Consider the following 111,498-nt stretch of genomic DNA (forward strand, 5'->3'; position numbering starts at 1 on the left):
ACACATGTTGGGGTGCCTTATAAATTAAATAAGATTTACAGTCTCTTTAGTTGGGCAAAACATAAACATAAAAAATTGTCAAATCATTCTTTAATTCCTGTTTATATGCTATTAATCATTAAGCAGATTACAGTAGTTGACAATACATCTTAAATGCAAATAACTTTTGGATATTAAATGAGTGAAAGATTTTACAAGATCTTCTTTTAAATTTATTCATGAGTTCTACTTTAAAGCGAAACGTTTAAAAGTCTAAAGACATTGGTTCTGTCGTCCTAGTTTCAAACATGATCATCGATACCAAGGTCCGATCTCGTAAAGAACCTCAAATGAGACTTTTCGAAAATCCTTTCTGAACTAAAATTTTGACCCATCAAATCACTTGAAATTAAAGATTTTAGGACAACCTCAAATTGTGATACTAATTGTGTGTGGTTATTTTGGTTATTAAATGATGTTGCTAACCAGTCATACCAGTATGACTTTTTTAAATAAGAAACTAAGACATCCAGTTTTCTTACGCAACACTTGACCTTTTGACTACAGATGTAATATATTGATGTTAGCTTTCGATCTATCGCCTTGTAAGAGACGAGACTGAGGTCTACGAGTCAGAAGAGAGCCCCCAAGGGCTAAGTGAATAAATCTCAATAATTCTAATTTTCATAAAACATTTATTTCGGATGACCAGACATTAACGTCCAAAATAAACACCCAAAAGGAATAGTAATTGTATTACTCCGTGTTGCTTATTTCTCAGGACAGTTCCTTGCGAAATCTTTACTCATTCTAAATCAATACAGAGTGAGTGATAATCTATTGTCAATTAAGTTCTTAGTAGAATACTTCAATCCCTTTGTAATATATATCTTGTTAGGGATACGGAATCTCAGATGTACTACTAGTAATTGTTGTTCATAGGTTCATTGTTTTAACACTACCATGGTGTTTGTATATTTTATGTCATGATGTGAAGCCAAACAAGACTGGAAAAAAGCTTTGTTATTTAGGGGTTCATCACAAGCATGGTAAGATTTTCGAATCCATCACAGCTGAAAAATATTCTTTCTTCACTATAGAAACATTTAAAAAAAATAATATGAAAAAAATGAACGTGCAATGAATAAAAGTCATATAAAGCAAATCTTGACTCTTATTTACTTACTTACTTAATTCTCTTCGTCTCTGGTGAGACATAAGGCTGCAAATGTTTCCCGCCACCTGGGTCTGTGTCTTTGGCTATCTTCTGGGCTACTCCTCATGTATATCCACCCTGTTTCAGCTCAGGCTCCACTGTTCCTCGCCAAGTTGTTTTTGGCCTACCAGGCTTCCGCCTTCCAGGAGGGGTCCATCTGAGGACAACTTTAGGTAACCGTTGCTGGTCCATACGGAAAACATACCCTAGCCATCTCAACCTCCTTTCTTTGATCTCAATGTTGATGTTCTTGCAATTTGTTTTTTGGAGCAGTTTGATATTTGAGATTTTGTTCGGCCAAAAGATTTCGCATATCTCCTATAGCCATCCATAGTAAAAACTCTCAATTTTCTTTAGATCGCTTTGCACGATTCTCCAGCACTCAGATTCATATAGTAAAACTGATTTCACATTACTGTTGAAGAGTTTGATATTAGTTTTCAACGAGTGTAAGTTGGACCTCCAGATAGGAAACAGGATGGAAAATGCTGTCCGTGCTTTCCCTAGTCTAGTTTTAATTTGATGTCCTTTTGGGCAGCGTTGTCAGTGCTGATCAAGCTTCCTAAGTAGGTAAATTCTTCTACAAACTCTACTGAGGTATTTCCGATATTGGTCTTTGTTGAAGAGTTAGCGTTGATTTTTGATTTGATTTGATTTGATTTTAAATTAAATCAAAATCCAATCAAATCGAATCGAATCTTGCCTCTGACCTCCTTGAACTTTTGACAAAGTCCGGGAAAAAAATAAAACCGAATATTTACGTGCAGAAAGAAGATAATCGTACTGTAAATGAGGTCACAGTTATATCAAATTTTATTTGTTACATATATTTTTGCATATTTGATAATACTGGATGTAAAGGTAAATTGTTAAGCGGGGGAAAACAAGTAACTGTTTTTTTTCAAATCCGGTTTTTGAAAAAGCAAGAATGCTTATTATACAGTTTGAAGCCGAATTTCTTTGACATGGATAATACAGATGATAATACAATTTTCAACAGTGATCAACATAAGTAATAAAATAGGGAAAAATGAACTACAATTAATATAAATATAAAGATCGAAGAGGCTTGGATCCAAGTGCTACTATTGAAAATGAAAACTAAATACAAGTAATATTTCACTTCTGTAATGAACTTAAGTTCTTTCTTGTTCTTTTTGAATATTTAACATTTTTTGTTTATAAAATTGTTGATTATTATGGATTTCTATTTAAAGCCATAGGCACGTGATAAATAGGTAATTTCATGGCATTTTCCATATCGCTCTGAATTATAACTCCACTTTGAAAAAACGACTGCAGACAAACACCTTTGTAAGATAAACACAACTTTCCAGTTCGAGTTCACACAAATATTTCTTTAAATTTATTTAAGGAGTCCTACTAAAACGATGGTAACATGTGTCTGACACAATGAATAAAGCATCAGTGTTTAAGAGGTTTTGAAATTTGTGACATTGCAACTTAGAAGAAGAAAAAGAATAAACCAATAAGTCTCCAACATTTTTTCCCACTGGAATCTTGGTTCCTTGATTTCTTTTGATAAGACCACGAACTTCATCCCCACCAGGCACTCCAGCAGTGCCAGAGGTTGTCTGGCAAGCTATTTTCTGACTTGGTGCCATCCTAACGTTGGGGTATGGAGGAACGGGATTCCAACCTCTTAGGTTGTAGGAGTACCCCACCAGGATACAATTGTACATCATCTCGACCAGTATATACCAGAACATCGAAACAATCACATCCGCACAACAAAACCATCACAATTTGAACTTTATCTCCACCAGAAAATACAAGGCACGCACATCATTCCCATCAGAATACACTCGCAAATTAAGACCATTACAACCAGGAAACACACGAACAACAAAACCAACACAATGTAACTAAAAGCGTCTCGGTAAAAAGTCCGGAGATGTGCGATTCTCGTATAATTTACCAAGCCCAAATTTCATAAAAATTCATTAAAGACGGTACCGAACAAAAGGGAGCTACCATTTGATATTTTTTTTAGTCCCCATTAAAATCTAACGATAGTTCTTTAAATTGCATCTGTAGCCCATCCAGGCGCTCTCACATTCAAACCATCAATTTTAATGCGAAGAAATGTTTAGAAAAAAGACATGAAATACGAGATTTTAATCTTTCAATTTAATTAAATAAACCCATTGCTTGCACTACTGTCAAAATAAAGTAAAAATAAACATACGCTTGGAATCTGCAATCAAGAACTATATAAGAAATGTAATGATATACAGTCTCTGCTGTAACCCATCACGATACATTCGCACGATAAAAAAAAAAAATCCGTGCAGGCATTTAGGCTAAAAACCACTAATTCCACTTCCCATAGGCTTCTATGCTAATTTCACAATATTCAATGGCTTCTCTGGACTTTACCTTAACTTTAACCTGCAGAGGACTATATATCAGCATGATTCTACATATGTCAGCTCACAATCCTCAGAATGGCATGTGGGGTTAGCAGACTTGCAGTGCAGTACTGGTCACCGGAAGTGAAGTGTCTATAAATAGCATGGGAAATCCCAGTGTTTTCACAAGATAGGGGTATATATAGAAATCATTATGGAGATTAGGCTTCACATCACAAGAAGCAAAATGCACCTATAAAATGTACAGAAATGTTTTTCCTATCAGAAACTGTTTAAATTTTTTAAATGAGATGAGAACTTTTTTCACAGCACTATGAGGAACAGGGGTAATTTCTGCGTAGGACTATTTTTGCCTACGTTCCAAATGCTCATTGGTTGAATTGGTGGTCTGTAACCTAAATTTAGAAAGTCCGGAAAACTTATGTATAACAGCCTATTTCCCATCTGAGGCGAAACACTTACATGATCTCCATTTCTAAAAGAAACTAGTTGTTTATTTCACATCTGGTTAACTATGGAAGAAAACTGACAAAGAAATATCTGACCTCATAGTGACAATTGTTCTACCATTTTAACTGTTAGCAAACAAAAACCTTTCCATATCAGATATCATGGCCATCCACATCTGACCTCTTGGTGAAGACCGACATATCTAATCAGTCCATATCTGACCTCTTATCCACACACCTTAACTGTTTGCATTAGTCCTCATGATAAAGATGGGCACTCTATAATAGCCCACATCAGCCCTCATGATAAAGATGGGTACATTCTAATAGCCCATGTCAGCCCTCATGAAAATGGACATACCTGAACTGTCTATACTGTATGGTGGTTATTTTTGCAGATGAATAGAAGACCAAAATGTATAACAAAATTTTTTTGTGGTTTTAATATTGGCTACGAAGAGTCGAATGCAGAAAAGTTTTTTAAGTTAGTCTTTAGACAATTGTATCACAGTGATTTTTTAAACATCTATATTCACACAACGGTCGGCATTCTAATGGGAACAAATTGTGCTCCTCTACTTGCTGACCTATTCCTTCTCTCTTGTGAGGCTGACTTCATAGCTGATCTGTTCCGAAAGAAAGAATATCGTTTAGCTAAATCCTTTAATCTCAGTTTCCACTATATAGATAACGTATTATCTTTAAACAATCCTAATTTCGGGGTTTTGATACTTCGCATCTACCCCCAAAGAACTTGAGATAAGATACTACAGACACTGTAAGGTCAGCCTCATATCTTGACCTACACTTAGAAATCAATGGTAAAGGAAAACTATTGACCAAACTTTATGACAAACATGATGACTTTTCATTCAGAATTGTCAACTTTCCTTTCATCTGTGGCAACATCTGAAGGGGCCTGCGTATGGATCGTCCACATCACAGTTCATACGTTATGCCAGAGCTTGCCTAAATTACAGACGTTTTGTACCGCGCTAGAATTCTAACAAATAGGCTTCTGGAACAGGATTATGTTGCTACAAGATTGAAGTCATCACTATAGAAGTTTTATGGTCGTCATCATGAACTCGTGCATTGCTACGGTGTATCCATCTGTGCCATGATAACTGATTTGTTCAACGTGTCATAGTTTTCCTTTCCTCGTTTGTCTATCCGGACTTGACTTTTTATGAGCAACTCGGTGGGTGTTTCTAGAAAAGCAGAGGACGCTTACCATACCGGTGCACCTGGTCCATCCTCCCAGTTATTGGTGGAGTCCGAGTTGCTCATTTGCTTTTGTTACTATGTATGTATTATTTTAGTTACTTTATGTTTTTTGTTGTGTATGTCTGTTTTCCATGTCTGGTCTTTGTCCCTGGATTACATTCTTTTGATTATCGCTATAACCTTGGTTCCCCTGATTACTCTTTAACCAACTGAAAATACATATAAAGTAATTTCTTTCTCTAAAAACTTAATTAATTTTATGTATAAGATGTCTAAATTCAATGATTATAGAGTGTTACTTATTACTTAACTTGCCATTACATGTTGATTAAAGACATCTCAAACTCAACATCTCAAACTCAACAAAAATATGTAAAATTATTTAGTATAACCAATCAAGCCCTTTGTTTAATTTGTATTCACTCGTGGTCACATTGTTTTTTTAGTTTTAAATGGAATATTTACAGAATATAATTTGGCGATTAAGATGAGAGCGCTTGTATAAGCCAAAATTAGTACCCCACCAAAATAACCCGCTATACAGTATTTGTCCTCTAGGTGCAAATTAGCATACCAAAACTGTCAATTTCAGAGGACAAGTACATAATGGTAACAGGAAAGCTTTTCAAAAGAACATTGAAATCCTACAGCCATGTAACAAATTTTTTTTATTAGATATAGTATTATTTTTATTTCTAAAACTTAGTCAGCAAAATTTTTTAGTGTTATTATACCTTCTATTGTCGAATTACTTGTTTTGAGTTTCTATAAAGTTAAGTTGTTTTAGCATGGATGTAAGCTCCATTGTTGTCCTTTACAATGCAAGAGAAAAGTAAGTAACCTGGAAATTACTGTGAGCAAAGCTAACTTGTTGATACCCCCTCTCCCCTCACTAGAAACCCTATAGGTAACCCCAAAAATCATTCAGATTGAAACTCAAGCAAAGAACCCGAATCGCTCACCTGGCAAACCATGCCCTATTAACTAAGTAAGTTAAAGGTATCATGCTTTGTTACCATGTTTGACAAAAATTGCTGAAAAAGAGCATCCACTGATGAATGCTGTAAATTGAATTGAGTACCTAAAGCACTGTGAAATGTTGGAAATGCCTTCCAAAGTTTTTAGAACCTCTGGAAAAAATTTGGGAAGGGATACCCCATGCCCTGTTATCCCAGAGGGTCATTAACCCACTATACGTTTGCTGAAAAAGAACATAAAATGAAGTTAATTCATGGCTGTACAACATTTTCATCATCACTTCAACTCAGAAGACTATTTTTACTTCAAAAACCATACATTATTGAAATTAAAGTTAGTCAGAAAAACAGATTTCCAAAGTTGTACATGTGCAAAACAACAAATAAAAATCTGTTTCAGGGGCGGTAACTCCTACATTGGGTGATGATTCATTTTGAAAATTTTGGCATAGGTCTGTCTTCTCATGGTAAACAGTAATACCCACATCAAAATGTTGCTCACACTGATCGCGTAAAACAACTGTTTTTGAGTTATTTGCAAAAATCTGTATTTTGACCTGTATGTTCTATTTTTAGTAACAGCAACCATGATCAGTTTGTGCAGGATATCCTTAGGAACAACCATGGCAAGTTTCATTCCAATTGGTCAAGCAGTTTCATGAAGGAGATGCTTGAAAAAAACTAACGATGACGATGAAGATGGATGCAAAGTGAGGACAATAGCTCACACAGCCTTAAGGCCAGGTGAGCTAAAAAGGAGGATCACAATGGCATCATGTGATAGAGAATGTGTAAAAGTTCCATCAAACTCCATTCAGCAATTTTAGAGGAGTCACAGATTTAAAAAAAAATTTAATTGACCAATGATAAAGTCTATGTTTTTCATCAGGAAACCCCAAAAATCATTCAGATGGAAAAACAAAAGAGAAGCTGCACAGTGGCTTCATGTGATAAAGAATTTGTGAAAGTTTCATTGAATTCCATTCAGCAGTTTGAAAGGAGTTGTGGATTAGAACTGGGGACAGATGGACGTATAGCATGATCACTAAATACTTCCCACTTTCCAAACAAGGTATATAAAAATGTCTTGTGATTTAAGGCTTTCTAACTGAACAAACTACCAAAGAAAACTACTGTTTTACTTGTAAATGAAAATGATTTGTACAGTGAAAGTTCATCATATAACTTAACAAAAGAAATGTCTGAAAAAAAATCCAGATGGTATGACAGTTTTGATTAAAATGATGACAAATATAATATCTCCAACTCAAAAATGGTAAAATTGCACTAGAATAAAATTCAAATTACAATGTGGAATTTAAAAGACCACATTTACAATTATATCTCATGTAAAATAAATCATTAGCACAATGATAAAAATGTAATGCAATTTTTTTCAGACATATATATGAACTGCCATTTGAATTATTTACTTCAAACTACATTTGCCTACCAGGTTTATACAATTCTACAATTAATCTGTACAAATTAAACACTAACATTTATATAAAAACATTTTGTAAAACAAACACACACACACACACATACACTGACACTCAATTATATAACAATACTAAATTCTTTACAAAATACTACAAAAATCATATAAATAGCGCAAAATGGTAAAAAAAACCCAAAAAATTAAATAACAGCATTTTTAAGGTAACGCTTGAATGTACCTATACTCGAGACTTTTGTTGTGCTCATGAGAACAATCCTGACATAAGTGAAAATGTACCAAGAAATATGCATACTATTACATGAACACTTATAATGTGTTCTTACAATGTTGAAAATAAATAAAATACTTTAAAACAAGCACAATGTGAACACTCTGGGCATTGTAAAATGTATAAATGTTATCCTTTCATAGAAAAAAAACTTGTATAAAAGCATATATAGCTCAATCTTTTATAGACCAAATTATCATTGACAAATTCTAATAATAATCAGTCCATGAACACTGTCATTTTCCTCTATTTGCAATACCAAATTAGGTTTTACTGGTCCATACTTCAAGGAAGTCCTAAAATTTAGGTTCAGATCATTCACGGACATATTTCCAAGCTGTACTTTTTAGAGAAATGACAGACTGGTCAGTAAGTTTCACAAGGACCGGAGTCTGCAAACTGTAAATTCAGAAAATATTGCATGCTTTTAATAACTGCAATTTAGTTTTTTTACTCAAATTTGATTTAATTTTTGCAATTTTGAGGTAAATCCTTCATCAGAAATATAAAAAGTTCAATAATATAAGTCTTTATTATCTGATTTAAGTCAGTCACAATTACAAAACATGGCAATAATTTCTAAATTTACAATAACTGAGAATCATTGTTATATTCATTCAACAAAATAAAAACAAGTTAATCTAAGAGAAACTACTGGTACAAAACACTAAATGACCTAGATTACCATAAGTAAAGCAAGAAATTTGAAGAAGCCACATTCACTAAGTATCAAAACACCTTACTGCCTTAAATTTCCTGATTTTTGAAATGATTAGAATAAGTGAGCATTGTCTTGATGTCTTTAATATAATTGTTTACATTGTTTCATCGAGATGTACTTTCTAGAAATTAAGAATCTAACACTGTTGACAGTGCCTGACACAGAAATTAATCTTTTTCACCCTGGGATAAGATAACATGCTCATGTGAGATTTTGTGATTTTGCATAATGTGAAAGTACTATTGCAAGTGGGGTACCAATTTTCATGGTTTTCATTGGTAGGCCAGATAACGAAATTTGATTCCCAGCGAAATGGAGATTTCTACTGATGTATATATGGAAAACATTAAAACCAAGACTTCAAGAATCCACAAACTTGTGTTTCTTCCCTAATCCACAAACACTGGAATCCATGAATTTAAGTACTTTCACAGTATCTTGGTGATGTTCAGATCTTTTTCTCACTTTTTTGTGATAAAAAGGTCAATTCATTGACCCTGCTAGTAGCTTTTACATCAAAAAGCATCACAAATGTGGCATGTTTTACTTGACCTACCATCTTACATAACTAAAAATAGTATATGCTTGTCTAAAAATTGAGAAAAATGTTTCTTTTTTTCTTTCACAATTACTGGTAATTTATATAAACATCTAGAATAAAATTCGCTTACTCTTGCACAAAAATTAGAAAGCATTATGCTTTCAGTTACTCTTTAAAAACAAAAGTTCATTGCATTAGAATAATAAACAACAAACCAACAAACACTAATGAAACAATGAAAACAACCGTAGGATTACTTCATGTTACTTCAGTCTTTTGTCTCATACACACTCTTTCATGCATCCTCCTCTTCCTCATCTTCTTCTGGTACTTCTTCCTCCTCTTCTTCCCCCAATTCATCTTCATCTGGTTCTTCATCATCATCCAATTCACCATTGTCTCCTGCTATTCTTTTATAGTCCTCCTCATCATCATCTCCAAACAGTTCATTGAATGATTCAATAACTAGATAATTTTGAAACACATCATTTGACAGCTCTGCATTTCCCTCCCGTACTACAATTGCACTCCTTAAACCTGCCTTTACAGCTGCACCAGCCTCTGTAAATATAAAGAAGTTAAAAAATACACAGGTGTATATCTACTCAAGGTTTGTAGCTTTTATTAAAACAGTTTACCACTTTATCTTGATGAATCATTCAACAGATAACATATTAAACAAGTGTTTAAATGAACATTTCCAATACAGAGACATCAAAATAGAAAATTGGCTTTTGTACAAAATAATTACACTTCATTTATACTAAGTATAAAATGTTTTGCACGGTGCAGCTTGATTTGACTGTAGAAGTCTAGTCCTGAACAGTTGGGGAAGAGTAATCAAGGAACCAAGGTTATAGCGGTAATCAAAAGAATGTAATCCAGGGACAAAGACCAGACATAGAAAAAAGACATACACAACAAAGAACATAAAGTAACTAAAATCATACATACAAAGTAACAAAAGCAAATGAGCAACTTGGACTCCACTAAAAACTGGAAGCATGGACCAGATGTACCGGTAGGGTAAGCATCCTCTGCTTTTCTAGAAACACCCGGGAAATTAAGGACAGCAGCATTATATATAGTCACATAAAACCCCAAAATGTAGCAAAGACAGAAATGGCCTGGTTGCCATCAAGTTGATAAACAGGAAGTAGAAGTGCAGCACACCTGAAATTGCATCCCACAATATAGGACCCAAGACTGAAGTTGTGTATCAAATATCTAGTGGCAGTGGTTTATGTGAGTAAGGTAGAATTTCAATTTACATAAGGACAGGATGAAAATAGTCTGACAACAAACCACAAGCCTGAAACCTGATGACAGATAGACTTTTATACAAGAGACCAGTAAATGCTAATGACTGATTGCAGAACACATGGTTTAATCTGAAGACTGCAAAAACAATATATGATCCTCTTTTTATCACTGTATACTTCAACACTTACCATCTGGATTGTCAGTTAGGAATAAAATTTCATCTGGACAACAGCCTATGTCATCTGCTATCTTTGTATAGCTAGAACTGTCAGTCTTCGGACCAGTGGTTGTGTCATAAAAACCAGTAAATAACTGAAATGGAACAAATACACAGTGAACAATATCCTGGCAACTTCTAAACAGTACATCTGTGACTGCTCAAATAAAAATGGTTACATTTTAAAGGAAAATATTCACACAATACATTTGTGACTGCTCAAATAAAAATGGTTGCAATTTAAAGGAAAATATTCACACTTAAAAACATATTTGTACAATATTAACTGTAATTTTGTTTGGGTGATTTGATTTATTATTGGAACAAAAATCTAACATCTTTCAACAAAACGGTCTACAGGGCACAGCCTGATTTGACCAGAGGTCATATCCAGAACTGATAATACATTATAATAAAATGCTTTGTAGGGAGTAGCTTACCGGTACTTTGAAAGCCGAGATAAAAGCTTGAAGAATCCAGGCAAGTATGGACACACTGATCAAGCTTTTTATGGCTCTAAATTTTTAATTACAATTGAATGTTCATGCTATTGTCCAAACACCAAGAAAAAGCTTGTTTCTTGTCTCTTTTAAGCCTTTACTTCATGAACTGTTCATTTTAAGACCTCCAATATCTATCCCAGCCTTCCTTTGGTGGTATGTTACCTTGTGTTACATTTTCAAGGAAATTCGTACACTTTTTAGGACAATAGAAAAATTCTTGTTTTTGGCCAGTTTTGCCCCACATTCTCAATCTCTTCAAGTCAAACCTAAAATTTAATCCAAGCTTTTCTTTAAGTGGTATTGCACATTGCACAACAATTTTAAATAGATTCATATGCTTTTACCCAAGTTACTGTCCAGACATCCAGTGAATGCTTGTTTCTAACCCCCTTTTAGCCCCTAAATCTTAAACAAATCAAGTCACAACCCCTTCCCAAAAGTCCTAGCCCTCCTTTGTGGTATGGTTCCTTGAGACACAGTTTTGAAGAGATCCATACAATCCAATTAAAGTAGTTGTCTGCACTTCAGGATAAAAATTATTGTGTCTGGCTCCTTATTTCTACACAGTTAAAAAGTCACAACCCCTGAAAACAGTTTAATTTCAATCCCAACATTCCTTTTGTGGTATGGCACCATGAAGGTCTTTAATAATACTTGAGATAATGTTTGGACAACAAATGTCTATGGAAACTGGGCAAGGACATGACTGTCGAAACAATAACACCATACCCTTTATTTACCGCACATATATGTGTAGATGTCTCCCCAAAAAACTTCTTCATACACATGAATATATTGTGATGAGATGGAACATTGAATGAGTAGTCTCCTCGTTAACCAGATTATGAAAAATACTTTCTACAGTGACATCAAATACTCCCCCACAACTGCCAAGAAACAACTTTGGAAGGTTCCAAAACTTACTTCTAACAAATTACCGTCATCCGTGTTGGCAAAAAGTAGTTGTTGACTTTCTACACTTCCTGATGAGTAAACATAGACATTTATTCCTATTTCAACTATCTGTTGTAAGTTTGGTCCAACATCCTCAAACAGTCTATAACACAAAAACAATCAAATATGACTGCATGATGCATTAAGACTTTACAAATAAATACGTGATAACATATGATGAAGCCCTGCTACTTCCCTGTCTTGAGAAAAGGTTGTATAAATACTATTACCAGCATGATAGTTTTTTACTGATGCATCACCAGTACCTGGTCTAATGCATTTATTGAGGCATGTAAAAAGATAGTTTCAATTAACCTATTAATGACAACAGACTTATCTTCATATGTTACCACTAGACAAGATATATAAAACCTCCAATAATGTCAATTCCTTACGCAGTTATATATTCTCACAGTTTTCACTAACAATGGGAAAAGCAGTAAAAGCCAAAATCACTGTACAATTGAACAGTATATTACATGTTGTTCATTGAATGTTTTATGTACTAATTGTATCCTTTCTTCCCCTAGAAATATTTATTGTCATATTCCTATCATTTTAAATTTCATGTAATATTAAGTGTGAAAATCTAATTTTCTGTCAACCAAAATAATTTTATGCTAGTGAATAGTGAATAGAATAAGGTGTTCAATTGCAATTGCAAATTGTAAGCAATGACCTCTGTTTAAGAACTCATTCAGAACTATTTTGCAAGTGTACATTGTAATAATAAAATAGGAAAATGTATATCAGCATTCCTATAGTGAATCTGCGAGTCGCACAGTAATCATCAAAATTAGGACATGATTGATCGTTCCTAACTTACTCTGCTTTTAACTTCTCCTGGTTATACCCTTCTCTCCAAACGTGTCCTTGCAATGCTTTCAGTGCTGTTGATTTTCTATCCTTGTCCATCTGCCAAATCACATTTTCCACACAAGCTTTTATTACGTCTTCCTTGCAAGCATCCTCTCCAGGTATACATATACATCCCTCAGTTTTTTCTTCTACATCTTTTTTCGCCTATTGAGAAAAAAAAAGATTTGCATAGTAATAAAATGCTTCAACACGATTCTGACAAGAATGTGAGAGGTCAAAGAACTATAATAAATTGTATGTAGACATGGGAAATAAGCATTTATACAAAGTTAAAAGAAATGCTTTTTTCAGACCCCTTTTGTCCTTTTTTCAGAGAAATATTTCTTTTTGGCCCCTCTTCATCCCTTATTCTTTCATAAGTATGATAGCCATAACCAAAATCAATTCTAGCTAAACTTTGGTGTGATACAATTTCATTATTCATAGCAGTCAGTCCACAAGTTGCAAATGTACAGTCAAACCCCAATGTGTCAAACTCAGAAAAGTCCCAGCAAAAATACTCTTATTCTAATACAATTTTACTTCCGATGACTCAATCTCTAATGAATCAGATCTTGGATAACTCGTGGTTTTCAATCATTCCCCTCAATAGGATTTCCAGGTTAATTAACCCTGATGTCTCAAAGTCACATAATTAGTCAGAAAAATGCTTTATTACAAACCATGATTGAAGTGTGTTTTTACAATGATTGGCATGGCTTTTGAAATAATTTGTAGACAATCTTTATGGCTTGACTTGTGTATTAAATTAATCCAAAATAGCATGTGTGGTGAAAAGAAACGAATTTTATTAATCACACATCAGAATTCACACTAGATGTCTTTCAATGTGAAGCGCAAGACATCACGAAGTACCCAGTAAAGTGAAGTAAATATACATGCACAAGCACAACAAATGATGTAAATGCAGAAACAATCATCACCCTAACTATTTCCAGAATATACTAGACCTCAGATTACTGCAACCTCGGATAACTTGAACAATTTTTGCCTGGTCCCTTCGACTTTGACATAATGAGGTGTATATAGCCAAGTTTTATAACAGGCTTGTTTCTGGCCCCTATTCCTAAGCGGTAAGGCTATCTTCCAAAAAAATCAATCAAAACCTTAGTTTGTGGTTTGAAATCTCATAGATCCAAAAAATTTTACAAAAGTTATTGTCCAAAATCAAGAAAATACTTGTTTCATGCCCACTTTTTTTTACTTTATCATAATAAATTACGATTCAAGTTACAATCCAAAAAATCAAATCTTTCCTTCTGCGGTTTGACACCTTGTGGTTCAAGTTTATATAGATCCATAAATGCTTATAATTAGGTTTAGTTAGATTTAATGAAATGCTTGTTTCCAGCTCAAAATTCCAAATTAGTTTGGACCAAAACCCCAAAAATCAATATGAATTTTCCTTTTGTGGTTTGGGACAGTGTAAAATGTTACAGCCATACATGTACATCAACTTGAGTTCAAGTTATCTAACAAAAAGCAAGTATCTATGGCTGACAAAACAACTATACCACCACAATTTTTTGTGGCTGTCTAGACTAGAGGCTTTAGAGCAAGAATTGCTTGCATGGCTTGAAAAAGCTACATACTAATTTTTGTAAAAGCACTATGTTTTTTCATGGATAAGAAATCCAAATGGTCATTTTGTGAAAGATACTCCAAAGAAAAATCATACAAACTTCCATCAAATTGTATCCAGTAGTTACAGGAGAAGATTTTGAGTAACAATCAAAAGCAGCAAAAAAAAATGTCAAAAAAGGACAATAGCTTCAACATGGTTGCAACATATTTAATGGAACAAAAAGATCTAATTAGACTAAACATTGTTATCCTTGGTCAGAATTTGGTAACTATTAACAGTTTTAAAGAAGAATCCTGTCCGACCTCCATAGCATGTTTTCAACTTTCATTGAAATCTGTCTAGTAGTTACAGAATAGATTTTTGAAAGTAATAACATAAAAATAGCTAAAAAAAACATCCAAATTGGCAATAACTCTAATGCTTTTAATTAAGAAATAAATCGCAAAAACTCCATTTCATCATTGTTTTACCACAGGCTTCCATTTATGTCAAATTGTTTTATAAATGGTCAGCCCACAGTTAAACAATGATAAAATGGAGTTTTTGTGATTTATTTGGACTCTAATATGACTAGTTTCTTCATATTTTTGAATAGATATAGCCTATGTGTTGCACAAAATGTTGGGCAAATGTTTATCACTTTTTTTTACCATGGCTGTGATTAAAGAGATTTGAAGCACGTCATATTAAAATGAAGATTTAACCACATATAGACCTCATCATAATGAACACTTTACCCTTACAGAACTTGGCTAAACCTAATTGTTATGAAGATGTAAGCAAAATTGAAGTCTTATTTTTAGTAATGGTGGCCATTTTTTTAATGGATCAAAAATCCAAACTGTCATTTTGTGTACGATACTCTCTGGAACAATCACACTAACCCTCATTGAATTCTGTTCAATAGTTATTATAGGAGATGATTTTTGAAAAAAAATGTTAATGGTGATAACAACAGACACCAAGTGATGGAAAAGGGAAAAATGCAAATAGTCACTTAATAGAAGAATGACCATTTAGTTACGGACTATCAATACAAATCTAGGAAGGCTTTCACACTAAGAAGTCTTCACATATTTTTAATGAAAGAAGTATCAACTCAGTTTAAAGCAGGATATTTTTCAGTGTTATCATTCATTCTAGGGAACCAAGATTCTAGCAGAAAAAATTAACTGCAAAATATTCTTGCATTTAAACAAAACATGCTGTTTTTGTTTTAATTAAATAATTAAATGTATTGGAACATTACTAGCACTAGCTGGAACCCCACAGTTTGTGTTAATAGTGCATACATTTTTTTAAATGCTCTCCTTGTTGTTATGTTACTATGGTATCAGATTTGTACCAGCCAGCTAGCATACAACAGAGGGAGATGAAGCACTAAAAGGTACATATGCTACAATTAGTATGCTTTGTACAGTAAAACTATATTATTTGTATTAATCATGTAAACACACTTAGTATGACTGATTAATAATATCTGTATATTAGGCACACAATATTAATCTCTGGTCTGATCTTATATATCTTATGATTATATCTTAAATATAATGGATTACTCATATTTAGTATATATGACAAGAAAATACTACATGTAGGAGTTATTTTTACAAAAAAGTTCAAGTCCATTATATTTTTGGATAAGTATACACTGCACATACTTAACTTAGTTAAAAAAAAAACAATTTACATGTTACAGCTGTATAACATGCTAGAATAAACAAAAACCAACATCCATCAAAAACATTAAACTTGTAACTTACTTACCAGTTCTCGCAGAGCCTGAATGTCCTTTTTGCATTCTTCCTCATCAAATTTCCTCGTCAAATAGTCTTCTACATTTTCTTTTACGAAAGGGATAAGAGTTTCCTGTAAAATAAAAAATATGATCCTAAAACAATTCATTGGACTAGATACAAAAATTACCAGACTCTAGTAGGTACATTTGTATCATCTTCCATTGCCCACAGCTACATTGTTCACACAATACAAGAAAATTAAATCTTTGTACATGGTACCAATACAGTGGTTACGGATAAGAACATACAAGCTCTAATACCTCAAGTTGAATCCCCCCACACCCATACAATCATTTGAGAATCTTGCTTCATGATTGCTTAAAAATGTAGTTAAGAGAAAGAAATATAAACGGTAATCAGAATTAGAGAGGGACATGCACCATATAGGACATCCTAGATTAAACTGCCCTAATTAAACATTTTTTATACAAAAAAATGTTAAGATTAAAATACACTGCATTACCCATAGGTTAGTCCTTACAGCTATTATAGACATCAAACTGCATTACATGTACCTTAAAATTAATACCTAAGTATACGAAATTAATACTGTAACAAACATTACTTATGAAAACACATGGCAGGAAAGGATGGTTTAAAACATTGTACATATAATGATATATCAGTTTGGCCTTGTAAGGTTTATTTCTTGCTTTGCCAGTTTGGGTTCTTAGCTACCTCTCATTCAATAGCTAAATGTTACAGGTATTGTCTGGAGGTTGAGCAGGTCATTTCAGAGAGAAAAATCTCACAATTCATCAACTTTCTTGACAAAGCCCATTCAGCTGTTCTTGGTATAAGTTTAATGATGGCCCAAAGTTGGAGTCTCCTATCTTGTGTACCTTCTTCTGTTTCACTTGCCATTTTAGTGGTGATGCCATTAACACTAAATCTCAGAGGATCAATTAAAATACAATGTACATTTGTAATCTTAGGGTTAAGTGTATTGATCAATTGGTAACATTTGGTGTCTTATATTGTTTTCATTCCCAGAATTTGTTTTCCAAATTGACGAATTATGACCCCAGCCATGAGAAGCTAATGCTAGTGTGTTCAAGTAACTTTTCAGAGCAGGATTTTTTTGTCAGGATAAGGGAGATCACTTGCTATAATCAGATCATTTTGAGGAGGAGTGGTGAGTTTAGGCAATACTGGCTTGGTTCAAAGTTGTTCAGATGGATGCTGCTTTGTTTTGCATAGTACTCCTTTTCGTAATAATTTTTTTTTGTAACAGTGATTGGGATTACCGTGCGCCATGCACCATAGTCACATTTCCTTTTTGAATGGTGCATTGAGTGACTAATGCATCGCATCATGTGCGTACATTAAGTTTCCATCATTGATGGTGGAGTGTTGCTCACTACTTGTGACAGTAAAAAAGGCATGAACATGTCTTTTAACAATGTTTTCATTAGCTGCAGTTGGATGTTTTGATTGCCACGTTTTCGAAGGGATATGAAGACTGGGGAATGAAATGGTACCTTGTTGATTTTTTAGATTAAATATTCTTGATCGCTTACGCGTTTGAAAGAACAATAAACATTGTTTTAAAGAATGAAATCAGGAAATCAGGACTGGTGGTTCCAGTTGAAATTGAAAATGCCACCAAACACATTTTTAAGCTTGACCCAAAACAGAAGAAATTATCTTTTTCAAAGCCTAAAAAATATTAATGATGGTAATCACCAGAATCAAACTGCAATTGTTGTAGAAACTAACTAGGCAGCTGGACACGGTTATGTCTTATGAACCCACTATTGGAAATACTGATAATGGTGGAGACATATTATGTAGTTCTGAAGCACCCAAAAAAATCCAAAATCTGATTGCAGCCGAACAAAAAAATAGACTCTTTCCTATCATTTGTGATAAACTACCAGAGTTAAATCTAAATCAAAGTAGCATGGCATGGCACCATGCCCTTTATTAAGAACGCCATGCCCCTTTCCAACACGCCAAATACTCTTTTCGGTCGCGAAAATGTGCCCCAGTTAGAATTTTAGCCCTCCTGAAACTTCGCCGCCATTTTCACTGCTTTCCTAACACGATTTTTAGGTCAAATTTGACAATTATTTTGCCAAAATTACCTAAAAACTCCTAAATCAAACCCCTAATTTGCATTTCAATCTCATTTATTTAATTAAAAGAGTCTTTAATCCCACAAAAGAAGTTAATTCTTGTCTAAACAGGTAAGAGTATGTTTTATGACAGGTGAATAATCTCCGAGCAGCAATCAGCTGATCAGGGTTTGACAATCAGAAAATGAATCCTGATTGGATCTACCACTATTTGATGAACACCAAACATTTTCTAAAGATTAAATTCTACTCCACAATTAATTTGACAATACTGTCATTTTAACAGGTCTTCACTTTGTAGAAACGGGTGTGTAATTTTAAAATATCACTGTTCATACAAATTGAGTTACCTCCCTGCAGTCTGCACATTTCCAGTAATTTAAACAATGCAGTGTTTTTCCCAAAACATTTTGTTTGCAATAGTTAAAAGAAATACTATTCCTTTCAAAAAGTGATGATTTTGGAAATTCAGTATCCACATTCTTGAACATGGATCCAGAAATGGTAAAAAAATGTCGGTCATTGATCGACAAATTTTGCAAATGACCGATGACAATTTTCCAATATCTGACATAAAAAATTGCCAACCCTCATGAATTACAGCCTGCGTGGTTTATTAGTGTATAAACATCCTGTCTACCAGTCTCCTAATTGTTTATAAGAAATTAATTAACAGGTGTGTGTCAATTTTAGCCGATGTGCAGCCACCTGTGACTGTGATTTACCTTAACTGATTAGTTGATTGCATATTTATTAATTAAGAAAAAAGATTGACAAGTCCACCATTTTTCCGCTGATCTTTCAGAGGTATCGAAAACACATGGAACTGAAACAGTCGTACATATAGTTTGTAATTATTAATTCGTCGATTGAACCATTTCAACACAGACGTCAACAGACCATTTAAATCAATATACAAAATGTGTACGTGATTTTCTTTTATAAATAATCGACACTTTTTTTTCCATCACTCAGAAGTTTTCAGCTGTTTGCCTTTGTGATGAAAAAGTCTGAGAGATACGATGTTTTGTTTATATTTTAGAGCGTCCACATGTGGTCAAAACTGAATACGTTCACTCGCTCTGATACTTTGTTAAAGACAGGGTATTGATAAAATAACACACTTTCCAATATTTATCTTAAATAACTACATACAAATGTTTTTGTAAGTTTATTTTCGATCTGAGCATGTAAAAGACTAACAAAAATGTCAGCTGAAGTTTGATAAAATGTCTGGCATGGGCTATCAAAATTTCCGGACCCTTGTTCTTGAATATTTGCTATATTTCCTCGAATACTGCACCTCATGGTATGCATTAAATGAAAAGTAAGAGTTGCCCAAGTTTCCCACAATCTGTATTCAAGAATCTGTACAATATCAAGTTGTTACATAATCCACTTTAGACTTATTCAGGCCTCATTATACTTGCTGAACTGTCACGGAAATTATCAAAAGTTGGCAGACATGTGACTTACTCAAATTAAGTTTTAGTTCAAATAGAAAGGTTTTTAAGCTTAAATTCAGATGTCTTTGATTTTTTAAATTGTATAACAATTTTTAAATAAATCAGTGTGCCCTAAAAATCAAACATTGAGACAAAAAGAGGCCTTTAGATAAAAAATTCACATGCCCTTTTCTAATCCTAGATTTAACACTGACTACATACTTTAATAGCCAAGTTAGGGTCTAATTGATGGGGGATCTGTGGATCATGATAAAGGACTAAACAATACATTAATATAAAAACTCAAACAACATGTACCACAATGTTAATCTTCAGAATGGAGAACTATCAAATAAGATTAATGATTCTTGATTCATATTTACGTAATCACCATTCTACATCGCACAAACCATTAATTATTGTACCCTACATTCATACCAACAATCTGTTATTGTTATACAATTTAAAAATATTCAAGAATGTTGATACTGAATTTCCAAAATCATCACTATTTTAAAAAATCTGCTTACACACCTGCTTCTACAAATTGAAGACCTGTTAAAATGACAGTATTGTCAAATTAATTGTGGAGTAGAATTTAATCTTTAGAAAATGATTGGTGTCCATAAAATAGTGGTAGATCCAGTCAGTTTTTTATTTTGAATTCAAGATAGATAATTACATGTTCATTTTTGAATTGTAAACATTGGAAGCAGACAAGTTTGTGTCATTATTTCTGTTATGTTTAGTATTGGTTTCTGAGGAGTAAATTGCATACATGTATCATGAATATTTTATACTAGGCATAAAAAATGAACTAATTTGGTTAATATTCTAATTAACATTTTTTCACAGGCTTTTAGAAAAAAACACATGTATCAATATCTTGATATTTTTTCTGTTTTATCAAATCAATGGGTAAAGAAAGACAACTCAGGCTTACATGAAAATTGAACACGCATATCTCATTTTAACACATCTACATGCATGTGATCTTATGGAATACACACCGGAACAGGCGGAACACGTTACAATATATACGTGAAAGGTTTAAATATATATTAAAATAAAATTTACGTGAAAATTGAGTTGGATGAGATTGTTTAAACATCGGACTAGTTCAATGAGATAATCTTGTGTTGTTGCACAGTGACATTGACGTTGTTCCCAATCTAACCGCCAAGTTATATACTCTCGATCTACGATATTCCTACACTTCACAATCAATTTTGCACAATGTACATTTTTAATGCAACAATGAAATTAAATTGACACATAACTGGTATTCACAAACTTGTAAAATGCCGGTCGGCTATGCGGAAGATGTATCATGGACAAGCAATTTTTTACCTTTACAAAGTCAATAGGCGTCGTTGTTCCTTCTATATCAACTATAAGTGCTTTGACGCCTTCTAAAAGTGAGTCTGCTTCTTCTGCAGTCCTTTTTAAGTTACATGAATCCTGTTGCACTTGGTTTTCCATGATAAATGCGTATCCGAAATCAGCAAGCGACGCTATCCACGGACAAAGAAGAAATTATTACAGGTGCGTTAAACTAAGACGGTAGGTGGCGTTGCATGCTGTTATAATATTCACTAACACCCCTTGTAAAATTGTAGGTACGTTCAACTCTATTGAAATTATGGTTTTGAGATATGATGTGAAGCAGAAAAAAAAGAAGTTTTTTTCCTATGTCATTTATTGAAAAGATAGGCATTTATTGAGCGTTCGCGATAAAGATAAAATATACTATAGACAGTTTATTAGAAAAAAAAGCAGACGATGATTGACATCAATCTTTGGAGATCAACCAATCAAATATCTTGTTATATCGTCTCTCGGAAGTTTCCTGACCACCATATTATTCTGAAGGCTCAGGTGGGGACTCACATTCACGACTGACACGTATCCAATATTCTAACAATTTTTGTTTCCGAAAAGATATTCAGGTACTATTTTACAACATTCAATTGATATAATTCATATTGTCTCATTTTGGCGATTGTTAATATGTTGTTTTCCCGTCTTTGCATCATTCAGATAAGTTTCGGTAAAAATTCTGCCGACGTGGACTTCACTGATAATGTACTCTTTTTGCCGGCAGTGAAAGTCAAACGAAATTTGTGTTACTTTGCATTGTAGAGACTACTGACTCTACTCCATTATTTATATGCAATCTTTGCTGTAAGACACATTCTTTTTCAGAGAGGGGCGTGGTGAAATAAACTTTTTTAGAGGTGTGTCTGGTCGAATTGGCTTAAAGAACCATGGACCCCCAGGTCATCCTTATAGGCATTGCTGCCTTTGTTGTGTCTGCAGTACTAATCTACCTTATATCAGCTATTGGTTTTAAGGAACAGTCATATGAAGAAGCTATTGCTGAACAAAAGAAGCGGCGTGAAGCAGAACAAGAAAAAGCAAGAAAAGATAAGAAGGCAGAAAAGGAAAAGAAAAAAGGAAACAAGAAAGGAAAAGATAAGAGTAAAGAAAAAGGACAACCAACTGTTGAAACAGATATAAGTGAAAGGAAAATGGTCAACTTAGAAATTGAACCAGAAATTATAGAACCTCAGACAAATAGCGACCAAGAAAACAAACTCAAATCTAAATCTAAGAAAAATCTCAAACCTATTTTGACAAACAAAGATGAAAAACCCAAGGTTGCACCTCATTTACAGGAAGCTATCCATTTTAAAGCTACTCCAAAAGATGAGCTAGAATTACTTCATGAGCATGAAAAGGAAAAGAAAACTCATCAACAAAGCAAAGCAAAGAAAGAAGACAAGGTTAAGACCGAAAACAAGGAATTGAAAAAGATACCACCTGTGGTTGAGGAAATGGTTGTTGTTCAGACCCAAAAAACCCATGCAGTTGCCCCTACACCAGATAGGAAAGCTAAAAAGAATCATGGTATATAATTTAATAGGAGTCAGTTCTAAAGTTACGTTGTATGTCTTTTCAAAATTAGAACTTAATGCTATTGTTTGTTTTTGTCTAAGCAGTATTCTTCAACAGTTATTTATTCTATACATTGTACCTCAAATCTAATCTCAATTTGTCCAGGAAGAAAGGAAAACCTAAATTTCATGTATTTGTTAAGACATTACTCAAAACAGGTAAAGTAATACAAGTTTTTTTCAAAATGTATATGTATGCATCAGTTGCTGAAATGTTTTTTTATTTCATGCCTCAATTGGGGACTACCGTATTTTGGTGTGTATTATGCACACATTTTTACATAGAAATTATTTCCAGAACATGGGTGTGCGCATTTTGCATCAATATATAAAAAAAGGGCCACGAAGTAAAAGATTTTGGTATGAGAAAAGACATTGCTTAATGTAAACAAACAAACCGGAAGTGAAATCTTACTGAAAGAAATTTTATCTAATTATCAAATACAATGTACATCTTTAAGTATTGAATTTTTAGTGATATTGTCTTGAAATCATGTTCAAATGTCTTAATAACATGTTTCAAACAAAGGATGTACAATTTTTACTTCTAATATAACATGGCTAGAGATTAAAATGAAACAACTAAAAACTAAAAAGTAACAAAGTGCTTTTTTGTCAAACCCTTCAGCCGAAAATGATTATTTGGATACTTATTTTGATTGTTTCTTACAATTTTTTTTTCTTATAAGTATGTTTTTAATTGAAAAATTGGGAAATTTGACTTGCAGATTTCCCGACTTTTGATTTTGTTTTATCAGCCATTTCATACATCCTGTGTCAATTTTATCAAGCTTTGAAATTAAAATTATTCAATTTATGTAGCAACTGATCTTTACATGATGTTTTAGTCTGCATATAAGTCTCTTTCCTTCTCATTTTCGTAGGAAATACTGAATCAAGGTAAACAAATCGACAGATCAAGTGCAAAATATCGATTTTTTGTCTTACAAAATTTTACTGCGTTCTAAGTCTTTAAAATTTTTTTCACACGTTTAGACCTTCAAAATTGCAGTTTGCACAACACATAAATGTATATTATCCGCACCAAAATAGGGTACATGTATAATACGAAAACTAAAATAAAGTCCCTGCTTTAACCTATATCTATACAAATTAAGTTTAGACATGACAACAACTGGTACATTGTAGGAAACATTACTATACATGTAGTTTGATGTACTATTATACATCATGATATTTTATTTTGGTAGGTTCATTTGATGTGCACTTCCCTGTGGTTATCCAATGAAAGTATTTTACAGTTCTTATTATATTATCAGTGTTCAATTTGGCAGAGGGGGAGACTATTGGAAGTACGGGGTCATTAGACAAAATAACATCTATTCACAATATAATAACCTGTATCAGAAAAGGTTTTTACAACAAACAAAAAAAAATTGGTGGCAATCAAAGATGATTTAAATGGTAGTAATAAATAAATGGATAACAATCTGAAATTTTGAAGAAAAATGGTTATTTTGAGATTGAAACATCCAGCAGTTAAGTTATTCTTTTTTATTTGCACAGAGATCCACACAATAATTATCTTCTGGCAGCAACTTTTTAACTTGGCTATTTAAAGCCTTTGAAGTTCAAATTTGCACATTGCCGTTTACAGGCATTTGTATCTTATCAATAGCCAGTGACATAGGACTCAAATATGAATTCATATTTGATAGTCTCCAACCATGAATGAAAACAAGTGCCAGTCATGGCTATACCCCTGACAAAACTTGCTGACACATAGGATGAATAAATTTCCAACACCATTCAGATTTCATTCATACTGTCAATACTTCTTTCAGGGTTCTTTTCAATATTTATGACATTAACTCGTTTCACCCTCATGATTCTTTAATATGAAGATGATTTCTGTTTTCTCTTGCAACTTTACTTAAAGTGTTTGATTGACTTTGAAGCAAAGAAAACAGAAAAATGAAGTGTCTTCAAGTGTGATATTGACTCAGACTTAGGGCTTTTCTAAAATCATGTGCATTTCAGAACCAATATCTGGGTTTTGTAAAACAGACAATATCAAAAGGTGAAAATTCAATGCACCCAATTAAATCCAGGTTACCATTTCCATAGCCATAATGAAAAAAAATCGAGGAAATCCCACATTGGCACACTCTAGATTGAACACTGTGTTGTGTACATTGCATTGTTTACAAAATTGTTTCATAGGACATAAATCACAACATTATGATTTTTATATCAGGTTCTGATGATGCTAGGCAATTAATAACATCTATCCAGAATGCTGCCTTGAATGACAGAGAAATACAAACTTTGATAGAAACACTATTGAATAGACAGAGTGGGGCTGAGCAGTCTTCAAGCATTGAATCATGGAATAAGGTAATATTAGTAATACTACAGTATTGTTATGGTGTAGTTTACCAAAAATTAGTGACTGTTTCATTCAAGTTTTGTGAAACAATTAAAAAAAATTTTCTTTGGACTGTTTTTCTCAGTAATGTAATTCCCCAAAAAACTACTAGATAGAGTACTAATGTAAAAAAAAGTGGTGTTCCCACTAGACTTTTGAAAGGGTTCAGTATATTTTGAAAAATGTTCAAAACAATCAACATAACAACCTTACATTGTTAGGTAAATCAAACTAGCCCTATGTCATGTATGTATTTTACATGTGGTTCATATGAATACATTTAATAAAAAGAAACAGTTTTAAACTTTAGAATCATGTTGAGCTGCTAATTGCCTGTTAAAAGTATACTGTCTAGGCCTTTTTAGTTTTGCATTTTTCTTTGCTGTCATTACTTTTAGCTCTCATGCAGTTCAAAAGAGGTTAATGATGCATATCAAAGTCAACAAAACAAAGTCATCATGCATAGATAATTGAAACTTCAATAAAAAATGAGTTCTTTGCATTAAGTAAGGTACATGTACATGTATCAGTATAATGGAAAATGAATCCAGAATTGAAATATGTAGGTCTGGCATGCATGATTTCAAATTGAAAGTCATAGGAATTGTTTGAAGTGAGGTACATTGTAGTAAAACAAAAAAATGTATTTACATGTAGAATGAGTTATTGGAGAGTAATGCCAAGTAAAAACGTCAAAATCTGAATGATTCTAGGTGTCATTTTTATAATAAGATAAAAGATGTAGCTACACAAGCATGTCATAGTAGGGATGAGTTCGACTTATTGGCTGCAGCCTCCTGAATTAAAGAGTTGATTAATTTACCTGCCTAAAGTCAGGAATTTAGGTTTATTTCTAATATTCTGTTTGTAGAAAGGACAGAAGGGAGATCCTATTGCGCTATTAAGGAAGCAGTTGGAAGAAAAAGAGAAAGCTTTGCAGGAAGGTAATGCTCTGTCTTAATCAAGGGTCCGAAAATGGTCAAAAATGCTGGTCATTGACCGATAAATTTTGCAAATGACCATTTTCCAGTATCGGACATAAAAAAAATTGTCAACCCGTATAAATTACAGTATGCATGGTTGTATTAGTGTATAAACATCATAGTCTACATCTACCAGTATCCAAATTGTTTATTGGAAATTAATTGACAGGTGTGTGTCAATTTTAGCCGATGTGCAGTCACCTGTGACTGTGATTTACCTGTAACTTATAAGTTGATTGCATGATTGAATTAACGGTACACGTGCATCCCCATTGCATGTACAAATTAATTGAAGTAACTGGGAGAATTTTCATACATTTATTAGTTGATTAACTAAGAAAAAAGATTGACAAGTCCACCATTTTCCGGCGATCTTTCAGAGGTAACGAAAGCACATGGCACTGACACTACGAATCAGTCATAGTTTGTAATTATTAATTCATCGATTGAATGGTTTTAACACAGTAGTCAGTAGACCATTTAAATAAATATACAAAATGTGTATGTGATTTTCTTTCATATTTAATCAACATTTTTTTCATCACTCGGTAGTTTTCGGCTGTTTGCCTATGTGATGAAAAAGTCCGAGAGATACGATGTTTTGTTTACGTGTTGGAACGTCCGTGTGTGGTCAAAACCAGATATTTTGTAAAAGACAGTGTGTGATGAAATAACACTATTTCCAATATTTATCTTAAAGGGAAAGACCACCTTTGCATTAAGTTAGGCTCTGATGATAAATCATACCCACGTAAACAAAAATGAATAACCTTTAATGCAGAATGGGCTTTTATAAAATGCTTAGGTCTACTCAAAGTTCAAAATTCGTGAAATATAAGTGAATAGCCGTCTTGCAGAACTCTCCTATCTGAGGGAAGATCATAATCAGACTTTATTGATTTTTACTGATAGCTTCCGATTGGTTCGTGACGTCACTAAGTCATTTTGTTACTGATACAAGTACTGCAAATAATATGTAAACAAAGAATATTCCGTAAATATTTCTACGATCCTGTTTAATCACCAAATCATGATGATTTGTGTAGCTTACGGTTGCATGATAAATGAGAAATGTTCTAAAAGTTTTTTTTACCAGCAACACAAACATTCTTCAGAAGTAGCCATAAGATTTTCCGTAGACAAATACTGGTCATCTGGCTGCAAATCCTGTTGTTCGTCAATGATGTCTGACATTTGCTTATATGTTGTGCTTCAATCTCTTCTTCTGTTTATTTTGGATTGAAATTATAGGGGAAAAGTCCCAAATTTGCGATTTCTTCGGACATCGTAATCAATATACCTTTTTACTTTCACTTTACAAACTGACTTCATGATGAGTTCAACCAGTCATGGTGGCACCCATAGGTGCGGGAATTCAAATTTCCTAATTATAAATCTCGATTAGTTAAGAAAAGGTAATTATTTTGTTTCAATTTAATTTTCATGAATATTTAACAGATTAGTTTTGATATTTATGACTTGCACAATAACATAGTCTTCTCCTTTAAAATAACTATTTAAAAACATTTTTTAAATTTATTTTCGATCTGAGCCTGTAAAAGACTGACATAAACATCTCTTGAAAATTATTTGATGAGATGTCTGGCATGGGCTGTCCAAAAATCCGGACCCTGGTCTTAATTATTGTTATCTTTTCACCAATGAAGTAAGAAAAGGGATATAGAAACAATAATACTTTCCATGTTCTCCTGTACTACCATTATTACCAACCTTCTAAATATTTTTATCAGTCTTTGGACATAATGTACATTGTACTTAGTCATGAGTAAAATTCAGAACCTAATTGATTTTCAGGGGCTTATGGGCAAGTTTCTTTAGGGTTTTGAATGTCCTTGTTCATTAAGAATTATTGTGCTGGAAACTCCAACACAACATTTAAATCTGTTTTAGTCTTGAATAAAGAGACCTTAAAAATATGCGCTTCCTGTAATATGTCAAAAAAAATTTATAAGCAAATCCAGAAACTCAGTTTTATATAACATGTTTCCCGGGTGGCCACTATTATTAGAATTTCATTTTATCCATCTGATGTATTATGTCTATGTTTTACATTGATTAATTGTAGTTTAAAATCCTACCACTGTTCTTTAATGCAAGACAAGAATGTTTTATCAGTTAAACAACCCTGACTTGTAGTAGTCCCAACATACTGAGTCAGATTTTTAACTAAGAATGATAGAACATCAGTCAGCGTAAGTTGGGTGAAGAACATCATTCTGCATTTAGTCTTGGACATTTGTTGCAAAAAATTGATTAACATACTTGCTTGTAACCAAATATTTAAGAGATTAGATAGAAATAGGAAAATTTGTCCACATGGTTAAAAAACTGAACTAGCCTTGAATATAGTTTACTTGCCCTGGCTGTGATTTGTTGAATAGATTAATACATTTAAAATCAGGTGGCCCTGGAGGCAAGACTGACTTGTATGCATAAAATTTGCTTGCCATGGGCCAGTGGAAGAGTGCTTATTTGGACTCCTGCCTATTAGAAATAAGGTTAAAATAATGGGTCAAAAATGAACATTTTTATTTGACTGCAAAAAAATTGTGCCCATATGATATCCATGCTGTTGCCGTCCAGTGTTCATAGACATTTTGATTTCCAGGCTATAATTTGAGTATAAGTGCATGGATTATTTTGAAATTATATACCACAAGGTACCATACCACAAAAGGATGGCTTGGACTTATTAGGGGTTTTCACTTGAACCATTTAGGAATTAGGTGCCAGAAACAAACATTTTCTTTATGACATTGTACCACAAGTTACTATGCCACAAAAAGAAAACTTGCATTGATTTTTTGGTTGTTACTTGAATCAATTAGGATTTAGAGTTGAAAATGGGGTTAGGCATAAGCATTTTCATGATAACCTGAACAATAATTTGACTTCAAGTGAATGGATAATTGTACCATGAAGTGCGATACCTCCCAAGGAAAACTAGGATATTTGAGGTTGTAACTTCAACCATTTTTGAATTAGGGGCTACTTTGATTCTAGTAAAATTCGTTTCCTGTGTCAAATATTTCATTGGAATCAAAATTCAGAAATGTATCAAGCTTGAATGGTCAGGGTATGACCATAACATTTTATGAACCTTATCCTATCAAGCAAGTTGATGACAAATTGAAATCTAGGTTGTCCTTTAGTAAGTGAATGCCCTCCAGGCATGTATAATTTAACTTCCACTTGTCCCGGGCAGTAGGACAACCTTTAACATCATACCCCGATGGTGTGTCCTTACTTGCCCCAAATGTTAATTTTACCCACAAACTACTTCTAAACTTTAAATTTTAAACACAACACTTACTTCATTCAGAGCAGCAGTTGGCTATGTCCAGTAACAACAAATATAAGGAGCTGAAGCAAGAGGTTCAAAAGGATAAAGCCAGGTGTGTTGCATTAGAAAAGCAGTGCCAAGAAAAAGTTTTAGCAAAAGAGCAGGAATTCCAAGCTTTACAGCTGAGAATGCAAACAGCTATAAATGAGAACCTGGCTGACAGAAGTGCTATGCAAACAAGAATTCAGCAGTTGGAGCGTCAACTTGGGGATCAGAGTAGATATACACAGCTTATTGAGGTAAATATCAGATTGATAGTCAAATGCCTTTTTTTTTTTTACCTCTAACAAAGAAGGATGTTCTAGGATTCAAATGATGTAAGTGTGCCAAATTTCGATATAACATATACACTTACAGTGAAATCCAACCTATCTAAAACAAATAATTTTAGCTAAAATAGGTGAAAAATTGAAATACATGTATGAAGTAACGACTTCAAAATCATATTTTAAGACTGAACTCAAAAGAGATGTGTTTAATAGCACATGTATATTGCATTCTTTACTTGTATGAATTCTCTGTAATTACACTCCCAATATATTGATTGATTTTAAATTTGGTATATGGTTTGTACAGATCGGTTATATGTTAGCAAATTTGGTCCATGCTCTGTATCAACTTTCTACCTTGTTGTACATTTTTCGCTTTACTTGTGTATAGTGATAGGGAAATTTTTTGCCTCAAAAATTTTTGCTGTCCTTGGACAGATTGGAAATGTTTTGCCACTGAAATGGATAGATTGATTACAAATGTGGTATGTGCCTTTATGTAAATTGGGGTATGTTGTTAGCAATTTGGATTGCTGTGAAATCAACTTCTTGTTTCTTCACTGTATGAGTGGGAATACACCCACCATGAAAGCTCATGTAATTTCATGTTTTGTGATATTTTTTTGCTACTGATGATTGGAATCATTTCTTATAACAACTACTTACACATTTAAGTATAAAAATACAATTTTTTGTATAAGTAAATGTATGCATTATCGCTGCATTTTCACAACACATGATTATGTAGCCTAATGATTGAAGAGTCTACGAAAGCAAAATTGAAACTGAATACTTATTTTTATACTTTAAGTTCCCAAAAAATACATGGTTGATATGATTTTTTGAAAAAATAAAAGGATGTTGATAATGTCGACTTAATTTCACCTATGCTTTATCCCCATTGACAATGTAAATAAAAAATAGCACAGCAAAGCACAGTGGGTATACTTGTACACCCTGGTGTAGTCTGTTTATGTTTGTAAATCTTCAATACAAAATTCTTAAAAATTCAATTGTCAAAATAATTTTCTATTGTAGATTCTTTTTTACTCTACAGTACATGAAAACTCGGGGAAATACTTTCCAAATTTATTTCAGTCTTCTCAGTTAAGCAGTAGTTTGAAGCCCAAGGCTTGTCAAAATGGAGATGGGCCTGTAAAATTAACTACTACAGGCCAATAGTCACTATATAAAAAATTCTGAAAAATGTATTTTGGGCCTGTGAACAGGAAAGTTAGTTATGAAGACTGTTATTTCTCAACAAAAAAGAAATATTCCTATTAGGCTTTTTGTTATTTTAATTTTGTATATTTCTATTTTTTTTTGTATGGTTACAAAAACAATATAAGTATTTGAAGAGCTGTTTGAATATTTAGATCGATAACCTAGTCATTTGACATCAACTTAAACTAATACAGAAATATGTATCTATACAATGTACTGTCATCACAAAATAACAAGCTTTACATCTTCAAATTTCTTGAAGTGACCTAGTATTGTTATGTAGACTGGCCACATGAACTTTTTAATTACATCAAATATTCAATAACTGTTCAAATATTCAAACAGACAAAATTAAATTAGAATTTTTAGACCAATAACAGTGAGTGACGGTCTGTGACTTTCCCTTACAGGGACTTGAGGTTTCAACTTAGTACATCATTGTCCGTCATCATTTAGGCAAATCAGTTTTCCACGCTTTTTTAGTCATGTTTGTAGATGTACATTTGATATTTGGTACAATGCCTTTCCATGGCAAGATTAAGGTCAAATTTGTTCCATTTGGTTGATTTTTTTGCTGAGTTGTGACTTTTGGACATTGACACAAAAGTCACTTTTCAACACTTTTTTGTCATGCTCAAAGTATAAATTTGTTTTTTTTTTTTTATACATTGCTTTACTATAGCAAGTTACAGATCAAGATCAATTTGTGTTAAGGTCCAGTGATTTTTTTTTCCTGAGTTACTGTCCTTGGACATAAAAAACTAATGCAAATACTCAGTTTTCTACATTTTTTTTTGGTACTGCTTGCAGGTATACTTATGTTACAAAAGGTATTTGCAGGGATGATTTTTTTCAGAATTTGCGTGGAATTCCACTGTCTCAAATCGTGATTTTACCGTTATGATTCTTTTTTTTTACTGTATACATGTTCTATTTACTTCTGATATTGCCAATTTCCACTGTTTATTTACCTTGTAAAATCATCCCTGTATTTTGGTACTTGGCTTTACCATGACAAGTTACAGATCAAGAATGGATTTTGTTCAAGTCCATTGATTTTTATGAGTTATGGTCCTTGGGTTTTGAAACTTTTTTTCTAGTAAGGGACTTAATATTGCCTTGCAATAATCTCAAAATGCTTGTCAAAATCATAATGGAAACATGGCATTAACATAAGCCTAATGGGAATTTCTTCAGTCTGTTGAGATAAAATACTTCAAAATATTTCTCATAGTTTGTATGTACTATAGAAAAGCAAATGTAATTAAAAAATTGAATCATTTTGAAAAATGACTTTACGAGAACTTTTTTTTCAAAAATTTATCAAACTTGGATAATATTTAACTACTAAAGAGGATTTAAACGTCCTTGACTATCCTATCAAGTCATGCACAGACCAAACATGTATTGTACTTTACTCAGATGATTAACTTTGGATTCTTATGAAAAATAATGGTGCTTCTTCACTAAGCCATGAGACAGTTGCTGTTTATAGTAAATGTTATTTTTAAACAGGAAAATAAAAGATTGAAAGAACAGTATGAAAGAATCAAGTATGTATGAATTTAAATGTTTAAAATAATATGCCTTTCAGTAATTTAGTGTGGTTATTTATTCCATAATTGAAGATTTCATTACATAGCTAAAAAATATCAAATGATAACTATTACTACAAAAACCTACTTTTCCATTTAAAATTGCAACAAAGTAGGAATGATGCTGGGAGAAGGTACAATCTGACTCGGAAATAATAAAAAGAGTATTTATCCTTTTAAGGGAATCTACCACTGCAAAATATGAAGACTTCTGTGCAGAAAATTAAGACTCTACATTGTTTATATATTACTTGATTGCAATAAAAAGGTTTGAAAATTGAGATTCTAAAGTTTCTGAAAAAAAATTAAAACTGTCTTTCAAAAGAAAAGACAAATTACTAGCACATGTATGCTTGACTTCTATGATAATGCAAACAGGATATATTTAGTTGTAGGTCTTCATAAGTAAAAATAAAAGGTAGTATGGTAATTTTATTCAATTCCAGAGCCGAAGCTGTACCTCCTGCAGAATTTAACAGTTTAAGACAGAAAGTATCTATAATGGAAAATGAGTTATCTAGTAACTGTACCAAGTTGAATATGACTGAAAATTCCAGAAGAGCGTTAGAAAGTAAAGTTGCTAAATATGAAGACGAAATCAAGAAGCTAAAAGGTTCAGAGGTTTGTGCACATATAAAGATATCTTATCAGACTGTTTATGTTATTAATACTCAATGATTGTAAAAGAATACAGGTCTTCCAATTTTATCATGGTAAAAATGGAAGAAAAATGTAAAAGACACAATTTTGACTGATATTCTGAATTTATTAATCTACCGTTCTCAAAGCTGATGGAGACTGTAAAAGAAGGATTTGTTCATCTATCTGTCAGTTAGTAACAATCAGTTGTCAAGACTTTTGGGTAATATTTTGTATAATTGACTTGCTGTTTGACTATAAGAAAATTTAGATGAGAACTTTACTGAATAAGTTAGAATTCTTGTCAAATTGCATATATTATAATTTTTTAGGGGTCAGTAGAGGACATAATATGTGGCTTTGTTGAATAATCTGATTGTCTTGTTTAAAATGAGATTACTGTAAAATAAACAATCATTTTATTTAATATTCTAAGAACAAGTTTATTTATGGAACAATAGACACCTTATTAGTCACAAAAAGACCTCTAATTTCTGATTACCAATCCTTTTACCTTTTTGAACTCTGTTAAAAAAAAATTAATTCAGAATATAGACAATGAAAATTATATTTCAGACTGACAGCTCTGGAGTGTGGTCAAAGAGGATTGATGAAGTTAATCAGCAACTGAGAAAGGCAGAGGCAGAGAAGAACAACATGGCAAAAAATTTACAAGCAGCAGAAAAAGAGTGTTCTTCTGTTAAAAGTAGACTTCAAGAACTTGAATCTGCCTTGACTGGAAATGATACAGTTTCTAAAGAATTAGAACAAAAATTGAAGGTTAGATTCATGTCTTGACTCATAGGTATGAAATCTTGATTCACATTATCAAATCTATTTTAGAAGTGTTAGTTGTCTTAAAGTTGATCATGCTAAATGTTTGCAATCCATAGATTTTCCTTTTTTTTCCTCAGAGAGTACTTTGGATAAGCTTGCTTTAAAATTTTTGTTTTATAATACATAGGTCACCAAACTAAGTTTGAAGATAATTAAGCTTTTTTATTATGATTATATTAGAAATTTTCAATATCTCTACCGCATTTTATAAAGATTGGTCAATTGATTTTATACCCTTGTGAATGAAGTTTTTTGGGGGATATATAGGAATCACCCCATTGGTCTGTCTGTCTTTCCATCCTTCTGCCAACATGTCTTGTAAGCACTCCTCCGAAACCACGCAAGGCATTTTGATAAAATTTTATAGGAAGGTTGGGCTTCATACATGTATGTAGATGTGAAGGAATATAGTTAGAATCTGAGGATTTTACTTGTTAGCCCAACTCTACCTAAACCACTCAAGGTTTTTATGATTTTAATAAGGAAAGTTGGGCATTATATGTTGATGTCCATAAAGAAATATAGTTACTGTCTGAGGTCTCCAAAAGAAGATAATCCATCTTACGGGTTTTACATGTGTTATAACATCATGAGTACATTTCCTCCTAAACTGCTCAAGTAATTTTGATCAAGTTTTATAGCTAGGTTGGGTATCATATTTAGATGTGAATGAAGGCACATAGTTTCTGTTAGAGGACTCCAGAGAGAGATTGCAGTCTTCACAACTGACTTTCCAGTTCACAGCTCCAAAATACGTTTTTCAGAAATTTTTATATAGTGACTGTTGGCCTGTAGTAGTTAATTATAGCCTTGGGCTTCAGACTACTGCTTAACCGTGAAGACTGAGACTGTTAAAATCTTGTATTAAGCACAACTTTTCTTAATTGCTCAAGGAAATTTAAAGGCATCAAAAGTAGATGTGCATGAAGGAAAATAATTGTAGCATGAGGATTCCAAAGGGAGATAATTGAATTTACGGGTTATATAACTTCACTAGAAGCAGGAGGTGTTCTCTTTGTGAACTTGCTCACAGTATTTCTTGTTTACACAAATTTGTGAAAAGAACACTAAATTAATAATCTTTTCAATGGAACCAAACTATTTTAAAAAGATCTGAAAATCCATTTGATAGGTACCAGTGTTGAAATTGCATATTCTTCAGTTGGTGAATGTCAAAATAAGTTATTACTGGTAGTCCTAAACAATCGTTAAGTACTTTTTAGAATTAAGGGACATAGATGGTATGATTTAAGTCTTTTTTTTCTACTCCGTATAAATTGCTTATTTCTTGTGTCTACCTGTAAATTTTTAAGATCTTTGACCCCTTTTTATTCTGGTTAGAATCTTGTCAAACATTAAATTGCAATCCACATTAAGAAGTGTTTTAAGAGTGAATGTTGTTTCCATACTTGTCCCAACTGTTCAGGGTTTTACATCTGTGGTTTATAAAGCTGCACCCTGGGAAAAATTTTATTGATGTTTGTAAACTTGACAATTTTGGTTTTTTTTATCCTTTAGGATTATAATACCTTATGTTGTCACTTCAGGCCTGGAACCTCCCTACTCTTTATGAACATTACACAAAATATAGTCCAAATGTAATTCCTTTCATATCATTCAATACATCTTTTATAACTGTAAATGTGTTTTTCTTTCAATTATTCAGCTTGATAATATTATATTATTTCTGCAAATAATATTAAAATCAAGTCTTAAAATGAACTGAAGATTTGAGGGACTCCTTTTTGGCCTTGAAAGTTGTTTAGTTATGAATTTGCTTTTAGAGAATGAAGTTCTTGCAGTTTAAATGTGTCAAAAAGTATTAAATTTGCCAAGCATGTTCCATTTAACTCATTTGTCAGTTAAAATCTCCATCCTATCAATGATATCTTATGGTGAATGAACAGGAAGTTGAGAGTGGTGATTTTAATTAAAATTGCCAGGAAAGTTCAAATTGATAGAAAGTGTCTAGCTTTGAAAATCTTGTATTCATCAAGGAAATTATTTTCTTAAGCTGAAAGTAGTTCCATTTGAGAATAAGTACACGGTAGGATAGATACTATGTTGAAATAGCTTTGAATATGATTGCAAAGTAAGTTTTTGGATGGGTTTAAAAAATAGGGCAAAGGGTGACACAGAACAAAATTTGTAAATGTGTGTGGATACTTTTTAACTATCCATTACAGTTTGTACTTCAGAAATCAGTATTAAAGATTCACATTCAACATTCAGTTTATGCATAATAAGTTCTAATTTTTCAGTTAAATGTTGTTCATGGTACAATTTTCATAAGAATAAAAAAGTGTTAACAGCTCTTTGATTTTAAAGCAAGCATTTGAGCAGAGAAGCAGTTTTGGGCAAAAGACAGTGAATGAATTGTCTTTAGTTTTGTAGTAAAAGGAAATGACTTTTATTGAATTAAAATTTACTGTTTACTCTTTTTTTTTTTGACAGGGTTCTGAAAAGGAGAAGAACTCACTAGAATCATCATTGAAATCAGCAGAAAGGAAACTGGCTGAAATAGAAAAAGAAAAGTCAACATTTCAAAAAGAAAAATCAGATCTTCAGATAGAATTGAAGGTTTTAATCTTACTATGAAGAGCTATTAAAGATATTTCCTTACTAGTGGTTCACATATAATCAAATTGAAAATTATTTTCCCCATAATTGTAATTGTGTAGATGGGACATGCTGTAATACTTCTTTTCCATTTCTGTAGGTTGGACTGAAGATAAAAAATTCTATAAAAGAGCAAAATGTGAACAAATTATGAATGCACCTTTTTGTGGGCTTATTTTAGAATTTAGATTGTATACCAGCGAGTTTATATTTTGCATTAGAACTGTACTCAATCACAAGGAAACAAAAATGTAAATTTATTTGTATATGAATGAAGCATTTTCCATGTTTGGTGTAATATCTAACATTTACTTCTTTGATCTTTTTTGTTAGAAATAAAACAATATTTCTCTGATGGCATCCATTGAGAGCAATAAAAAAAATGAATAGGATATGTATTAATTATATTGGTATTAATTTCAGAGAATGAAAGAGGAGAAGAAAGTTCTTGATGATGAAGTCAAAGTAACAAAAGAAAAACTGACTAAATCTGAAGAAGCCGTGAAAACAGGATCTGCACCAAATGGAGACATACACAATGAAACTAGTCCCAATAAAATCACCGTAGCAGAACATGAGAAAATGTAAATGTCCTTTCCATATAATTTTTTCCTGCTTAAGAACATTTGGGGGAAATCCCACATATTCGCAGACCACTTAGTTAAGGAGTACCACAGGTGAAATTCTACAATGTAAATTCTATCTGCTGACTAAGTCATTCAGTTAAGTAGTCAGAGAGACTTAGGTAATGGACATAATTGTGAAGTGTATTTGTATAGCTTAACACATAGTGATACTTTTCTTGTGATTAAGCTTGTCTTTTTGTTCTTCACTTTACCACTATGGGGAACTCTTGATACAAATGTAGTTTTTACACATTTTAAAAAGGGTGGCACTTAGATTAAGGTGGCTACTGAATTTTTACTTGGGCAAGTTTAAATAAAAATGGGTTTCACACACTAGTATCATTGAAATTTTTACTTATTGAAATTCTAAATGATAATAAAATTTATGTCACAGATATCCAGAAAAACATCTCAAGGCCAACCAAGAGTGATGGGGGAAATTATACTTTGTGCATGTACTTAATGTAGTTTTTATTTCAGTGAAATTTAATGTTACATTTTCCCTAAATTGTAGATTATCACAGAAGACAACAGAGATAAAGAAATTGACCACAGATGTTGAGAATAAAAAGACTGAAATTTCAAAAATTCAAGACCAACTTTCATCACAGAAAAATGAAATAAGTAAAACACAAGAACAGTTCAATTCTGTGAAGAATGAAAATTTAAGCTTAAAAAGCCAACTTGAATCACAAAATAAAGAGCTGTCAAGCTTAAAAACTGAGGTTGAAAAGAAACAGTCACCTGCATTGTCATCAAGTTCAGAAGAAGTGGCAAGATTAAAGAATGAGCTTGAAACCCAGAAGAAAAAAAATAATGTATGTATAACTGTTTACAGGTAAAAAGTTGTTCAGTTTCAGGTCTTGCTTGTTTCCTTGTCATGATCATGAATCAAAAGAAATTAATAAGAGGTTAAATTATGCTGAAATATGATGTTAATGTGACTTTTGAAAATACTTGTAAAAGTGTTCATGTAATAGCAACTAGAAAGTAAATTATGATGTAGCATGACAAGTTAGTTGGAAATTTCAACAACTTATTATTGGATATGATTTATCGTACAAAGACTATTGTCTTTTCTCTCCATCTTATTGGGAACTAGTCTATGTCAATAATTTAATATATTAAACTTTTAAATAGTTAGATAGTGCTACTATTAAATAATGTATATACAAGCATAATGTGGTTGGTATAGATGATCATATCCTTCCACAAGGGCGGCTTATTAATGCAATTTCTAAGTGGAAGTGTTTTGTGTAGATTTTCATCAAAAGTAAAAGTAATTAAAATCAACAGTTTGAACACATTTTTAATCAGTAGTAGGTAAAAGCTTGACTGAGTAAATAATAAAACACACTGGTCACTTAAACTTGATGCATTGTCATACCAAAATGGACTTGCATGGTTGGAAAAATATACAGCTAAATGCAAACTAAAATGAAAAAAAACGAATTACATTGGACCAGTTCTTGACCTCTTGTATTTGGTTTAAATTCTAAGCTAGCACTCACTTTTATTCTGTTCAGAATCTTGTCAAACATTTGATCACAATCAAAATAAAGAGCTTTATTAAGCTTGAATTGTGTGTCCACACTTGCCTCAACTGTTCAAGGTTCAACCTCTGTGGTGGAATTAAGCTGCATCCTGTGAAGCATTTTATTCAATCTTCCCAAAGTGCATTAGTGCATCGAGGGGTATTAAATGATTAAATGCTGTAGATACATAATCAATTAGGGAAATTTACTTTTAGTCACCATAGGGCTATGGATATTGACAATTAAAATGCATTCAAAACCATTAATTGGACTATTTTATGTAGGAGTTACGAGAAAAGAATTGGAAAGCAATGGATGCTTTAGATAAAACTGAAAAGTCTTGTTCTGACAAAGTTAAGAAAGCAGTTAAAGAGACAAAGGTAAATTCACAAAATTGTCATCATGGCTTTATTTTGATCTTTACACAATAATTTGGTTTCACTGCTTTAAATTTACTATTTTGTTTTGCATTTAAATGTTGTAAAATGTAAATTAGTGTCTGGCATTTCAATAAATTTTGATAATGTTCATTAGTACCTGTCTTCTCCCTATGAATATGATATCATTCAATGCACAGACACTGGCATTCAAAATCTTTGAGCTATATTGTTCTGGGGAAATGATTAGTATTGTTTTTACACCCAATAAACGATTGCAGTAAATTTGTGAGTTTTATTTTACGTTAGGCCAGCTTAAAATTCCTTCTGTTAGCGTGGCCCAAGTCATTGAAAAATAGATTGGTTCAGTAGGTACGTTAATAATTTTTGTTTCTCACAAATTATTTCAAAAATGAACTGTAGGTTTCAGAACATCAATATAAAGATTATAGTAGTACATGTTCTGCCGTTCTAATATTTTTTGTTGTTGATGTTGTAACACCTATCAAGAATGTCAGGACAGCTTTTGAATACTTATAAAAAATCCATATTTCAGAAAAACAGTGATAGGCAAAAAGTTTGACTAATTCTACCAATATAAACTTTTCTATCATTATGTTTGATGTGTCAGGGAGGCTATGGCAGCCAAATATTTTATTTTGCCTTACCACTTTCCAATGTGCTAACAGGCTAGTTACATTTTCTTGTTACTGTACATTAGGCCACTTCAAATTAAATGATTTGTTCTCTGGACATATAAGGTGTGAATAAACCGTGTTTGATTGTTATACAACTGCAAAAATTATTCTGACAATTGTTTTTTTTTTTTTTTTTAAACTTCCACAGTTGTTAAGTACCATATAATAAAGGTTAAGTTCAATTTTCAGCAACATCCAAAATGTGGTTTTCAAGTTAAGCAATTTTGAATGTTTTGTCATCCCCCTTTTTCACCATTAAGTTTGGGGGTATAATTTAATGTTCCATTAATGCCCTAGTTTTCATGGAACTTCAACTAGTTAACCTCTAAGGGGTAAAGTTCAAGTCATCTGCACTTCTTAAAAATGCACAAGGCAAAAAAAAATGATAGTAAATAGGGTACGTAAGGTAGCAGGAAACAGTAAGAAAGTTGATATTTATTTTTACCATGTTTGACATTGTTTAGCACAGCCTTATGCAAAATCAATTTTCATCACAGGCCATAGTCCAATTTTTATCTACTGGTATTCTATAAACGCAGATCTTTAAAAAGTTATTAATATATTACTAATTAATTTTGTTTGTCATATCAAGATACAGTTTGTAGAAGGAAATTAGTGCTAAAATGAAAAACCAGTGATGACTTTTATCAATTTTATCTAATTTGCTTAGCTTAAAACAAACTAAAGTTAGGCCATACAAACTAACCATGACTGTACAAAATGCATTTAACCAATTTTTTTAAAAAGACAAATGCATATTTATGTTAAATCTTTGACATGTTTAAAAAAAAAAAACATAAAGAAAGAAAGAAGAAAAAGGAACATTTCAGCACCCTAATGCTTTTCTTAATTAGCATGACATATGGGCAGTCCAAATTGCATCAGCATCTGAGTAAGGGAAGTAATACTGGTGTCAAGGGAAACTTGAAAACATGTAGTTGCTAAATGCTTCACATTAAACCATTTTTCCTTTTTCATCACATTAAATTTATATACACATATACAACAGGGATGACTCTTTTTTCCACTTTTTAATGGAATTCATTTATTTCAAATCTGGATTTTACCGTTACAATTCTTTTTTTACTGTATATTTACTTATGGTTTTGCCGATTTCTGCTTTGTAGATCTTGTAAAATCATTCCTGATACAAAATGTACATGACTCAGAATTTGAAATAACATTCTGACAGTGCTTTTATACTGTACAGCTGCAAAAAAAAAATGTGATCATATTTCCCTTGCCAGGAGTGACAGACAGCTATCTTTTTTGTAAATGCTTAGTTTTTGAACGAAAACTTCAAATTTAGTTGAAAGATCTTGAGAGATCTTACAGAGAGGTTTCAAACCATTAAAGAGATATGATTTTCTTCACTTTAAAACAGAATTTTACTTTTTCAGATCCAGATGTTACCATTTCATTTCATTTTATACACTATGTTTAGTTCCAATATTGCCAATGTCCACTTGTTGGCTTCATAAAATCATGTTAGTGAAAGGAAGATTGGTATTGAATTTAGGGGACTTCAATTAATTCATTGTGGTGTGTTGTAGTGTTCTGTGTATTTTTGGGTTCTTGGACATCATTCAGACATCCAATTTTTGTAACTTTGGAAGTCCGAATGGCTTCTGTCTGAAAAAGTTAACTGTGAAGACTGTCTTTAAAAAATAACTTTTTCTAAAATGACTCCATTTAGATAGAAGGGATTTTTGTAGTAAACGTTGGTTTACTTTTTTAACCTTGCAGGAAGAGGTACAAAGCTCAATTACAGAAGCACACAAAGCTGATCAAGCATTACTTCAAAGGTTGTTTCCAGATGTGAAAGTTAGTGAGAAATTGGTAAGCATTCATTTGAAAATATGAATATCATTGTATGCTAGAAATAAACTTCTGGTAGTGTTTGTTTGATTATAAAATGACCAATTACACATTTTTTCCTATGCCCAACCCACAAAGCTAGGGTATAGGTTTAAAGTCTGTGTATTCATTTGTTAGTACACAAAGTATTTCTCATCCTAGATTTAAATTTGTACTGATGCATTTTTGTTACTGAGATCTGTGTCACAAATGAGCGACAGTCAATCTTACTCAAACAATAAGTCTTTTATATGTCTCCCTTGGCTCTTGAAATTTGGTCAGCGAATGTCTGTCAATTTGTCAAGTCTACAGTTTTGAACTGGTGAAAACTTATTCCGATGGGTAGTGCGAGATGAAGAGGAAAAAAAAAACCTAAACATATTTTTCTGTTTTGAACGCTCTAATTTAAGGTACCATAAAAACTTAAAATATTCATAAGTGCCCAACTGCAACATAAAGTAAATGAAAATGTAATGCCAATTAACCGCTGGGGATTAGGAACTTTACTGTAATAATAATATAATAATATATACACACTTCTAATTATTGGTGATAAAATTTGATTATATGATGGAGCTTTGATTGCCACTTGAATATTTATCAATCTTTGTGTACAAATTGTTAGATTCTGAACATGCCTTTCAATATTGCTATTTTATTGGGAATTATTTCTTTAGTAAGTGACCTTACTGAATACCAACTGTACAAATGGTCTAATCTTCAATCCTCCCAGTAAAGCTCAGAAATTAATTATACAAAACCAATAATCAACTATTAACCTAGTCAACTAATGTAGGAATATTTTCACATTCATGTGACATATGATCATCACTGAGTGAGCTGCCTCTTTAAATAGCTGTCAGTTATGATGGTGGATGGCAAATTTACAGGTTAAGGTCATCGTAATTGACAGCTATTCAAAATTAAAAGACTGTCCAAAAGATCACACAGGTGTTCTGTGGTAGTTAAGTAGGACACACTGGTATAATGTAGGGCAGATTTCTACCTAGAGAGCTAGTTAAATTACTCACTAGCCGAGCTAAATTTGTATTGAAATTGGAACTGGTCTATTTCAACTAGCTGTAAATGTTTTTTTGTTTTTGTTTTTCTCTTTAGTACTGCTTTAAATTTTGTTGTATAAATCAGTCTATATTCACTAATTGATGAATGTTTTTTTTAAGAAACACACTGAGTGGATGACAACATTTGAAAAAGAAGTCAAGTCTTTTATAGTCAGTGTCCAGTCACAAAAAGGACAGCAAGTAAGTGTTTCTTTTTATTTATTTAAAAACAGTTTAGATTACTTGCATTGGTTTAATTGGTTTGCAAAAGTAACAAATGAGTGAACAGATAGACTAAAAGGCTAACAATAGCCATGATCCCTTGTCATGGTCCAGTCAGATTCTCATCACTTTATAAAATTTACCTTGAAAAAACATTAATCATCTTGGTTTATTGGGAACATATAAATCATTAATTACTGGACTGTCAGATGTTTAAACCTTTACAGCCACAAACATTTAAACAATATATTGGAATCATGGTAGTAGTTACTGTGACTTTTGTCCTTCATTGAATTCTGCTTGCACATATACATACATGTTATGTGGCCCCAATTGCATCCAGGCTGTATTAGTTTTTTCATGTTGCATGTGGATAGACTTTTATTTCATTCTTTTGAACTATCATGAAAATCATACACTGACTGTGTGTGTGTTAATTTTACACTACTCTTTTTGATACTGCTCTCAATGTGTACGATTAAGCAAAGATTCTTAGCTTACTTTCATTCATGTAACAACTCAATCATGGCCGTTTATCATGCTATTTTACCAGTAAATGTGATGCGAAGTAGATCTATTTCCAGTGGGAAAGAGCAATAAAAGTTTGAGCGTGCAATTCAATAATGAGCATTTTTAAAGCTTATATTTCAGTATAACGAAAATTTGGTGATGTGATTCTGTGGCCAAGAAAGTATTCTTGGTGTCTGTAAACTTTCGTATTGAAGTCTTAGTTTGGAATTTTTCTGAAATTGTTCCAGTCACTTACAGTTGTATCTGGCAAAAAATGTACTAGAGATTGTTTTTTTCTGTTTTAATATGATATGTTATGTCATTATTTTTTTCTTAAAGAGTGCCAAATCAGAAGATTCTTCAAAGTTAGAAGAAGAAAATAAAAGATTAGAGTCACAAGTGCAAGAATTCAAAGTGGTCTTACAAACAACAGTAAGTTAATACAGAATTTTTTTTTATAGCAACATTGATGACTACAAAGAAATTAATTACTGTTTTTTAGGAACAATAGTATAAAACAGATCATAATACCCAGAAAAAGTCTTAATCCAGTTGATTTTAACAGAATGACCTGCATAAGTTAAAAGATCTTAGAAAACACTACCATATTATAAGTTTTATCATGTTCCTATCTTGAGTTGTAAGGAGAAACTGCTGCATATGTATGTGTTCCATAATTTTTAATTCTGCATTGGACTATAATTGTAAAGGACTTAAGAAACTTTAATATTTCAATCTCTGTTTAGGAAAATAAATTACAGCAATTAGAAAACAGTGTAGAAGGAGAAGAAAGGAAGTGGCAGCAGAAAGTACAGTCATTACAGATAGATCTTGAACAGGTCAGTGATCTTGCATTGTTGACATGCTCTACAGAGGATATTTACTGTAGTCTGTGGTTCACCACCATGAACAATTGGATAAAAAATGTTAATTTAAAAAATGTTGGCAACCATACTATGTTCAAGCATCCTTGTCATAGACAAATGGTATCTGCACTATAACTTCTGTATAAGTGTATGGTTTAAAACAAGGTTTCTTACCACAAAAGCCAGAAAAGCCAGGTATTGATTTGATGGGTTATGATCTTAGTGGTTAAGCAATTAGATACCTAATTGATCAAAAACAAACACTATTCTAGTTTCGACATAGTAATTTGAGAAATAATGTGTACGTCTAGTGAAATTGCACTGCAAGTTTCCATATCATCATATAAGGAAGACTGGTTTTTGTGTTCACAAAGTACATGAAAGGATGAATTGGCAAGATTTTTCCAATATCTCACCCATTTTTATTCAACTGCAAAAACTTTGCAGTTGTGTAATGATATCATGCAGTCATTGTTTAGTGTTTGTTGAAAATTTGGTTTCTAGACAATAGGTATAAGTGTATTGGTCTGTATGACATTATAAACAAGGTGTCATATCACAAATGGAAAACTAGGATTTATATTTTGACTTGAACCATTTAGGAATTAAGAGGCCAAAAGGGGTCAAAAACAAAAGTATTTACTATGTTTGCACAATAAATTGACAATAAGTGAATGGATCTCTTTGAAATTGTACCAAGAGATGTCATACCATGAAAGGAAGACCAGAGTTGGACTAAGCTGTTCTGGAATGAATGGCGAGAGCCAAGCTTCTCATAATGTTTAGACAGTGACTATAAGTGAAATTATCACTTTCAAATTGTACCACAAGGTGCCAAATAATGAAAGGAAGACAGGAGCTAATTTAGAGTGCTCTGACTTGAACCAGTTAGGAATGAGGGACTGAAAGGGGCCATTTAAAAGTGTTTTCCTGATATCTGGAGAATATATTGAATAAAGTGAATAGATCTCTTTGGTTTTGTACCACAAAATACCATGACTGGGATTGATTTAAGATGTTGTGACTGGAATCATGCAAATATATGATAGGGAATGAATAAAAACAGCAGATTATTTCTTAAGCTATTGCCATTAAAAGTAATAAGTGTAGTTATTTGCCAAGAAACTATATTAAACTTCAATTTCCAATTGAAGTAAGCATGTTTTCCATGAAAATTGATTTTTAAGATACGAAAATAGTTCTGTCTAACCACATTTATTTGCATCTTAAGTAGGCTGAATTTTTAGCTCCCCTGGTTGAAGGCCAAGTGAGCCATTGCCATCACTTGGCGTTTGTCGTCATGGACAAATTTTAAAAAATCTTCTCCATCTGATACTACTGGACCGACAGGTTATAAACTTGGCATGATTGTTCCTTAGGGTATTATGCACAAAATGACCGTTGGGATTTTTGATCCATGAAAAAACATGACCACTGTTACTAAAAATAGAACATGGGGTCAGATTGCAGTTTTTTCAAATAACTCAAAAACTGTTGCCTTTAGCAAGTTTCTGGCATAGAGTGTTCAGCATGATGAAACAAACTTATGCCAAAATTTTCAAAACGATTGGTCAACTGATGTAGGAGTTGCGGCTGCTGAAACACTTTTTTTTGCATTTTTCTTATGTGCAACTGAAAATCTTCTCAAAATCCATTGCACAGAATTCATTGAAAGTTGGCATTTATGTTCCTTAAGGTATCCCACACAAAATGACAATTTGGATTGTTGATTCATGAAAAAACAGCCGCCGTTACTAAAAATAGAACACAGGGGTCAGATGGCAGTTTTTTGCAAATATTTAAAAACCTTTGCCTTCAGCAAATTTCTGGCTTGGGGGTTAAATTGTTAAGCATCATGAGAAGGACCTTTGCTGAAATTTTCAAAACCATTCATTGACTAATATAGGAGTTACAACCCCTGAAATAGTTTTTTTGTTGTTTTTTTTCTTTCTCATGTACAACTTTGAATATCTTCTTCTCTAAAACCATTTAAGATCATTGAATGAAAATAAGCATAATAGCTCCTTAGTGTATTATGCTCAAAATAACCGTTGTGATTTGTAATCCGTGAATAGATATGGCTGCCTATTCTGAAAATGGAACTTAGGGGTCATAAGAAATTGTTGCCTTTAGCAAAATTCTGGTTCAGGTCATGAAAATGCTATGAATAATTTTAGTTGATTTTAACTTAGCCTGTCTCATTCCTCAAGTTTTTCAAATAAGCAAATGGTTAACCAGGTGAGCGATTCAGGCTCTCTTGAGCCTCTAGTGAATGAACATTAAAACATTTTGCTTAAATGCTGACAACTTTTTGTATACCTTCAGTACATGAATTTTCTTTTCCAGTTAAGACAAGACAATTCTAGTCTTAAGGTTGAGTTAGAAAAGACCAAGGGAAATGCAGAGGTATGTCAAATATCAGCATGAGAAAATCAAATGTAGATTTTTTTTTTGGTATTTAAATTGAAAAAAAATATATAAATGAATATTAGGAGGTCTGGTTTGGTAAAACAGACTACTGGATATGAATAGAAATGTGATATTGGTTTAAAAAACAAAAAACATCCATTTTGAAAGAATTTCATGATTAAAAAGATTAACATGGAATAGTTGTGAAATACAATGTAGTGGTTTAATGTAAGTTTGCATGGGTGTTGTCTACTGAATGGTGTTAGCTTTATAATCATTTGCTAGAGGGCACATTTCATTACAAGGTCCATCATCTCATTTCATCTGTCACAAATAATTCATATCAATGTACAAATGCAGAAATATATGAACAGACTTATGCTTAAGCTTGATTCATTCTTGCATGTTCTTTTTGTTGTAAACAATGGCTATTTCCAGTGTAAAATGTTATGTTGATTTTTTATTTTTAGGATTATAAGATTTGTTTTCTTTTTTACCTGCTTTTTAGTGTGTGTGTGTCTAAATTTATGAAAAATCAAGAACTTCACCAGTCTACCTTGTCAAAAAATGACTTAACAGGCTGCATGCAGTGATTAGAATTATTGCATGCAATAAGCAATTTTTACTTATGGCAGGGGTAAAAATAAGGAAATACAAGCAGGTAGCCCAGGCCATATTTTTGTTCAACATTTTCTATATGATTAACTAAATTTTACCCAAAAGTTTAGAAGCCCAGCTCAAAATCTAGTAGCCATGGGCTATTGGGTGACTGCTAATTTATAACCCTGGATGGTTTAGAAATGACCTATTGAAATTCTGAATAGTATTTAAATACCTTTCTCAAAATTTTAATTCCAATCACTGGGCCATAGACAGTATTTTTGAAAAGGGTACCTTTAATGCATTTTCATTTAGGTGGACAATGAACTAACTGTTGTTTTAAGGGAAATTGGTTTGAGAAAATTCCTTAGTAGCCAACTGTCAGTTATGGATATCAATAATGAATCATTATCAATATAATAAGATATTGTGCCAGGAATGAACATAACCAACAAAACATTGAAGTCAGGGTATATTTATATGGGGTATTTGATTCACAGTTCCAATGAAGGAGTCAAACAAAATAATCTTGTTTTACCTTTTTTCATTTTTACACAAGTTTTCTACCTTTTTTGTAGTGTAAAAGTAATTACATAGTTGAAGGATAAAAAATTTTAACGTTGGCCCTCTTTTTTGGTAGCAATCCAAGGTCATTTCTATTTTTCTGAAAATTGTGATTCAATCATGTTTACAAGATGATTTAAAAAAAAAATATTTATATATATTTTGGTCCGTTCAACTGAACATTTTTTTTTAAATTGAGTGCTTAATTTGAGATATGTAATTATATCATATGTTTCACTTCAGTATTACATTCCATTCTGCTCCATAATATTTTTTAGAAAATTATGGGCCTTGGCTCTGAAAATTTTATTGATATGCTTAGTGAAATTAATAATTATAGACATCCCTAATGTTGACCTGTTTTACCCTGGTATACCACACATGTGACATCCTTTTATATTTTCCAGTGAAACACAGACCTTCACACCTATCCATCATCATAACTCACGATGCACAGAATATAGCAAGCTTTTTATATCTGTCAACTTACTATGCTTGAATGGACAATGTCTTTGTGACCTATAGAATTTTCATCATGAAAGCCATATTGGCATGATGTAGAGTGTGTTGTAATTGACAATTTAAATTATGTACATGTGAATGTTTGATAATATGCTTTAATGAACTATTAAGGCTTTCTGCATTGTTTATATCGGTATTCATTAAAATTATACTTCAATTTGAATGGTTTAATCAACTTATATCAGGGATGCTTTAAAATAAGTTTGTGAAATTTTAATACCTGGTAGTTTATTTAGCATTATTAAGAGTAATGAGAAATATCAATTAAGTCATCTTCTGGTAACCACTTTTTTAATGACATTTATTGATTATTTAAAATGATACTTTATAATGAATCTGAAGTAAATTTCAATGTGAAACTTATATTATATACCCTTCTTGAAAAGTGTATAAAATGATCATGTTTGTTCACCCCCAGTTTAAATCTGCAACTCCTCTCGAACTGCTGAATGGAATTTGATGAAAGTTCCACACATTTTTTTATCTCATGATGCCATTGTGCATCTCCTATTTTGTTTGTCCATCTGAATGAATTTTTGGTTCTGTGGAGGGAAGCATGTGAGTCAGTAAGGGAGCTTTGGTCACAGTTTTTTTTTTTTTTTTTTTTTTTTTTTTTTTTTTTTTTTTTTTGTGTTTGTTAGTTATTCTATGAATCAATTCAAAATATATGGTCTCCATTTGGAAAGAAATTGTGCATGCTTATCTTTATTGGTGAAAAAGAAATGTTACTCACTAAGCCTCATGATAATTTACTTCTCTTACTTAATTATCCAAATTAAAATTGTCATCTTCACTGTCTCATCATGACTCTTCAATATCTGTGGAATGTCCTTACCAAGATTGTATTAGCCACCATTTTATTACAAACAAAAGAAGAAGTGATTGTTTTGTTCTTGCATTGCACATGAATGTTTCTGTGTTTTCTAACTGGCACAGGTTAGAAGATTGATTTTTTGTAACCCAGAGCAAATTTCATACTGTTACTTTTAGAATGCAGATAATAGCTTGACTCGTATTTGAGAATATTGACTGTCCCGTTTTTAATTTTTTTTAAAATAATGCATTCTGTTAAGTTCTATGCTTATTTGTTATTAATTTTTTATGTTTACATTGAAGTTTGTGTTGTAAAATATTTCAAGCTTTTTGGAAAACTGAATTATTTATAATGGATTAATGACCCAAGTTCAAAAATCAATTAGCTGTCAGATAAAATTGCTGTTAAACTGTACATGATAGTAAATATGTATTTATTCTCATACTTAAAAGTTCATCCATAGTGCTATTGTTATATTTATTTTATTTATACATATATTTGGTTGTTGCATGCTTGCCATGCAAGTGATATGCTCATATTTACTTCATCATTAACATATATTAAACTTTCCTGTGTGGTTTCATTCATTTTAGGCTTTAGGTGAATTGGACTTTGCTTATAGATGTTTAGAGAAAAGTATTACAAAAATTACAGATGAGGTAACTCATAATGAAAATAAAAAGATCTGAAAAAATAACCACACAACTCTGCTTTTTTTTTTTAATTTAATGGCTGTGGTGCTTAGAATGAGTTTATTGCATGTGTGTATGGGCTGATTTCTATTGGTATATGATAACACATAAATGTATATGTTTATGACAGTCACGGCAAATTGTGGCTTTTACTCTGTTAATAATCAATTATATTGTATTTATAAATAGATTGACTGACAAGTGATTGTAATAATTGTATAATATAATATATCTATTAAGTAGGGTATAAGATATTAATTAGCTGAATGAGTTGATGTGATGTATGCAGTGAACAGCCTGAATGTTTTAATAGTTTCACTCATATCTCAAGTTTTTTTCCTATTGATGCTGAAAGTACAAGTGACATATTGGTGTTTTAGAACTAATAAATATTTATAAATAAAGTTGATGATTTCATTGGACTGAAGCAAAGTAGAAAAAGCATATTGTTTTTGTTACAATTATTTTTCAAATTATTTTTATTGGTTTCTAGATAAAATAGAATGTGGTATTTTTTTTGTCTTACTAAACCTCATACTGCTCCTATAATAAATTTTGATAGGTGTTTTATGATCACAAGAAGTGGCTAAAGGAATCAGTTTTCATTTTTTATTTCAACCACAAAAAGAATTGTGGTGCCAGGTGGTATCATGCTGCTGTCTTTGTTGTTTAGGACAATAACATGAATATGAGTGTACAGATCTTTATGAAATTATACTAAAAGGTGCATTCCTACAAAAGGAAGGCTGGGATTGATTTTGAAGCATATAGAAATGGAAAGCCAGAAATTGTCCACTATAAGATTCTTGTAAATTTCTTTATCCTGCATCAGATATTTAATCACAATCTAAATTCAGAGCTTTTTCAAGCTTAATTGTCTGCCATATTTTCCCCAACTGTCTACAGTTGTATCAAGCTGTCCTCTGTAAAGCATGTTATTAAGTAGGCATTACTATTGTAACTGTTGAAGGTTACATAAGCTGTGTTGTGTACTGTTAAATTGTTTAGCAAGTAAGTCTGTAATTATGAATAAGATAATATGTCTGTAAGACAAATTGTAGTGGGTATATTATACATGGTTTTATTGTTTTTGATAATAAATTGTTGATATGCATTCTTAATTGTATTACTGAAAAGTAGTTCTGCCAATGTTATTACTTGTAGAAGGTTTCTCATTACAAATGATAAATATGACAATTTGTGAAACAATCCCATTTTAATAAGATTTAGAGATTGTGATAAATAGAAAAATTCCGGATGCATATATTTCTTGTGTAGTATATCTGACATGGTACTTGACATAATTCTAAATACCAGGTATAATCCAGCCTGTTTTTATATCTGATATGTTATTTGACATAATTCTAAATAGAACCCTGCCTGGTTCCATCGCTGACATAGTACTCAACATAATTCTAAATGTAACTCAGCCTGGTTCCATATCTGACATGTTATTTGATATAATTCTAAATAGAGAACCCAGTCTGGTTCAATATCTGACATGGTACTTGACATGATTCAATTTATAGATCCCAGTCTGGTTCCATATCTGACATGGTACTTGACTTAATTTATAGAACTCAGCCTGGTTCCTTTTATGTTGATAGATAGAGTTAACAAAAGTTGAATACACATTGTTGCATGTTAAGTAGGAGCTACTGCTAAGCTTTATCATTTCATGTCAGCTAACTATCATAGACTAGACTAACTCTCATATCATATTGATTATTGTTCAACTATATTCCAGAAGCTTAAAATCAGAATGCTCAAGATTTTATTTCAGTTTATTGGTTACATATGTACATGTATTGATTATTAGCACTTGTACAATGGAAAGTGCTCAAACATTCATTCTGAATAATGGAAGAACAAAACAAGAAAAAATCATGGATATTTATGTAGAATTAAGAAGAAATTTTGCAAGTTTTGATATTGTGAGTAATTAGATGGGTTAATCCAATTTCAGTTTTAATATTTTTTTTTATATTGTCACCATCATGAATATTAGATGTTTTATGGCAATTTGAATTGAACTGATCTTGCTTCCAATACCATTCACACTTTACTTCTGAGTGATTTAAATATGTCTGTAGGTAGAGTTCCATCCTACATTATACCAATGTTTCCAACTTTTTTTAACATTGAACACCTGTGTGATCTTTGTTAAACAGGTCAAGATTGTTCATTTAATTTCTCATTGCATATCTCTGCCAATAATTCTTGCAGAAAAAGAAAAAAGTTAAACAGAACAAATGTTTTAGTCAAAAACAGTCAAAATAAGTCATAATTGATAGCTATTCAAACTTGAAAGACTGTGCATAAGTTGTATAGGTTTTTCTGTGGTGGTAAATTAGGACACATTGCTACCTTAGTGCAATTTGAATCACTCAGAAGCTATGCAAGATTTGTATTGTCAGTGTTATCAGTTGAATTGAAATTACTGTAAAAGCGAAAATAAAATTTCACAGCTAACACCATAATCATGAAGTGTTTTATTTAATATAATGTTCAATATTATATCTAGATTTGAGGAAAAATCAATGGTATAGTGCATCACATATGCAGAATTTTAAGACTTTTTCAGATGACCGAAAAAGTTACAAGTTTAGAGGAAAGATTAAAGGAGTCAGAAGAAAAGTGTTCACAGTATGAAAATAAAACATCAGAGGTGTGAAAATTTAAAATCCAGAACTATGCAGTGAAACTTGTGTTAACCCTTGATATGAGTCTTAGGTTACTTGATTTTAAATGTCATGATTCTCATAACTGATCAAAAAATGATAAATGTAGATGGTATTATTTAGTCATTTGTCCTGTTTTATTTCCAATATTTTTGGAAATATACAACTGAAGTAATTTTTTTTTCTTTACTTCAGATTGAACTTAATACTGGTATCATTTTGAATCTAATCTGGAACAGATATGAAAAACTTTAATGGTTTTTACAAACCATAAACTCAAAAGTCCCAAATCATTAAACTTAATTGGTAATACTTAAAATTTTGCCTTCTTCATTTAAGTATCTGAATAGTGTTACATTCATTACATAATAACTAATGAAAAAGGGGTTATTTTCCTGTAATCTAGACGGCCAGAATGAGGGTGGTATTGGATGAGATGGTGATAATGACCAAATTGTGTGGTCAATACCAAGGCCAGGCTGATTTCACAATAATGACCACTTTTTTACTTACTGTTGTGTTTATTTCATAAAACAAATCATAGATTTTTTGATTATTTTTATAAAACTGCAAAACATTGTAGTAATGTAATGATATGACACTGTTGTCGTCATGGTCTGTAGACTGTTTTTTCATGAATAACTTGAATGAATATTAGATAATTGATCTTTAAAAAGATTACAGCTAGGTCCAAACCACCAAACGAACATTCATATTGATATTGTGGCCCCAACCATTTTTAAGTAAGGGGCCAAAAAAAGCCTAAGCACACATTTCATTAAATTTAACTATATAACTCAAATTTCTAGGATGACATACCATAATGTTCTATTCCATGATGGTCAGCAAACATGCTTCTGGTTTCCACACATTAACAAGTAAAGTGTATGCATTTCTTTGGAATTGAACTACTATGTTTCATATCACAAAAGGAAAGTTTGAGGGATTATGGTCCTTACCTTTCAGGAATTCAGGACCAAAAGGGGTAAAGAAATAAGCATTTGTAATTTTTTTTCAAATTGGTATAAGTTGCTCATTTCTTAATTTAAAAATTCTTTGACCACTTCCATTCCTGTCAGAATCATGCCAAACACTTAATCCCAATCCAAAATTGAGAGCTGTATCAACTCCGAATCTTGTTTTCATGTGTTCATACCTGTAATAAATGTTTAGGCCCTAAGACTCCAACTTCTAATGACCTAAATTTTAGGGTTCAGCATCTGCAGACATGTCAAGCTGTGCACTGCAAATCATTTTATAATTCATAATAATAATACTAGTAGCTCATTAACAAATTTTTTAACATTATTTCTCTAGCAGACTAAAATGTACCCTGTGTCAAAAATTTTATATTCACTTCATAAAAAAGTATCACTTGGTAACAAGTGATAATTACTTGCAAACTGGTTTGAGCCATCTGATATTGACTGACTAATGATCCTTATGATTTATTGTAAAAATGATGAATACCATTTGACTTCATATGAACCAATGAAAAATGGAAAGGATAATTTTATTTGTGTTGATCGGGTAAGAGATACTACAATTGAAAACTAGTACTGCAATTTTTACTGAAGACTTTGTTGTATAATAAATGTGTCATATTTACTTATTACAGTACCTCAACATATTAAAACTACTAAAGCAATGTTATATGATATTGTAATTGGACAATATTTCCTACCCTCGTTACACTCAAAATTGTTTGAATTCAGCATTAAAATTTAATGTTTTGAAGATATGAAGTACCTTTTTACCTTTTTATGGAAAGCCACAGCCTTAATTAGCAGTTCTTATCACTTGAACAGGTTTCACTGTATGAAATATTGTATCAGATAGATATGTGTGTTTTGTTGTGTATTATTTATTTCATGTGCTAAACATGAATCGTGACATACAAGGCTTTTATTTGAAATGAATGAACTATGATTACAAGGGCTGTTAAGGGATGTGTGTTCTTAAAATCTAAAAACCATGAATTCAAGAATCCACAAACTAGTGTTTCTTTCCTATTCCACGAAAATTGATAGTCATGAAATAAATTTCCTTCACAGTATATAGGAATCACCCCTTCTGTAAAGGCAACACCTCATTAACCACTCAAGGGATTTTGAAATTTTATAGGATGATTGGGCATCATATGTTAATGTATATGAAGGATTATAGTTGCTGTCGGAGACTGAAGGGGGTAATTCAGCACCAGGTTTACATGTTAAAACTTCATACGAGCAATTCCTGTTAAACCGCATGAGAGATTTTGATGAAACTTTATAGGAAGGTTGGGCATCATATGTTAATGTACATGAATGGATATAGTAGCTTTTTGAGGATTCCAAAGGAAAATAATTAAACTTACAGGATATGTATATTTAACTTCATTAGAAGTTGGAGTCTTGCTCACAGTTTTTCTAGTTATTTTTAATTGGAATATCTGTTTGATCATCCCTTTGTTATAAATCATGTTAAAACATTTCTTTAAATTTTAATTTTCGTTGTGTAAATAGGTACACATGTACTTCATTTTATTTTATTAAATAGGGGACTTCATTATCTTGTTGAACATATTCTAGTTTATTTTGTTGTTTGTTTTCCTTTTTGTGGGATTCTTTTTGCAATATTTTTTCTTTAGATTTTTACTGCTGTGTATGCCAATTTTTGTTTGCTAGATCTACCCTCTTGATTGTAATTCATTCAGGTCTATTTCAAGCCTTGTATGTTAATGTCTGATAGTGTTGATAAACTTTTTAACTTGCAATCTGAAGAAATCAGGTAATTTTGGGAAATATTTATTCATAATTTGAAAGACATATATGCACTCTTTAGATTTCATTTCTGCAACATCCCACCCTGGTGATTGGTTGATATCTATATTGATTTTTCAAAGTAGTGTTTATTCATGTTAATTACCACGACTTTGTTATTTTGAATTACTTTGATGTTAATTTTCTGATTTTTCTAATTTTCTAATTACGTTAGTTACACTGAGACTACACATAAATTATTTCAGTTTATATATCGATGTTTTTTTAAGTGATAACTTAAGATTTTTTTCAATTGACAAATAGATAATACTGGGTTAATTATAATTATGAAACTTCCTTTTATAGGCAGAAAGCAGAATCTCAACCTTAGAAGAAGAACTGAATGAGAAAACTAAATCAACAGAAGACCTTAGTGATTTAATGAAGGTACATTATTTTTTATGGGAAATTGAAACAGTTTTTACAGCCTAAATGAATATTTTAGTGAGTTGATTATGACCTTTGACCTTGTTCAACTGAAATAGCCCAAGGAAAATATCACTTTTGCTAAATTAATATACAATTTTGGGGTAAAAAGGTATACAAAAAATTTTGGCATTTCTGATTCTGGCAGGTGCTAAGTGAACTTGATAATTAAGCCTAGAGTAAAATCTGGCGGAATTTATTTTGGAGGTTTTAGAAAGACCGCTGAAATAAGCCAAAATTACCAGCTATACATTATTAACTTTTCTACCAAATACAAGTAGCAGTCTGTTATAATTAAAATCATATCAAATTGATTCCCATATTTGTAAAACTTCATAAGCTGGTACCCATGAATATTGGGACTAACTGGTTTACAAATTGATAGACACTGATACATTTAAATGTAAGTATTTGATAATTTAGGATCACTGACTAGACCAGAAATTTAGCTTCATATTTTATCTTGTGATTCATGAAAACTTCTACATATTTATATCTGTATAAGTAAGTTGTAATTTTTTAGCAAATAGAAGAACTAAAGAAAAGCAATAAAGAGTTGGCATCTACAAATGTGCGACTCAATGGTATAATAAAGACAGGACAAGACTCTTTGTCGAAAGAGCAAGAACTTGTTAATGAACTACGCAAACAGATAGAGGACAAAAACAAAGTGAGTTGGAAGCTTCCAGATTATTTTGTCATAATCTTAGTAGCAGGAATAGAACACTTTAGTTGGTCTTCCCTTGAGTAAATGACAGTTTCTTGTGAAAATGTCTTGGGTAGCTAACTTGACATTTGACAAGGAGGTTGATAGGTTTCGTAATGAGTGAAAGTTGAATATTGCAAAATATCAGTTCGAGTTATTTAATTTCAAAATCATTACAATTGAACTTCAATGAGTTAGATTTTATGTTGAAATTATACGATGGTTATATTTTGCTTAAATCAAACTTCACGAGTAATTAAACCTTTTTCCCTTGGCTTCTTGACATTTGCGGTTGGGAAAAGTTCATCTATGTTGTTACGTTATCACAGGAGAAACACATAAGAAACCTCAAAATGTTGATTGTATCAGCAGTGTGTCACAATTACACAACAACCTATCACAAAAGTAAATTTTTCATAATACTAGATTATATCACATCATCCTACGATTTATTGTATAGATAGCAGTGATTTATAGAATGTTTCCAATGTAAAAAATTTCGATAATTCATACTGTGAAATAATTTTTTTAGTTTCACTCTGCACTTTCTCCAGCCCAAACATCACAAAACATCACAACATGTATAACAATCTGCCGTTTACAAAATTTGAATTTTATGTTGAAAATAGCAACAAATAAGGGAGAAAATGTATATAATAAATAAGATAATCAATTGATTATTGTGAATAACCGAAATATAATCACTCGTGCCAAGAACAATTAAGATTTAACTCATGCGCAGAACTAGTTCTGCACACTCATTAAATCTGGGCATTCTTCAGCATTCATGATCACATTTTAGTTATTCACTCTTTCCAATTAATTATCCTATTAATATTTAACTGTATGAGAAGTAGATAAAACAACCAAATTAAAGAAGATAAAACTTTTTATTATTGCATATCTTAACATTTGGCATTTGTTGAGAATAGGAATAGATCAATTAATATGTGATTTAAAAGCCCATTAATAATGAAATACCTATTGAAATCCTTAGGCTCATACAAAAAAACATGAATTGGTTGATTAGATCCATAGGTTTGTTAAGGAATGACTGTTATATTGTTTTTGTCTATGAGGAAATAACCTCAATCATGTGATGCACACTGAATAACCTGCATAGCAAGTTATTTTCAAGTGTGTACCACAGGTATATTTGCAAGAAGCAATAATAATTGTTATGTGTTATAAATATCTTTTTTTAACTGATGATCATTTTACCTTTCAGCAATCAGGTGCTACACCTAGTCAAGAAGTAGATGAGGTGAGTTATGTATTATGTATGAAGATCTGTTGGTATTATCTGTTGTGTGGTCATTTTATATTTCAATAACTGGCAACAATCTGCCCAACAAGTGTTGTATTACATGAGTTTGCTGTTGACTTCCAAAAGACATAAAATTTCAGCATAAGGATTATATTTTCTTCAATATGAACAAAAATAATATCATTAAAGACAATAATAGATCATGCCTTTTTTTAGCTGACCTGGCCCTTAGGGCCATCTGAGCTATTGCCATCACTAGTGGTCTGTCGTCATCAATTTTTTTTTTCATGACTTTACTCATTTGACACTACGTGACCAATTAGAACCAAACTTGGTATTAATGTTCCTAAGAGTGTTCAGCTGATGTTTGGATTTTTGATCTGTTGAAAAACATGGCTGCTGTTTCTAAAAATAGAACATATAGGTCCGACAGAAGTTTTTCGCATATATCTCCAACACTATTAGGTTTAGCCAAAGTCTGACTCAGGTGAAAGTGTTTAGCATGATGAGATTTATTATTGGTCAAATTTTCTTGTAAATCTGTTAAGCCATGTTGGAGTTGTTGCCTTTTTTTATAATGTTTTTTTTGCTGTTTTCAATGTTATTACCCTAAAAAAATTTCTCCTCAGAAACTACTTGATAGAATTTAATGAAAAATTGATATGATTGTTCCTTAGGTATGAGCGTTAGGAATTTATCTAAGAAAGAACATGGACACATTTACAAAAATAGGTTGATTCTTATCGAGCAAGGTGAGCAGTTCAGGCTCTTTAGAGCCAATTAGTTGTAACTAACCTACCCAATAACCACAGAAATTAGAATTTCACAAACTTAAAAAACACTTCATTTGATTGTAATGCTACAAGAGTCTTGAGATGAAGTTGTTTGTCAACTCCTTATTAGACTTATTGCCGTTGAAAGACGGAAATTACATTCTTCGCAGTTTTTACACAATATTTTCATATACTGATTAATTTTTATTTTCAGCTGCGGAAGAAATTGTCTGATGTTGAAAGACAGTTGGACAGAGAAATCACAGCAAACAAACAGTTGTCACAGAAACTGGTAGGTTTAGAAACACATTTTTTTATCTTGTTTTAATTATCTTTCAATCCTTTATGAGATGGTATTTTAGGGTGGGTTTTTTATGTAGTATTTTATGTTGATTTACTTGATGGCCCTTCTTTAATCATGTTCTTGTGATATGATTGAGGTTTTTTTTCTTTATATTTCCAAATTAAAATTCTAACTATGATTTCATGTAAGATACTATATATAAAGTTAGCCTTTCTAATGGTTTACTGAGTTAACAAAAATAAATATTTACTTTTATTTGCACATTAATCTGAAAGTTTTTTTTTCTGTATTCAAGTGAACTGAGGCAGCATTATAAACTTTAATGTTAACAAATATAAGAAAACTGTGGATTATTATTCTTATGAGTTCAATAATTATTATGTGAACTCATTTGTTGCATCTGTAAATTACACTTCAAGAATGAATCTTTACATTGAAATATTCTGTGTGTTTTACATTAAACGTATTTAAAGTTGGGCCATTAGTTGTGTGGTTCTGGTATTTGTTTTTAGTTAAACTGAACTTTTCCTTCATTTAGAGTGACATAGCAGATTCCAAGTCTGATACTTGATTCAAAGGTGAAAAAATGTATTTCTCTCTAGATGTTTTAACTAATATATTTATTTTCTGTTTCTTGAATACCAGTATATCATTTCTCACTGTAATTCTTTTTGGTGTGAAACTAATCCATAATTTTATTTATTTGTACATGATTGAAGTATTTGATGATCTTGACTTTAGTGAGATGTAAAAATTACTTATAAATCCTACTTTGAGATATTCCATTGAATCTGTGTCTATTAAATATCACAATACTCAAACATGTACACATTATTACCAGCATGGAATTTTGCATATATAGTTTATCCTTTAATATAGAAAATATATACACTCTTTGAAGACTGACCATTTAAAACTAAAAATGAAGTATAGTGTAGCAACAGCTTACCAAAACCCTACTTTTCTGCTTTGGAGAAGCTTCAACCTTCTTTCAATTTTTTTTTCTGTTTTAAGTAATGCATTGCTTAGGGTATGAAAGTTCATTGGTCCATCATTTGACAATAACTTTCAGTCAATTTTAGATAATATATAAAGTAAACAATATGATTGTACATTACTTTAGTGGACATTCCATCATAATTTTACATCAGGAAAACACATTATCTGTTCTGCTTTAAAGATTTTGAAATATTATTATAACAGATGAGAAGAAAGAATTCTAATCCAATGACAGGTAGTTAACAACCAATCATTGGCCAGGCTTTTTTCATGTGACTTGTTCAGATCAAGGATAAAGATGATATCTTGCATGCCCTTATACTAACACAGCATGCCTTGTTCTTTGCAAGTACATTTCATATTAGTGCCTTGAAAGCATTATTTTTTTTCATGTGCACAACATGCCCATTAGTTGCTAGTTTTGCTTACTTAAGTATTTCTCTGGTAGGTAAAATGATGTGGTGGAGAATCTATACAAAAGCTGAAACAGCTATAAGGCATGCCTACTCTGAAGGAACTGTTCTGTTTAAATACACAAAACCTGATGTGTTTCACTACATTTCCATATTCATGTCAGTGTAAAAAACTTACTCTTTAAATATTAAAAAAAAAGAGGAAACTAACAACAAATGAAACAAATTATCTCATTAGTGCTAATTGGGTCTTGTGGAATTTGAGTCAGAAAGTTCTTATTTAATAATGGATATAATTCAATAAAATTATTAACCCCTCTATCTGTTAAATACAGGCTCAGTTAGGGGTTATGGTGAGTACAAGGAAATCACTAATAAAATGTAGAATTTTACACTACTACTGCTAGAAATATCCAGTCTCTTTAATGTCAAGTGCATGTACTTTTCTTGACAATCAATTTTTACTGTCTTAGTTTTTCATTTGATTGGACCTTACCAATATTTTCATTTTACTGAATCCTCAATTTATTTATACACCTACCTATTATTTTTAAATTGATTAAAATTGGGGTCAAGGCTGAATTTTTTCAGAAAACATTTTCAAAGGGTTTTTAAAGTGTCTTACTTGCAATACATTCCATTTTGATATATATTTATGTGTTAATGTTAAATGGAATGTTAAAATTCTATGTTAGACTACCTTATCTCTTCTGCAAAACCTTTATTATTTGGACTTGGAACATAATCTTCAGATTGGTGAAGGCAAATATTCCAAATGGTGGCTGAGCTATTCAAAGATTATTCTAGCTTTAATTGTATATGAATTGTTATATAACATGTAAAGTGTCTCAAAAACAAAGAAAACTTGCACTTGCTAACTATTTTTGGTGTTTATGTATTTAAAAAAAGTAAGATTAACAGATCCTTTGTAACTAGCATACAAAACCTTTTTATATCCCCTGCAGACAAAATCTGTTTGTGCATTCATCCTTCTGATTATGGGGTACATGGTATATACAGCTGTCAGCACCCACAGTTTTTGAGGTACAAATTTTATAGGATGTTCAATCACATAATGAAGATGTGCAGAAGTAAAGGAGTCTGATTTTCCTGCAATACTGCCAAAATTAGAGATAGTTGAACTTCACAATTTCAATGTTACAGAAGGGCAATAGGGAGTACATGGTTTGTCTAGCAGTCTCTTCCCTCAGTTTTTGAGCTACAAAATAGATGTGCAGGGCCAAAAAAGTTTTGTTAAAATTGATATAATTTTATAATAATAAATAACACATAATGAAGATGTGCAGAAGTAAAGGAGTCTGATTTTCCTGCGATACTGCCAAAAATTAGAGATAGTTAACTTAACCATCTCTATATTCCATAGGGGTAACAAGGGGTACATGGTTTGCTTGGTTTTCTCTTCCCAAACTTTTGAGCTACAGCTTTGAAACTTTGTAGGATGTTTATACACATAGTGAAGCTATGCAGGGCAAAGGATTTCAATTTTCATCGAATGTTAAAAAATTGTTGGTAATTAAACATGGCAGTTTCAGTATTTCTTAGGAGTACATTTATCATGGCTAACTTCTCCTACTGGACATTGTATTTTAGAGGGGACAACAGGACAACAACATTAGATTCTGAGGCAGTCTTGCTATGGGTTTCCTTCTCTTCTTTTTTATTGTGTAAATGGCATGCTTCTGTGTGGATTGCAGGGGCATCACTTTTCTTGTTTTGTTCGAATTTTAGGGTTTGGTAATTGTAGCTATCATCATTTAAGTGTTATGTAACCTTACCTTTAGTAGGATATATTGTACTTTGTGTAGGCCTTTAAATCATTCTGATTTTGTATCAATTTCCTGTTTCTTTTGCATGATAGGGTTCTACATTACATTAACTTCCTGTTTACTAAATTCTTAGAAAAGGGGCGGGGGCTTAGCATGGCACATCATTTCTGTAGGATTAAATGATAATAGGGATTATCAGAGTAAAGTATTCCAAATTAGAAATCCATGTACACATTAATTTTATTTCCTTTGATGCACTAATCACATCCTTGGCCTACACATATCTTATAAATCATATGTATTGGCTGTTATATTGTTTATCATTTGTTTTAATTATGCATGTGTTTCTGTAATCTGATGCACTTTAGCTGTCAGCACAAGCTTTACAATTACTGGTGACTGTGTATAATCAGTATTAAATAAAATGAATTAAAGGTTATATATCAACAAGCCCTAAAACTCACAAGTTGAACACAAGAACATACATGTATACAGACATATGCTGACCACATATGTACAACAACAAATTCATCTTAAAAGTAAATCTTCCTTAACTTTGGCTTAATATTTGTACATGCGTTACCAAAACTCCCAGAATATTTATCCTTGACAGCCATTGTGTTTATAAAAACGTTTGTAGAAAAAAGTGAAGTAATTAATAAGGTATATCAAAAAAACTATAAGAGTATAATGTTAGTTTTACCTGATATTCTTCTTTTATAGGCTGCTTCTCAGGCAAATGATTTGGGTACACAGGTTTAACTGAAGAAGGACCAGTATAACATCATGACAGTAACTGAAGATACATTTCTTTGGGAAGTTATAGACTGTGATTATATAAACTTTAATCATGTTATGTTATATATACTGCATGTATTTGCTTGGTATTTTATTTGTTGTAGTTTTAGTCTTTAGTCAAAAATGCAACATAGTAAGGTTTTCAAACTAATGATTATTTTTTACTAAAATGCATAAAGCTGATAAGGTGGTCTTCTTTTATCAGTATGACAAATGAATTATAGATATAGGATATACTCATCAGCTCTCTGGGTCTATTGTTTTACCTAAACAAAGAAAAAAAATAATAGTGCTATGTTTTTATAGAAAGTTCTTTCCATGTGCCATGTATAGTTCTATACAATAACACACTTAATACAACATTGTTAGACTGCTTTGCAATATCTTTTTTATTAATTTTATATTGTCATTACTTTGTGAAAGATACCAACAAATTGAAACTACAGTATATTAATAACTTAGTGAAAAACAATGATATTTAATTACCAACTGACCTCCAACATTACTTTGTTACAATTTCATCGTAACTGTTGAAACAAAATCATTTTTTTTCAAGAGTCATCACATTATTGTTTCAGTCTTGTTTTCTTTACAGTTTTGAAGGACACCAAGAATAACACACCTTGTATAGTTCCTGGTTTAACTGCATTTCTCAAATTATTTATCCAGTGGCAATATAGGCTTATGAGGCATATTATTGAGCTCAGTCTCTTTAATGGATTAAAATACTTTATGCAAATTAATCTTTATTTTAGTGATATTAGCTTTGATCTGAATTGAGATCATCAACAGATGACCTAAGTGCCTATGGATGGTCAACAAATTATTGTAATTATGTTGTAAAAATTTTACTCCAGATAAAGCAGAAAAATATGGCCAGAGTTTTTTTTTGTCAAGTGCGTTATGATAGTATATTAGTTATAGTTTTAAAATTAATTTGTTTATTGGTATTGTTATTTTTTGTTTAAAAAAAAACAATGTACAAGTACTGCCTTTTTAAATGTATATTCTTCTTGGTAAACTCATCTTGTATGATATTTCACAATAGCAAAGCCACTAACATGTAGTCCGTGTTTATCTAGTCATCATCTTACATTTAAGATGGGATTGCACAAAATTATAATATATTGTGTGGAACTTTTGATTCTGTGTACATTTTTTAATGTTGAAACTTTAAATGACTATTTGTTCACCCTTTGTCCTGGACTTGGTCTTAAAAGTTTACAAGGTCTAACTCTATGTTAATGGCCACATTTAGTGATTGAAATAGAAATTCTGTAATATCCTATAAATCTGTAACTTTCTGTCCTGAATATTAATGGATTTTTTTTTACACTTATTCTGATTTTGAATCTGTTTTTAAACCTCGTTCATGACTTAAAGACATGATTATTTGATTTGATAAAGCATTAACCATAACTTTATTCATCTTCATTTTTACTGACTTGAAGTAAAAAGTATTTTTTATAATATTTTCAATCTTACAGACTTGTGTTTGTGTTTTACAAACAGAAGTATCCATTATTATTTTACTGTTTCATGCATTTCTCAATGCTTTAAATCCAATTTGCTGTGGAGTATAATATATGACACTCTATTATCCTGTTTAAAAATATGCTCTTTTCTATAAATCTTTGATCATCCTAATCAATTGTTACTTTCAAGTCAGTTTTATTGAACCCTTTTGCTTTTCGCATATTATTTTCGAAGATGTTATGATTACAGTTGGTGAAGTTTAGAGTTTAAAATTTCATAAATTCTATAAAAGGGCTCAGCTCATTAGAATGAATTCGAACGAGATACCTTTTGAGGTAAACTATTTCATTTTGTTTATAGCATGAATGTAATTGTTTGAAGTTAAATTGCATAGAATTTAAAGGATTATTTTCTGACTGTGATGATTTGGCTGGCTAAATATGCTCATCCTCATAAAAGTAGTGCCATGTACTTATTAATTGCGAGGATTTTCTTGTAATACAATCTGTATCTTATTATTATTTTGTTGTTCCTGTTTTCAGTATGTAAAGTCGAATCTTTCAAACACCTCTCTACACTCATATTAATATCATGCAAGATTATCAATAATTTTTTTTTCTTTTGGATAACTTGCTAGAAACAAAATAGGTTCAATTTGATTGACTACGAAAGTTCAGTCTGCTGAACTCACTTTACATACTTTTTAATATTCATTACCTTGGTACATGACCTGCAACACTTCATATAATACACTAACCTCTGCCTGAAAAAAAAAACAAGGGAATAAGACTGAATTCTATTTATATGGTCTTTACAATTCACTTAATAATATTATCTTCCCAATAGACAGTATACCCCATGAGTCATTATTCTTTAATGTAGTTTTTCAATACTTTATTGCTATGAGTTTCAGAAGTTCTTAGTTCTCAGTGATCCCATCTCCCTATGTAAGTAACTGTCTTCCATTATGTTCATCATTTCATGTCATTCAACATGACAGCATCTAAGATGTTATTATATATATATTAAGGTTGTATGTTTCACCTGTAAATAAACTAATCACTGCCTATTAATAGTTCTCTCATGTTTATTGTGATTCTCACACATAAAAACAGATTCTCTAATGTAAAATTATTTGAATATTTCAACAGAGATTACGGTAGAAATAAGGAGTTTGTTAAATACATTGCAAAAGATATCTCCAAAATGTTATGGGAGATCTCTCCAAATAACATATACTGCTGGATACTAATTATTAATAGGGTTTTTGCCATGATCTTAGTAATTGATATTTTGTGGAGTTCACATTAGGCCTGAGCGAATGCTGGTTGATCATACTGGTATATGGTCATTGTAATTGTTTGCTGTTTTATACATGCTTGACCAAGTGTTGTTTTTGCATTAAATTTGGCAGTGTACCATTATCAGTAAGTTGTTCATTTTAAGTAGTACAAATACATGTATGATGTACAATTTTTTTGTCTGCATTTCTCATAAAAGTATTGTTTATAAATTGAATGATGAAGTTAAATCTCTATGATAAACATGTATATGGTGTCTTGATTCTGAAATAATTATTGATAATCTACTGAAATGCCATAATTAATGTTGGAGTATGATTATACATATTTTAGGTGTGTAGTAAGTCTTATTTTTATTGTAATAGTATATGATGAAAACTACTGGTCTTCTTGGAAAAATGTAATTTTAAAGCTTCAGTCAATGTGTTTTGCATAAGTATTAATGGAACAACACAACAATTGAACATACACAGCTGTTATTGATGTTGCTATAGTGTTTCTGTCTCATTATTAGAAAAGTGTAATGTTGGTTAAAAACCAGAAAAAAGAATGGGTTCAAGGATACTTAATTGGAATGGACCATAGCATATTTACCAGAAGTACAATAAAAAAAAATATTTATCATTCTCTTGTTAATTCCTGCCACACATGATGTCCAGTATTATGATTCATTATGAATTTCATTATCCATTTCATTGCTTCCAGCAGACTTCTCTAAAGTGGGTTGTAGGTTTGCAATATGTTGTAAGTTTATGCTTATGGCTTACAGATCAACTTTACATACGAAAAAAAAAAGAACTTAACATATGGTTCTGCATTGATTATTTTTAATGAAACTGCTGGCCTTGAACTAATTTGATAAAATTCAGTTTTATCATGAATTACTTACATGAGAATGGACATGTTAGAGACAACAAACCCACCGCAACGAAACCGCACTACATAAAAAAATGAACAATGAGGAAACCCTCAAAACACAGGGCAGGCTTCAGCTGGCCCCAAAACAACAAAATGGACAGGTACAGCAAAATAGTTGCCCTTATATACTATGGCAACATAAAATTAAACTGAAAGTGAAAACAATACAGGCATACAGAGGCCAGAAATTCCAGATTTGGGACAGGCACCAAAAAAATGTGGTTTGGTTATAGTACTTTGGAGTGATTACAACCCTCCCCCTTTTTAAATCTGGCCACTGTGGAAGAAGTTTACACACTTAAACCCACCTATAAATCAGTTAAAAAAAGGACCGAGTCCCTTGTTAAAACAGAAATAAACTGGTTATATATATACAAATGCATAAACAAAGGATTACTAGCAGTTAACTGACATGCTAGCTCTAGACCCGTATGATCAAATATTCTTATTAAATTGGGGTGTAGTAGGGATCTATGTAGGCTCTAAAACATTGTTTCCTTTCTATGAGACCCTATCTCCTTAACAGTAGCATTGTAGGTCAAATCAGGTTATTTTGTTGCTGTATACTATATTTTCATTGTTTTTTTCATACACTATTTTGAGTTGTAACTGCTTTGACTGGAACTATTCTATTTATTGAGACAGACAAGAGGCTCCCGTGAGCCTGAATCACTCACCTAGTTATACTTTGCCTTTCAAGGGCAATAAATTTAACAAGTTGTTGTTCAACAATTTTGACTCCAGAAGACTTTGGTAGGAATTATCATAAGGATCATTTCAGCAATTGAAAGTTTCTTTCTATCTATCATAGTTTTCAAGATATTGGCTGAAAATTAAAAACAACTCATTTTTCCCCTTTTAAGGGCAATAACTCTTACAAGGAGTCGTCGGACAACTTTTATCCTTAAAGACTTTTGTAGTCCTCATAATAAGAATCATTTCAGCAATTTAAAGAATTTGGTTAAACCTAATGGTTTTGGAAATATAATGTTTGAAAAACTATTGTATGACCTCTATGTTCTATTTTTAGTAACAGTGGCCATGTTTTTTTCGACAGATCAAAACTCCTCACATCAGTTCTAAGCAGGATACAATATGACAACTGATTAAAACAAAAATTTGACCGCAGATAGATCTCATTATGCTGAACACTCTTACACACTTTACCTAAACCTAACAATTTTGGAGATATATATGTGAATAAAGAGCTGCGCTTTAAGTGCATGATATGCCCGTTGCCCTTTTAACTAGTCCTTATGCTTTTAATGAATTTATATGATGAACTAGAAATACAGTGAGCCTTGTCAAATACCTTCACCCCCATCCCCCCCCCCCCAAAAAAAAAAAAGTAAATAAAAAATGCACAAAAAATTTGGCACTATCAAGGCTACCTCAAGTTTAATTAAGTTTTAAACAATACATTTCTATCTTGTTTAAAATACATTTTTCTGACAAGGTTACCAAGTATCTTTTATATTTATTAGTCGGTCAACATAACAAATGGTCTGTTTTAAACGATTTTTCAATGAATAAAATTTCCTTGGCCATTTCCGGCTTTTTTTTAAGAGTAAAACTTCGTAACACGGAAATGTAAAATTTGACATTATTACAAATCAGAAGGGAGCTCACTTCGATAGATATTAACAATTAACCAAAGTTTCATAAAAGTTAGTGAAAATGTTTTTGAGTTATTGTCTGAAGTGTGGACGACAGATGGACAGACAATGGTATACCATAATACGTCCCGTCTTAGACGGGCGTATAAAAACTACTGTCTGACCCCTATGTTCTATTTTTAGTAACAGCGGCCATTTTTTTGACAGATCAAAAATCCCCACATCAGTTCTATGCAGGATACCCCAAGGAACATTCATACCAAGTTTGGTTCAAATTGGTCAAGTGGTGTCAGAGGAGAATAGTTTTGAATAAATGTTAAAGGGAAAGACCACCTTTGCATTAAGTTGGGCTGTTATGATAAATCATACCCACATAAACAAAAATAAATAACCTTTAATGCAAAATGCACTTTAATAAAATGCTCAAGGCTATGCAATGTTCGAAATCTTTGAAATACAAGTGGATAGCCATCTTGCAGAACTCTCCTATCTGAAGGAAGATCATAGCCAGATTTTATTGATTTTTACCGATAACTTCTGATTGGCTTGTGACGTCACTAAGTCTGTTTGGTACTGATACAAGTAATGCAAATAATATGTAAACAAAGAATATTCCGTAAATATTTCTACGATCATGTTTATCTAATCACCAAAACATGATGACTTGTCAAGCTTACGATTGCAGAAATGATAAAAGAGAAATGCTCTAAAAGTTTTTTACCAGTAACACAAACATTCTTTGGAAGTAGCCATACGATTTTCCTTACAAATACTAGTCATCTGGCTGCAAATCCGGTTGTTCGTTGATGATGTCTGACATTTTCTTATACATGTTGTGCCTCAATCTCTTCTATTTATTTTGGGTTGAAATTATAGGGGGAAGTCCCAAATTTGCGATTTCTTTGGACGTCATAATCAATTACCTATTTACTTTCACTTTACAAACCGACTTCGTCACGTCAATGTTAACCGGTCATGGTGGAACCCATAGGCGCAGGAAATTCAAATTTTCTAATTATAAATCTCGATTTATTAATTAAGAAAAGGAAATTAATTTGTTTCAATTTAATTTTTATAAATATTTAACAGATTACTTCCGATATTTATGACGTTCACAACAACATGGTCTTTCCCTTTAATAAAGACAGATGCCAAGTGATGGCAAAAAAGTTGTATTATAATTATATCGACAAACCAAGCATGCATGTGTATATCACTTTAATAACAGTCACCAAGAGTTTTTTTTTGCTATTCAAACTATCATTCTTACGCAGATCAATAAGTTAATGTCACTGATTTACTCAATATATTGGAAAGTTTCTATCCACTTGCTTGTTCCAAGCATATAAACCACCTTTCAAATCTTTAAAATTGACATTCAAATCTCTAAACTTGTCTTTCAACTTGTTAATGGCTATTTGTGAGTCATTTCCTTTCCTGCACACAACTACCACAGGGAATGAATTCCCATCCTTGTCAATTTTGGGTTTCAGTCTGTCCTGCAGTGCATTGTGGTAATCTGCATTGTCAATGGAGCCTATTGGTATATTTATGACAGGTCAAGGAAAACCACAAAACCTAAGAACCAACATCTGCTCATTAAAACTTTTACAAACATTTATAGTCAATTTATTTCTGGAAAAGAGGAAAATGCTTGTTTCCTGTCCTTTTAGCCTCTAACTCCTTTACATTTTGCAGTATAGCAACTTGTACAATAGAAAAGAAATCTGTTTACACTACTGTCTACAATAGTCAAGATATAGCCTAGACATCACAAGAATGCTTGTTTCTAGCCCTTTTTGTGCCCCTAATTCCTAAGCAGGTCAACACCTTAAACCAATCACAGCCCTCCTTTTGTGGTGTAGTATCATACACTTGCATGTAAGTTATAGTCTGGAAACCAAATTGTTTATGGACAACAGCATGATACAAATATACAACCTCATTTTTTGCAGTCTATATAAATGACTATGAGTTGTCAAAATTTAAAAGGAAAACCCTTACATTTTTAAAAAGATAAAACAGGGTTACTTTCTAAATTGAAAATGAGATGTGCCCACAATGTTAAAAAAAGACTTCATCATCCAGGGGTGGATCCAACCCCTTACACCCCCCTTTTGGAGCTGCCACAGACATCTTAGTACTAAATATACACGAGTAGAATTAAATATAAATATTTAGAAAGAAATGCAAAAGGATACTAAATGTGTCATCCACTGGAAGCTGGCAAATATCTAACTCTACAGGCAGCCGTACATCCAGAACCAAGTGTTTGGTTCTTTTGTCTAGTAGCTCTTTGTACTCCTAAAAAATAATACAAAACTCATCTAAAGTAAAATAAAATCTCTCATAGTAAAAGTGCATTCCAATACCACCTAAAATCTCCTGAGTAACTAGGACTTGTACTGACACTAAAGATAATATGTTTTTACAATACAGCATATGTTTTGGAAATTGCGGTTCTATAGCTAAAACCACTCATGTCTCAGGTCTCATGTGTTGTCTGCATTACCTCAACAACTTGCAGAATTGTTATGAAACTTAATGGGGTGATAAATTACCATATTTTGGATGTGCACATTGTCAGGACTTTAAAAGTATTAAAAGTACTATTTAAAGTAAAATTTGCTGTCATATTCTGTCATTGTGTTGACAAAAAAAAATGGTGAGGGAGTGGGGGTAATAGTCCAGGCAATGTCTAGTTTTACATTTGGTCATGTCATACCTCTTGTAACATTGATACATCATGATCAGCTGTTAAATATAGGTCATGTCATTTCAAACATTGCAAAACAAATTTGAAGTAGGAAAAAGAATAAACTACTTTTGACATTTCCTAATTTGTGCATGAGAAATCATGGTAGTTTATTCTTTTTCCTACTTCAAATTTGTTTTGCAATGAAATGTTTGAACTGACATGACCTATATTTAACAGCTGATCATGATGTATCAATGTTACAAGAGGTATGACATGACCAAATGTAAAACTAGACATTGCCTGGACTATTACCCCCACTCCCTCACCATTTTTTTTTTGTCAACACAATGACAGAATATGACAGCAAATTTTACTTTAAATAGTACTTTTAATACTTTTAAAGTCCTGACAATGTGCACATCCAAAATATGGTAATTTATCACCCCATTAAGTTTCATAACAATTCTGCAAGTTGTTGAGGTAATGCAGACAACACATGAGACTCAAGTTTTGCTGAAAAATGCCCAACTTCAAAAACCATCTCTTCTACAATTTTTGCCCGAACATAAATTCCTGACAATATACAAATCCCAATTTGGTAATTTAACAACCCATTTAGTTTCATAACAATCCTGTCAGTTAACAGGAAGTTGCAGGAAATTCATGAAACCAAGTTTTGCTGAAAAATACATAAGTTCAACAGCCATCATTTCTACAATTTTTGTCCAAACAAATTCCTGACAGCATGCACATCTCCATGTGGTTATATTACACCCAACAAAGTTTCATACAATGCTGCAAGCTGCTAAGAATATATTTCAGACAGACAGGGTGAAACCTATTTTACCCTCCAACTTTGTCTGCAGGGAAAATACTAAAGGTCACTTACAAACAGTCACTGGTCTGTGTATATACTAAAACTGCAAGAAATAATCAATCACTGGTTATTCTCCTTCAAATTTTTATTTTATAAGAATTTTCAAACACAGTGGTTAGATACATCGTATGATTGTTTACTAACTTTTTATTTAATATGGAAAAGCACACATATTCTGTCTCAACCTGTGTGTGAGATTAAAAAATCTTGCATAGATGAAAACAGGAATATTTAAGGTGAAACATTACTAAATGATGTTGCTGTTTGAGTTGTTTCCCTTTGCTTGTATGTTCTTGGGTACAAAGTGCCCAGTTAGAAATATTGACATTTCTGGGGTCGCTGTTTGCAAGAGCACATTATTCAAAAGAATCATCAATGAATCCCAAATGGAAGAATGGGACCAAGGGAGAAGGATTATTCAACTGTGAGTACTTGTACAGCTAGGCTGTAAATAACAATTGTTCGAATTCCTTTGACCTTGCAATCTTTCTCTTTTTTATTTGGATATTGAATAATGTTGGATGGGTTGCCCAAAAATTATAAACAAAATAATTCAAACAAGCCAAAACATTTATTTACAGACATTGGGTATCTATCTTCTCAAAGCAGTTACTCCCGTTGCGTAGCGCTTTGCACGTGAACAAGGAAGTAAAATGATTAACCAATTGCTCCGTAAGTTATACTTTACTATCCACCAATCAATTTCTATTTTCTCAGTCTATTTTAGTTTAGTGTTTGGGTTTGAGGGAAGTAAGTTTTAAAAATTTATACTGAAATTTTCAAACTTTTTTTGTTTATTTTCACTATTAGTCTTTGTTAAAATAACCCTTAAAATCAATGTTTTTTATGCTTAGTATCTTTCTTAGATGGTCCATAACCCTATTATAAATTTGATATTACAATGTAAGCCTATGAGATAAATGCAAGTACACAATCTTATAAAAAGGTAAGACATTGCAATTTAGTAAGTCTCACCTTAATGAGAAAATTTTAACTAAGCCTCAACTCCACAACTGTTTGAATTATTGTATACCATGTTGCATTTGATCAAATGAGACTAGGAAAGAGTTCATTGGGGAATAATATACACATGTAGTCAATGGTGTTTGCTGAGGCTTTTGTTTCAATCAACTTGTGCTGCTTAACATTATTTTCAAATAAACCTTTAAACTGCCCAAGGGAACTATCTAAATTTTTATATAGAGCTTTAGCATGATAGGGTTAAAATGTGTGATATCAGAAGCACTTACTGTAACTGTTATCCTGTCAACATCAGCCAACAAATTAACATTCCTGTCCTGAAAGAAGCGAGTTAATATCATCAGTACAGATTTATTTATTAAACATATCATTCTACAGATATCAGGACATCATCTTCAATACTTAACTGGACTTCCAATTTTCACTTTTGGTTCATATCTTTACTGCATGCTTGCTAACACATTAAATATTCAAAACTAAAAATACAATGAGCAAGTTTCATATGAGAATGCTTCCTCTTCAACTTGAGTTAAAATTCCTCAAATGTTCTAAAGTTGCATTATCTCCCTTTTGAAGCCCTCAGCAATAATTAAATTCCTTCTACTAATCCTAGTTGCCTAGATTTCCCTTTCATGCACATCTACATATGATCCCAAACCTTCCTAGAATATATCCCCATAATGCCTTGAGCTGTTTAGAAGTTGCACTTACAAAAATGTGGACAAACAAATGAACAGGTGGACAGACAAAGTAATTCCTGTATACCCCCATCAACTGTATTTGCAGCGGGTATAAAAATATAGACATTCTGCTCAAAGGTACAAAAAGGCTGTCACATTAATTAATCTAAACATGAATGAAGTAGAAAATGACTGTAGACTCTACTTATATAGACAGTACCTTATCATTAGCACTGGCTCCACAAAATTGTTCATAATTAATCAGCTCTTTTATGCTAGGGTTATCACTACATATAGGGCAGCTTGATTGTTTCCCCCTTAACTTTATAGTCCGAAACATTCCTTGAAGACCATCAAAGAGCAAAAGTTTCTGACCAAAGGATGCTGAACAGTGTTAAAGAAAATCACGAACCAGAACTCACTTCCTTAACACTTCAACCTCAGCAGGCTTCTGATTTAAGTTTTTTTTTCATTTTTTATGATATTTACAAGTTACTTATTGTACTCTTTCACCATAAAATTTTAACAAAAAAGTAATAATTCATATCAATTTAAATTTGTTTTCTTAATTCAGGAAAGGCTGTGATATTTTCACTGTCCATGAAAAAATACCCTATATCACATGGTGCACACAAAATAACCTGCAAAGTATGCACCATGAGTATTGAGTCTATTTCAAATAAAAAGAAAACTATTACAGTAATTCCTTATTATTCAATATCAAACTTAAACTAGTGACATATCATAAAAGATTGATGACATCACTGTAGCATATTAAAAATTATGTCTATGAGATGATTCTAAGATGATATAAGTGGGTGTGGTTAAAACAAATTCCAAAGTATATTAATAGTGAAAACTGTAATGTGAGGATGGGACTAAATTTTAGCATTTGCAATGACTACCCTGTTCAATGATTAAGTAGCAATTACAAATGTAACGTCACAATATTTTCTATCACATTTTGTCATCAAAATAACATTTTCATAACTAGAAAAACTGTGAGCAATGCTCTATTACTTGATACCCCCACTCAGCCATTTGATAAAATGCACCTTTTGGCAACCATTCATTTCCATTCAGTGGTGTAGGAGGAGTAACAGATAAGAGATGGGTCCCCCGTGTCCCTATATTCATAAATAACAAAGTTCATGTTTTGCTATGTGAAACCCCTAAACTGATTCAGATCAGAAACTAAGAGAAGAGGTGCACAATGGGAACATGTAATAAAATATTCAGTGAAAGTTTCAGTCATACCATTCAGCAGTGTAGGGGAGTAAAGGATAAGAGATGGGTACTCATCTGGGTAATGGAAGATAGTATAAATGGAAGGAAAGAAGTAAGAATGGACCAACACCCCTATCACTATATAACCCTACTCTGAATTTGGGGGTATAATAAAAACAATAAAACTGATTTGTAATGGCTTCCTTGACCTATTTCTGTACTGAATTTGATCTTACTCATTGATATATATATACATTTGTACTAATTGATAGAAAGGATACATTCCATTCCAGAGCAGATTTTGATAGCTTCCAGTGCCTGCATACATCCAATAACACCTGGAACTATAACATGAACTCCAATACTGTAGGCATAAAACATAAAATTCAAGATGGCTACACATATTTCCCTCTAAAAGATAATTCTATAATGAAAGTTGTTAACATTACAATTGAGAAATAAGTGTCCTGGAACTCATTTGGACCTTAATCCAGCTGAATTAAGAAGCCCACTTGTGCTAGCTATTGTTTCCAGAATGAGAGAAACAAGACAAATGCTCCAGTTTGATTCCTCTCCTTGCACTAACACATACCAAAACAGTTTATAAAGCATACAAAATAATAAACTGTTATCACAGAGATTAGTCTCGCCTGTTTGATATTGTCAATATAATGGTGTGTTTGTTAAATATTATTTTTTGTGTTTCTTTCATATTTTGTATAATACTATGAAATTATAAAATTATCATTTTCGTGTTACCACTACAAATGCACTAGATGAAAGTTGGATGAACACTCAACTAAACTTTTCAGGAGGCCATCACAAAATACCTCACCACTTCCTGTGGCATGGTACAAAAAATGATCACATAATTACAACATGTTTGATGACTAAATATATACAATATTATGAAATACGAAAAGATTGAAGAACTGGAATATCTGACAAATTAAAGATGTGAAATACTTCAAGTGGAAACCTCTTTTTAAAATAACATGTGATTATGAACAACAAAAATGTGAGTAGCTGGGGATTAATTGTTTTTTTATTGCATCACATTGAGATAGTAAGGATTTAAGTAACGATGGAATTCAAATAAAACAGTCTACATGAACTATAAGAAACCTTAATGTTAAACTTTAAAAATTAAATGTTCTAGGTCAACAGACCATAACTGCAGGGGTGTATGCATAAAATTGGCATGAATTTGTGATGCAATGATGGTAATGCATCTGTACACCAAATAAAATTGACTTAGTATAAGGGGTTAAGGGGTTCATGTTGAAATGAACTTATCAGAAAACTTAACATTAAACTTCAACATTAAGTTGAATGTTAAATTTTCTAAGTCAATAGTCCATGACTGTGGGGGTATATGTGTAAAATTGGCATGAATTTGTGATGCAATGATGGTAATGCATCTGTATATCAAATATCATTGACCTAGTGTAAGGGGTTTATGTTTAAATGAACTTGTCAGAAAACTTAATGTTAAGTTTGTGGACGCTGTTGATGCTGCCGGAAAAGCAAAACCTATGTCACGCCTTCCACGACTTTCGTCACAGACGAAACAGAAATCACCTCTGAAAAGAGACTAGAGTTTCTATTATTTGTTATTTCTAAAACCTTTACCTGCATAATTTTCATACAACTACTACAGGGCTAGACCAAAACTGCAGAAGAAACAAAATTTCAGTGTACAATGCTTTATCCTAGAGTGTGTGTGACCTTGACCTTAAATCTACTGGCCACATAATCACAAAGTTGTCTTTCTTACCCCTAAGCCATTTACCGGTATAAGTTTTTTTTTTAAAAAAACATGTTGACTTAGTGAAGTTATATTTCAGTATAAAACCTTTGTTACAACAAGCTAGACCAATCACTAAATAAATATAGCACTACAGATCGTAATTCACATAAAAAATAGAGAATGAAAATTTCCTGACAATATGCACCACAACACATGGTGTACTTGCTTCATACCAAGGTTTATGAAATTCTGTTAGTTTCAGAAGAGTTGCCATGACAAGCTGATACATGACGATTTACAGTAAATTCCTAAGTTCAAATGGGCATTACCCTAATTAAAATTTGAGAATCAAAATTTCCTGATTACATGCAAAACAGCATATGATATTCTTACTACACACCATTTTATGAAATTCTTTTGGGTAGTTTCAGAGGAGTTGTAATGACAATCTGATATATGATGATTTATGGTAAATTTCTAAGTTCAAAAGGGAATAACTACCATAAAAATTAGAGAATCAAAATTTCCTGATATATGCACTTCAAATATGATTTTCTTGCTTCCTTCCAAGTTTCAGGAATTTCTGTTGAGTAGTTTCAGAGGAGTTGCTATGACAAGCTGGTATTTAATTATGTTATAGATGGATGGAGGGATGAACAGATGCACAGACAGCCTTAGGAGACACAGATACACAAATATGTATGACCTTGATTCTTGACCTACTGATCCAAAAATCAATTTGTATAAATCTTACTCCTGACACCTTTAATTATATAATCTCAGTGGTTAACCTAGTAATAATGCACAAACATATTTTCAGTTTAAAATTATTTTTCATTTAATACACATGATAGTACTGACCTTGAACTTTGACTTAATGAATACATAATTAACAGGTACTTACTTATCCAAACAACTTCACCAGGTGAAAACTTATTTTTCAACACCGAAGTTTCTATTTATTTTCATGACTATATATGTGTGTCCTTTTATTGACTTAAAAATTGATAGGCATCTTTTTCACTTATAAAAGCCTGCATCAGTTTTATTAACAGAAATGAAAATCTAGTGAAGCTAGACCAGTTTTAAAGCTCAAAACTTTATTTCATTAAGTAAACTTGATTCTGACTTGACTTACTGACTACAAAATAATAATGTTGTCCAGTAAAGCAAACACCAGTGTTTTTAATTATTATCCATAAAAGCTTCCTAAAGATATGCTGTGGAAACTGGACATGACGAACAGTTGAAGCCCTAGCTTTTTGCAAAAGCCATAGAACAAGAACAAGAAGAAACTCATAAGTTAGTGATACTTACTTACACCTAGGACTCCCCCATCAGAACAATTAGTGACAGTTTCTGGAGGAGGTGGCTTAGGATATAGGCATCTATAGCATGGTCCACCATTGTAATTATACACAGTCAGCTGAATTTTAAATGTAGTTGTCATAATTATACATGTATCATATAAACTCAAAGCTGATTCAATAACCACATTTCATAACTTCTGTATATTTTTAAACACAACATACACCATTACTGAAAATGAATTATATTTATGGGCATTTTTTAAAGTTTGAAATGATTTGACCAGTGGATCAACGAACCAAAAACTTGGAAGTTTAAATGACCTAGAAGGATTTGGCAATATAATGCATCAATGAAAAGATGAATGTAATGTAGCTTTTCATTTTAATATGTATTTAAGTAGCAGCTTTTAGAAGTGATACCTGCATGTCAACATGCACTTTCATTTTTAATTCTGAAAATTAGACTACACAACCAGTCTTACTTTGTCATTCTGTAATTGGATGCATGAGATAAAAATTATATAAAATATGGATTTTGCATAAATTAGAGGTGGGGTCAAAGATAAATCTACCCATATACACTTGGATAAGCAAAAAAATTATGTTCTGCATTGTCAATATTTTGAAGCAGTTGAAATGTAAAGATTGCATATTAAAATTTCAATTATGAACAAAAAACATCTTCAAAAACAGTTTTTTATCACTAAAAAATGACCCAAAATATGATTGCATTTTAAGCAATAGAGAAATAATGGCACACCACTATAATATATTATAATGCACTGTATATCAAAATATAAAACAAACTACTACAACATCTTGGCAAAGTGGTCTTTATGTTGCAAAATTTTATCTATTTCAACCCCTCGATGTTTGATATTTGATAGAGCGTACCTTGTAAGTTTATTACAAATCCATTCACTGTTAATCTTTTATTGTATAAGAAAGGATGTCGATAATAATGTATGTCACTAAATAGTCTCTTGTTTACTTACAGAAAATTCCATACATTCATACCATGTATTAAACAAAATCTATACTTTGAACATTTTAAAACAAATCCTATTAAAATTATCAAGAAATGGGCATTGTATTATTATAATAATTTTTGTGATTAGGATTCTTTTTGTAAAATTTCATTCAGATCAATCAACCTATAATCATATATTACATAAAACCCACCAATGGACGACCACAACAATGTAGATATAACCATATCATTGGGCCAAGTAAACTTAAATGGTAGATTAAAAAAGGTGGGAGGATTTTATTTTTTATTTCATATTTCTTACCAGATATTTGCTTGCTTAATCTTAGCTATTTCAATATAGATATGTTCTAAATCCATAGCCACATCAGTTGCAGAGAAAAAAACATCATTTTAAGTTAAAAAGAACTGAAAGCTTTGCATGTTATAGTATCTCAATACTAGACACTGACACAAAAAAAGTTCTGATTTTGAAATTCCCACTCCAATTTTTTTTAAATTTTTGTCAATTTTTTAAGCAGCAGGAGGGAATGAGAATCTAATTGATTTCTTTTGGACTTATATGACCTGACCATAAAAAAATAATGTAAAAAACTATAACTGTTGACCTTTATAACTGTTATTAAGTTCAATGTTTTAATTCTCAATTGGGAACTATAAGTCAAAATGATTACATTACAAAAACACATCACAAATTTGATTGGTGAATGCATGAAACAGCTGATATACTGACCACTATCTTCTGTTATACTTAAGGTTTTTTATGCAACTAGATATACATTATACAGACTTAAATGATATTTACTTGTCCTTCAAACCTAAGAGCACTACCAGAAACAAGAGGTTTGTCAGCTAAAACACAGGCATCATTTAACAAATATCTTGTAGCTACATTGTCTGTAGCATCCAACACAATATCATATCTAAATTTAAAGTCAAGGAGAACATAATTATTGCTGCAATAATCATATTATTTTCTAGATTCATGGGTTTTCAGTGAAAATTACAGTTCAATGTACCTTAAATCACAGATTGATAGTTCTAATGGTATTGTTGGACACTTTTTTAAATGTATCAAATCTAAAAAAAAAAACACCAACAAAATACATGTATGTAACAGTTAATATTTTAAAATTTTTGATTGCTTTCAGTCATTTTTTTCAAAGTTCTGTATAACAAGAAGCAATGTGTTTTCATGTCAGCTATAACAGGGATGTTAGTAGTCCTTAAAGTAACAGGAGAAAAAAGAAGCAGGTAAACTGATGAAAATTTTGCACAAGTTCATTCATTTTTTTTTTTAAATAGAGTAGCCGCCAAAAGATGAGCAAATAGCCATCCAATTTTGCTGACTGACAGCTTCCATCACCATCCCTGTATTGCAATGTAAGTAGAAAAGAAATATTTTTCCCAACCTCTGGATGGAAGCAATAAACATGTGGAAAGGATACTGTCTTATTAGCTTCAAAGCATTGGTACTATCCAGCTGTAAGTGGTATGGAATGCACTCTACATGGGAGTTCAAGCTACAACATATAAGTATTTTCATATGTTTTATTTCAAGTATAGTTAAGTATTGAATCTTAAACTTACAAACCTGCTGATGAGAGGTTAATCTTTGAAACATTTGCTATATCTTTATGATTGGCATTTTTGAAAGAATACAAAGAATGTACAATAAGTCCGATTAAATGTTTGTTTTCTTTTTTCTAAATACATAACATAATTATAGGTTATCACATGGAAAAAAAAACATTTCTATTTCCTCACTTCCATGCCACTAGATAACTGATAAAGATTTAATAAAATAAACAATCGCATACTTTAGAATTAAATAGCTTAAGTTACTGAGGAGCTGATACCCACCTTCCCTTTCCCATATCACCCCCGACTATCAAACTGTCCAGCGAGAGAAATAATGGTGAACAGACCGATGATATATGTTAAGTATTACAGCTTGATCACGACTGGAGCAAATCAAGGATCATTTATAAAATTTTGGTTGATTTTTCCCAATATCAGCAAAATTGCAACTTTCACAAACAAATCACAGGTGTCTGTCAAAATGATTACTATTTGCAAAGGATAAGTAGTAATGGGTCTTCTACTTTGAAAATCCATTTTTAAGTCAAACATTTCTAAAATATATTTATTCAGCATAAAAACATGCCATTTTCATAGTCAGTATTTGAAAAGAAAAAAATCTCATATGAAAATTTATTCTCTTCAAAGAAAAAAAAAAAAAATAAAATACATGCACTTATCACATGTGTCATAAAACTGGTGATAACAATGTTGTAAATGTTCTATGGATATCACTACATCTATCAATCAAATTCTCTTATTCTTACTTATTTGTAACTTTTCTAACACTCTGTAGGCTCCTGATTTATGAAACAAAAATTATATTATGTTTTAATAGAATATGTTGTATCTTACAACTTACTTCGTACAAGATGTGGCTATTGATGTTGACTTTGATACACCAACTCTTGCCTCAGTATGTAAAATCTGCCTATGAAGGTTATTCAGTTCAACTTCATCGTAATCTACTATACCAATCCTACCTGTAAAACAAATGCATATTCAAATATACAAGACACCAGGTAAACTATGTCTAGATTTTACACATGATTCCAACATGATTAAATTAATTTGCAATAAATTTTTGTGTGCATTGATCACTTGTGAAGCATGCTACAAACAAAAGAGAATAATTACTCTAGTCTTACTTACTGCCCATAATGACAAATGGCATGTCACTTACAAGGCAGCAACAAAGGTACAACACTTCTTTCTGTCATAGGTCATGCTATGTAAACTACCACATGAGTGGTTAAGTTAGCTATTTCTGACTCAATGTCAGAAAGGTCACCAAATTATATTAGCACTGTTTTCCAACTGATGTCCAAAAAAGGGCAGTTCTAATATGACATGCCTCAAAGCTCTTTAGACCACAGCCATGGTAAAAAATGATGAACACAAGACCAACACAGGCTGTGTCTACTTAAAATTATGAAGAAACTAGTCCTATTAGAATCGAAATCAATCATGGAAACTCCATTCTATCATTGTTTTACCATGGGCTCAATATTGCTCTGGGTAAAATAATATGACATATATGGCCAGCCTGTGGTAAAACAATGATAAAATGGAGTTTCTATGATTTATTTCCTGAGTTTAGTATGATCTTATTGATCTTTTTCAAGTTATCACCAATCCACCTCCCTCTTTTTTTAATGGTTTCATGTCTTCCTCTTTTCATCTATTGAGGAGGTCCTGGTAAGAAATCTTATTAGGACAAAACATTCAAAGAATCCTTCTAAGGCTTCTTCATGAAATGTTTGGTATGCAATTCACATTTCAAGATATTCTGCAATATGCTGCATGTAACTCTGACAGGCATTGTTAAATATCAGTATAGGAACCACCATCTACTTTTACCATACTGTGAGAGTAGGTTAATGTATCTGTTTGAGGCAGTGATTCCAGCAGTACTGATGGTGAGTTGAAGTTGCTGAGAATCATGACATCAGACTTTTCAGATAGTTGATAAAAAATTATGTATAGGCAAAACCAAAAGACTTCTGACCTCAAGTGAATTGAGTTTTCTTGTGTTTTTTTTGTTGTCTACATTGGCAAAAGGTTTGGCCCCCTATCAAACTAGTTTAACCTTGCTGCCTCTTCATTTTTTTTCTGCGGAAATGACAGTAAATTAACAAAAAACTGAGACTGGGAAATACCTGCAGAAGTACAGGACATAATATTTTTCAAGTGTTACAAAACTTGAAGCATAAAAAGTGATCCTAAAGAGAATTATACCCCTTCCTGCTGCATGTGTTTTAAGCATGCAGATATTGCATCCAGTTTCACAATAGGGACAATATAGGAGTTGTGGACACAATTTGTGGGAAAACAGTCAACAGCCATATATTTTACATAACTGGTCAAAATTGAAATTCCTGACAAAATTTTGCATTAAACAAATAGAAAGTTTCATAAGAATACAACAAGTAATGCTGAAGAATGTATATGCCAACCATCAAGCTAAAAATGCCTAAATGTATAATATTTAATAATATTTTTATTTGGTCTAACACACTTACAGTAAATGGTCATAACAAAAATAATAGAAACAAAGTATGTAATTTCTGACAACAACAAAGAAAAATGAAAGATATACAGTTTGATTAACGTAGGAACTTGCGCAGTGGTGACTCAATTGTGCCAAAAAAAAAAGCGTAGTAAGAATATGCGAGAGGTGACAAAATAAAGTGCAAATAGACATCATAGAAAGAGTGGTTGTAAATAATTACAGTATAATTTGGGGTTTAATATTAATTATTTTGAAAACCGAGTGTCTTAACATCTTATTATCTCAAAAATTTAAATATTTGACAAAATTGTAAAAATGGAAACTCATCCTGATAATATCTCCATATGACGATATAGCACTACATGAACATTTTATGATAATCCAGCTAGTAAAATAGGAGTCGTAGGCATTTTAATGCTGGAAAGACAAATTAGACAGAAACTTATATACTGAACTTCATCAACCTTCATAACCAGGGAATAGAACTATCAGACAAACAAAAGGTGATAATCAAAATTTAAGAGTGCATACACTATATTTAAAATCATCATAAGTAAGAAATACCTATGCCTGCAGCTGCAAGATAGATGGCTGAGGGACAGCCTAACCCTCCTGCACCAACTATCAACACTGACTTACTGCTGAGGGACAACTGACCTACAAAAACATTTTTAAAAAAAGTAAATCAAAGGAATACAGTCACTGAAGAAAAGTTTTGCCCTGAACATGAAAAAACATTCGGATACTAATTTCTATTACATTTGTAATAAATCTTAGCTATTGGCATCTCACAATAATAATCTGTTATTATGAATATCAACATTTTTAATGTTAGTTAATGTTAGTTGAAATTCATTATAAGGGTTTGAAGACTTAGTACTTACAAGTGCAGAACATTAATATTCAGCCAAGGATGACAACAGAACCTTAATTTATCTCAGTTTCCGCTATATAGATGACATATTATCGTCAATAATCCTAGTTTTGGGGGTTTGATACATCGCATCTACCCCAAAGAACTTGAGATAAAGGATACAGACATTGTGAAGTCAGCCTCATATCTTGACCTGCACTTAGAGATCGATGGTAAAGAAAAACGATTGACCAAACTTTATGACAAATGTGATGACTTTTCATTCAGAATTGTCAACTTTCCTTTCACATGTGGCAACATCCCTTCAGCACCTGCCTATGAAGTTTTCATATCACTACTCATGTTATGCCAGAGCTTGTTGTTACTACACAGAATTTTTGTATCATGCTAGACTTCTCACAATTAGGCTTCTAAAACGGGGTTATGTTGCTACAAGATTGAAGTCATCACTACAAAAGTTTTATGGTTGTCATCATGAACTTGTGGATCAATACAATGTATCCATCTGCACCATGAAAACTGATTTGTTTCGTCTACCCAAGACTTAAGATTTTTTTAGCAACTCGGCAGGTGTTTCTAGAAAAGTAGAGGACACTTACCCTACCAGTGCAACTGGTCCATGCTCTGAGTTTTTTGTGGAGTGCGAGTTGCTCATTTACTTTTGTTACTACTTACGGAATATTTTACTTATTTTATGTTCTTTGTTGTGTTTGTCCCTGGATTACATTCTTTTGATTTCCAGTAGAATCTTGGTTCCTTTGATTACTCTTTCATAAAAAAAATATCAAGTTCATCAAGATTCAGTATCTCAAAGCATATTTTTACATGTACCTTGAACACCAAACTCAGGAAGGATTAGCTGTCGACTATATCTGCAAATCTGATCATTTGACAGTTTCTCTTGTTTTTCAATTCTACTCATGTTCTCAATTGGTACAGGATGCTGTAATTAGACATTTGAAACCATCAATTTTAAAGAAATCAAATTCCTGAAATCAAAAAAGAACTTTAGAAAGACTTCATACAATTTGGTATAATGTACATGTACTATCTATTTGTTCATTCTAGACTTTATATATAGTAACTCTATCATTAAATTCAAAACTTTTCAAAAGTATACTTTAAAACATATTTTATAGCTTTGTCAAATTATATTCTATATTGATATATAACAAGACTATGTATGATTGAATGATTCAGGAACTGTATGGCATTCTGGGATTACTTTTGTTCATGACAATCTTGATTGGTCAAGACATATCAGGGTACAACTTGAAACAACCACAGAGGTCAAACCCTGAACAGTTTTGCCAAATATGGACACAAAAAGTTGGAACATTTGTGAATTTTGACCGTCATTTCCTATTACAAACAGCAAATTTCTGACACCGAATAAAATTTAGATATTTGGGATATTTGAGGTGAAAGACTACATAATAATGCATAATAATGCCAGGCACTGATTCAGGTGAGGTACACAGGAGCTTCCCCCTCCTAAGCTAGGAATCTTTTTTGCATGAAATCTTGATTTTTCACAAGTTCTACCCAAAAAATTCCTTGCCTTGCCTTCAGTTGATTTTTGTAGCAATAAATACAGTACAAACATGTTAATGTGAATGTTAATACAATTGTACAAAATAGAAATATACATGTAGTGTTTTGAAAGCCCATCCTCAAATTAAAGAACTACATGTGGAGGCTCTAGAGAGCCGGAATCGTTCACCTGGTCAAAAATAGTCAATTTAGCTTTCTAAAGCTAGACTCTTGACCTTACCGTACTATTGTCACAAGAATCATTTAATCAATAAAGAAATATCAGTTATCCACCCAGTTTTCATATTATAAAATAAATCTCTCGTAGTCATTTTTTTTACCCTTTAAAGGCAATACATATTTTTGGAACTCCAACAATAGAGCAATAGAAATTTCAGCATAGGCCCGTCTCAATGTCTCACCATGCTGATCAATTTTATTCTGAGAAAATTTGGCTAAACCCATTGGTTTCCAAGTAATTTCAACAAACTTTCAATTTTAAGTAGTGATGGCCATGCTTTAGACAGATAAATTTGTATCAGAGGTAAAGATTTTAAGAAAATCCATTTTATGACCCATAACTCATTCATAAGTCAACAGATCTTTCTGAAATTTTGGCATAGGTCAATCCCATCATGCTGAACAATTTTACCCCAGCCAGATTTTAGCTTAACCATTTATTAGTTATTTGCAAAATTCTGCAATTTGACTCCTATGGTCTATTTTTAGTAACAGCAGTCATGTTTTTTGCCAGATTCAAAATCTCCACAGAAGGGTTGTTAAAAATACCCTTAGAACATTCATGCCAAGTTTGGTTAGAAGCCCAAAAATGGTGCAATGAGAATTAAAAGTCTGATAAACCTAATCTCATATTAAATTGTCAATATAAAAATAAACATAATGTAGATACTGGTTAAAAAAATGTCAGCCTCACTTTACCTACAATGTACTCCACATTACCCTTCTATTTCATACTTCTGATAATAAACCATATTTGAAAGTCTTCATTGATAAGGTTTACATCTCAAATGGTTTACAGCAAAAGCAGAGAGATCTACAGCAACATGCACATGTAAGTAAGCAGGGTGCAGAATGATGAGAACAAAAAATCATCATCTGGAAGTGATTTGTTGCCGAGAGAATGTAAAATAATGATAAGTGTCCCTAATAATTATTTAAAAAAACTATAACAATTTTTTGAACCTCTAGAAATCTAAACTTAAATAAAGAGAATAGGAAGTATGTACAATGTTTACATTTTGAAAAGATAATGTCACATTGCAATGAAAGTAGTTCACTTAACTTTCATCCCAAATTCAAAGCTTTCTAGTCATCTCAGCCATAGAACATTTCAGCCGTAGTCCTTTCTGCCATGGTTTTCAATATGTATTAAAGTAATATATAATTCTGTTGGTAAATTAACATTTAATTGGTTTCATTATGTGATATATTTATCACTGTCGTCATTTTTGGGGTGGTATAATAGTTCCTTAGAGTTAAAAAGTGGCTTATGTTATTGGGAATTAATGATATACAAACTGTGAATGTTTTTAAGATCAATCAAGAGAACCAAGATTCTAGCAGAAATCAAAAGAATGTAATCCAGGGACAAAAACCTGACATGGAAAACAGACAAACACAACAAAGAACATAAAGTAAGTAAAATAATACATACAAAGTAACAAAAGTATTAAAGTAAATGAGCAACGCGGACTCCACTTAAAAATGGGAGTATGGACAGGTGCACTGGTAGGCTAAGCGTCCTCTGCTTTTCTAGAAACATTCACCAAGTTGTTAATAAAAAGTCAAGTCCTGGACCTGGGTAGACGAAAGAAGAAAGAAAAACTACGACATGTTGAACAAATCAGATCTCATGGTGCAGATGGTTACACCGTAACCATCTACAAATTCATGGCAACGACCATAAAACTTCTGTAGTGATGACTTCAATCTTGCAGCAACATACCCCTAAGAATGATAAGTGGAGCAAAATAATATACCTTGTGCACATACTTAAGAAGACTCTGTATTTTAATTGTAAAAGTTTTGTTGGTGATTTCAAGGATTTTAATAGAAGACTGGACTGAAATTCAATACCGAGATGGTACATGTAGAATGCTCAAAACAACTTGTAATGAAATCAAATCCAAAGACAAACAATATTAAAATGCCAGAATTTCAGGTAAATGGACAAATGCACATGCAGTCCAAAACACAAATACATATGTAATAACAGTTCAGGTATTTTAATGATAATAGTTAACGTTACCTACTGACTATGTACTGTTCATGCACTTGCCTACTCCAGCAGTGCTAGAGGTTGTCTGGCAAGCTATTTTCTGTTTAGATGCCATCACTGGGGTATGAAGGAACCTAATTCCAACCATTCACATTGCAGGAGTAGCATGTGCCTACAACTATTTGTCATTTACAGTGTAATCTAATACTGGTAAAAAAAGAAATACTGTGCTTGCTTCTAGGCAATACCAACACCACATATTACAAGATTACAATATCTCAATCGCAAATATACTGAAAACAGCATGTACCTACCATAGTCCTATAACATAAGTCTTCGTAGTTGCACGACGTTTTTAATTTGGATGTTTATATGCACATATAAAGTTCTAAACAAAGAACGTCACGCAACTACGAAGACTACGTTACTACGTACCTCACAAGTACTATTGTGTATTGCTATCTGTTTGGATAGATTTAACATTTCCTGTAACTTCCTGAGTTCCGTTTGTTTTTGTTTAATAGTTTCCTCTAAATCTCTTATATCTTCCATATTAACATTCGAATTCAGTTCCATGTGTTTTTCGCTGGTAAAATTTTGAGTACACATTGTGCAAAGGAGTGAAACCGTAAAAATACACTAGAGGTCACGTGATCAATCGAGTATAGCAGACGAAAAAAGTAAAAAGAACAAAATGGCAAGAACAAAACAGACAATGAAATTGGGACAAGCAAAACGGAATTACCTTCAAGATATATTGAATGTAAAGAGAATGCAGTTCAAGAACACAAGCACAGGAGGCGTGAAAAAAACCAAGTATTACAGACCCGGAACAAAGGCTTTATCTGAAATCAGGAAGTGGCAAAGAAGCACTAACTTTTTGATTCCAAAAGTGGCATTCCAGAGATTTGTCAAAGAAGTGACATGTAATATAAAGCAAGACTTACGTTTTCAATCAGCTGCTGTCGGTGTTTTACAGGTAAGGGAACTGTCTCAAGAAGTCAAGCCAGTCCGGCCTTTACCCGTCTGTGTCCCCGAGAGTCTGGGTCAATTCGACTATTCACCCCACTTCTCCAACCCCCCTCAACCCCCACAAAAAAAATAATTAAACAATATTTCAGATTGTTTCTCCTGACAAATAACTAATGAATAACAGTCATTTTTCTAATATTACAAATTCAATTTGTAATATTACAAAATGTGTGATGTTTAATAATATTACTAAATAAGGAATTTGTAATATTAGAAAATGAAGTTTTAATATTACAAAATGAATTTTTAATATTAAAAAATCTTTTTCTAATATTAAAAAATGATTTTGTAACATTAAAAAGTATGTTTTCTAATATTACAAAATAAGTGTTTTCTAATATTAAAAATGATTTTTTTAATATTACAAATTCATTTTCTAATATTACAAATTAGATTTCTAATATCAAATTACTCTTTTTAATATTAAAAAAATGACTGAATTTCTAATACTACAAAGCAACTTTTTAATATTAGAAATTGATTTTCTAATATTAGAAAATGGATTTGTGGTATTCAATTACGATTTTTCAATAGTAGAAAATCATTTTGTAATATTAAAAATGACTGATTTTGCAATATTGCAAAGTATGGCTAGCCAAAGTGGACAAAAATGAGCATTTTCTAATATTAAAAAATGATTTTTTTTAATATTACAAATTCATTTTCTAATATTATAAATTAGATTTTTTATATCACAAAACACTTTTTTAATATTAAAAATTCAATTGAATTTCTAATACCAAAACAACGATTTTTTAATATAAGAAATTCAATTTGTAATATTACAAAATGTGTGATATTTTATAATATTACTAAATCAGGAATTTGTAATATTAGAAAATGAATTTTTAATATTACAAAATGAATTTGTAATAGTAAAAAATCTTTTCTAATATTAAACAAATGATTTTGTAATATTAAAAATTCATTTTCTAATATTACAAAATATTTATTTTTGTCTACTTTGGCTTGCCACACATCTTAGCTTACACTGACAAAGAATATTGTTCCCATATCTTGATGAACACGGAAAAGTACCATTTGAGATAAATCTTAAAAAAAGAGTAAAAACTGCAATAGATAGTTATCTGTTTACAGGCTTTAAATGTTAGTAAATTTTGCTATAAAAAATGGTGAAAGCTTTTGTGTGTGTTTAGTTTAAACACTATTTTATTCAGTATTAAGCTGAAATGGATTGGGCAGCAGGCTAAGCCTATATAAGCCCTCTCCATGATACAAGGTACAAAATTACAATTATCAATATAACACAATATTTGATATATGAATCATTAATCAATAGACATGTGGCAGCAGGCCATGGCCATTTTGGACAATGGATTTTTTAGTAACATATGTAAACACAAGTAGTGCAAAAGAATATAAATGTGTATGTCTGCCTGTTTAAAATTTGTAAAATGTGACTCAAATGAAGGTCTTGCTCTGGATTGGACTAATGCATGGTCCTTGTTTGATAAGACTCCACTGTGGATCCAGAGAGTGGTTTTTAGGGTATTATTGGTCAAGTTTGACCAGAACTAGAGGTTCTAGAGAGCATGAATTGCTCACCAGGTCAGAATAGTCTGTTTAGCCGTTTAAAATTAGACTCTCAATCATACTGCACTATTGTCACAAGAATCAATAGAGAGCATCTACTTAAAACAAAGCATTGCGATGACCGTCTCCCGATGCTGACGCATGGCGATTTCCTCGCAGTGCTCTGATTGTCGTAGTGAAAATGGATAAGCGGCGGGAGTAACTATGACTCTGTTAAATGGTCTGCCAGTTTTTTCTCCAGTTGATAGCTAAATGCCTCGTCATCTAATTAGCGAGGCGTATGAATGGATTAGCGAGATTCAAGGACCACTAAATCAAACATCCATCAATGGATCTTTTTGAATATTTAAGCATAGTCCATCCCATCATGCTGAACAATTTTACTCCCGCCAGATTTTAGCTAAACGCAACTGTTCTGGAGTTATTTTAAAAATTTGCAATTTGACCCAGAGTCTATTATTAGTAACAGCGGCCATATTTTTCGCAAGATAAAAAATCCCTACGCACTTATTGTTCGAGATGTTCTACGGAATATTCATGCTAAGTTATATTTCAATCCATCTAGTAGTTTCAGAAGAAAAGATTTTCAAAGTTAGAGATGTAAAATTCGGGAAAAACTCCATTTCAGGAACCATAACTCATTCATCCGTCAACGGATATATATTTGAAAAAAAAAATCGGCATAGATCCATCCCATCATGCTGAACAATTCATTCCCACCAGATTTTAGCTGGACTCACCTGTAATTGAGTTATGTACACAATTCTGCAATTTAGCCTTTATGGTCTATTTTTGTAAAGGTAGCCATGTTTTTTTGCTAGATTAAAAATCCGCACCCACAATTTGTTAAAGGTGTTCGGCGGAAAATTTATGCTTGGTTTTGTTTCAATTCATTCAGCAGTTTAAGTTGGGAATTAGATTTGGTTGAAATATCGCAAAGAAAGTTATGCAATAAAATCACTAGTGGGATCACAAATGTGAGATTATCATTTAAATTTTCTGGTAGTAACTTTTACATAAAGACTTTTATATGTTTTGCCCAAAAGGGTCTCTATATTTTTTTACTGTGAATCAATGCATGAGGAATATACGAATGGCCCGGAAAAGCACATACATTCGGGTCGCACATCCGTGCTCTTTATTTGATCATGTTTCCCGTTACTTTTAACACTATTGCAGCAAGCTTCGGTCAATAGGGCGTATGACAACGATTTGGAAGATCACCTTTTACAATTACTTTTGCACCACAGAGGTTTTATTTTTTTTTATTTAAAAAATGGTAGTATCTAAATCTTTTATTTTGCAGGAAGCGACTGAGACTTACTTGACCTCCCTGCTTAGTGATGCAAATCTCTGTGCAATACATGCTAAGAGGGTGACAATAATGTCTAAAGATATCCAACTCGCAGTAAGAATAAGGGGAGACGTGCAGATTGTTTATTAAGCAAGATGTCATACAATGTAAACTAAACTATGTTATAGTTCTGTGATGTAAACCTGTGATATGCTATGTTTTACTTGTATACTATGTGGGAAAATTTCTACCATTTTTGTAAGCAATTAAAGATATCAAAATAATTGAATCACTAATTTTGTTGACGTTTCTATTGTTAGAAAAGCGCCCAGCATACTTTTCTTTTAGTTGGTCAAAACATTTAACGGGAGAATCGCAAAATTTCCTACAATAACAACAAAATTTACACGATACGATATTCTAAATAAAATGGAATACATCTTGTGAAAAAAAACTATTTGTAACTTGAAATCGCTTCACTGAATTATTGAAATTATTCACCGTTCAAGATTTAAATTAGTAAGTTAGCGGCTATTTGTCGACTTTGACCGAAAGAGGATTTGTATAGCCATAAGGTTGTTATTTTGCCGGTCTTATTTCGTATTTTCTCCAGGGTATATAATTTTGGAACAAGCTGTGCTATTCATATTATTTTGTTCCGTTTCATACTAAATTTGTTCCCATAATTAAAGAGCAAAATCTGAATTTTTGGTTTAAGCAAACTAATTTTCTTTTTAAATGAAATTTACGCCTCATAAGAGTGAAGGAATAGGTCAGCAAGTAGAGGAACACAATTTGTTCCCATTGGAATGCCGACTGTTTGTTGAAAATCGGGTCCACTACACTGGAGAAAAAATTGTCGATTAAAAATTCCGGCATTTTGAAAAGTTCGGTATACGTGGAAGGAGATTTGGAATTATTTTTTACAAAGTATGAGGAATCTCTATCAAGACCTACATATTTGTATCCAGGTATACCGTCTTTTTTGGAATAACAACGATGTATGTTTTTGAGTGGGGATTTTAATTGAGTATGGGAATAAACTATAAAGAGTTGAAAATCATAACTTTTAATGCTAATATATTTTGATAAAAATCTTGCATCGAGGGTTGCCAGAAGATCTTTCGAATTTTGCCGGATCCACATTGAATTAGTACCACTACAGGAGTAACAAATGTCGTGGTAGGACTGGAGACTCCCTTTGACAGCTGTGAGTACAGAAGTTAGAAGTTTTGAAAGAGGTACATTTTGCAAATCCAGCTATGTAGCGTTGTTTGTACGGATTCTTGTGGAGTCTAAGATTTCAGTACATAGACGGTAGATCACAATCGTCTTTCTTGGTAGAGAGACCAAAAGTAGATAGCACAGATTAATGGTTTACCATTATCTCTTCTTTGTAGAGACCAAGCTCAAGCTAGCGAACAATAAGAAAGCGCGGTCAACCTCCAATATCTAAAAACCATAGAACATAACAAACCTACAACTGACTTTGCCATTTAATTTCATATTATTTATATATCAATGGATAATTTCGTAATAAAATTTTTAACACTATTGTGTTTATGCACGTACTTCTAATGCATTTCAAATTGCTTTATTGAAACTAAGATTGAAAACTTTTGAAATAAAATTTTGAATGTGATATGATTAACTAATTTTGGACCCTGGTTTAGGGCCCGATTTGTAAACGTCTGCAACTGACATTGATAACTGTCAACTTTAATTATACAACTCAATTTATTTATATAAAGACAGAATAATGTTAAAAATAAACACTTCCCCTTCTATATAGATACATAAATAAATTATATTCCCTTTTTGTAAAAACACACAAACAAACAAATAACAACAACAAAACAAAACAAATGAAATAAAAACAAATTATGACCCACCACTGCTAACTTTTACTCCTCCTCGAAAAAGCATTTCTACAAATAGCTAATTGGTAACTAGAATGAAAAAATAGTGTGTTGGGGATGCAGATTTTGGAGAAACGGTCCATATGCACATTCTAGAATTTAATGGTTAACTAACCAATATATTGAACTCGGCCCTTAATTGTCGGTAAAAGTACTTAACAAGGAGTCCCCTGCATAACATATTAAATTGACGATTTCAAACCTGACTTCGCAAGAACAGTTCATAAATCGATTCTTGAAATTTGATGGTGTACTAACTGGTAGGGTGATAACCTGAACCATATTTGAATAGAAGGTCGCCAACGGTTTTTCCAGGTTGTGCATATGAACCGTTCTCCCAAACTGGCAATTCGAAGTTGGTAAAAAAGTTCGCCACCGGTTTTTCCAGGGTGTGCATATGAACTCGTGATGGGACCCCTTTTCAATGTGTCATAAAAAATTTCTTACAGCAAAGCTTTTATCGGCCATTCAGGGTTATTTGTGCATATTAACTGTTCTCCCAAACGGGAAATTCAAAGTTGGCAAAAAACTCATCCCCAACACCCTCTTCAAGGTGTCATAAAATATCTTACGACAAAGCTTTTACTGACGATTCAGGGTTCAGGAAATTTTTTATGACACCTTGAAAGGTGGGGGGTCCCCTTCATGACGTTTTTTTTTTGCCAAATTTGAATTCCATGTTAGGGAGAACGGTTCATATGCACACCCTGAAAATTTCATGTTGAACTATTATGCCATTAGGGGTTAGGTAGTCTCACGAAAGGTTAGTTCACCTATAAATTTCTAGAATCCATATATGAACAGTTCTGAAAAAGTCGTTTAAAATTTGGCAGTTTCTGTTACTCAGGGGACCCTTTTTCAAGTAGTTAATAAAATATTTCGTAACCTAAGCTTTTCTGGACAATTAAGGGCTGAGGTTTCTATATTTTTAGTTAGTTAACCGCCCATTTTCTAGGATGTGAATATAGATCGTTCCCCCAAAATCGGGACAACCCCACCCCAACACACAAAACTTATTTTTCTCATTCTAGTCTTGAATTAACTATTCACAGAAATGTCTTTTGAGGAGTGAAATTTAATAGCGACGGGTAATTATTTGTTTTATTTCGTTTATTTTTTCTATTTTGTTTGTTTTTCTGTTTATATGTTTTTGTTTGTATGTTTTGACAAAAAGGGGATGGAATTTATTTTTGTATCTATATAGAAGTGGAATTGCTTATTTTCAACATTATTTATTTTTATTTAACGGATTTGTGTTACAAAATTAAAGTTAACGGAGTTATCAATCTCAGATCTACAAATGAGGGCCCTAACCCAGTGTCCAAAATAAATTACATCAGTATGAAAACTACTTTCTAACGAAATTCAGGGATTCAGGCGTATCCCACTCTGTCTGACATGTAAATGTACAATATTCTGACACACATTCCTTAATGGAATCTTATTGCAGTTTTCAAATTGATTCTCTGCGATCAAAATATATTAATGGCATACATTGCAGCAAATATTTATTTTGTCATATCCCGGAGCTCTTGATATTTGTTTCAAGGAATGTCCAATTTTGGGTGTATATCGATGTAAACCGAACGATCATTAAACTATAATCATCAGATATTTTGTGTATTACCCTCAAAATAGAGACATAATAACAAGATCCTAAAGACTAAAAACCACTAATTCCACTTTCCATAGGCTTCTATGCTAATTTCACAATATTCAATGGCTTCTCTGGACTTTACCTTAACTTTAACCTGCAGAGGACTATATATCAGCATGATTCTACATATGTCAGCTCACAATCCTCAGAATGGCATGTGGGGTTAGCAGACTTGCAGTGCAGTACTGGTCACCGGAAGTGAAGGGTCTATAAATAGCATGGGAAATCCCAGTGTTTTCAAAAGATAGGGGTATACTTAAAAATCATTATGGAGATTAGGCTTCACATCACAAGAAGCAAAATGCACCTATAAAATGTACAGAAATGTTTTTCCTTTCAGAAACCGTTTAATTTTTTTAAAATAAGATGAGAACTTTTTTCACAGCACTATGAGGAACAGGGGTAATTTTTGCATAGGACTATTTTTGCCTACGTTCCAAATGCTCATTGGTTGAATTGGTGGTCTGTAACCTAAAGAGTCACTTTTTGTCTTAGAAAAAATAAATAACTATACAGGTATCTTCTTACACACATACTGAATGCATTTGCAAAGTTTCAGTGAAATGTGACAAGCACTTTTTTAAATATTTGATTTTTAAATATAGGGTAACCAAGTTGTGCCAGCAAAAAAGTGACAATATTCTACCATACTTAAATGCATTAAATATTTGCAAAGAACTTTTTCTGACTTTTCAAATAAAAAGTATCAATCACAACTTGTTTTTTAACAATATTAATGAAGAAATAGTTTTAAAAGTAATCATTTTCTGAGAAATTGGTCTATTTTTAAAAATTTATTTCTGACATGCCTCCCCCTTTTTCTTGATCACATGTCAAAAATCCTAAATCTTTAAATTTTCACAAAAGGTGATATATTTGGCTTTAAATTTGTAAATACTGTGTTTTCACATTAAAACATGACCAGTAAAGGGCACCTAAAGCAAAAAAAGTACTCAATAATGGATTTTCCATGTTGCCATAGGGGAATGCTGATATGGCCTTAACCGCAGTAATGAAAGTGAGTTTTTCCTCATTTCTAACCTAATTTTTGCTCAAATCTACACAAAACTTGATTTCAAGTGCTTATTACCACCATATTTAGGTAAATATAGCCCTCAAAGTTTAATATTTGATATTTTTACTAAATTTTCTACACTTTTTACAAGATAGGACATAAAAATCAGCCAAAAAGACCAATTTTCCATAATTTGGACCTATAACTTAAAAAAATGCATATTTTGAAGGATTTTTGTAGTGTATTCCTCTCATGGCAAAGTTAACAAGATCTTCAAGTAGTTTAAAGCTATTTCAAGAAACTTTTCATTTTGCCATGGCTTCAGCTTAAGGCTAAAAACCACTAATTCCACTTTCCATAGGCTTCTATGCTAATTTCACAATATTCAATGGCTTCTCTGGACTTTACCTTAACTTTAACCTGCAGAGGACTATATATCAGCATGATTCTACATATGTCAGCTCACAATCCTCAGAATGGCATGTGGGGTTAGCAGACTTGCAGTGCAGTACTGGTCACCGGAAGTGAAGGGTCTATAAATAGCATGGGAAATCCCAGTGTTTTCAAAAGATAGGGGTATACTTAAAAATCATTACGGAGATTAGGCTTCACATCACAAGAAGCAAAATGCACCTATAAAATGTACAGAAATGTTTTTCCTTTCAGAAACCGTTTAAATTTTTTTAAATAAGATGAGAACTTTTTTCACAGCACTATGAGGAACAGGGGTAATTTCTGCGTAGGACTATTTTTGCGTACGTTCCAAATGCTCATTGGTTGAATTGGTGGTCTGTAACCTAAATTACGATTACCCAGTTAATTGATAAAATCGCCACATTATATGACAAAGTGTCCTTGACCAATGAAATTGCAGTATTTTAGTAGTGTACGTGGAGCCACTGAGGCTCTTGAGTACACCAGTTGTGTACGCAGAGACACTGCCTAAAAAGTAATCTTTTGGACTACAACTTAAGTGCAAGTGTTTGTAAGAATCAGGCAAAATGGGAAAAAAATCAGAAACATGCATGTCAAAACCCCACTGATCTGACCTTGTAATGTCACTCAAGGATACTTTCTCCATTTGAAAAGACCATTATTTGATCTCTGCATCACTGGCTTTGGTCAGAAATTTTTCAATAGAATGTTAGAGAAATGAGGTTTCTGCCCTTGAAATGTTCATTTTCAGTGCATTTCAAGGAAATTATTACTCAATGCACCAACATGATACGGAAAATTGTCTTTTCCTTGATTCTGATGGTGTTTATAGTCAAATTATACTATCAAATTGACCAGTTTTTTTCATACCATGTTTCACCCACTGCCTAACTGACACTTGAGTGTTCAAAATAGCTTTAGTTAGTAGGACATGTTAACGGTTAGAACTGTCTGGTTACATAAATGTAGTATTGTAACCGTCACAAAATAGCGAAATGTCGGACATGGTGACACATTATCAGGCACGTAGCTGCCGTTAGGCAAAAAATCTTTTGCCTGCACTTAATTTTGCCATTTTTTTTTCTTTTTTGTGGGTGATAAAATACATCCAGGAGAGGATGATGCTCTGAAACGCTATCTCCCTGTACCTTGGGGGGGGGGGCTTTGCCACCCAGACCCCCTGCTGTAATTTGTCCTACACTTCAATTTGGCCTCAGCTACGCGCCTGATTATGGTTTATTTTGTTGTATCGCAGGGGCTTGCTCCCAGTATCAAATATCCAGCCCGACTAGTATAACACAAGTTCTATACTAGACGGGCTGCATATTTGATACTGGGAGTGAGCCCCTGTGGTTGCATAGTCATATTTATACCTTTATTTCTATTAGAAATGAAACTGGAAATGGGAAAGGTTTCAAAGAGACAACATAATTGCCAAACCATGAAAAATGGCCAAAAGCAAATATCAAACAATGACCAGTTGAGGCAAGTATGGACATACCATTCAAGCTTGATACAGCTCTGAATTTTTATTTTTGGTAATTGCCCTAACATACCAAAAAAAGAACTTAATTCTGACCCTTCATTCCACAGAGGCTTGAGTTCATGAGTTAGATCCATAAATTTATCAAAAATTCGACTAAAATGCCATTTTAATGATTTTTTTGCATTTTATTATCCATGGCCATACATAAATGACAACAGTATATTATACACCATAATGAAACTAACCTTTGCCATGAAACAAACAAAAGCAGTTTATGTTAACATGTATTGCATTTAATAAATATTCTGTAAAACATATTTCCTTTAATACTGCTATGTTGTATCTTTGTACATAGATTTAATTCACGAGGTATAAAAAAAATCCTAATAATGTAAAAATCAAAATACAAGTTGTAGGATTATAACAATATATTATAACAGAACACTCTTTGTAATTATGATAATGAGATATTTTACATTGTATTGAGGTGTTACAAAAGTTAAAAACTATACATTAAATGCCCCATACTCCATAGTATTGTCCCCACAAATGAAAGATTTTATGCTTAAGCAACATAAAAATTATTAAGCAACTTTTCTAACAATTCTCCATAAAAATTTGCACATACACAAGAAGAACGCATATAGATAAAAATATTCTTAAAAGTCTTGAAATTAAAAAGTAGGATTGGTTAGGATAAAATATCATCAAGAAAATTCTAACATATTGCACAGATAACTTCATTTGTTTTTTCAATAAAAAAATTGGAATAAAAAAAAAATAAATAAAGAGAGCTTAGCACTGTTGACATAGGTAAACTTTCTCATTATTACATAATTGGTGGAGGCATTTTTGAATTATTGTGCCATAACTTGAAAACACCCCCTTTTTATAAATAATATTCAATAACTCAGTTTCATTAGTGTATGCATTTTTAAGTTATCATGTGAAAAATAGTGAGACAAACAGACAAAGAGGGGTTAATCAATACACCCCCAATTTTTAGTTGCAGGGACATAATAATATATGATCATAAAAGAAATATTTCATCACTTCTTTTTGACTGTTTTCTAGATTTCTGATGAAATCGAACAGAACCAGTCTCTACACATAGTTTATGGACTTTATAAGACCCAACTATGTCCTCATCAGAATCAGACATTTCTTCTTCATCACTACAGTCTGAGTAAGGCAAAAGTTGTACACCTTTCTTAATTGTATAAAGAATCTGTACAAACAGTACCAGCACAGTGATCCAACTACTTGCCTAAAATTGAACAGAAAGTCATTTGTTTTTGTGTCATTTATCACTTATCCTTGTGTGTGTGTGTGTGTGTGAGAGAGAGAGATAGAGAATTAACTTTCAAGCATGGTATAAATGGGGCTGCATACCAAATTTGAAATTATTCCCACAAATAGTTCCCACATTTTTAGCCAATGAAAAATTATACAACATACTTAGTGCATTTAAAGGTGTTATAGGCATCCAGTAAACTGGAAGTGGACATCCAACATAGCTGAAAGTCATAGATATGGTATTAAATCTGACCATGTTTGAGCTGTACATACAATGTCATCTGTTTCTGATGTTCTGTTTGTTGTATTGTACAGGTTCATAATTAGCTAATGAAATATTTCTATTTCCATTTCTATAAATACAATTTTTAGCTGGGCTTAGTTTCATAAGACTAAAGAGGTCAGATGCAGAACATTTTTGACAATTATAGACACAAAATTTCAGCTTGATACATTTAGATTGTGATATAATTAAAAAAAACGAACAAACAAACAAATAAACAAACACAAATTTTCTTATTAGAATACTTTAAAATTCAAATTAGACAAATAAAATAAGCAATTTAAAGAAAATATAAATTTCTGTTCCCTTGTGGGGTTTTAATCAGGACAATAACTCTTTAAATCAATCAAAACATTCTTTTATGATATGCAACTTTGTCAAAGCTATCCTGTTCAGAAACCAGATAAATGCTCCTTTTTTGCCCTTTTTTAAGGGTTATCGTCAGCATAACCAATATATATCGAATCCCATTCAGGCCTTTGGTATGGAACCTTGTGATCATAATTTTGTAGAGACTATTTAACTTGGGCCCTATCATACTTTTGTCATAAGAATCATTTCATCATTTGAAAGTTTCTTTTTATCCAATATGGTTTTCAAGCTATACATTTTTGTAGGCTTTGCAAAGGGATCAATTAATCAACTGAAAGTTCCTTTCTACCTATTAAAGTTTTACAGTAAAAGCCAAAGCCCCGCAAAAATCACAGTTTTTTTCTTTGGGTAATTAAATGTATATCATTAGGTATAACAAACAGTGGACATGAACATTTTCTTCTTATTTTTACAAAACTTTTTTAAGTCATTGGGTAAATAACAGTAAAGGAAAATCAAGTTTCAGGTCTGGGGGTGGGAGGTGTTGATAGCTTAATAGAATTCAAAGGCAAGCCAAAATTTGGGGGCAGAATTTGAGAAAAATCAAGAATTCATGCAAAAAATAACTTTTTACCCCAATTTTAGGGGAACTTACTCTTGGCATGCACTACCTTGGATCCACATCTGACTGGGTATATTAATATGGATTCACCATACTGAAACAGAATTTTATATACAAGTACCTGTCCAAGTTGTAAGTATTTGTAGAATGGATGTTTTTCAGTGTCTATATAAATTGACCAAATCATGTCTTGTGTTTCTTCACATTCAAATCTACAATTATATGTAAATACAAAAGTGTAAAACATTAATATATATACAGCTATCAGATATATCATATAAGATTTAGTCTGAAGACCATGACGATGATGACCATGCACATTTAGAAACAATGATTCAATGATCTCAATTTTGTCTCAATCCAGACGATGTAATAAACACTTTTGATCAACACTGGCAGTTTGGCCAAAAACTCAACAGGATCTGTTCAAAATGCTCCAGCTTTTTAAAACAGTGCATAAGACTTAAAATCACATTTGGTCTTGAAAGACAATGAAAACTACAGGAATCTGAAATTACAAATCATCCCATGGAAACATTTCCAATGTTCCAACTATGACTACAATATTCTTTTTATTTTTTGTTGTTTTAAATCTTCACTTAAAAAAATTCAAAGAGAAAGGAAAATGTACTACTATTCCACAGATCCAACTTCTTTAAGTCTTGCCACAGTCAGTGTGGATTCTAATTATTCTAATAATATCTTGATGTCTGCTCCTTTCGAAATTTTCATCAATAAACCTCTCATGTCTTGATTCCTTTCCTCTTTCGTCTACCCTGGACTTAACTTTTTGTGAGCAACTTGGTGGGTGTTCTAGAAAAGCAGAGGAAGCTTACCCTACCAGTACACCTGATGCACATTCCCAGGTTTTAGTGAAGTCTGAGTTGCTCATTTACTTTTGTTACTTTGTATGTTACAATGTATTATTTTGGTTGTGTTCTTTGTTGTGCGTATCTGTTTTCTATATCTGGTCTTTGTTCCTAGATTACATTCTTTTGATTTCCAATAAAATCTTGATTTCCTTGATTACTCTTTCAGAAAAGCATGCATGTACATATCAATGCCATTTAAAAAGTAAAGAATATTCCTTGCTTATGTACCTTTAATATGCACTGCAAACATTTTTAAAGTGCTTGTTCAATTCAAAAGTTTAAAAAATATGTGTCTAGAAAACTTTTCAGTTAAAATGTACACTTGTACTTTACTGAAATGTTCAAGTTCAAATCATGATAGAAAACTATTTAATCATTGTTATGAGACATTAACATTGTTTGAAACCAATGCACTGGGAAAGCATTTTCTTATATAATGGTGCCATTCTACTTGTAAGGCATATAGTAATTCAACTTAATTGGCATTCCCTTTTTATTACATTGTATCTTTTGCAATATATGTTGTTTGTTTACAGAATTGATGAGAAGCTCTCAAAGAGCCTAAACATGCCCCATTAACTCAGTAAGTAAAGCCACTAACTACTTTGTTACCATGTTTGACCAACAAAAAAAGAGCATATATCAATAAATGCTGTAGGTTCAACAGAGTAACTAAGGCATTGTAAAATGATGGAAATGCCTTCAAAGTGTTTTTAGAACTTCTGGAAAAAATTCAAACAAGAGCCCCTATGCCCTGTTATCTCACTGAGTGGGGGGCATTAGCCTGCTGTATATTTACTGAGAAAGAACATAGAATGAAGATAAATAATGGCTATACAACATTTTAATCATCACCATTCATCTCAGAAGACCTTACTATATAAACCAAATATCGTTGAAATAAAAGCAAGTATAAAAATTAGAGGGAAAATGGCCGTCCAGAACAAATTTTCTTCATCACCATTTTTATAATGTCTTCTTTCAAGAGCATTTTAACACTATCATGTTAACATTAATGTTTTTCAAAACGATTCAAATTATAATATTTCATCATAGTATAATGTATCAGAAAACACATTACCTGCTACCTATACGTCAATAAGGCATTTTTTCTCCACAATTTACATGCAATTACAATTTTTTAAATCAAAAATCATGTACATGTACACAATAAAAAAAAACCCTCATGCTTTAGATAGGCTTAATGTTTATAAGAAAATGAAATCAAAAGTCCTATTTTGTTTATTCATGCAGATTTAAAAGCATCCCCTATATAAATCCAAAATCTTCTAATAAGTGAAACTATATCTAAAACTGATAACAAAGCGACTATAATGAAGACATTGCAAGTACTGCAAGTAGTCATGCATTTTTCTGACACTAGGGGTAAAATGATCTTTACTTTAATAGTATTGAAAGCAGGATATTTCCAGGCATCAGTACAGGGTTTGTCAGGTTGATGGACTCTATACCTAATCTGGATATATCTCATATTTTTTCCATTACTTAGAGTTATTTAGGATAGGAAATTATTTAAATGACAGTCAATGAAGGTTCATTATGGCCTAAAAATAAGTGGAATGAAACAAATATATAAACTACATTTGTAAGTGTATCTATAGTCTCTTGTTTCATTCTGGACACAGACATGTCTCTTTAAAAAAATACCCAAAAATTATAATCTTTCAAAGTATGTAGCAATCAGAACATTAATCTGCCTTTCAAAGAAAAAATTTTGCAGCAATTTAAATGTGTTTTCCACAATTTAGTACATGTAAAGGATTAATATATATAAACATTAACATCTTGTAACTGATTTTACTTCCCCTTTTTGCATTCCTATTTGTGCTAAATTCTCAAGCATGGTTAGAGAATCTTAAGCAATGTAAAAGTCCTCTTCTTAGGAACAATTGACTCTGATATTTGACCTCACAATCGATCTTGTCAATTCAGCTTCCCTATATGCAGGTTCACTTAAATCCATAATGGTTAACTAAACCTATGTGGGAAAAAACCAAATATGGACAGGGCTGACAAAGGAGGACAGCTTAATTAAAAGGCAGAGATGATAATCATGACTACCGGTAAATCACTCTAAGGCCCAAAAAAAAAATGTCTGTTTCCTGCTATTTTACCTACCTTAGTTTTTTGTGCCTACCCTAAACATTTTATGCCCATTTTGGCTGTAGCACTGCTTTAATATAAAATGAGAATGGATGTGGTGAATATGTCAAAGAGACAACAAACCCGCAAAAATGAAATTGCCAGCTGAAGGCTACCTATGGGTCTTCCATGAACAATGAGGAAATCCTCACACCACAGGGTAGGCTGCATTTGGCCCCAAAACAATATCATACACAGGTACTGTGAAATAATTGCCCCTATTTAATACAGCAACATAAAAGTACACTGAAAGTAAAAATGAAACAATACATACAGAGGCCTGAAATTCCTGAATTGGGATAGGTGCAAAAAATGCAGCGGGTTAGAGTACTTTGGCATGATTACAACCCTCTTTAAAATCTGGCACTGTGGAAAAAATGTAACACTATTAGACACACCTAAAAATCAGTTAAAAAAATCTGAGTCCCTTGTTAAAACAGAAATAAAGTAAACACAAAACACAAAGGACTACAAGCAATTAACTGAAATAGCAGGTCCAGATAAGTTTAAACCTACAAAAAGTTATGTTCACATTGTACGAGTGAAAGTCTAGATTGTTTTCCCATTGACTCCATAAAAGAAGTTTTTGAAAAATAAAATAATTTCCCTACCTATCTACCATATTTTGTCCTTGCTGGTAGCAGGAAACAAGACTTATTTTGGCCTAAACACTTAAATAGGCTTATTAAAAAAGAAAGAGCTCCTTGAAAAAAAAAAAGAAATACCTTGTTGGCATTACTTGATCTTTTTTTAAAACGTTGGGAAGATACTTTAGTATGAAGGCTTCTCTGACATTTTTTAAATTTATTTTTGTATCTCATCTCCTATCCATCAGTTAGGGTGCACAATTACATGTACAATGGAAATACATGTAGAGTAAGGTTGTCAAACAGTTAGAAGCAGTATCTAATATACAAAATAAGCTGTAATTGGCTAAAGCAAAATAAAAAAAAAGATAGGGGCATTAATGGAACATAAATTGATACCTGCTATATATTAAATAGTTACAAATGGGAAAATGTTAAAAATGGCCTAATTCAAAAACTACATTTTGGATTATCCTTCTGACACTCAAGTTATCTGGTAACGGTTTGGGATAAGCAAATGGACTGATGGACACACAAATTTTTTAACAGTATCACATAATACCTTGAAACTTTAGTGCGATATAAAAACTTAAGAAATATGTCCATAAAATAACAGTTAGCAAGACAATAAAGAATTTCTCACTTACAAATATTGATACAATAATGATAGAAATGAAGTTAAAATAAAACTTAATTTAACTATCTGATTACTGTTATTTAAGTAATGAGCACATTTTAAAACCTTTCTGCAGCTACAAATAAGCCAGACACATTATGTTTTATCCCAGGAATTAATAAAGGAAAATTTTGGAGACATGCCAGTAAATAAAAATAGATCTTAATTCATAGTAAAGCTGATATATCTACATACAGTTAGTGCTTCAGCATACTTACTCATTTATAATAAGCTAATAACATAAATATATAATAGATATCATAAACTTTTACATGACTTTACTCTATGACACAAAAATCAATATATATTTATACAAGGGGGGATCGTTCAAAATCAAATAGTACTTATGCTGGATTCATAAACATGGATAAGATTTTATTTAAGTTTTTTTTAACAATATCATTTTAAAAGATGATTGTTTTAAATTAACTCCTACAGTAGGTGATGACTAAAATATGTCCAACTGCTGCTGGGTAACAGTTTCATGAAGTAGCAATTCTTAAAAAAATACATAACTTAAAAGTTTTGCTTAGTTTCTATATGGCAACAGGGAATCTGACTACTGTTGCGTAGAGGAAAAATACATTTACACATTGAACCATGAGCAAATGTACAGTTTAAAGAAACACAATTTTACATTACTATTTAATTTGGCTAAATTGAAACAGCTCTAAGATTTTTAACATTTAGTGATAAATTAGTGGCTATAAAAAAGCCTTAATTGCTCACCTGGAGAAATTTGAAATCCGGTAGCCTTATCGTCTGATCATGCATAATCATGTTTTCATTTAGAGAGGTCCATCCTATCAATACTAGTGATTTGTAAAGGCCTTATCATAAGGATTATTTTTCTCCTTTCTTGGTGAGATGATAGTGGCTAAGTATCATCAGAATCGATGATTTCAGAAGAGATCTTTTTTAGGAAATGTTAACGAAAACAATGGATTCAAAGTGGTCCAAGTGAGCAAGTGAGATAAAACAGTAAGAAAATGAGCCAATGTTTGTCCTTCAAGTAATGAAATGATATATATAGTGTATAAAGATAAAACAGAATAAAAATGATTAAACCTATAACATAAAAAGTTTACCTGTCCCTTAGTGATCTTTCTATATTGTTACAGAGGGTTGAAGTTCCAGCAGATAAAACACAACTGTTCACAAAAAGAACTATGATTAACACTATGTTGAAGATGCCCCCGATCAAAATCTCTGCAAATTCATGTCTGGAAGGGAAAAAAAAGAGTTTTTACTAATAGCATTTTAAAGTTTAACCAATTTCAGATAGGAACACTTTGCTCAAGAGTTCCTAGAATATCAAAGAACACTGCTCCTCTAGACACATAAAATGTATCTCCATATAACAAACTAAAGACAATGACGAGACTTCAATACACTATATTTAATTTGGCAGTCTTATTTCTAAATATAAAATTCATAAATTTGATATATATATATATATATGTTGCTCCCCTTAAATGTGTTCCTGTAATAGGCCACATTTCATGCATGCTCAATGTGAAGAGATTGAAAGCATTATAATTTTTTTTAAAACAAGGATTTTTAATTTAAACTTGGCCCATATCTTAAAATTGGCATCAAAATCCACAATAAGAGTTGCAAAATGGGATTATGTAATAGTAATTCTGTGAAAATTTCATTCAATTCAGTTCAGTGGTACACTGTAGGAGGAGTAACAGATAAGAAATTGGTCCTCATGTTCCCTTATTCATACATGTATATGACAAAGTTTTGATATGTGAAACCGGGGTTTTAACCCCAAATAAATGAAGCCCTTTACAAGTCTAAAATAGCATGTTCATTAGGGTTATTTTTATAACTGAATATACACGTAAGTACATGTATATAGCAAGCTGCGGTTGGAACACTTTTTTTTTCCTGCCTCATCTCTGTTGTACCTGACATCCCACAACTTCATACTACATGCATATGCATATTGTACTATGTGGTAAATCAGTCATTGTAGATCTTTGTTATATGCTTAAAATATTAGCTCAATGTATGTGGTGTTTTTATTTTAATATATATAACGTACTATGCCATCACGGGCCAATTCATGTAGATAATAAAAGTTATTCACTGCCTAAAACATTTAAATTTTGAAGTTTTGAGAACATTTCTCATTACTAATTAGTTAATTTTATATCTTAAAATAAGTAAATTCTTCAAAGGACCAATTCAGAAACTCAGCTTTCATCCTCATAAAGAAGTTGACCACTAGTTGGGAAGGGAATTTTGAGAAAGGGTCATTTTCAGGATTTTTCAAAGATATTTACTATGTGAAGGGGCCTTTGTTAAGAAACCATGTAGTTTCCTTGTATATGAAGGGGTCATTTTCAGCCAGAAAGGGCAAATGGCCCATAGCCCCTTGCCTTCCCAACCTCATTGCCCCTTTGTAGCGTACTTGTAGAAAAACATCTTGACCAATCCAGAAAATAACAAGTTAATAAAAAGAAATTGGAGGATAAAGGAATTGTAATAAATGTTAACTGGGCTTCAGGCTATGCAGACATCCAAGACAATGAGGGGCAGATCAACTAGCAAAAGCAGCTGACAAAGATGCAGAAAATAGATGCCTTAACATCATCAGTTATAACCAAGCAAAAGATAATTCATGGTGCTAGGACATCAGTAAAAATCAAATGGCAGAAGCAATGGGACATGAGTGAAATCGGGAGGAAATACAATAATTATCACCCTCAGATCAAATACAAGAGGAAGTATGACCATCCAAGAACCATTTTATTTTGTTAAATGGACTCAGATCAGGATCTTTTACCCAAAGCTAAAAGGATATCAACACATGATTAATAGACATGTTGAGGATAACGCATGCACTTGTGGAGACATTGGAACATTAACGCACTACTTGTCAATGTGATAATTAGGACATGGAAGAGAAAAACTGAGGAATGATTTCATATATTCCAAAACAGGATCTTTAAACTTGGATATGGACACCCTTCTCAGTATCGAAGCAGATGAAAGATATTCAATCCCCTCTGTGTAATGACATGGATAAGACACGCAGATTCGATTCACTCTGCATTTAATTTATTTCTTTATTTGTTCATTAACCTGTATTTTATTTTTCAATAGGCTATTATTTTTGTATATTTTAATTTCATTTTTTTCCTACAGTGCTCACCTACTCTAGTACCAAATACATCAGTGTTTAATTAAGGCAGTGGCTACTTGTCCACACCTTCGTGGACTGGGAGCCTCCTCAGGCTAATCTTCCACACATCTGGTTTTCTTCCGTAATATACTGAATCGTGAGGGAAATATTGATTAATTACTATGCAGACTGTGTTGACTGAACAGTTTTCTAATGAATAAAATTTTGTACATTCTCCTGTTGTTTATTTTAAATTAAAGGCTAACAAGAAAATGGTAGTGTGTACTAGCCAGTTCCACTGGCGAAGTTGTTACAATGAAAGATTTGCACAATTTTGCCAGGCCTAAAATTCGACTATAAGATACTGAAACTCTGTCCAGCCTTCTTTCTGAGATGAGCAATGTCCCTGGTTAGTGCTCACACTTTTCTTACAACTGAATATAAATGTGTATTTGATATGCAATAAAACCAATTTCGTATGAGATCTCTAAATTTACAATGAACAAAGTCAATATTAACACACAAAATGAATTTCTTACAATTTCTTCTGTAAACGAGGTGTTTCTGTCACGATTCCATTATTGATGCAAAACGGATGTGTGGACGATTAGCCTGAAAAGGCTCCCTATCCATGAATGGATGCACAACCAGACACTGCCTTTAATAAATTACAAACACGTAACTGATAATTAAATATCATATGGGAAGATGTGACTAGCCCCTGTAAATATAAAATATTAATACTGGGTGGTCTAGAACAAACATTAGAAAAACTTTTTCTTCCAACTGAGTTGTGAATTTGTGGAACTTGCTTCCTAAATCTACTGTTGCTGCACCCTCCCTAGAAAGTTTTAAAAAGAGACTGAGGTCCTCACCATAAAGAGGAAAGGACAGATGACCAAACAAAGATACACTGCTAATTGTATTTACCCTTCAGGACGTTCTTCGTTCATTGACAGTTTAAACTGAACTAAAAACCATAAGCTGATGAAAGTGAAAATAGAAGCAACAACTGGCGAGTAAATGGCATAATAACACGTGCTTTGTCCACCCCACTCAGAAGAACGAACGTCAACCTTCAGGGTTGTCTGATTGTTAGGCATGGTTACAGCTTTCATGGATGGTTTTGCATACAACACACATTCTCCGTGAAAATACCGCCTTACAGATCCAACGGGAATGAATGTACACATACAGAAAATTATTATCACTACTTTCAACAATAATGGGATGTACTTGTCCGATTTTTCAATGACTTTTGCCAAATACCTCCCCATATTCGGCAAATTTGCAGACGGTTCAAAGAACCGGAAATAATATTTTGCTTATTTACACGACTTTCAACTCGTACCAAACGTAGCTCGTTCCTATAATTACAGCACTTAAAGCCCACATATAATATGCAGGATTAGATTATAAAATTCTTTCGGTATCATGCATGATCCTCCAGATATACGAATGTATGTACCCCAGAATTAGTTACTTGTCGCCAAATAATCTTCTAGAATTCTTATATAGTTTAAATAAGTCGGTAATTTATACGTTATGCCAAAGCTTCCTTGCCGTTTTATTAGTCCTGGGGGAGCGTAAATGCACGCAGACATTTTGTACCGCGCTAGACTTTTTACAATTACATAGGCTTCTGGAAGTTGAACAGGTTATGTTGTTACAAGATTGAATTCATCACTACAGAAGTTATGGTCGTCACAATGAATTCAAGGATCGTTACGGTGAATCCATCTGCACCCTGAGAACAGATTTGTTCAACGTAACAATAATAGTTTTCCCTTCCACTTTTGTCTACGCCGGACTTGACTATTTATGAGCAATTCGGGGGGAAAGCAGAGGACACTTACCCTTCCGGTTTCGCTCGAGTGGAGTCCGAGCTGCTCATTTACGTCTATTTGTTTGTACGTAAATTATTTTAGTTATTTTATGTTATTTATTGTGAGTGTCTGTTTTTACCTGTCTGGTCTTTGTCCCTGGATTTCCGCTAGAATATTGGTTCCCTTGATTAATCTTTTATATATTACATATGTAAAAGGTGCATTTTGGAAATGATATTGCATTTTTGTGTATTCGAAATTTGGACTCGGCGTGTCATTTTCATCCTTAAAATGTCCTAGAAGCCTTCCTGTAAGAATTCCCATGCGGTAAAAATTGTAAAGCTTTGGCACAACGTATTAACTTCCTACGCAGATACTGAATGGATGTCGTCACATATAGGAAAGTTGACCATACGAAACGAGAAGTCATCGCATTTGACGTACTAGTTTAGTCACGAGTTTTCCCTTTCCACCGATCTCTATTAATAATTGGTCAAGATATGAGTATGACTTCATAGTATTAACTAACCAAGGGGTTATTTAACGTCCTTGACTACCCTGTTGGGTCTCGCACCGACGGCGCAATTTGATGGGCTATAAATAATTTTGCTATTTATTTAAATTGTATTTTTAACAAAAGAAGAAAAGAAATAATAGGGGAGGTAATATACTAGTAAATTACGAATAGCTGAAATGTTAGAAATTAAATAGTAAATTGTGAAAAATGAAATTTGAAAATGGACCATGAATGCCAAAAAGTTTATGCCGAACCAAAAAGTATGTAAATTTAGATTGCCTTGTCTTGCCGGGGCCCCGTGCAGGTCTGGGTGTTAAAAGAATAGGCCTGCAGCAGCGATAAGATTGTCGTAAAAGGCGACTAAATAGTGCTCAGAAACCTAGCCGGGGGCTAGGCGCTCTGCCCACAGAGCAACTGGGATGTGTGCCCCAGGTGGTGGAATGGGGTATCCTTGGCGTGTTGCATGCTGGGGCTGTCAGGCTATAATACAGAAAACCTGACCACAAACCATAGTGGTGCACCGTGTTGGGGAACGATGTCGCGTTCTTCGCACGTTAAAGAACCCTGCTGTGGTATTCGATAGGAGTAGGAATCTTTGCGCTCCGCCACAGGCTTACCCATCCCTCCCTTTTTCTAGTGGCAATAAAAATTTGTCGACCCTATTATCCTTGTGTCCCATCTCTTTTTTTTCATTTCATCATCATTTCATGTTCATTTTATTATCCATTTCATGTTCATCGTCTGAGAAGCAAATTTTTGTCATTCCCTCCGCTGGACTCGAACTCGTACCGCTGTGACATCTATGGCAACACCGCCACAAAGTCCAGCGCCCTAGACCACCAAATATGAAGATCCAAATAACAATATGGTATCACTTGGTATTTGGTCTCTATTGCCATATTAACCAAATCTTGGTCATTTTGCACAAAAATAAAAACATATATAAACAAGCTGGGAAAATTCGAATCACATTTGACATAAACAGCTAAAACCTAATAAACCTAATGTTAATGTAAAACAAGCAATTTACATTTTAAAACTATTTCGAATTTAATAACTTTAATAACTTAAAAATCTTAAACTTTTCAAGATTGAAGACTGTACATCTTTAACAC

The 111,498-nt window shown here is 32.2% G+C and overlaps 5 protein-coding genes across 19 annotated transcripts; 2 read left to right on the forward strand and 3 right to left on the reverse strand.

Annotated features, from left to right (window-relative positions):
* Positions 1–7,366: 7,366 nt before the first annotated feature.
* On the reverse strand, positions 7,367–21,528 carry LOC148623950 (enolase-phosphatase E1-like). Its single transcript, XM_088566273.1, has 6 exons — positions 21,307–21,528; positions 16,402–16,503; positions 12,997–13,193; positions 12,141–12,273; positions 10,685–10,808; positions 7,367–9,794 (listed from the first exon to the last, which is right to left on the reverse strand). The coding sequence occupies exons 1-6, from the start codon at positions 21,436–21,438 to the stop codon at positions 9,529–9,531; spliced, it is 954 nt and encodes a 317-aa protein (XP_088422399.1). The 5' UTR covers positions 21,439–21,528; the 3' UTR covers positions 7,367–9,528.
* Positions 21,529–21,784: 256 nt separating this feature from the next.
* LOC148623951 (uncharacterized) lies at positions 21,785–66,541 on the forward strand. 14 transcript variants are annotated; one of them, XM_088566278.1, is made up of 26 exons: positions 21,785–21,905; positions 22,162–22,866; positions 25,132–25,271; positions 26,174–26,246; positions 29,629–29,888; positions 32,658–32,695; positions 33,184–33,358; positions 33,953–34,156; positions 36,668–36,793; positions 37,256–37,416; positions 37,973–38,276; positions 39,278–39,373; positions 41,815–41,907; positions 43,107–43,187; positions 44,058–44,150; positions 44,465–44,557; positions 46,931–46,990; positions 50,087–50,152; positions 52,770–52,853; positions 55,974–56,054; positions 56,617–56,763; positions 58,028–58,063; positions 59,054–59,131; positions 59,682–59,721; positions 60,891–60,908; positions 63,066–66,541. In XM_088566278.1, exons 2-24 carry the CDS (start codon positions 22,224–22,226, stop codon positions 59,712–59,714), a joined length of 3,165 nt encoding a protein of 1,054 aa, XP_088422404.1. In that variant the 5' UTR covers positions 21,785–21,905; positions 22,162–22,223; the 3' UTR covers positions 59,715–59,721; positions 60,891–60,908; positions 63,066–66,541. The 14 variants fall into 14 exon arrangements, with proteins under 14 accessions (XP_088422404.1, XP_088422403.1, XP_088422401.1 ...); XM_088566277.1 differs by lacking the exon at positions 60,891–60,908; XM_088566275.1 differs by lacking the exons at positions 59,682–59,721; positions 60,891–60,908 and adding an exon at positions 60,347–60,377.
* Positions 66,542–69,652: 3,111 nt separating this feature from the next.
* On the reverse strand, positions 69,653–88,310 carry LOC148623952 (adenylyltransferase and sulfurtransferase MOCS3-like). 2 transcript variants are annotated; one of them, XM_088566289.1, is made up of 12 exons: positions 88,137–88,310; positions 84,761–84,872; positions 83,620–83,712; positions 81,406–81,526; positions 80,411–80,485; positions 79,768–79,885; positions 77,982–78,090; positions 75,196–75,258; positions 73,908–74,071; positions 73,277–73,324; positions 70,653–70,755; positions 69,653–70,000 (listed from the first exon to the last, which is right to left on the reverse strand). In XM_088566289.1, exons 1-12 carry the CDS (start codon positions 88,308–88,310, stop codon positions 69,753–69,755), a joined length of 1,428 nt encoding a protein of 475 aa, XP_088422415.1. In that variant the 3' UTR covers positions 69,653–69,752. The 2 variants fall into 2 exon arrangements, with proteins under 2 accessions (XP_088422415.1, XP_088422416.1); XM_088566290.1 differs by lacking the exon at positions 88,137–88,310 and adding an exon at positions 87,736–87,973.
* An 85-nt stretch (positions 88,311–88,395) lies between these two features.
* On the forward strand, positions 88,396–91,870 carry LOC148623953 (histone H3.3A-like). Its single transcript, XM_088566291.1, has 2 exons — positions 88,396–88,680; positions 91,594–91,870. The coding sequence occupies exons 1-2, from the start codon at positions 88,396–88,398 to the stop codon at positions 91,729–91,731; spliced, it is 423 nt and encodes a 140-aa protein (XP_088422417.1). The 3' UTR covers positions 91,732–91,870.
* A 6,371-nt stretch (positions 91,871–98,241) lies between these two features.
* On the reverse strand, positions 98,242–109,362 carry LOC148623954 (transmembrane protein 179-like). Its single transcript, XM_088566292.1, has 4 exons — positions 108,971–109,362; positions 105,993–106,127; positions 100,728–100,818; positions 98,242–99,360 (listed from the first exon to the last, which is right to left on the reverse strand). The coding sequence occupies exons 1-4, from the start codon at positions 109,315–109,317 to the stop codon at positions 99,124–99,126; spliced, it is 810 nt and encodes a 269-aa protein (XP_088422418.1). The 5' UTR covers positions 109,318–109,362; the 3' UTR covers positions 98,242–99,123.
* Between the last annotated feature and the right edge of the window lie 2,136 nt (positions 109,363–111,498).

Source organism: Perna viridis, chromosome 2, assembly GCF_037379345.1.
Source record: "Perna viridis isolate PV_CMFRI_1.1 ecotype Kerala chromosome 2, ASM3737934v1, whole genome shotgun sequence".
Taxonomy (NCBI): Eukaryota; Metazoa; Mollusca; class Bivalvia; order Mytilida; family Mytilidae; genus Perna; species Perna viridis.

What these genes read in the sequence shown, in the direction of transcription:
- LOC148623953 (XM_088566291.1), top strand. Translation starts at nt 88,396, where the DNA reads ATGGCAAGAACAAAACAGACAATGAAATTGGGACAAGCAAAACGGAAT. An exon ending in CTGCTGTCGGTGTTTTACAG is followed by an intron (nt 88,681 to 91,593) that starts GTAAGGGAACTG and finishes TTTATTTTGCAG; the next exon opens with GAAGCGACTGAGACTTACTT.
- LOC148623951 (XM_088566274.1), top strand. Translation starts at nt 22,224, where the DNA reads ATGGACCCCCAGGTCATCCTTATAGGCATTGCTGCCTTTGTTGTGTCT. An exon ending in GTAGCAGAACATGAGAAAAT is followed by an intron (nt 37,417 to 37,972) that starts GTAAATGTCCTT and finishes CCTAAATTGTAG; the next exon opens with ATTATCACAGAAGACAACAG. An exon ending in ACCTTAGTGATTTAATGAAG is followed by an intron (nt 56,055 to 56,616) that starts GTACATTATTTT and finishes GTAATTTTTTAG; the next exon opens with CAAATAGAAGAACTAAAGAA.
- LOC148623950 (XM_088566273.1), bottom strand. Translation starts at nt 21,438, where the DNA reads ATGGAAAACCAAGTGCAACAGGATTCATGTAACTTAAAAAGGACTGCA. An exon ending in CGCCTATTGACTTTGTAAAG is followed by an intron (nt 16,504 to 21,306) that starts GTAAAAAATTGC and finishes TTTATTTTACAG; the next exon opens with GAAACTCTTATCCCTTTCGT. An exon ending in CCTAACTGACAATCCAGATG is followed by an intron (nt 9,795 to 10,684) that starts GTAAGTGTTGAA and finishes TTATATTTACAG; the next exon opens with AGGCTGGTGCAGCTGTAAAG.
- LOC148623952 (XM_088566289.1), bottom strand. Translation starts at nt 88,310, where the DNA reads ATGTGTACTCAAAATTTTACCAGCGAAAAACACATGGAACTGAATTCG. An exon ending in AATCTGCTCTGGAATGGAAT is followed by an intron (nt 74,072 to 75,195) that starts GTATCCTTTCTA and finishes AACACTGTTCAG; the next exon opens with CATCCTTTGGTCAGAAACTT. An exon ending in GAGCCAGTGCTAATGATAAG is followed by an intron (nt 73,325 to 73,907) that starts GTACTGTCTATA and finishes CGCTTCTTTCAG; the next exon opens with GACAGGAATGTTAATTTGTT.
- LOC148623954 (XM_088566292.1), bottom strand. Translation starts at nt 109,317, where the DNA reads ATGGGGAGGTATTTGGCAAAAGTCATTGAAAAATCGGACAAGTACATC. An exon ending in GAAAGATCACTAAGGGACAG is followed by an intron (nt 100,819 to 105,992) that starts GTAAACTTTTTA and finishes ATATAATTGTAG; the next exon opens with ATTTGAATGTGAAGAAACAC. An exon ending in AATACTTACAACTTGGACAG is followed by an intron (nt 99,361 to 100,727) that starts GTACTTGTATAT and finishes GTTCAATTTTAG; the next exon opens with GCAAGTAGTTGGATCACTGT.